The sequence below is a fragment of the Neoarius graeffei genome, chromosome 5 (genome assembly GCF_027579695.1).
Source record: "Neoarius graeffei isolate fNeoGra1 chromosome 5, fNeoGra1.pri, whole genome shotgun sequence".
In the NCBI taxonomy this organism is placed as follows: domain Eukaryota; kingdom Metazoa; phylum Chordata; class Actinopteri; order Siluriformes; family Ariidae; genus Neoarius; species Neoarius graeffei.
In genome coordinates, this window is record NC_083573.1 from 61,954,908 (window position 1) to 62,058,997 (window position 104,090).

At 43.5% G+C, this 104,090-nt stretch overlaps 3 protein-coding genes across 4 annotated transcripts in view; all 3 read left to right on the forward strand.

The window, feature by feature from the left end:
* The window catches only part of csf3r (colony stimulating factor 3 receptor), a 14,053-nt gene extending 2,189 nt beyond the window's left edge, over positions 1-11,864 (forward strand). Inside the window, exons 3-17 of the mRNA XM_060922178.1 lie at positions 224-299; positions 884-1,174; positions 2,570-2,702; positions 2,820-2,995; positions 3,186-3,346; positions 3,635-3,779; positions 5,328-5,407; positions 7,113-7,323; positions 7,446-7,631; positions 7,730-7,828; positions 8,038-8,184; positions 8,271-8,411; positions 8,492-8,585; positions 8,672-8,753; positions 9,509-11,864. Coding sequence (XP_060778161.1) covers positions 224-299; positions 884-1,174; positions 2,570-2,702; positions 2,820-2,995; positions 3,186-3,346; positions 3,635-3,779; positions 5,328-5,407; positions 7,113-7,323; positions 7,446-7,631; positions 7,730-7,828; positions 8,038-8,184; positions 8,271-8,411; positions 8,492-8,585; positions 8,672-8,753; positions 9,509-9,991 — 2,505 coding nt within the window. The 3' untranslated portion in view covers positions 9,992-11,864. The remainder of the gene's footprint in view (positions 1-223; positions 300-883; positions 1,175-2,569; positions 2,703-2,819; positions 2,996-3,185; positions 3,347-3,634; positions 3,780-5,327; positions 5,408-7,112; positions 7,324-7,445; positions 7,632-7,729; positions 7,829-8,037; positions 8,185-8,270; positions 8,412-8,491; positions 8,586-8,671; positions 8,754-9,508) is intronic.
* Positions 11,865-29,946: 18,082 nt separating this feature from the next.
* mrps15 (mitochondrial ribosomal protein S15) lies at positions 29,947-83,542 on the forward strand. The gene is made up of 8 exons (XM_060922179.1): positions 29,947-30,198; positions 73,690-73,752; positions 77,921-77,996; positions 79,908-79,956; positions 80,130-80,214; positions 80,340-80,398; positions 82,882-83,073; positions 83,234-83,542. The coding sequence occupies exons 1-8, from the start codon at positions 30,063-30,065 to the stop codon at positions 83,339-83,341; spliced, it is 768 nt and encodes a 255-aa protein (XP_060778162.1). The 5' UTR covers positions 29,947-30,062; the 3' UTR covers positions 83,342-83,542.
* Positions 83,543-83,959: 417 nt separating this feature from the next.
* On the forward strand, positions 83,960-86,508 carry LOC132886944 (cornifelin-like). Of its 2 annotated transcripts, XM_060922181.1 has the most exons (4): positions 83,960-84,058; positions 84,841-84,971; positions 85,841-85,977; positions 86,081-86,508. In XM_060922181.1, exons 2-4 carry the CDS (start codon positions 84,860-84,862, stop codon positions 86,177-86,179), a joined length of 348 nt encoding a protein of 115 aa, XP_060778164.1. In that variant the 5' UTR covers positions 83,960-84,058; positions 84,841-84,859; the 3' UTR covers positions 86,180-86,508. The 2 variants fall into 2 exon arrangements, with proteins under 2 accessions (XP_060778164.1, XP_060778163.1); XM_060922180.1 differs by lacking the exon at positions 83,960-84,058 and having other exon boundaries at positions 84,517-84,971.
* The last annotated feature ends 17,582 nt before the right edge of the window (positions 86,509-104,090 follow it).

A 104,090-nucleotide genomic window follows, 5' to 3' on the forward strand; every position in this document is an offset into this window, starting at 1 on the left:
CAGTGTTCCAGCTATGGAACAAAGAAAAATAACAATTTTGCTGAGGTTTAAGTAGCAACTTTTCTTTTTCTTTTTTTTTTATGTGATAATGTGTTTTCAGACAGGTTGCTATTCAGACAGGTGCATCAGTTTTATGGAGAATTTACATATTAGAAGTGAAGTAATGACAGTAATGTGGAGAATATAGTAAATGACAGAGCAATTAATTTTGGTTGTCTTACAGATTCTTTACATCATGGCTCTACATTGGCCCACAGTACATACTGTGCTTTGGACTATTCTGTATTTGTTCACAAAAAGTAAGAGAACAGATGTTTTTTTTCTTTTTCATACATTTGAGGCTAGTCATCCATGGGCTTTGTTGAAAAATATTATCTGCCTCTGTAAGATGAAGAACATTTATTCTCAAATGATTAAAGCCACTCATTAAATCATTAAAAACATTCAGAGATTTGGGATATAAAAAAAAAAAAATCATTCTTGTAATACGTATTTCTATTTGTGTGTGTGTGTGTGTGTGTGTGTGTGTGTGTGTGTGTGTGTCAGGGGGGAATGTCTATATTGGTCACTGTGTTTTAATCATAATGATTAGTATATTTATCGGTAATCCAGCTGGTAAAATGAAAGATACTTTTACAAGCAGTCTTGTGGCATTTCATCATGTATTTTGAAATAGGCCAGTTGTCGAGAAGATTGATTGCAATGCTGTGTTTCACAAGACTTAGGGTGGGAACAGTAGCTAACTCTATTGTTAAAGCATGATATCTACTTTCATATCTGTGTATACATTTAGTATGGATGTTTTAAATCATCAATATTAATACTTTCTATTGATTTGTGGAAAAGTTTCATATGTGTCTTTCTTATATGGTATTCCCTAAAGACATCAGAGCGTCACCATGTGCTGAGGTAAACAGTTCGTCAACAGTGGTTCCTTTTGGCTCAGCAGTCACCGCTTCCTGTTACATCAAAGAAGAGTGTTCACTCACAAAAACCCAGGATTTTCTCATTAAGTGGAAGAAAAATGCTAACTTTATACCCAGTCGTAAACGCAGTCAGAATGTATATGAAATCCTCATCTCTAACTTCACTGACATGCAAGCTGTGCTGGAATGTTGTATCTGCTTATCTGATCACTGCCAGGTGGTAGATGCCGTGGAGATCAGAACAGCATGTAAGGACTTTTACTCTGTGCCTAATTATATATTATATGTATATATAATTACTATATCGGGGAGAGATGGTACAATGGTAACCTTTTTTAGTTTGAGCTAAATAACTCAGTGATGATTTAAATTACATATTTCACACTTCCCACATAACATCATGCATATATTTTCTTCTTTTATCATGTGCCAGTTTACTAATATCATCAGCGAGGACTGTCCAATTTCACTGAAACCAAAAGGAGGTGTTACAACTGTAACATTGCGTGAGTCAATTACCACCACTCAGAAAGAACTGTAAATTTACATGCACATCAGAAAAAAAATCAACAAACCAACATATATTTACCATATGATATAGATTTGAGGGTGGCTTGAAAAATATTACTGAATTACAAGAGATAAGTGAATGTCCATTACACACAAGTGGACAAGCCCAAACAGAACAATCACACATTTTAAAGATGCATGAAATGGAGTGACAATGCAGGGCTCATAAAGACATTCTTTGTTTTCCTTCTTTTCTCATTATACAATCGTAAACCTGATTACTATGGTATGGTAGCCTATATGGTTATAGTGGTATTGATATAAATCTATGATTTTTAAGGAATAACATGTGCTTTATGTGCTCTGCATAGATTGCAATTCATTATTACTGTGAGCATCTTAAAAGATTGAGACGTAAAATTACATCTCAGTGCTGACACCTTTTACTGCAATCTGAGACATCCCTGAAGCAAGATGCTATACAATTATGATGTGTCACAACTGTACTTTAGGTCACACACATGCTTTCTTACCTTTTTTGCATGCATAAACCGTGAAAACAATCCTAATATTTAGTGTAAAGATAAATTTACGTAACTGCACAGATTTCAGTTTTTGAACATTCAAGGAAAATAATATTAGAAAAATATTTCTAATATTTTCGGGGGGGGGGGGGGGGGGGGATCTATATGGCACAAATATTTCCAGCAAGATTTTTTTTCAGATAGACACAGAGAAGTGATGCATCTGCCCATTAAGAAGCTGCAGTTAAATGTGTGCATTTAGAGAAAGCAAGATGTTACAGTTACATTGTGTTACAATTGTGCCAGCTCTCCCCTATTTACTCATGTGACCTGCACTGAGTTAAACATTTTAAATTGAGAACAGAATGTTGATACAGTGTTCATTTAAAATATTACTTTATTTATGTTGCCCATTTCATGAATATCAACATTTTTGGAAATGCTTATTACTGTTCTGCTATCCATGTAACTTAATAAGAAGCTGCTAAGGGAAATTGTGGCAAAGAAGTTTCAGATTCGTTTTATTATGCACTTTTTTATTATATAGTGCAATTTCATGAAGATGTCCCTCATTATAATCCCTGTTAATAATCCTGTTTATTTTTAAAGATCCTCCACCTGTCCCACAGAACCTGACTTGCCTATTAAAGCTTAATGAACCTGCTACTCTGCTGTGTACATGGGAACCTGGTCAAAAAACTTCAGTCATTCCAACAAACTACACTCTGTACACAGAAATCAGGTATCTGTATGAAGTACCCAATTTTTATTACTAACACTGCCACTGATCATAATATAACTCATATTGAGATTTTTTTAACAGTAGCAATGATTGATGACCTATGTTTGTTTTATTTAGAGATACATCGAGTCCATTACAAAGGTTCACCTATGTTCCACCACCTGAGGAGCATTTCTACAATGTTCCACGTGGCGGCTTCATTTTGTTTCATGAAATGCAAGTTTATGTGGTAGCAATGAATGCCCTTGGCCAGGCTACATCTAACCTCCTAGTGGTGGATCCTATGAAAACAGGTTAGAAATGGACTTCTGTACACTATACAAAGGAACAGAAAAGGGGCACAGGACAACAGGTTAAAGAGGTCACAAAGGGACTTCTTTGTGCAATAAATCAGAATGTTTAGCCTAGCATTAACTGTTTCATGTGGTTTCATCAGTTGTAAACATAGTCAAGAACTTTCTATGTCATGTGTACCCTTTATAGCTAAGCTGGATGCTCCAGTAATTCAAGGAATTGGAACACAAACATTTGGATGCCTTGAATACAAATGGAGTCTCTCACATACTCAGAATTGGATAAAAAAGGCCTTGTATATAGAGATCAGATTTAAACCTGTGAATAGCAAGATTTTCCAAAAAGAGCAGGTAATGTATCTTTGCACTAATTCTTTGTAACTGTTTCCATATTGTTTTGACTATTTTTAAATACCTCTACACTGATTCCACACAAGAATCCCCTCCAGCACCATGAAAATATCACAAAATGGGTGCTCAGCAGTATTCTAGAAACCCATATGAAAAAAAGAAAAAAAAACACTGGGAAATATAATTAAGTGGAAAACTTGAAATCACCTCTTTTCTTAAGATTTTAATTAGAATAAAATGTTTTTTCTGCATTTTTGCCTGATGTGTTCATTTAATTCTTTTCAACAGTTGATTCATAAACCTGATCGCAAATGTAAGGTGTGTGGTCTGCTTCATGGCATGAGCTACGAATTACAGATGAGGGTAAGGTATCAGAGCAGCAACCCATGGAGCGAGTGGAGTAATGCTACAGTGGCTACTACACCCATGAAAGGTATATGCAATTCAATTTTACCTGTGTTGCTTAATTTGTTTTTAACATCCTGTAAATGACAAATTATACAGCTACCTGTCCATAGCATGTGCTAATGTAATTAGCTTGACACTTATTTCAGATGTGTGGACTTTGTGAAATTTTAGTCTGAATTCAGACCAGAAAGTGCAAAGTTATTGTGATAGCTGGGTATAATTTAAATTGTCTAGCCTGGGTCTAATCCTTACAGTTTATTCATCATATCTTCATTCTATTTAGAAATATAGTTATGTTCTTGATGCAGTGGCTTTTCCTAGCATCGACTTGCATTAAGAACATGAACAGAACATTACAGATTAATGAATATACAGTTCAGTCAGCTTTACCAGAACCTGGACCTAAATTCATGGTGCTTGAAAGGCCAAAAAAAATAATAATCTGCCATTGAAAATATTCACTGCTAATCTTGGGTCCACATTTACTATCAGATCTTGAAAACTCAAATAGAATAAATAACATGTAGAATAGTTTTAAGCAGAAAATTCAGCAATTACATTCACATTGTTGAAAAGTGTTTACATTCATGGAAAACATCTTGGGAGCCTTAATTTAACACATTTCTTTAAGTCAAAGGAAAGTGCAAAGGGTGCACTGAAGTACGTAGTAGTGGCTTCTGAAAAATGTTTTTCTTTCTGTAAATGCAACAAGCAAGAAAACTTTTTTTTTAGGTTTGTATTTTTATGACAAATGAACTAATGGAAATGAATTACTGGAAATAAAATCCTGTAAATCCACTGACAGTGAAATTTGTCCCATTCACCTATTGCTAAGCAAACAACTTAAACATGCCAAGGAGCAATAAAAGTAAGATCACTGTTTCCCTTGGTTCATATGCAAGTAAATGAGAAAAGCAAGAAATTTAAGTTTAAATTAATCTCAGGATTATTTTACATTTATTCTTGGCTGATTTAAAGTTATACAAAAATGTGTTGTTTAATTTTACCTAGCTGGCACCTACTTGGTGTAATCCTTATGAATATATTTTTCAAACAAATGTTAATGAATGTAATTAGCTATTTATAGATTTTGAATGTGATCAAGGTGGAAACTTTTTTTTCCAGCCTAGTGCTATAAACACAACATGTAATTTTGGATGCAATGCTATTATTCTGCAGCCTGAAATTCCTGTCTTGTGATTTTTTTAATTGGAATTTTTAATACCTGAATTTCAAACAGGTGATTTTGACCTCATATATTCAAGCATTTATGATTTTCAGTGAAAATATTCAATAGAAAAAATTGACATGTTTTTTGAGCACAAGTGTAGATCCAGGTTCTGTTTAAACTCTACAAATGAAAGGTAGTCATATTGTCTCTTCAGAAATTGCTTATGACTTATATATTCATAAATGTCCCTCTTTGGGCTTATCAAATTCGCACATATCTTTCTTACTGTAAATTATGTAGAGTGCAGTCTATGAAGTGATGAGAACAACCTATGTAATAGTGTCTCTAAAAGCTTTATTTAATCACCAGTGCAACTAAAAGACCTAATGTGGTCTCTTTCAGCTCCCACTGGTCGGCTACACACATGGCTGAAGCCACAGAAGACAGAAAGCAGGAGTCAGACAGTAGACCTCTTCTGGAAGGTGAGAACTCAACAAATACAACACCTCACAAGCTGTGAGAGATTGGTTAATAGAGATGAGATCTTTCTGTACTCATCGATTTTTAGCAACTATCAGTTGCTTATAGAGAGTGTGCACGTGACATCACGAGGTCACGTGATATTTGTTTATCTGCCATCTTGGACGGCATGGCCGCGCATAGAACTTAGACAAACCCGTTCTAATTATCAAGTGTGTGGGAGTAGATCTTTCGAGAATGGTTATATCTTGTTCAGCATTTGGTTGTACCAATAGACAGGGCCAAAAGGAGGGCCTGTCATTTTATAGATTCCCCGCAGACGAGGAGAGACGCGCAAAATGGGTGTCCGCTGTGCGAAGAGAAAACTGGTACCCCAGTTCTACCAGCCGAATTTGTAGTGAACACTTCATATCAGGTAGGTGTAATCTTCTAATTCAATACTCCTAGTACATCTGCTAAGTTGATTTTCGGATTGAATGATAACTGCATACTTAGAAACTAGACAGAACAGTGTTTGTGGCCGTCAGTCCGCTTGATCTCTAACGTTTAAAATGGCTATGCCTAGCCCTACTACCCTGGCCTAGTCTATGACAATGTTTTATCTTTTTGGCTCATATATGCCTTTGAAAGGCCAATCCATAGTAGGGATGGCGAAAACTTAAAAAAATCTTGACCGACCACCGAGCCTCATTAGCCGGTTAAAGTCGGGTAACCTATGAGTTTAAATAGGGATGCAAACGGTGCGCCTTTTGGCGGATGCGCCTTTTTCACGGCTGAATCGTGCAGATCCGATTTTTTTTTTTTTAGGGGGGGCGTTGGAGTGTCTGAATAATTTCATCAGAGTAAATTCTGTATTAAAATTACTAAATAAGCAAATGCTGTTACAGTCCATGAAACATAGGAAGTATGAGAAGAAAACAGTAAATCAGAAAGCTGCGCACGTTTTTGCGGAAGCTGCGCAAAGGTGCGCAGCTTTCTGATTTACTGTTTTCTTCTCATATCTGGAACTGAGTTTAGATTTCGAACATTCTTACGATAAAACGTCCTGCATAGTCTCTTTATGATAAACGTCTTAATGCCACTTACCCGTGAGGTTATCAAGTAGACATTCTTCTTCGGAACCTTCCAGAGGTATAGTTGGGATACCCATCCCACAACAAAATATTTATAAGCTTCTAGGCTCTTGTAAGCTTTGAGGGCTTTGCCAGTGTAACACGAGTCACGATTAACAAGAAAATTGTAAATGTCGTGGTAGGCCAGATCGGGCAAATCGCCGGCACCGCAGCTCCGAATTTCCCTGAACAAAGATTGCGGCAAGTTGTACGGATCTGCAATCCCCAACCTGGAACACTTTTCCATGTAATGCTGTCTCACGTCACCTTCAAGATGCTGAACAAACTTAGACAAGTTATCGCATGATGTAGATGGGGTATTTTCCGAATTTTCTTGGGGATTACTCCCTGGATCCATTACGCTCACGCAAGGTAAACAATACTGATGCCGTCCAATATGGCGGAGTACACACGTGCGGGTCACGTGACTGCACATCCTCTATAGGCTTTTAGTAGCTGCAGTGATATTGACTCCTATATCAGTGGTGTGATTATGGTATTGCTAAACTGTAGAAACAACCTTGTATGGTTGAACTATTTAATGTCATTACTCTTTGGCTATTCTCTGCGTTCACGTCACACTTTGCTCTCTCAGCCATCTTTCCAGTTCCGTGCCAACAGCATGAATGTGCTTTACACCGTATCACTAATGGGAGAATTCACAAAGAAGGAAGAAACTGTATGTGTCACAGATCAGCAACACTGTTCTTTCCAGATGAATGCAAAGGTCAGGAAGGTCGTCCTAACTGCCATGAATGAAGTAGGGAAATCCCCCCCTAGTGAAATGCGAGTGTGCATACGAACAGGTAGTGACACCATTCAGACACAGAGCTCTTTGTGAAGCTAGCATTCATATTATAATGATGAAAGCCATTTTGTATAGCCAAGCATTTCAAGTGTATCAGTGTTGATTTTGTATGATTTTCAGGAATGGCTCCTGTCCGTTTTCTGATAATATATCCACAATCTGAAGATTCATTGCTGGCCAAATGGAAAAGCCCAGATACATCAGTGATTAGAGCTTATGTGGTGGAGTGGAAACCATGGGGAATGACTCTAGATCATGTCTCTTTTGATATTGTGGACAGAAATCAGACCAGCTTTTTAATATCAAGTACAGTGAAAATTCAAATCATCATCTTGGTGTTTTCTCTAAATATCAGTGAATGTTTATAAATGTTAAAATGAACTGTATCTTTGTTTCCAAATTAGGTCTTGAACCTTACATGCCTTATGAAATTTCAGTGTATCCAAAGTATGAATGTGGTGTTGGTCAGCCCTCCAGCACTGTGGCATACACAAAACAAAAAGGTTAATTTTCACCTGAAAACGTCATCTTGACAATGATACTAGACTTCCCTCTAGTGGTCTTTCCATGAGTTCATGCCAAACATTAGTCTATTTGCTGCTGCTGCTACTACTACTACTACTACTACTAATAATAATAATAATAATAATAATAATAATAATAATAATAAACAATGATCTGCTCTAATAATGGCTGTTCTTCCTGATCACAGCCCCCTCCATATCTCCAGAATTGGAGATTGGAAAGATCATGCCTTCTTTTGTTGAACTTTTCTGGAATGAAATCCCATTGCCCCAGAGGAATGGAATCATTACTGGCTATAGGATTTTCTACAGTGATGAGAAAAACAATACAGGAGGTAGGCTATATAAAATCGCTATGCAATTGCATTTTGCTTAATAAAAATGCTTATTCCGTTAATTCTCATTTGTCCTTCTCATGCAGTTATAGACACTGAAAGGACAAACAGACAAGTAGTGCTTAAAGATCTCTATCCTTTAACCAACTACAAACTCTTCCTCATGACTAGCACACATGGTGGCAGTGTGAATGGGTCCATTGTCACAGTGAAAACTGCATCTATTGGTAATGATTACAGATTACAGATTATAGAATAATAACAAGGCTGTCCATAAATTCATGTTTTGCTTTTGTATTCTTTTCAGATGCCTTTGAGATAGTTCTGATTGTCATTCCAGCATGTGTTGGATTAGCACTTTTCTTCTTTGGTGTGTTTACCTGTTTTATCAAACAAAAATGGTGAGTCTCCATAAAAAGCATATTGCTTAATTTGTTGTTTAATTGGAAGAACTACTTCAGAGTACTCCACTGTTTGTTCTTTAAAGGATGAAGAAGTATGTGTGGCCAGTGATTCCAGACCCCGCCAACAGCAATATTAAAAAGTGGACAATAGCTGATTCTCTGGAAGTATGTCCAGTTTGTTTTTGCAATGCAACATAGCATGAAGAAGCAACTTTATTCTATTACAAATTCATTTTCTTGGTGTAAATGGTGTAGGTCTAATGCAAAAAAATACAAAACTACTTAAATCATATATCTCAAGTAATTTCATTGCATGTTCTTATGATGAACTATGCCAAGATTATCTGTATTTTTTTGCCTGTTCTCATATTCTTAGATACTAATGTAGTATTTTCAAAAATTGCTCTACATTTGTATATTTATAACTGTTATGTAAGGAATAAAACATTACAGAGTGTAATCTTATAGGTAAAGTATTTTCTTATGACAATATGTCCCAAGGGTTTAATCCTCTTATACTACAGCAGTTTGTTTCAAATTTATAGAAGGAGTCTCTGGTATTAGTGTTTTGTAACAATCGAGAAGGTTTCTACCACAGTGAAGTCTTCAGAACAGAGTACAGGAACTAATTTGTCTTGCGCACATTCCATAGCATGAAATGTAACTATAAATGGTTAAAAAGAATTGTGTGTCATTCATTAATAATTTTAAAATTGTAATAATTGGCAAATGTTATGGTCTAAGAGGAATAATCCACCTTTGGGGTTCAGTAAACGGATTACATGTCCCTCGTGTTGATTATTTTCCTATAACACTACATTTGTATTTTATTCCTTATTCATCGTACAGTTAAATACATTAATGTTATTCAATATATCTGTAATGTAGACAATGATTTGTGACTTTTTTTTCCTCCAAAGTGCATGCCACGCTTCAAAGAGGACAAGGACCCTGTGCTGGTGTATCTCTCTCATGTTAGTCTTCTGAGTCTGCCTGAGAAAGAGTTGTCAAAAGGAGACGAGAACGTCAAGAACAGCAATTGGCCATATAATGGCAAAAGTGTTGATGCAGGCCATGATGATGCATCCCATGATTCTGAATCCTTTGACTCAGAGCAACAGAATGAGTCTGTGCCTTATGCTACAGTTGTCTTTGCTGGGCCATATCGACACCAGCCTGTGCCTCCACCAGTTTACTTGCGCTCAGAGTCCACACAACCCCTACTGGGGGAGGAAGAACCTTCTAGTCCTCGTCCATATGAAAAAATGACCACCCAGGTCAATCTTCCTGATGTGGACCACTTTTCAACATTTCATAAGATATTAGGTGCTGAAGAAGAAAAAGCTTCACTTTGGGTGGATTTTCCTATGCTCAGGTCTTTGGAAGCGAACAGTAAGACTTAAATGCAATCTGTACATTCATACACAGCCAGAAAATGGTGTGGTTATGAAACTGGTTACATTTTTCCTCAGTTTGGAGCTAAGGTGGAATACAATGACTATGTTGTAATCTTTTTGTAACAGAGACATACATAGTCATATATTGCAGCAGTCTGTGACATTGTGGTCCTATTCCTTAGCACTTAATAATATGAGGGAACCAGTAGGGTGTAAAAGAAAAACTATTAACATTCACCACCATATTATTCACATGGTAATGTCTGTTAGTAATAGATACATGAGTAAAGTGCTAAGTAAGATTTGGTTAGGTAGCCAAATTGCAGCAAAAGACTATCTCTATCACCATTAAAATATTGTCACTTTTGTACATGACTAACATGATTGGCTAAGTCATTCAATCTGTCCATGTACTGACCTATAAAATGTGATTTAATGATTTAATAATCCAAATTAATTTTGACTGAAGAATAAATTAGTCTTCCCACTGTGGCATGCTGAGAAATGGAAGCATAATTTAAACTAGGCATTTCATGATTTAGGCATTATACTTGATTGAGTTTGTGGGTACTCTGTGCCTCCTTTTTTTTGTGCAGCATTGTTTTGTCACACTTTATATTCTAAGACTCCACTAAAATATCAAATTCAGCCAATCTTGACAGTCAGTGGTGCCAAATGGATAGTGAGGTAGAATGGCAACATGTAGGAGACAATGTGATAGGATGTAAAATAATACTGCACATTTTTCTTAATATTTTTAATACTTGACATTGAAAAAATTATAATTTGTGAAAGAAATAACTATTCACAGAATGCATTATAGTGTCTTATAAATGTGGTTTTATATGTTCTATCTCAAAGAACTACAAGTAACAACACTTTTTTCCAGCTGCGACAGCTGTGAACAGTTGGCTCTGAAAATATTTACCTGCTTGTCCTTCTAGGTCTTATTGTAGTCTTTGACTCAGTACAGTACACTTGCTTTTACTCCTTTGGCTGATGCGCTTTCTTCAAAGCAACTTACAATTGAGACAGGATACAAATTATGCACTTAGGGGTTAAGGGCTTTGCTGAAGGACCCAACAGTGGCAGCGTGGATGAACCAGAATTTGAAATCATAAATCAAACAGTTTCCCAAAGTCTTAACCACTGAGACACCACCACAGCCAGACAACAATGGACCATGATATTATGTGACATAGGTTTGAAAAATGTAGTGTATGTGATTGATTATCAGTTACTCAATGTAAATAATTTTTTTAACTATTTTCTACAACTTTATATTTTGTATAAAGTTAACATATGGTGCTAATCAAGGCTCTGTACTAGGGCCTTTTCTGATTTCAGTCTATTTCTGATTTCATCTGCTATTATGGAATAAATATCCATTGTTGTGCTAATGATATACAATTACTGTATGTTGTTGTTTTTTTTTCTGTTAAGCCAGATGAATGTGTAAAAGATATTGGAGTCATTGTTTTGTTTGTTTTTGTTTTTGTTTTACTCATGATATTCATTTTCTTAGAATTAATGCTAAGACTAATACTTCCTGTTAGCATAAATGGTTTATCACTCTAATATGTAAGTGTGACATAATACTTCCTGTTTATTAAATTCTTAGGATGCATATCTGTTTTTTGTCAATTAGAGTAAAAATGGTCATGGGGGAGTGGGGAATCAATATTTGAGATTCAGATACTGTAAGTCAGTGGATGTCCAAAGGCCAAATGGGGCCTGCAGGCAGATGTTAACTGGTCCACGGCTTCTACTGATTCATATTATGTAAAACTACCTTGTGAGACTTATCTAGTACAAAGGCTAGATAAATAAAGTTGAGTTGAGTTCAGACTGGTTAAACTTATCTTGCTCTAGACTTGGAAAACAGTTTGAAATAGCCTATTGATTCTTTTGAGTAATCAATATTTCTCATACTCAGTAAACTGAAAAATAAACCACAAGTTGTCTATTTTTCAAGTATATCAGTCCCTTGACCAGCCTACCATCTCACTCATATGACCCCTATAGGTGTACCAGTCCTTGTCCATTTCTGGACATGAAGATTTCAGTGGTGAAGAATAAAATACTTAATTTTGGGTGGATTTCCTTATTCCCAGATGTTTGGAAATTAAGGACATTCACAGTCAAATTAATGTCTGCATTTCACATAACTGTTATAAAAAGGTGCAGTTGTGAAATACAAATAGTGCTGTATTTTTGCTCATTTCAAATCAATGTAGGAAACTTTTATAGAGCAAGTATTTATGCAGCATACATAATTGTGTAGCTTTTGATAAGTTTTTGAGATGTTTTCATTTGAGAAATTATCAATATTTCTCATACCCAGTGAGTTGAAAAATAAGTTGCTTGTTTTTGTAGTCAATCAGTATAATGGTGTACAGAACAGTAACACATATGCTATGAACAACCAATTCAAGTTAAGTCCAAGTCCCTCTCATGCCAAAAGCTGGTCTTCCCAGGCAGTCTCCTGTCCCAGTACTAACCAGCTCTTTGAGGCATATGGGTGCGACACCAATCTCCTTTTTGATAGCCCTCGGCCTCTCGCCTATACAGCTAGGGTTACAGTGGGGGGCTAGTCCTCTGGTAACCGCAAGAGTTTGACTTCCCCACTCGCATCTGTATCGTAGCGTGCCTTGCCAGATGGTAGTAGGTACCATTTTTATGATGGTCTTTGGTATGACCCGACCGCGAGTAGAACTTGTGATCAACCAATTCGGGTAAGAAAGATAAATTGCCATAAAGGCTTTTATGTTTGTTTGTTTGTTTATCTGGGTGGTTCTATTCAAACTGAATAAATTCTCTACCTTTTGCTCTTGATGACATATAGTGGATGAGATTTTGATTTAAATGGTCCAAATAGCTTTAAAAAAAAAAAAGAAGCACTAAGAGCAAACATTGAATGGTGTATTGTTGCACTGAATGGTAAACTGAACGGTTTACTGTTAGTGGCGCATTAGACAAGGTTTTTTTTTTACTTTGCTTTGAAGGTACAATATTGTAAGTTCATAAAAAGGTAAACAAACAAACAAATAAATAAGTTTAGCAGGCCAGTAACACATCCACAACTCCTCTTAATGTTTGTATTTACCTGCATTTAGCCTATCTGAAAAAGGTATATTCTGAATATATCACCATGCCACCCGAGTTTCATATATATTTTAAAAATCATAATAGATCCCATAGATGAACAGTTATGTATGAATTATTGTATAGAACTTTAACAACACCTAGTAGAAATATACCTTGTGATTGTAATGCACAGTGTGCATAATATATGTGTGTGTGTGTGTGTGTGTGTGTGTGTGTGTGTGTGTGTGTGTGTGTGAGATATGAGAGCAATGGATTTGGTTATAAATCTAGGATGAATACCCCAGTCTTCCATTATGCAGAAGATGATTTGAAATTCTTGTACATCTTTGGACTGAAGCATTCCAAGCACTGTAGTCTGGCCCATTACTTATTGTGTAGCTGCATGTGTATGTGTGTGTGTGTGTGTGTGTGTGTGTGTGTGTGTGTGCATGCACACATTTTAATGAATATATCAAAATAGTATAACACATATCTATTTTTACAATCCATATTACTTGTACCCTATCAGCATAGATGCCATTTACATCACAGATGGAAGGGTGATGGAAATGACTTTGGCGGAAATGACATTTTTACAGTATTTTTGTGAACAACTGCAAGGTACCTTGACATGTTAAGGTATGATTTGATAGCTAGTATATGCTGCATGCAAAATACACTTATTTAACTTAAATCTACTCTCTTACAAATTTCCATGAAGGCACAACACATTTGGGAATGACATACAATAAAAAAATTACCTGTTTAAGCAACATTTACCTTGTTTTTCTTCAAGAGTTGGACATAAAAATGTACATCTTCCCCATATCAAACATGTGCTCTGTTGTCACTGACCATTTGCATAGCAACCACCTGAACAATCTCCCACACAGACTTTTTGGCAGGAAATTACATTGCTGTGGTGGAAATGATGGTGATACTGTGTGACATATTTTGTGTGGGGAAAAAAATTGACAACTCTCTCATAAATGAGTGTAGCGCTTACGAAGTGTGGGTGGAGCACAGAGGACGGCAGGACAACGCTTTAGATGCAGAAAAGGCTTTTTTATTTCCCAACTTTTCAGTTTTAAATCGCCGATTCCTAGCATGCGGCGTAACACACACACACACTCTCTGGGTTCTTGTCCCGGGATGCGCTCCCCTCTGCTCTCCCTCTGCCTCCTTAAATAGGGAGCGGTTACTGGGAAAACACACAAAACACAGGTTAATTACCGTCAGGTGAAGCGATTCTGCCACTCACCTTCCCTGGCTCCGCCCTCCTGTCACAGACCGGCGCTTGACCACGCCCCCGCTGCCACATACCCCCACCGCCCGACTCAGGCCGGGCGCCCATCCGGCCCGCAGCCGACTCCCCCCCCCACCCCTTGACGGGAGAGGAAGTCCGCCACGACCATCTGCGCCCCCGGCCTGTGGACCACCTTGAAGTTGAAGGGTTGGAGTGCCAGATACCAACGGGTGATCCGCGCATTGGCATCCTTCATGCGGTGGAGCCACTGGAGGGGCGTGTGGTCCGAACAGAGGGTGAAAGGGCACCCCAGCAGGTAGTAACGGAGGGCAAGGATCGCCCACTTGATCGCTAGGCATTCCTTCTCAATCGTGCTGTAGCGCCCCTCACGCACCGACAGCTTTCGACTGATGTACAGGACGGGGCGATCCTCCCCCTCCACCTGCTGGGACAAAACGGCCCCCAGCCCTCTGTCCGACGCATCCGTCTGTAACAAAAAAGGGAGAGAGAAGTCAGGGGAGTGTAAAAGCGGCCCCCCACACAGTGCAGCCTTTACCTCAGAGAAAGCCCGCTGGCATTGCTCCGTCCACTGGACCGGATCTGGCGCCCCCTTTTTAGTGAGGTCAGTCAGCGGGCTGGTGACGTCCGAATAATTAGGTATAAACCTACGATAGTAGCCAGCCAGCCCCAGGAACTGTCTCACCCCCTTTTTGGTCTTGGGCCTCGGGCAGGCCACAATCGCTGCTGTCTTATTAATTTGGGGACGCACCTGCCCGTTGCCCAAGTGGAAGCCCAGATACCGTACTTCCACCCGCCCAATTGCACACTTCTTCGGGTTGGCTGTGAGACCCGCCCGCCTCAGCGACCTAAGGACGGCCCTCAGGTGTTGCAGGTGCCGCTGCCAGTCATTACTATAAATGATAATATCGTCCAGGTAAGCGGCCGCATAGGTGGCGTGGGGCCGGAGGACCCTGTCCATCAGCCGCTGAAACGTAGCGGGTGCCCCAAACAGCCCAAACGGAAGTGTGATGAATTGGTGCAAGCCGAACGGTGTGGAAAAGGCCGTTTTCTCCCGGGATAATAGAGTCAAGGGGATCTGCCAATATCCCTTCGTCAAATCCAGTGTCGAGTAAAAGCGAGCCGTGCCTAGTCGATCGAGCAGCTCATCAATACGAGGCATTGGGTAGGCGTCGAATTTAGACACCGCGTTGACTTTTCTATAGTCCACACAGAACCAGACCGACCCGTCGGCCTTAGGTACCAAGACCACTGGGCTGCTCCAGTCACTGTGGGACTCCTCGACGATGCCCATTTCGAGCATGGCCTGAAGTTCTTCCCGAACCACCTTTTTTTTGTGTTCGGGTAGCCTGTAAGGGCGGCTACGCACTACCACCCCCGGGGGCGTCTCTATGTGGTGTTCTATGAGGTTAGTGCGACCGGGCAGGGGCGAGAACACATCTGAAAACTCGGCCTGCAACTGGGCGACCTCCGTGAGTTGGGTCGGGGAGAGGTGGTCTCCACAGGGGACCGGAGAGGTACGTGATGCCAATGTCTCTTTTTGAACCTCCGGCCCCAGCTCCGCCTTCTCCAGAACTACCGACACCAACGCCACGGGGACCTCCTCATTCCAGAGTTTAAGAAGATTGAGGTGGCAGATCTGTAGTGCCCCCTCTCTGTCCGTTCGCCTTACCTCATAGTCGACGTCCCCGACTCGCCGTGTGACCTCAAAGGGTCCTTGCCACTTGGCGATTAATTTGGAGCTCGACGTGGGCAACAGGATGAGTACCTTATCTCCCGGAGTGAACTCTCTAAGGCGCGTGCCCTTGTTGTACAGGCGGGCTTGCCGTTCCTGGGCCTGCCACAAATTCTCCTGAGTTAGGTGGGTGAGCATGTGGAGTTTTGCGCGCAGGTCCATAACGTACTGAATTTCGTTTTTACTCTGTGAAGGTCCCTCCTCCCAATTTTCCCACAGTACATCTAAGATGCTGCGTGGCTTACGCCCATATAATAATTCAAATGGGGAGAACCCCGTGGAGGCTTGGGGGACCTCTCGCACTGCATATAACAGGGGTTCGAGCCATTTATCCCAGTTACGTGCGTCCTCACTTACGAATTTTTTGATTATACTCTTGAGGGTGCGATTGAACCGTTCAACTAAACCGTCTGTTTGTGGGTGATAAACGCTGGTGCGGATCGGCTTAATACCCAGTAGCCTATACAGTTCGCTCAGTGTTTGTGACATAAACGAGGTGCCTTGGTCAGTCAGAATCTCTTTCGGGATTCCAACCCGGGAGATGACATGGAAGAGGGCCTCTGCAATACTACGTGCTGAGATATTGCGAAGAGGCACCGCTTCCAGGTATCGCGTTGCATAGTCCACCAGAACCAATATAAAGTGGTACCCTCGTGTTGACCAATCTAATGGCCCGACGAGATCCATCCCAATTCTTTCGAACGGGGTCTCGATTAATGGTAGGGGGCGCAAGGGCACTTTTGGAATGGCCGCTGGATTTACTAACTGGCATTCGCGGCACGCCGTACACCACTTACGGACGTCGCCGCGAATCCCCGGCCAATAGAATCAGGCCATTATCCGGGCTAGTGTCTTATCCTGCCCGAGGTGTCCAGCCATGGGATTAAAGTGAGCCGCCTGAAATACCAATTCCCGGCAGCTCTTTGGAATTAATAACTGTGTGACTCGCTCTTTCGTCTGAGTGTCCTGCGTCACTCGGTATAATCTATCCTTCAAAATGGAAAAATAGGGGAAGGATGGGGTGGCGTTCGGCTGGAGCGTTTGACCATCGATTACTCTCACTTGGTCAAACGCGTGTCGCAGAGTCTCGTCTCGCGATTGTTCCAATGGGAAATCCGCGAGGGATTCCCCAACAGAAAGAGGAGGAGCCGGCGGCTCCTCGCTCTGTCGCGGAGATGACGTAGACGGCTCTGCAACCGCAGCTCCAGCCAAAGCGACACCGGGACCTCCCCCTGTCAAATGGCAGGACCCACTCTTTACTAGGCGCGTCATTAAACCCTGAAATCCCGGCCAATCAGTCCCCAAAATTAAAGAGTGGGTAAGGCGAGGATTAACCGCCGCCTTCACTATAGATTTTTCCCCTCTGAAATATATGTGGACCGACACCAAAGAGTATCTGTGAACATCCCCATGCACACACAACACCTTCATCCCCTGTGCTCCCCCCAATGCCTCGTCTTGCACCAGGCTTTGGCGGATCGAGGTCTGATTGCAACCAGAATCCACCAACGCCTGATATGTAGCCCCTTGTACACTCACCGGTATGCGATACGCTCCGGCCCGATTGAGGGCAGCTTCTGGCACGTCGGGGATCCGCACCACCGCGCCCACCTCCATTGCTGCGCACTGTTGTTGCAGGTGGCCCGGTTCCCCGCAGCGCCAGCAAACCGGCCCGGGCCTTCCCTCTGCAGCAGTGCTCTGGGGCTCACTCACCTGAGGGGGGGGAGAGACAGACACAGAAGGGAGAAACGGGAGGGCACCACAGGTGCGGTGGTGCCTCCGTGGTGGGGGAATGGGGCGAGGACGGGACACAGAAGGGGGGGGAGAAAGAGAGAGAGAAGAGACGACGACGTCGGCCGTCCTGCCGCCGGAACAGCCGCCAAATGATCCTCCACCAGTCCTACGGCCTGATCCAGCGACGCCGGGCGGTGGCACTGGACCCACTCCGTGGTTCCAGCTGGTAAGCGGGCGATGAATTGCTCCAGCACCACCTGATCGATGATTCCCTCGGCGTCGTGATCGTCGGCCCTCAGCCATCGCCAGCAGGCGTCCCGGAGCTGCTGGCCGAACACGAACGGCCGGCCGACTTCCTCCAACCGCAGCACGCGGAAGCGCTGGCGCTGTTGTTCGGGCGTGTGCCCCACGCACTGGAGGACGGCCCGGCGAAGGTCCGCGTAGGCCAGCCGGCGGTCGGCGGGGAGCTGTAGTGCGGCCAGCTGCGCCTCTCCCATCAGGAGGGGGAGGAGGTGCACCGCGCGCTGCTCCATCAGCCACCCCGAGGCTTCGGCGACCTGCTCGAACAAGGTGAGAAACGCCTCGGGGTCGTCCTGCGGGCCCATCTTGGTCATGGTGAGGGGAGACGGGCCCGCGGCCAGGGCACTGGTGGACCCCGCCGACGCGAGGAGATGCTGGAACGCCTCACGATCTTCCTGCTGGGCCAGCACCAGGGCTTCGAAGCATCGCTCCTGCTCCTTTCGGAGCGTGACGAGTGCCTGGTGCTGGCTTTGCTGAGCCGTGGCGAGGGCATGGACCAAGTCCGCGAACGGGAAGGATTCCATGGGGCTGCAAGGTTGGTGCTCCACCTTAATCCCGGGTTTCAGCACCACTGTAGCGCTTACGAAGTGTGGGTGGAGCACAGAGGACGGCAGGACAATGCTTTAGATGCAGAAAAGGCTTTTTTATTTCCCAACTTTTCAGTTTTAAATCGCCGATTCCTAGCATGCGGCGTAACACACACACACACACACACACACACACACACACACACACTCTCTGGGTTCTTGCCCCGGGATACGCTCCCCTCTGCTCTCCCTCTGCCTCCTTAAATAGGGAGCGGTTACTGGGAAAACACACAAAACACAGGTTAATTACCGTTAGGTGAAGCGATTCTGCCACTCACCCTCCCTGGCTCTGCCCTCCTGTCACAGACTGGCGCTTGACCACGCCCCCGCTGCCACAATGAGAAATATGAGAAGTGTCTTTTTTGTGTGTATTACTTTATTCAGGTATATTAAACATTTTCAGATAAATCATCCACTTAAACTTATTTTTATAATTAAAACAATTTAATTTTCATTGTTGAATTGAGAAGTCTGGGTGTGGAAAAAGGGCAAAACAGTGAGACTGAAGCCTATGTTGATGTTGAAAAGTAAGAAAAAAATCATAATGTTTCTCAGATGGTTTTATTGTTAATTTAACAAAGAGAAAGGGAATTTGTCCAAAATCAGTGCGGAAAATAAGGAATTTTAAGCAGACTGTTACCAGACAGATAAGTCTCAAATGTTGTCTGTCTGCCCAAGTTTCAATCTGTCCGAATGACGGGCCAAAGGCCCGGAACAATGTGGCCAGGGGTCCAGGGCACGCCTCAGGGCCCTGGAAGCTGAAGAGCTTTAGATGCCTGGAGGTGGCTTCTCAGCTATTTCCAGGCACAGTTTTGTGATCTTCAAAGGCCAAATTACACTTGACATTAGTTGCAATTACAGTACAAACTGAATATAATTTACAAGAAGATGTCAGAAGTTTAAAAAAAAAACACGCTGAAAGTTATACCCAAGAAAAACAGGAGTACACACAGGTCAGTTCCATGTCTAAAAAAAAAAGTATGGGGAGCAAGGATGTTCCAGTTGGTTACAACTTACTGGTACTCATATATAGGTACTATAATAACACTCATGAAACATTATGTCAACAATGACTATTTTTATACTATGTTTATAATAAGTCTGTAAGAAATTTAGTAATTAACAACACAACTATTCTTACATAACTGAGTTAAAATTTTGAGTAGAAGATTCCAAGTAACTTTGTACCAAAAGGACTTTTAAAATGACTCAAAACTAGACACGGTAATATCATTTAGCATTCAGACTAAAATCTGATGGACTAGAACTTAGAAAATAGGAGAAAATAAAAACTCTATTAAAATATCAATCTACATCCTCCAAAGCATATGACTATGACTGTCATTCTTATTATGAATGAAAAAAAACCCACAGTTTGGCACTTAATATAATATTGTACTGCAAAGTTTCATGTAAACTGAACTCTTAATCAGTCATGTCCTATTATGGTGCATGTGTTGTTATAACCCATTACCTGATCTGCAGTTTTAAAAGTTAGACTTGCCCAAATTCAAAGCTTCTGGAGGAAATAAAGTTAAATCTTTATTAATCCAGTAAAACTTGAAGCATACATTAATTTAATGAAATGAAACTGAAAGAAGGCGGCACGGTGGTGTAGTGGTTAGCGCTGTCGCCTCACAGCAAGAAGGTCCTGGGTTCGAGCCCCGTGGCCGGCGAGGGCCTTTCTGTGTAGAGTTTGCATGTTCTCCCCGTGCCCGCGTGGGTTTCCTCCGGGTGCTCCGGTTTCCCCCACAGTCCAAAGACATGCAGGTTAGGTTAACTGGTGACTCTAAATTGACCGTAGGTGTGAATGTGAGTGTGAATGGTTGTCTGTGTCTATGTGTCAGCCCTGTGATGACCTGGCGACTTGTCCAGGGTGTACCCCGCCTTTCGCCCATAGTCAGCTGGGATAGGCTCCAGCTTGCCTGCGACCCTGTAGAAGGATAAAGCGGCTAGAGATAATGAGATGAGATGAGATGAAACTGAAAGAAAACAAGCTGGACATGATAAGGGTGACAGAATCATGTTGTGAATGAAAACAAACCGTAAGTGGGTTCGACACCATCATAAAATTCCCCTGAAATATTTTATGAAAATGTGTTAATGTGAACCATACAAGTGGAAAATACAGTAAAAAGTCTGAATGAAATGAAGATTCACCACATATATTTATTTTATTGAGGTATTTGATCACCATTTCTCTGATTTTGACAAAGGGTCTAATGATCTATAATTAGATATTACAACGTGGTTATTTTTACAAACACACCTGCTGTACTTGGCTTCCCCGGAATTTCACAATAACATGGCCAGATCACTGAGGGGATTGAACTAGTTTTGTTGGAACTTTATTGATGTGACTCTTGAATAATTACTCTAAAAATGGTGAATTTTAACAATTCCTAAAAGATGTGGCCCATAAAAGATATAAAAGCAGAAGGTGACTGTGGCAGCGGGGGCGTGGTCAAGCGCTGGTCTGTGACAGGAGGGCGGAGTCAGGGAAGGTAAGTGGCAGAATCACTACACCTTTTCCAGCCTGATGAGCATCAACCACACTTTCTGAGCATCAATTAACCTGTGTTTGTGTGTGTCTTCCCAGTGACCACGCCCTATTTAAAGAGGGAGAGCAGAGAGGAGCTCATCCCCGAACAAGATGCCAGTCGTGTGTGCATTTGTGTGAAAAGATTGTGAAACTGAAAAGCGTAGCAATAAAGGCGATTGTTGAACCTGATCTCTGTCCTGCCGTCCTCTGTGCTCCACCCACCAACACTGAATCGCTACAGTGGTGCTGAAACCAGGGAGTGGAGCACCAACGCCGAACCGCCCCATGGAGTCTTCCCCGTTCGCCGACCTGGTCCACGCCCTCGCCACAGCCCAGCAAAGCCAGCACCAGGTGCTAGTCACGCTCCGTAAGGAGCAGGAGCAACGCTTTGAGGCCCTGGTGTTGGCCCAACAAGAGGACTAACAGGCGTTCCGTCACCTCCTCGTGTCGGTGGGGACAACCAACGCTTCCACCGCGGGCCTGTCCTCCCTCACCCTGACAAAGATGGGCCCGCAGGACGACCCCGAGGCTTTCATCATGCTCTTTGAGCAAGTCACGGAGACCTCGGGGTGGCCAATGGATCAGCGCGCGGCGCGCCTCCTCCCCCTGCTAACAGGAGAGGCACAGCTGGCCGCGCTACAGCTCCCCGCCGACTGCCGGCTGGCCTATGTGGACCTTCACCGGGCCATCCTCCAGCGTGTAGGGCGCACCCCCGAACAGCAGCGCCAGTGCTTCCGTGCTCTGCGCTTGGAGGAAGTCAGCCGGCCGTTCGCGTTTGGCCAGCAATTCCGGGATGCCTGCTGGTGCTGGCTGAGGGCCAACAACCGCGATGCCGAGGAGATCGTCAATCAGGTGGTGCTGGAGCAGTTCATCGCGCGCTTGCCGACAGGAACTGCGGAGTGGGTCCAGTGCCACCGCCCGGCGTCGCTGGATCAGGCAATCGAGCTGGCGGAGGACCATTTGGCGGCTGTTCCAGCGGCAGGACAGCAGACCGCCTCTTCTCTTCTCTCCTCTTCTCTCTCTCTCTCTCTCCCCCTCCTCCTGTGTCCCGTCCTCGCCCCATTCCCCCACCGCGGAGGTGGGAGCCGGCGCCACCCCAGCCGGCCCGCCGCACCTGTGGTGCCCTCCCATTTCTCCCTTCTGTGTCTGTCTCTCCCCCCCCCCCCCCCCCCTCAGGTGAGTGAGCCCCAGAACACCGGTGCAGAGAGGAAGCCCGGGCCGGTTTGCTGGCGCTGTGGGGAACCAGGCCACCTCCAACAGCAGTGCACGGCAGTGGAGGTGGGCACGGTGGTTCGGATCCCCGACGCACCAGAAGCCGCCCTCGATCGGGCCGGAGCATATCGCATACCGGTGAGTATTCAAGGGGATACATATCAGGCGTTGGTGGATTCTGGCTGTAACCAGACCTCAATTCACCAAAGCCTGGTGCAAAACGAGGCATTGGGGGGAGCAGAGGAGGTGAAGGTGTTGTGTGTGCACGGGGATGTTCACAGCTACCCTTTGGTGTCGGTTCACATCTTTTTCCAAGGGGAAAAATTTATAGTGAAGGCGGCGGTTAAGCCTCGCCTTACCCACTCTTTAATTTTGGGGACTGATTGGCCGGGATTTCGGGAGTTAATGACACGCTTAGTAAAGAGTGGGTCCTGCCATTCAACAGGGGGAGGTCCCGGTGTCACTTTGGCAGGAGCAGCTGTCACAGAGCCGTCTACGTCATCTCCACGTCAGAGTGAGGAGCCGCCGGCCCCTCCTCTCTCTATTGGGGAATCCCTCACAGATTTCCCATTAGAGCAGTCACGAGATGAGACTCTGCAGCATGTGTTTGACCAAGTGAGAGTAATCGATGGTCAAACGCTCCAGCCGAACGCCACCCCGTCCTTCCCCTACTTCGCGATTATGAAGGATAGGTTATACCGAGTGATGCAGGACACTCAAACTAAAGAGCGAGTCATGCAACTCTTAATTCCAAAGAGCCGCCGGGAATTGGTATTCCAGGCGGCTCACTTTAATCCCATGGCTGGACACTTAGGGCAGGATAAGACACTAGCCCGAATAATGGCCTGATTCTATTGGCCGGGGATTTGCGGCAATGTTCGTAGGTGGTGTACGGCGTGCCGCGAATGCCAGTTAGTAAATCCAGCGGCCATTCCAAAAGCGCCTTTGCGCCCTCTACCTTTAATCGAGACCCCATTCGAAAGGATTGGGATGGATCTCGTTGGGCCATTAGATCGGTCAGCACGAGGGTACCGCTTCATATTAGTTCTGGTGGACTATGCAACGCGATACCCGGAAGCAGTGCCTCTGCGCAATATCTCAGCACGCAGTATTGCAGAGGTGCTCTTCCACGTTATCTCCCGAGTTGGAATCCCAAAAGAGATTCTGACTGATCAAGGCACCACATTTATGTCATGGACACTGCGCGAACTGTATGGGTTATTGGGGATTAAGCCGATCCGCACCAGCGTGTATCACCTACAAACGGACGGTTTAGTGGAACTGTTCAATCGCACCCTCAAAAATATCATTAAAATCTCCGGTCCCCTGTGGAGACCACCTCTCCCCGACCCAACTCACGGAGGTCGCCCAGTTGCAGACCGAGTTTTCGGATGTGTTCTTGCCCCTGCCCGGTCGCACTAACCTCATAGAGCACCACATAGAGACGCCCCGGGGGTGGTAGTGCGTAGCTGCCCTTACAGGCTACCCGAACACAAAAAGACCATGCTCGAAATGGGCATCGTCGAGGAGTCCCACAGTGACTGGAGCAGCCCGGTGGTCTTGGTACCCAAGGCCGACGGGTCGGTCCGGTTCTGTGTGGACTATAGAAAAGTCAACGTGGTGTCTAAATTCGATGCGTACCCAATGCCTCGTATTGATGAGCTGCTCGATCGACTCGGCACTGCTCGCTTTTATTCGACACTGGATTTGACGAAGGGATATTGGCAGGTCCCCTTGACTCCACTATCCCGAGAAAAAATGGCCTTTTCCACACCGTTTGATTTACACCAATTTGTCACACTTCCGTTTGGGCTGTTTGGGGCGCCCGCTACATTTCAGCGACTGATGGACAGGGTCCTCCGCCCCCATGCCACCTATGCGGCCGCTTATCTCGACGACATTATCGTCTATAGCAATGACTGGCCGAGGCACCTCGAACATCTAAGGGCCGTCCTTAGGTCGCTGAGGCGAGCGGGTCTCACAGCCAACCCGAAGAAGTGTGCGATTGGGCAGGTGGAAGTACGGTATCTGGGCTTCCACTTGGGCAACGGGCAGGTGCGTCCCCAAATTAACAAGACCGCAGCAATTGCGGCCTGCCCGAGGCCCAAGACCAAAAAGGAGGTGAGACAGTTCCTGGGGCTGGCTGGCTATTATCGTAGGTTTATACCTAATTATTCGGATGTCACCAGCCCGCTGACTGATCTCACTAAAAAGGGGGCACCAGATCCGGTCCAGTGGACGGAGCAATGCCAGCGGGCTTTTTCTGAGGTAAAGGCTGCACTGTGTGGGGGGCCACTTTTACACTCCCCTGATTTTTCTCTCCCCTTTATGTTGCAGACCGATGCGTCGGACAGAGGGCTGGGGGCGGTTTTGTCCCAGGAGGTGGAGGAGGAGGACCGCCCCGTCCTGTACATCAGCAGGAAGCTGTCGGTGCGTGAGGGGCGCTACAGCACCATAGAGAAGGAGTGTCTGGCCATCAAGTGGGCGGTCCTCGCCCTCCGGTACTACCTGCTGGGGCGCCCTTTCACCCTCTGTTCGGACCACACGCCTCTCCAGTGGCTCCACCGCATGAAGGATGCCAACGCGCGGATCACCCGTTGGTATCTGTCACTCCAATCCTTTAATTTCAAGGTGGTCCACAGGCCGGGGGTGCAGATGGTCATGGTGGACTTCCTCTCCTGTCAAGGGGGGGGGAGAGTCAGCTGCAGGCCGGACGGCCGCCCGGCCTGAGTCGGGCGGTGGGGGTTAGTGGCAGCGGGGGCGTGGTCAAGCGCTAGTCTGTGACAGGAGGGTGGAGTCAGGGAAGGTAAGTGGCAGGCTCACTACACCTGACATCAATTAACCTGTGTTTGTGTGTGTCTTCCCAGTGACCGCGCCCTATTTAAAGAGGGAGAGCAAAGAGCAGAGGAGAGCTCATCCCCGAACAAGACGCCAGCCATGTGTGCATTTGTGTGAAAAGATTGTGAAACTGAAAAGTGTAGCAATAAAGGTGATTGTTGAACCTGATCTCTGTCCTGCCGTCCTCTGTGCTCCACCCACCAACACTGAACCGCTACAGTGACATTACTATATTGTCTGGGGTGGTTATATGTTGAGTATATATTGAGGGATGGTATACTCTGTTGAGTAATTTTCTCTTGGCTGTAAACCAAATTAGATCAGCCTATATGTAGAAAATGTGACAATAAAATATGTAGACTACTTATACTATTTATGTAAACTGCATATTACTATTATTTAACTCAGATTTTATATTCTATTGCAACTTTAATCAAGTTTTCAAGGAGTTGGCCTTATCATATAGCCTTAGCAGCTAGCTAGCGAGTATAAATAAAATGCACATGAACACAACACTGTTAAACTCATCTCAACATGTCTTTTACAATCGTTTACCCCACCATAGGCAATGCTAAAGTCACTGTGACAAACAGTATAGCGTGCAACACTGTCATTATTTTACCCCTATTAGCCAAGGGGACACTTTCGTGTAGTCTTAGGTGAAGTGTGTGATTGATTGATTGATTGATTGATTGATTGAGCAATCGATTGATTGATTGCACTCTGTCACAACACTCCTGGATACACTGAACTAGGGCTGCACAATAAATCATTAAAAAATCGCGATCTCGATTCACACATACACGTGATCTCATTTCGAAACACAACGATTCTTAAGCATTTTATTTCACGAGCGGCATCACAAACAAATGCTCCCATTTCTTCCTGGATTTTTTCAAGCGCCCCTAAAGGCAGCACTGCCGCTGACTCCTCCCTCGACCTATGGTAAAGCGTCTTTACAACACGTGATTCAGTCAGTGGAGGAAGCCCGCCTGCAGTTGAGTGTGTGGAAACAGTGAGGGAGAGAAGCAGAAGAAATGGATTGTGAAGAAACCCCAGGTGGTACTGGCAAGAGTCACCCAAAGACCCGAATCGAGCTCGTGCCCAAAAAGGGTTCGCATTCGGCGGTGTGGCAGTGTTTTGGGTTTAAGCCAGACGATGACAAACAGTCTGAGGTGCATTGCAAAGTGTGTTCTGCCCTCATTGCAGCACCGCAAGGCAACACCACTAATCTCTACAATCACCTGAAACGTCACCACAAAGTAGAGTATGATGAAGCCGTACAAGGCAAGAAACAAACACAAACACAGATGACAATAACCAGGACCTTGTACAATGCAACGCCATACCCACCAAACTCCAGTAGACACAAGATCACAGCAGCTATCACATATCACCTGGCAAAAGATATGGCACCGATAAACACTGTACAACATGAGGGATTTCGGAAGATGATAAACACTCTCGACAAACGGTACTCTACCCCCTCCCGCAACTTCTTTTCAAATGTTGCGCTCCCCAATATGTACAATAAACAGTGGGCAGTGGTCGAGGCAGAATTGTGGGAAATCGATCATTTTTCCGCTACGTCTGATTTATGGTCCAGTCAGACCATGGAACCGTATTTGAGCCTGACGGTTCATTTTATAGCACCTGATTTCACTATCAAAAGCCGGTGCTTACAGACAGCTTTTTTCCCTGAAGACCATACAGGCGAGGCCCTAGCACAGGGATTAAAAGGTGCCCTCGCATCTTGGAGTCTGAACGAGGATAAATTAACCTACATCACAACAGACAATGGTCAAAACATAGTAAAAGCCATCTCCCTCAATGATTGGACCAGGCTCCAATGTTTTGGACATCGACTCCATCTGGGCCCTGTACTACGAAGCGGGTTTTCTGGCTTACCAGGGTAACTTCGAGAGTAACTTGATCACGTGCAGCGTAACTTCCTGATTAACCCATACTACGAAAGTTGGCTATGTTCAAACCGAGGTATGCTGCCATGGCAACTTACGCTGCATCTCAAATCTCTTTGATGGGATCCGCAGATTAGAGATGGGATTTATGGCTCTTTGATGGGATCCGCATCTTTGTGATCCGTTCTCGTCTCAGGTTATGTCCTTGGTTAACCCGAGGTTTTCGATTAACCACACCCTTTTTAAACACCACCTCTCCACCGACATTTCCTCTAGAGACAATGCCAGCGTGGGGCGGCACGGTGGTGTAGTGGTTAGTGCTGTCGCCTCACAGCAAGAAGGTCCTGGGTTCGAGCCCCATGGCCGGCGAGGGCCTTTCTGTGCGGAGTTTGCATGTTCTCCCCGTGTCCGCGTGGGTTTCCTCCGGGTGCTCCGGTTTCCCCCACAGTCCAAAGACATGCAGGTTAGGTTAACTGGTGACTCTAAATTGACCGTAGGTGTGAGTGTGAATGGTTGTCTGTGTCTATGTGTCAGCCCTGTGATGACCTGGCGACTTGTCCAGGGTGTACCCCGCCTTTCGCCCGTAGTCAGCTGGGATCGGCTCCAGCTTGCCTGCGACCCTGTAGAAGGATAAAGCGGCTAGAGATAATGAGATGAGATGAGACAATGCCAGTGTACCTGGATGACCCGTGCGATATCGGAACGCAGATTAGAGATGGGATTTATGGCTCTTTGATGGGATCCGCATCTTTGTGATCCGTTCTTTGAAAAGAGCCGTTCAAAAGACTGGCTCATTTGGCTCTTTTTAAATATTTATTCAGTTTTAAGAAGACAGCATCTAAAGAAGCCAGATCCCTCTGCTTAGACAGTGACATCAATATTTCTGGACATACCTTTTATATAAAGCAACCTCGACTTACATTATTGTAACCCCTAAACGCTCATAAATAACCATTAAAAAACAATGAGGGCTTCAGTGAATGTCCATGCAGAACGGCTTTTCTGTAAAAAAAAAAAAAAAAGAACCCACTCAAGAACATAGTTATCAAGAACGCAAGAATATTTTATAGAAAAACACTTGTTTTGCAAAAATATTTAAGTCTGAGATACAAAATAGATAAAACTACAATAAATAACACAAGAACTAGTTATCACACAAGAACATTTTAATAGAAAAAAACAAACTTTCTATATTAAAAATATTGAAATTGTAACAAAAATATATACAACTATAAACAGTCAGATAAATAGATAAAGTTATAACAAGAACACAAGATTATTTTAATAGGAAAAAAACTATTAATGCAAAAAATATATTATTAGAAAAATAGATACAACTAGACAAACAGATAAATAAATGAAATACACAAAAATAGAACAAACAAAATGACGATAGAATAAATTAAATGAACGTCCGTGCAAAGTAGTTTTCCCACAATATTATCATTAATATCACACAACAACATTATAAACTATATACAAAACAATTTGAACTATTAGGCAAACAGATAAAACTTGAATAAATAAAAGGCAAATGAATGCTTGCCTGCACGCGCGCGCGCACACACACACACACACACACCATTATGAATGATGTTTTTATATTTCATTTTCACCTGTTGCCAGGTGCGTTTGGCACTGCTGTTGCCTCTGAAATGTTCACAGGACATACACCAACTTAGTCAAAGGGACTGAACAGTCATCTTAATTCATGTGACTCTGTGCACATATCAGCTTAAGTCGGCTACTCCATGAATTTACCATACCAAATTTTATTCAAGATTTTTCGGACATTAAACAAGCTATATATGACTGGGGCCACGTCGAAGGACCATTTTCTGTGACTTGTGATTGATCATGAAGCTTCCTCTCATCTATACTTCTGTTCTGGAACATGTAGAAAGGAGAATGTACTTATGCATTTACCCGATCGGCAATTCGTTGCCAACATGCTTGCCGCTCCTTATTGGCAGCCGCTGTGTTAGATTTTGCTCTTAATGTTGTCTTGAACTCCTCGTAGCTTTGCATTATGACAGCGCATTCTTCCTCCGTGAAGTACGGCGACCATGCCATTGTGAACAGTGGTGATTTGCGCTGATAACCTCTCCTTTAACGTGAACGCGCATTAACCCTGATTAGGTTAACACAGGTTCAACAAATCAACTTCATAACTGGCGTCGTAGTACCGTTTAACCCCAAACAAGATAACCAGGTTTTGTCAACCCCGGTTTAGCGGGGGAACCCTGGGTTACTTCTGGGTAGGTTGACCTCCGTTCGTAGTACAGGGCCCTGGCAATAGGTGAGTTCCTTTATAAAGTCACAATAATAATAATAATAATAATAATAAATCAGCCACATATCTAAATTTTTTTTGCTACTATTACTGTGCCTCTGCCAAAGCAAAATTCCTGCAGCTCCTGCTAACAAGCCTATTGCTCAAACGTTTGATACTCTACTTGAATGACCATTTGAATTTTTTTGTTTGTTTGTTTTGTGCAATAAACAGTGCAATAAGCATTTTGTATAAAAAATCATGCCAAAGAATCGTGATCTCAATTCTAAGCAAAAATAATCGTGATTCACATTTTTTCCAGAATCGTGCAGCCCTACACTGAACTGACTGCGGATCGTATGAACCCCTTGTTTTTGTTTCTGGAGGCTAAAATACAGAAATATCGAAATATTTAGTCTCCAGTACAGAGGATGGCGGTAAAGGGCTCGGTGTTGTCACGTGACTGAAGGCTAAAGACGCAGAAGAAGAAAAGGGGCCGGCAAAGATGGCTGCTTCCGTTCACTGAGGGGGACAAATACACGTTTAGACTATTGTTGTTGACTATATAGTAGACATCTGTAAAGATAATGTTTTTAAAACACTGCCTGAGAGCCACGGTGGCAGCTGTACGAGCCCGGGATGTCCTGTCAGGTCTGAAACACGGCAGTGTTCCGTTAGCGGCGCGGCAGCGCGGTTACTGCAGCTCCAGGGGACATCGCCATGGTAACCTCACCTGCATGGTCACTAGTTCACTTTTATGTATGCCCCTGTTCACCACTGTGATATCAGAAATTATATAATTGATATCAGAGCTATCACAATCGTGCATCATGTTTTAGTTTTAGCTTAGTGATGTAATTTAGTGGAGTACAGTTAACAAAACTGCCATCTGGTTAGCTTACATGCTGCTGAATGATCGTTAAACAAAAACTTGTGTATTTGTTCAGTTACCCTGTGTGTGTGTATATATATATATATATATATATATATATATATATATATATATATCATTCGTATGTTTTGTATACACACATTCATTCATCTTTCGATTACGTTCATTATGTCTTATATTGAATATTGTTAGTTTTTTCTTTTTTTCAGACAGCTAATTTTTTTAGGTTTGTTTACCTGACATGTTTCGACGTACGACTGTCGTCTTCCTCGGAGTGTCACCGGATGTTATTGGTGACGCATCTTTTATCAGCTGATGTTTCCAAAGGCGTGGCCTTCCTGTCTGGATTGACAGGTCGGTCACGCCTTCTACTGTCAGTTTGTCCCCTGCAAGATGGCACACAACAACCACACACAACACTCCATCAGATCCTGGTTCATCCCAAAGACAGAATACATCCGGACAACAGATGCAACACCATATATGAGATTCCATGCCAATTATGCAATAAAACTTACATTGGGGGGACAGGAAGGAGTTTCAACACAAGAAAAAATGAACATAAGAAAGAGTGCAAAAAGGAGACAGCTACAAGACAAACCCGAACAATAAAAGAAAAGGCACAACAGGAAAATTATAAGTCAGCCATAACAGATCATTGCAAAAGGGAAAATCATATTATGGACTGGGGGAATGCCAGAGTCATCCGCACAGAAGATAATAAACATCAGCGCTGGATCAGGGAGGCCATAGAGATCCGTAAGCGAAGCCCGAGGACCATCAACCGAGATGAGGGAGCATACATGCTCTCCCATACCTGGAGTGCCATCTTGCAGGGGACAAACTGACAGTAGAAGGCGTGACCGACCTGTCAATCCAGACAGGAAGGCCACGCCTTTGGAAACATCAGCTGATAAAAGATGTGTCACCAATAACATCCCGTGACACTCTGAGGAAGACGACAGTCGTACGTCGAAACATGTCAGGTAAACAAACCTAAAAAAATTAGATGTCTGATAAAAAAGAAAAAACTAACAGCATTCATTCATATATATGAATATATGAATATTGCATGGTTGCACGAAGATATGAAGTTTATCTTCATATTACACATTCATTCGTGTGTTTTGTATACACATATTCATTCTGAATATTGCATGGTTGCATGAAGATATGAAGTTTACCTTCGAGTGGGGAACATATTCATGAGTGAGCGAAATGAATGAGTGAAAATATTTTCAGCATGAGAAGATAAACTTCATATTTTCATGCCACTGTGTAATGTCCTTTATATTCCATAGATGGGTCCATAAAAATATGCAAGTTAATCAAAATCATTTTAATTTTGAAATGGTTCACCATTTTGACAACGTGCATCCAGTCTGTGGGAAAACACTGGGAGTGATGTCATCGGAATGAAATAGCAGGAATTATGTCCCTCGTCAAAAAATTCCAGTGCAGGGATTCACCAAGGACAGGGATTGACCACGTGACATAAAATAGTTCCACCATTGATTAAGCAATGTATCTCATTACTTGAGGAATAATTTTTTTTTTTAATGGATATGATGTGAGTCAGTCATGGTATATCCTGGATATACCATGAACTGACGTCACAATTTCAAGCTATATGGCCAACTTGAGTCACAGCTGTGGCTCCACGAGCATTTCTTTGTGTGTAGATCTATGCATCATGATCATGGCTAGCGAGGCAGGCGATAGCATGGTACATTGCACATGCGCAGGTCGAAGGTCGCGCCGATGTCAACGACAAACATGGCTGCCTCCAGTGAGTTTATGCCAGGATTCAGTCGTAACACTTTTAGTTTGGAATTTTTTGATGAGGGATATAAATCAAATATATCATGCACTGAGAGGCACTGGTAATTATGGATTCTCTTCAGTGACTGGTATAGTACTATTTTCTTCAGGGCTATGCCCCTCACAAAGTAGTACTATATCAGTCACCTCAGAGAATTCATAATTTCAATAGGAGCCTCTCAGTTAATGGTATATTACATTATGTTACTCAATGTCCTGGATGTAGTTTGTATGAAAAATATGAGTGGCATACTTTTTATTATGTAGACATGAGTGTTTCATTGGGAAATACGCCACTCATATGAAAAATACGAACTGCATCCAGGATATTGAGTAATACATTTTCCAATATCTTCACTTGTGTGGAAATTGATGAATGGTTTTGATAAATTTGGGTACTTTTTTTGGGCGGCACGGTGGTGTAGTGGTTAGCACTGTCGCCTCACAGCAAGAAGGTCCTGGGTTCGAGCCCCGGGGCCGGCGAGGGCCTTTCTGTGTGGAGTTTGCATGTTCTCCCCGTGTCCGCGTGGGTTTCCTCCGGGTGCTCCGGTTTCCCCCACAGTCCAAAGACATGCAGGTTAGGTTAACTGGTGACTCTAAATTGACCGTAGGTGTGAATGTGAGTGTGAATGGTTGTCTGTGTCTATGTGTCAGCCCTGTGATGACCTGGCGACTTGTCCAGGGTGTACCCCGCCTTTCGCCCGTAGTCAGCTGGGATAGGCTCCAGCTTGCCTGCGACCCTGTAGAAGGATAAAGCGGCTAGAGATAATGAGATGAGAATGGGTACTTTTTGTTTGTGAATGTGTCTATATAATAAAAAGATTCAAGATTTTTATTTATCATATACACAATAAGACACAGCAGTTTATTATTGGGTAATGAAATTCTTATTTTGCAACTGCCCGACCAAACTACGCTTACCAAAATAAAAAGAAATATATAATATAAAGTGCATATGGAATGCAAAATATAAAGGTAGAGTGAAAAATGATAACATTTAAAAAAAAAAAAGGGGGCAAACAATGTGCAAACATAGAGGTAGATATACTGTGCAATGTCTTGTGCAAAATTGCTAATATAATCCATGGCTCAAAGCCTGATGGAAATATAGAGGTAGATGGTGATTATAATCTGTGGTACAAAAGCCTGATGGAAATATAGAGGTAGACGGTGATTATAATCCTTGGTTCAAAAGCCTGATGGCCTGGGGGTAAAAACTGTTTGTCAGTCTAGTAGTCCTTGCTTTCACACTCCTGTAGCGTCTGCCAGATGGTAGGAGCGTGAATAGTCTGTGTTGTGGGTGTGTTTGGTCCCTGATGATGCTCTGTGCCCTTTTTGTGACCTGGGTGTTGTAAATGTCCTGTAGTGGGGGGGAGGACAGCTCCACAGATGAACTGTGCCATTTTAATGACACACTGGAGAGCCTTTCTGTCCTGAGTTGTGCAGTTCCCGTACCACACAGTGATGGAATTTGTCAGGACGCTCTCCACTGTGCACCTGTAGAAGTTGCTGAGGAGTTTGGTGGACAGTCCAAATTTCCTCAGCTTCCTCAGGAAGAAGAGTCTCTGTTGAGCCTTCTTGATGGTCTGCTGTGTGTTGTGTGTCCAGATGAGATCCTCACTGATGTGAGTTCCGAGGAATTTAAGTGTTTTCACCCTCTCCACCTGTGTCCTGTTGATGTGCAGCAAGGCGTGCTGGTCTCTCCTCCTCTTCCTCGGGTCAATAATCATCTGCTTGGTCTTCTCAGCATTCAAGGAGAGATTATTTTCCTGGCACCAGGAGACCAGCTGAGCCACCTCCTCCCTGTAGGCACTCTCATCTCCACCGGTGATCAGCCCAATGACAGTGGTGTCGTTGGCGAACTTGATGGAAGTGTTGCTCTGGGTGGGGGTGCAGTCGTAGGTGAAGAGGGTGTACAGGAGTGGACTGAGCACACAGCCTTGGGGGGTCCCTGTGCTCACTGTCTTGGTGCTGGATGTTCTGGTACCGATTCTGACAGCCTGGGGTCTGTTTGTGAGAAAGTCCAGAACCCAGCAGCAGAGGGAGGATGTCAGTCCAAGGGTGGAGAGCTTCTCTGTCAGTCTGCTGGGGATGACGGTGTTGAAGGCTGAACTGTAGTCCACAAACAGCATTCGAACATAGGTGTCCCTGTGTTCCAGGTGTGACAAGGCTGTGTGGACGGCTGCATTGACGGCATCATCAGTTGAACGGTTCTGACGATATGCGAATTGAAGGGGGTCTATTGTGTCTGGGATGCCCTTTTTGATGTATGACATGACTATCCTCTCAAAACACTTCATTACAACTGAAGTGAGTGCAATTGGTCGATAGTCATTCAGGCATGTTATATTGTTTTTCTTTGGGAGGGGCACTATGGTGGTGGTCTTGAAGCATGTGGGCACAGAAGACATGGAGAGGGACAGGTTGAAAATGTCTGTGAAGACCTCTGTTAACTGTGTGGAGCAGGCCCTCAAAGCACGGCCGGGGATGTTGTCAGGGCCGGCTGCCTTTCGGGAGTTAGTCCTCCTGAAGACCTTGCTCACCTTGGTTATGGTCACAATAGGTGAAGAGCTCTGTGCTGCCTCTGCTGGTAGAATCCCTCTGTGTTGGTTGGTGTTGAGGGTGTCGAAGCGAGCATAGAACTCGCTCAGCTCATCTGGTGATGTGTTGTGGTTGGCTGTGACCCTGCTGTTCTTCTGCTGGAAACTGATGTGTTGCAGGCCCTGCCACATGCATCTGGAGTCTGAGGTGTTGTAATAACCTTCCAGCTTCAGTCTGTACTGCCTCTTGGCTTCCCTGATGGATCTGCTTAGGTCATATCTGGCCTTTTTATATCCATCTGCGTCGCCAGAGGCAAAAGCGGTGGAGCGTGCATGTAGCATGGAGCGTACTTCACTGTTAATCCAAGGTTTTTGGTTAGGATATATTTTGCAGCGCTTGGTGGGGACAATGTCATTAATACATGTACTGATGTAGCTGGTGACCACAGATGCATATTCCTCTAAATCCACAGAACAGTCTTCTCTCAAAGCAGCAGTCTTAAACACATCCCAGTTTGTAGAACTGAAGCAGTCCTGGAGCACTAGATCAGTCTCTTCATTCCAGACTTTAAGAGTTTTACTCACTGGGGGGGCTTGTTTGAGAAGGGCCTTGTAAGCTGGGTAGAGGAACACAGAGATGTGGTCAGACTGTCCAAAGTGGGGGCGGGGCACAGCCTTGTAGCCATTCCTCACGTTGGTGTAGACATGGTCCAGGATGATGTTGTCCCTTGTCGGAAAGCTCATGTGTTGATGGTACTTTGGTAGCACAGTCCTGAGGTTGCAATGATTAAAATCCCCAGCCACGATGAACACAGCATCTGGGTGTGTGGTCTCGTGTTTGCCGATGATGTCGTGTAGTGATCCTATCGCTGTAGTGCGGTCGGCCCGCGGCGGGATGTAAACAGCCAGCATAAACACAGCACTGAACTCCCTCGGTAGATAAAAGGGTCTGCACTTCACCATCAGCACTTCAGTGTCCGCACAACAGTGTTTTTCAACCACCTGTACGTCTGTACACCATCTGTTGTTAACATAAACACACACACCGCCACCTTTGTTTTTACCGGAAGCAGATGTGCGGTCTCCGCGGTGCATGGAGTGGGTCTGTAGTTCAATGGTCGGGTCTGGCAGGCTTGCAGTAGTCCAGGTTTCCGTAAAAATCAGGGCACAACACTCTCTGATCTCACGTTGAGATGTTATCCTGGTTCTCAGCTCATCCATCTTATTCTCGAGTGAGTGAACGTTAGCTAGCAGAAGGCTAGGTAGCGGTGGTCTTGTAGCTCTAGCCTTTAGCCTAGCATGTAGCCCGCCTCTCTTACCGCGTCTCCGTTTTGGATGTGTGGATCGTCGGCCGTTTCGCCTACTCGAGTCTGGTGATGATGCGGCCTGCCGGATGGTGTCTGTGTAGCTTCGGTCGGTGTCAGCGATGAGAAGAAAGCTACAGTCCAGAAGGACTGGACTGGGCCCGTGGTGAATTTTACCAATGTCCAGAAGTGTCTCTTTGCTGTAGGTGATCCTAGTGTACAAGCACTGAGCATTTGTCACAATCAAAATTACTAAAATAAACAATAAAGACAATCGGTGTCGGGAGCGCGTCGCAAACACATTCGCCACGGGGAGCGCCATGATGGAAAGAAAATCACATGTTGGCTTGAAGATATGAAATTTATCTTCTCATGTTGAAAAACTCGCATTTTTCACACAAAATACATCGTGGAGTTGAGTGACATGTTTAAATAATATTGGCTGGCTTTGAGTCCGATATCAGATATTTTCCGTTTAGCTAGCATGATACTGAACGAGCTGTGAGTTGATGCTGTCAGCGCAGCAGTGAAGTTACCTTCCAGCCAGTGTAGTGTTCATCAGTAGTGTTAGCGAATAATAATAAAGCAGTCAAGCCAGTGCTATCGAGAGCGTGTAGCACAGGCTAATGACCAAGAAACTAAGATTTCTGTCCCAAGACTCTTCTTCCACGCATACTCGCCATAGTATTTTTCACTCAGACCTAAGTATTCATTTCCCTATGCAATTTACTTAGTTACTTTTAAAATCAACATCGACAACTACACACAACGGAGCGAGCTGGCAGCCAAAATTCTCTCAAAATCTTCCATATTTAACAAAGAAAACCTGGCAGTCATGTTTGTTTACAAATTGTCACAGTTGCTTGCTAGCGTGGAAGTTTTATATATCCGACGAGTCTCTTTTCCAGTATTTTTTATTTCTGTTGGCATGTTTTTCTCTTGTGAATATGCATGAAGAATATCTAATTAAGTTTTGGTAGCTTTTTGGGTGTTCAATGCGTCTTTCTCTTTTGCGGCAAACACAGAAATGGTTGTGTGCATGTGCAGCAGAAAAGTTTCTCATTGGATATTCGCATGAACTCTGATGTGTGACATCATGTTGTCTTGATAACGTACAATATCGTAACAATATTGCACGCTCCTTCTCCGTTAGGTAGAGTGGCGTAATATACGTAGGATAAGCGATATATTAACAATATTGCATGCAAGCGAACCAAATGAATGAAACCCGCTAGAAGGGAATAGAATACATGTTTTTATTTCATGGAAAAAGTGTCCTGTATGTATAATAATTCCTGATATTTCACTCCAATGATGTTACTCCCAATGTTTTCCTGCTGACTTGATGTGTGTTGTTGGCATGGCGAACCAGTTCAAAATTAAAATTCTTTTGATTAATTTGTGGAATTTTTAATTTTTTTGTGGATGGCTGTATAATAAAAGAACATTACACGGTGGCACAAAGATATGAAGTTTATCTTCTCGTGTTGAAAAATATTTCACTTGATCACTTGACTCACTCATGAAATATGTTCACCACTTGAAGATAAACAAAATATCTTCATGCCACCATATAATATCTTTTATATGTATATACCTTCAAGATGTATAAAATTTTATATATATACACTGTATATAATATAAAAAATATTGTGTGTGCATAACTAAAACAATGCTAATTTTGCGGTCACAAATGATGGGGTTTAGTTTGCCACATTGGGCTGATGTGTCAATGCTGCCTTTATGTATTCAGTACCATTATTTACCACTATGGGGAGCCAATCCAGTCGGTATGTTATTACTTTGTAGAACTCTGAAACGAAATTCTTCAGTTCTTAATGTAACACACAGTAGAGTAGTATGATGCACAAAACCGGCATCAAAATTTTTATTGAAGCCTAGCTTTTGATGAAGTCTTTCACCCCTTGTGAAAGTGATGGTTTCAAATAATCAGTCACTCTTTTACAGTTTGATAATATTGAACATTTTCCTTTATTTGGAGTTGTAGTGTGGTTAATTTTTTGAAGGCTGTGGTGTGACCTGGGACATGTGGCAGTATTGCATCCTATGGCTGGTATAGATTATTTCGTGTAACCAGGGAATGAACTTACTTTTTAGTCAACTAGCTGTGAGACGTTATCTTGATCTCGCTCAAACTAGATATTTTTGTCTTTCACGATGGCCACCATGTCAGATTAGGAAATCATGGTGTGATAACTTCTTGCTGTGCCTTGGTTGGGAGACTTCGTGTCATTGGGAGGAGGGTGAAGAAATTGTCCATCGTGGCTATCAAGGAACTCGTTGGAGGAGTTGTCAAACTAGGCAAGAAAATATCGAAAATTCTGATATGCTAGACTTTTTGGTCGTGGGCCGTCCCAAATACCATGTTGCTTATGTTCAATTATGTCACACTACAAAGCCCATTCGTCATTCCTGATATTCCTGTTCAAGCCCAATGCTGGAAATTTTCCAGCCACTACAAAATCATGTGAAAATCAGGCTGAATTCATGTTGTCTGATCCTGGCATAACGAGAAGGACAGAAGGCTTCAGATGCCACTTAATACAGCCAAATGTACATTACCTGTTGATTTCTGAATTATGGTTTGCCATTGATATCCTAGTTAACAATAAACTTTCCCCTGCTCATAGCATGATGTACAGTACCTGTCCATCAGTTTAATTTTATAGTGGTTGTAACAACAGACGTTGTTGCAAACTGGCTTTACAGAAAAAGACTTTAAACATATGAACATATGAAAAATGTTGTTTTATCCCCAATAAATTTATTTATACCCGATAGTAAGCACAGCTCATTCATAGTAATGAGTGTGTCCAAACTTTTGACTAGTACTATGTATATTAATATGTTAATCTGAGTAGTCTGAAAAAAAAATTTACAAGTATAATCCTCTATTTGTCCTTACACTCGTATATTTATAAACTCGCACCAGGAGCCTGTCCTGTTGTTTGCAGTCAAAATATTCAGGTGAGTGTCTTTTTACAATTATGCTCACCAATGAAATATAACATTGTATCATAATAACCGCAGGCTCCATGCCTTTTGTTTAATTATATTTAACTTTTTATTTGGACACAGCCATCTATAAGGACAATTGGGTAGTGTTCCTGTAGTACAGCACTATCCTGTACACATATAAATGTAATTAATACATTTACATATTAGATTTACAACCCCAAATCAGAAAAAAATGGGACAGATATTTTGAAATTGAAATTAAAGCTGAAAACGATTTGTAAATAATCTTTGACCTTTATTGCACTCAAAACAATACAACAGCACATTATATGATGATTTACCACATTAATTTTTTTTCCTCAAAATATACACATTTTGATCCTTGCAACACATTTCAAAAAAAGTTGGGACAGTAAAGCATTTACCACTTTATAATGTTACCATTCCTTCTCACAACACTTACAATATGTTCAGGGACTGAAGACACCAATTGATGAAGCATTTCAGGTGTTGTTTTGTCCCATTCTTCCTGCAAATAGGTCTTAAGGTATGCAACAGCATGGTGTCATCAGTGTCATATTTTTCCTTTTAAAATTCACTGCCCATTCTCACAAACTGTCACACATTGGGGGACAGGCACCCTGTCCTTACATAGCTATACCTTTTGTAATGTGTGCAGAATGTGGTTTTTCATTGTCTTGTTGAAATCTCCCTGGAAAAGATGTTGTCCTTAAGGCAGCATATGTTGCTCCAAAATCTCAGTGTACTTTTCTGCATTAATCTGCCATCACAGACATGTAAGTTAAGTTTTATCAAGGGCACTGACACAACCTCATATCATGACAGACCCTGGCTTTTGGACTTGTTGCTGGTAACAGTCTGGATGGTTCTTTTTGTTTTTTGGTCCAGAGCACATGGTGTTCATTTTGTCCAGAAAAGACCTGGAATACTGATTCGTCTGACCACAATACACATTTCCACTGTGTGATGGTCCATCCCAGATTCCTCTAAGCCCATGGAAGTCAATAGTGCTACAGGACACCATGAAAATAAGACTTTTTGCGCAGTAAAGTTAACTGGCATTTGTGGATGTAACTCTGTATTGTGGTGCTTGACAAAGGTTTGCCAGAGTAATCCCAAGCCCACGTGGTGATATCAGCTATAGATGAATGACGGTTCTTGATGCAGTGCCATCTGAGGGAGCAGGTATCATGGGTGTTCAGATTGGGCTTGTGCCCTTGCCCTTTATGCACCAAAATTTCTCCAGATTCCTTGAATTGTTTAATGATATTATGCACTGTAGAGGGCGAAATGTCCAAATCCCTTCCCATCTTTCTTTGAGGAACATCGTGTTTTAAACTTTTCAAGAATTTTCTCACCCATTTAATGACAAACTGGAGACCTTAAACCCATATTTGCTCCTCAAAGACTAGGCCTTTCCTGGATACTGACTTTGTACCAGATCATGATTACATTCACCTGTTGACATCACCTGTTTCAAATCACATCATTATTTAATTGTTTTACCGCATTACTAGCCATAATTTTCTCCCATCCCAACTTTATTTTGGAATGTGTTGCAGGGCTGAAACACAGGACTGGATGTATATTAACCAATGAAATGCAGTTGACCAGAGAAAACATGAAATATCTTGGGTTCATACTGTCTGCAATGAAATACAAGTCAAAATAAATTTAGAAGTCACTGCTTTCTTCTTTTGTTTGCATTTTCCATATGGTTCAAATAACTTCTGATTTGGGTTTGTATTTATTGATCAGCCATATACAGCTAAACAAGGGGTGTCAGACTCCTTCTGCCTGTGCCATGTCCACATTTTTGTGAAAACCTGAAGGGCTGTAATCTTTTATTTATTAATTAACTTAGTCAACAATTCTGTCAATTAATGCCAAAGATGTAGGCTCTGAAAATAAATGACATTTTCTAGGGAAAGGAAGAGCTCAAAGAAACTGTTTAAACATATGCAGTGTGAGATGATTAATGGTTATAATATATATTTATAAAGGCATTACATTGTTTACTCCCATTTTATTGTCTACCAGCTACAGTGGTGATAAGCAGGATTAACCAGTTGGAATTGTGAATTTTCCCATTATTTTTGGAAAGCTACTAGACAGATAGCTGTACTGGACGTATAGCAATATAGATGAGAGCTAATGAAGTATCCTGCTAGAGTTGTATTGCATTAAAGGAAAAGAAATGTTGATTAGGATTTACAAGACGTAAGGTGTTGTTTTCCCCTATTGTTGATATGCAAGAACAAAAATATGGAGAAAAGTGCAACAGCAAGAACAGTTGTTAAAACGGTCTAATAACAGTAAAAGTGTCTCAGAGCAGCATTATAAAGTTCAGGTGTTCAGTAGAGATGAGAGTATAATGGTGGGTGTTTGAAAGGATTTGATTAGTCCAGGTGGGTGTTTGGGATGGCAGTGTATCGAGTAGTCATGTTGCTTTGAGTAGTGACACACACAGATTAGCAGCAGCCCCATCTCTGCAGAGGAATTCAGAAGCTTTGTTAGACTGACCCTTGGATTCTTGGTCACCTCCTTAAACAAGACCCTTCTTGCCCATTTACTGAGTTTTGCCAGCTCTATGAAGAGTTCTGGTGGTTCCAAACATTTTCTATTTCACAATTATTGAGCCCACTGAGCTCCAAGGAATACTTAAAGCTTTCGAAATGGTTTTATACCTTGCCCAGATTGGTCTCAACATAATTTGATCGCAGAGGTCTTTGGAGAGTTTCTTGTACTTCATGGCTTGGTTTTTGGTCTGACATTTACTTATACAAACAGCAGTTTGCTTTTCTATATCATGTCAAATCAAAGTGAATTTGCCACAGTTGGACTCCAGTCAAGTTCTATAGGCATCTGAAGATAATTAAAGCAAACAGGATGCACCCGAGGTCAATTTGGAGTGCCTTAGTGAAGGTTCTGAGGGTTTTTTGTTAGTTTATTTGTTTGTTTGTTTTTATTCTTGGTGAATTTGCAGAAATTTTTAAAGGCATGTTTTTTCTTTGTCAGTGTGGGTTATTATGCTTAGATTAGTGGCCCATTTTAAATTAAATCTATAATACAATAAAGTATCAACAAATGAAGGGGTTTGATTACTTTCTGAACCCAGTGAATTTACTTAAGTACTTAACAATGAGATGCACAATGTTATTAATGCAAAGCACCACTCTTGCATGACCTTTCCACTACTAGACAGTGTAGCATGGCACAGTAACAAATGATCCCATATTTTGTTGCTGTTACCACATGCAGTTTTTATTTTGGTTATCTTACTTGCCCAGATACTTATCCCGAGATACTTAAACTCCTCCACTTGAGGCAGGACTTCTCCACGAACCTGGAGAGGGCAAGCCACCCTTTTCCGGTCGAGAACCATGGCCTCGGACTTGGAGGTGCTGATTCTCATCCCAGCCGTGTCATACTCGGCTGCAAACCGCCCCAGTGCATGCTGAAGGTGCTTGTTTGAAGAAGCCAACAGGACAACATCATCCGCAAAAAGCAGAGATGAAATCTTGTGGTTCCCAAACAGGATTCCTTCCGGCCCCTGGCTGCGCCTAGAAATTCTGTCCATAAAAATTATGAACAGAACTGGTGACAAGGGACAGCCCTGCTGGAGTCCAACATGCACTGGGAACATGTCTGACCTACTGCCGGCAATGCAAACCAGACTCCTGCTCCGTTCGTACAGGGACCGGACAGCCCTTAGCAAAGAGCCCCGAACCCCATACTCCCAAAGCACCCCCCACAGAATACCATGAGGGACACAGTCAAATGCCTTCTCCAGATCCACAAAGCACATGTGGACTGGTTGGGCAAACTCCCATGAACCCTCGAGCACCCTATGAAGGGTATAGAGCTGGTCAAGTGTTCCGCGACCAGGACGAAAACCACATTGTTCCTCCTGGATCCGAGGTTTGACTATCAGCCTAATTCTCCTCTCCAGTACCCTGGAGTAAACCTTCCCTGGGAGGCTGAGAAGTGTGATTCCCCTATAATTGGAGCACACTCTCTGGTCCCCTTTCTTAAAAAGAGGGACCACCACCCCAGTCTGCCACTCCAGAGGCACTGTCCCCGACTGCCACATGATGACGCCTCCCTGGGGAGGTGTTCCAGGCATGTCCCCCCGGGAGGAGGCCCCGGGGAAGACCCAGGACACGCTGGAGGGACTATGTCTCTCGGCTGGCCTGGGAACGCCTCGGTGTTCTTCCCGAGGAGCTGGCTGAGGTGTCTGGGGAAAGGGAAGTTTGGGCTTCCGTGCTCAGACTGCTGCCTTCGTGACTCGGCCCCGGATAAGCGGAAGAAGAAGACGAGACTTGCCCAGGTTGAACTCTTGTTGAACAAATGAAGCTACAAGGGGTGTAGACTATTCATATTGATCACAACTGTGGCAGAGTTGTGACTGTATGATACAGCAGTAGTTAATAGTATAGTGATTGAGAAAATTGGGTTGTTGTTTTTTTGTACTTCTAGTGGCAGTTTTTAGAAGGTAAAATCATGAATGCAATATCTTGTATTTGTTTTTAATTTAACTACAGTAATGGATATTGTTGATATTTAGCCTAATTTTGCATTTCTTACTCATGCTTCATGTAGATTTTGCCACCTTCAAGTTGGGCTAAATGACAGTAGGCTTCCTACTCAGTGTTTGCTCAATACTGAGTATTGCAATATGGCATGATGTAGTTCTCTGTTTGCCTGATAGAATGCAGTTTCTGATTCACTGACAAGAAAAGGGTGAATCTTTAATACCATTTCACACCAGAATGTGATACGTCTCAACTGCTCCATTCATTTCTGCGTGTTCATCCATTGGTTATGCAAATACAGTGAGCAAATGTTGGTACTAATCAGATCAGTATAATTATGCATTGCCACTGTGATCACACACAATTAGTTTTCAAAGGCTATGGACCCTTTTCACATGACGTCACGACAAACGCGGCCGCCATTTTGGACGTGTACTACCAGTAGTTTACCACAGCCAACATTGAGGAACGGCAGCAAAGAAAGTGTTTATTTTCAGCAAGACTTCCATCATGCCACTATATTGTTGTGCACCTGGATGTAGTAACCATCAACAAACAAGGCAAGGGTTATCATTTTATCGGATCCCAGTAGATGCTGACCGACGGAGAAGATGGATAGCGGCACACCAACGCTTGTGTAGTGACCACTTTGTTGGAGGTAAGACAAATAAAATTAGCCAGAAAAGGCATTACATTGCTGTTAACATTCTGTGGCGGCGAGTGTGTAACCAAAGAGGCTAAAATAACCCATTGTAACCTCTTTGTTCTTCTGTAGTAGCTATTAGTTAGCGTTGTGTTCCTTTGCTGTTGGTAGACTGTAGGACAGATCAGAGGCAGTGTCCTACAAACAGCGCTTAATTTGAGGGGGAGCAAGCCGGAGCGCGCTCCGGAACCTCGGGCGTTGGCTCCGGCAGCTATTTACACTGGATCCGGTGATCCGACACCTCTTTTAACTATGTAACAAAAATAATAATAATAATAATAATTAAATAAAAAAATGCAAGTTTATTTAGTGTTAATGTCTGATTTTGATATCTGTCTTGTTGGTGATTTCTCTCATGAAACGACATCCACAAAATATCTGCAGATGAACTTAATTTGCAGTGGTATTACAAAACATGCCCAGAAGCGCAGCGCCGCGCCCCCTCTCCTCTCCTCTTTTTTTCCGCTCCGGAGCCGCTCATCCTCTGCGCTCCGGGACCTCCCACTTTACAAATTAAGCACTGCCTACAAATAAGTGTTCAAAATAAGAGGAACATGTATTTGTCTCTTAAATCCAGGCCGTTCCCTGTAATCTGTCACAACGGTTGGAGAAAGTAATGGCAAATAGTGAGTGCACAAACCATAGAAGGTAAACTGTACACAGCGCCAGGGCAGTGTGATGGTATGTCTACTTTTAGATTGTGTTAGCTTATCAATGAACACACTCGTCAGTCGAGGAGTTTCACGTCTTTACGATGGATACTTAAATGTGTGTTAGGTATTATTGTTGCAGTCTAAGCAGTCATTGTAGCAGCTAGATGAGCGAGAACCGAAAGGGTCTGTGCCATAAACCGTTATTTCTGTACGGCGTTGCTAATGTGTCGTTACTGTTGTTATTTCTCCCTCTGCTCGCCCTGTAAATGCCCTACGTCGCTGGATAGCGAAGGTATTTTCTGCATCTCGCTCCTTTTTCTTGTATGTTCTCCGTTTGTCGCCTTCCTCGCATTCAAACCAATTCGAGCCGAAGTCCGCTACATGTCCAAAATGGTGGTCGCGTTTACGAAGGTCACGTGACTGAAAAGGGTCTACAACCAGAATTCAAAGAAGATAAAAGGTTGTCTCGCCCTTCCCACAATCTAGTTTGTGGTTTTTGTTTTTAAATTGAGTGAACGCTACTTTTCCAGATTCATTGTTGGTGACAGGCTTGCAGTACTCAAGTCCAGGACTCATGACTTGACTTGGACTTGAGCATTGATGACTCGGACTTGTACGTTAATTGCGTTCGGACTCGTAAATTGGAGACAGGGACTCTGATTTTTTCTTTATTTTTTGTAACATGCCATAATAATTTGGCATAAGATATTTATATCTAGATTAATTTTTATACTAATTTCGTGCAAGAGAATGCACATTCACCTGTTCATACGTCATGTTCAGGAACAAACTAACGTTAATGGCACTAAAATGCCTGGAGAGAATACCCTAGGATTGTCCGCTTTGCTTATACAGACTTCTCGTGCAGTGGGAAAAAATGCACTGCTATGTTCCATATGTAGAAGAACTATTGAGGAGACGATGGGGACAACCTCGAACTTCAGTCACCATTTGGCAAGACTACACCCAGACAAGTGACATGTGATGTTCATTGTTCTGTTTATAGCGGAGCTTGCTGAGTGATGAACAAGCTTTTTATATGGAGCCTATTAACTAAAATGGGGCAGTCAAGCAGTAACATTAGTTCAGCACAGTAGCAGAGGCAGTTTCACATAAAGGCAGCAACAGCCACCATCAAATGGTGCAGTTGGAGTCTTGTTCTCAGACTTGACTCAGATCAATAGTGGACTCGGACTCGACTCGAAATTTTCTTTAATGGTTTGGACTTAGACTTGAACACTGGGGACTCAAGACTGGACTTGGACTTGAGGTTTAGTGACTTGACTACAACACTGGTTGGTGATCCCTTCTAAATCCATCTTGAACTTTTTGCTCATCTAAATGTCATACACGGAGACAGCAGAAGCAGGCTCTTGTTCATTACATCAGAATAACCTTATGAAGACAATAATTTAAAATATAACTACTTTGACAAAATATATTCAATTTCACATTACAGTTTATGATCTATGGAATAGGATGCTGCTGGACTGTTGCTGGTTGATTTTCAAACGGGGGAATATCCAAAGATGCAAAAATGGTGACTTGCGACTTGGCACAGAGATTTCTGGGAAGGGTGAGCCGACCCCTTAAAATTCTGGAGCAGTTAGAAATTTCACAAAGTTTGAATTTTAACTAATGCCCAAGAGTATGCAAGGCTTCAGTCAGAGATATTGAGCTAATAGACAGTAAAACTTCTTACTGTGCATTTATTTCACTGGCAGAAGGAATTTTTAATGAAACTTGGTGACACAATATAAATGTTTTATCCTTCTTTGAGCTGTTAATTCAATATCTGTTCATTTAACTTTTTACAGTATCCAAATTTAGACACAAAGTACATCCCTTGAATTTTACTTGCACCATGTAGCTGAAAGGATGTGGACACATGACCATCACAGCCATGTGTACTTTTTGAAGATCGCATTCCAGATTTAGTTCCTCTTTGCTGTTGTTATAACCTCTTCTGGGAAGGATTTACACAATTTTGGTCTGTGGCTGTGGGGATTTTTACTCATTCAAATACAAGAGCATTAGTGAGGTCAGGCACTGATATTGGGTGAGGAGGACTGGGGTGCATTCAGTATTTCACTTCATCCCAAAAGTGTTCAGTGGAGTTGAGGTCAGGGCTCCTCGCAGGCCGCTCTAAATTTTCCACATCAACCTTGGAAAACCGCGTCACTTTATGTACTGTACAGGGGCATTGTCCGACCTTTGTAATGTCCGACCTTAGATAGCAAACATTTTCCTTAAAGCTGACAACCTGGCATTTTTAGCCACCAAGAGTTATTTCAGGTTGCCAGTGCCCTCGGTCTATTTTATTAAAATTTGTCATGAAAAATATATATTCAAAAAAATGTAAATAGAGCTAATAAGGGGTTAATAAAGAGATTGTTGTTGTATTGTCATGCTGGAACAGGTTTGGCCCCCTTAGTTCCAGTGGAGGCAAACTGTAATGCTACAATTCATGTACACCTGAACTGTAGCATCACAAAAGATATTATAGAACAGGGCCATCCTTAAAAAAAATCCGTTTCCTGTCCACCGGGTGAGCAAAAAAATTTTTAGTAGGGAGGGAGGGATTTTTTTTTTAATGGATGGGTAAGAAATCGCAATGCTGTGTTTGCTTTTTCTTTCAGTACTTTTTTTTTATTACAAAAGCAGACATTTAATAAAATGAGTTTAATCAACTGAAACTTGCACAAAAACTTTAAGTTAGCATTTTAAATGCTGACTGCAACATTTGCAAAACTTTTACAAAGGTACTTAAAATGTCCGACACACGGACTTTTTGTAGTTCTAAATCGACCGTTAGGCCTAGTTCGGATGAAATTACACTATTAAAATGATCACTGAATGATTTGTTTTCCTGAATCTTTACTATTTTGTTGTTCGCTAGAATACCATTTTGCGATTTCACACTTAAGCAAATGTTTGAAAACTCCGGATCTCCTTCCTTCATGGTGGCTGCCATTTTTTTGTGCCGCATGGCGCATGCGCAGAGCTGATTCGACAGGGCTTTCCACTAGCGCCGGCTGCCGGCCATACAGCCAACTACACAATTAAGTCCAGACGGCTACTTTAATGACTATTATTTTTGTAGCCCACAAACTCTAAATATTAATTTTCGATTTTAATAAAATTAAATGTTTATCTAACGGACTGACAATAATGTCGAACTGAACCGCACTCATTTAAGTTGTGATTCGTGCTGTTTGTACCGATAATAACCACAAATTCCCCGCCGACTTTGTTGATCAAGGGAGAGTAACTCATCCACGGCCCCGACATGCGGTGTGCGCGCGCGCACTCGGCGGAGGCAGTAGTGTGTCGGGGCCGTCGAAGGTGACATCGGAGAGAACAGAAGCAGAGATAACGCTTATTTTGTCTCCAGTAAACCAGTCTTCTCTCGTTCAATTACATGCTGGCATCAAAAGACACCGTTGGTTGTAAATGAAACCAAACTGAGTCGTTGGAGTGTATTTGCATACACAAATGGAGAAATGTTCGCTGAGTGTTTGTGTAGCCACCACTGCAGACCGTTGTCGTTGTTAATTCATAGCATGCTCAGTTGCGTGAATGTGTCATGCACCGAAAATAAGAGATTTACAAGCCAGGAACGCCTCATGATGCAATATGCAAGAAAAGAAAGATGACTTACTGCCATTTTACTTTTTGTATTTGAGTAAAGTGAATAAATAAATGGTCTGTGGAAAATACATTTAATCCTGGGAACTGCGTGCACAGGAGTTTATTATTAGTGATGCAGTGCTATGCATTGCAAACTACTGACTCCTATATAGGGAGTCAGTGGTTTGCAGTGCAAAGCACAGCAAACTCTTGTTCTTCCGTTTTTCATCTTCTGTACAAATTTCGATTTCGAATAACCCAATAACCGTACATCGCACACAGACAAACAATACATCAAAACGTGCGGCTTGATCGGACTCGCTATGCTATTACTTTGTTCAGCGTTCTACGATTTTTTTCGCGATGTAGTCACGAAAAAATCACACACAATTTCCCATTCATTTTCTATGGAATTAATTGAAAAAATCGCACATTTTCAATGTTTTTCAAACATCCACTGCTCTGGCATGCTTTCACCTAGAGACGATTCAAACTTTAAAATGTAGACAAACTTTTCCTGTGTGGATCTGGCATTCAACTTTTTTGCTAGGTTCTATACTTTTTGATCAGTCACAGATCAAACACCATGATCACACCTGGAGAAATACACACTTTATAATAGGTGTCTATTGCGTTACACACCAGTGGGGCTCAGGAATTTAGAGTGTAGGCCGCTTGAAAAAAAAAAAGCTCTAACTTTCTCATTTAAAGGCATCACGCAGTGGCGATAAAAGTCGCATTATTCTGCACCAGAATGCTTTCAAGATTCGAAATAAATTGACCGTCGATTTTTCAAAAGCTTCCCGCGGTTGTAATCGGTCCTTATTTGATCATGCCCATCACCTGAAATTTTCCGCGTTCTCAGCGCCCCCTCTCGGTCAATGGAACAGCTGCGTGACGTCATACCAGTAACCACTCGGTGCAGTTGCAATGACGGACACACCAGAAAATAGGAGTGATGCTGAGGAAATTAGCTTTGATTTTACTGATACAGAAGAAGAAAATGGCCCACAAGTAGAGATTTTGACAGCTGAATGTCCTGGTGGTATCCAGCCTTACAGATTTGAACCTGAGCGCTCATCTTCAGAAGAAAATGAGGACAGTTCTGACGACGAGAATGAAGACCGGCGACTTGAAGACTTAGTTTTGGTTGGTTTCTCTGACTAAATCACTACTTATGTGTATTTTTAAAGACCATTTTCACTTGAATTAGAATGCTGTGTGATTAATCTATGATTATGTGTAATACTGATAGCTGTAGGGGGTGAAAGTATAGCTAGAAAGATTGAATTCTAGCAATTTGACAGCTTGCGATCTCGTGAAATGCAGTGGGCCTTCTGATACAGTAGACCCCTTGATATTCCAGTTTTCATCATTTTCCTTTTATTGCGGTTGATTTTAACTTGATATTCAGTATGTTATAGGCTGGGAGTATTGAGCTTTGTATTGTATTGTTTAGTAAACGTACAATCGTCAGTAATTAGTGATAATTATTAGTTAAAGGCAGCTCTGTGGCATAAATCTTTCAATTAATCTTCTGTCATCCATTTGCTAAAATTATGTGCCACATGTGTTATCAAGACAACACTTCATGTGACAGAAAGATGACAAATACATAAATGTATGAAAATCATTTTGTACAATTAATGATTGATACATAGAAACACTTAAAACGTGTGTGGCAGCGGGGGCGTGGTCAAGTGCCGGTCTGTGACAGGAGGGTGGAGCCAGGGAAGGTGAGTGGCAGAATCATTACACCTGACGGTAATTAACCTGTGTTTTGTGTGTTTTCCCAGTCACCGCGCCCTATTTAAGGAGGCAGAGGGAGAGCAGAGAAGAGCTCATCCCGGGACAAGAACACAGTGTGTGTTTCGCTATCAGATTAAAACTGGCGGTTATACTGAAAAGTCTGGCAATAAAAAGCCTATTTGCATCTGAAGCGTTGTCCTGCCGTCCTCTGTGCTCCACCCACACTTCAGAGAGCTCTACAGTGGTGCCAAAACCCGGGACAAGGTGGAGCACCAACCTCGCAGCCCCATGGAATCCTCCCCGTTCGCGGACCTGGTCCACGCCCTCGCCACGGCTCAGCAAAGCCAGCACCAGGCGCTCGTCACGCTCCGAAAGGAGCAAGAGCGGCGCTTCGAAGCCCTGGTGCTGGCCCAGCAGGAAGATCGCGAGGCGTTCCGGCATCTCCTCGCGTCGGCGGGGTCCACCAGCGCCCCGGCCGCGGGCCCGTCTCCCCTCACCGTGACCAAGATGGGCCCGCAGGACGACCCCGAGGCGTTTCTCACATTGTTCGAGCAGGTCGCTGAAGCCTCAGGGTGGCCGATGGAGCAGCGTGCGGCGCGCCTCCTCCCCCTCCTGACGGGAGAGGCGCAGCTGACCGCGCTATAACTCCCCGCCGACCGCCGGCTGGCCTACGCGGACCTTCGCCAGGCCGTCCTCCAGCGCGCGGAAGCGCTGGCGCTGTTGTTCTGGCGTGCGCCCCATGCGCTGGAGGACGGCCCGGCGAAGGTCCGTGTAGGCCAGCCGGCGGGGAGTTATAGCGCGGCCAGCTGCGCCTCTCCCGTCAGGAGGGGGAGGAGGCGCGCCGCGCGCTGCTCCATCGGCCACCCTGAGGCTTCGGCGACCTGCTCGAACAATGTGAGAAACGCCTCGGGGTCGTCCTGCGGGCCCATCTTGGTCACGGTGAGGGGAGACGGGCCCACGGCCGGGGCGCTGGTGGACCCCGCCGACGCGAGGAGATGCCGGAACGCCTCGCGATCTTCCTGCTGGGCCAGCACCAGGGCTTCGAAGCGCCGCTCTTGCTCCTTTCGGAGCGTGACGAGCGCCTGGTGCTGGCTTTGCTGAGCCGTGGCGAGGGCGTGGACCAGGTCCGCGAACGGGGAGGATTCCATGGGGCTGCGAGGTTGGTGCTCCACCTTGTCCCAGGTTTTGGCACCACTGTAGAGCTCTCTGAAGTGTGGGTGGAGCACAGAGGACGGCAGGACAACGCTTCAGATGCAAATAGGCTTTTTATTGCCAGACTTTTCAGTATAACCGCCAGTTTTAATCTGATAGCGAAACACACAGTGTTCTTGTCCCGGGATGAGCTCTTCTCTGATCTCCCTCTGCCTCCTTAAATAGGGCGCGGTTACTGGGAAAACACACAAAATACAGGTTAATTACCGTCAGGTATAATGATTCTGCCACTCACCTTCCCTGGCTCCGCCCTCCTGTCACAGACCGGCGCTTGACCATGCCCCCGCTGCCACAATATGTTAGAAAAAAAAATTTTTTTTTTAAATCAATACCTAGCCATGACCTTGAAATCAGATCCATTGATAACAGTCACAAATAGTGTTCAGTGTTCGTTGTAACAGCCAAACACAATACACCGATTAGGCATTTTGTATCACAGAATATTAATACATCATTTCATAGTGTTTTGAGTGTTCAAAACTATCCACAAACTGAAAAAATCTGCAATGTAAACAACTCTGGTAAACGCACGCTATAGAGAAAACATGGGGACAGGCCAGCATCACCCAAGGGAGGTTACTGGTATGACGTCACACACAAGTGGACCTAGTTAACGGCTGGCTGCCTAAATTTGGCTGTGCGCATCAACTTTAAATGCTTGTAGCGGGCGCATCGTGACACTGAGATCGCGGGAAACCGAGGGGCTTGAATAACCCACCAAACCCAACATTTTGACACATGATATAGCCTGATTGCTGAAATTACTGCACGACGCCTTTAAACTGTGTTTTCAGCCACAATTTTCACTCTACACACAATTTTCTCAAAAGTTGTAGTCACACTTGTCTTGATTCACACAATGTGTCTACCTGAGCGATAGGATTTACAGTTTTTGAATGAGAAGCCTGAAAGTAATGAGAGGACAGGCGCGCTTCCCCGTAGACTCCCATTATAAACGTGGGAGCGCTTTGACTGCAAAATCAGAAAAGTCACTTGTTTTTAACTCGCTCTATTGTCCACATTTTTTACACTAGGGACAAAAAAATTACATCAGTGTGTTCATGGGAGCCTTGTAGCACTCAATGTGAAGGAATTTTGTGAGTACCTCCTTTCATTTCCGTGTAAATCACCGTTGTTCGAGGAGAGGGAACTCTGAGAAAAAGCGCTCTTTGTTTGTCATACTGTGTCTCTTCCCTGCATCTGAGCACCGTTACCAAGGCGACGAGCTCCACTCAGGGAGCAGAGAGGGGAGGGGCTGCTCTCTCTCTCTCTCTCTCTCTCAAACACACACTCCCCCCCCCCCCTCCCTTCCCCCCGGTGGCTATTTATTTGTCATGGCTGGCTAGTATGAGCCTTAGTGGAAAGCCCTGGGAATGCGTAAATGTCAAGTTCGATTTTAGATTTACGAACCGAAAAAAATGTCGGAAAACCGGCGTTAAAAAAAATTTCACCCGCACAAACGGCACTCACCCGGCCGGTGGACCGGAAACAGAACATTTTTTAATAATGGCCCAGGGTTTCTCAATCACTGGGCTGTAGCCCATTAGTGGGCCATGAAGCACCATCTAGTGGGCCGCAATTTAAAAAAAAAAAATTTAACATAAAATTACCTAAAATTACCTACCTAATAGCAGAGCTTCCATTCAAATGAAAACAAACATGCAACACATGATGTACTTTGATGTGTTTTCAATTTAAATTTTATCATGAGAAGGTAAATTTCTCCAAACTCACATGTATATTATTCTTTTTATTACTATAAACTACAGTGTGTTTTAGGGATTTATAGCAAAATGTTTTGAAAACAAAAGATACACAATTCATGAAAACACTGACTAGATTCAGGTCAACTTGTCAGATCCCGAAGGATTTTGCAGTGATTTCAAAATCAACATCACTATTTAGAGTTAAAAGGATAGTTCGGGATTTTTGACATGAATCTGTATGGCATCCCCATCAATAGTGTCGTGCAAACACACTGACTTACCCCTGACAGCATCCTGTGAGTCCAGTTCTTGTCCAGTTTTGGTCCAGACGAAAGTAGTCCGGCAAGTTTGTTGGGGTCACAAAAGTAAAACGTTTTTTGTCTCAAAACAGTATGTGTTCAAAAGAGTGATATATTTGCATCACAAAACCGTTGTCAAATAAAAAGTCAAACCTCAAAATCGCTTGGCACTATTTTCTCTCCCTCGGCATCACTGCGCGCTGCCGCCAGGTGACAGCCACGGCTGTTTCATTCATTGTTTACTAGTGATGGGAATTTCGGCTCTTTTGGCTCTTCTTACTATAAGGAGCCGGCTCTTTCGGCTCCTGAGATTTTATTTTTGATTTAAAGGAATACGCCACCCCCAGATGAAATTGAGTCAGTCCCTGCAGTCCCTAGAGTTGGATGAGTGAGCCAAAGCGTTTTGTAGCCGACCCAGTCATTGTCCTGATCTATAAACGCCCCGGTTAGCTTAGCTTAGTCACTGTAATCGGGCGTGTCCAGCTAGCATTGTCGTTACAAAAGTGAATTAAATAACTCAAGATTGTTTATAATTACTTCTCATGACTTGTACAGTCACATCGAGTACACATATCAATGCAAATTAACACGAAGGGATTTACTAGACCAATTTATATCTGGAACTATTTTCAGCCACAGCACAGGCAAAGCACTGCTGCAGGCGCAAAGACACCGCGCAGCGCCTGAAAACGGGTGCGCAGCGCCTGAAAACCCGTTTTCAGGCGCTGCGCGGTGTCTTTGCGCCTTCCTTTTCCTACCTATTCCTTTAATTGCTGCAATTAACTAGTTAATTCTGATTCTATTTCTCCTCTCAGTTATAATCTGTACTGCTTTTGAAAAGATCCTCTCTGGGGGGACAGATGCTGCCACTATACACATCCTCCGTGCCATCACGTGTGTAAGCCATGGATAGAGTGCAGCCTTGGTCTCCCACCAGCTTAGTGGGTCTGCGTTTCGCTGTCACCTGGCGGCAGCGCGCAGTGATAAGAAGGGAGAGAAAATAGTGCCAAGCGATTTCGAGGTCTGACTTTTTATTTGACAACGGTTTTGTGATGCAAATATATCACTCTTTTGAACACATACTGTTTTGAGACGAAAAACGTTTTACTTTCGTGACCCCAACAAACTTGCCGGACTACTTTCGTCTGGACCAAAACTGGACAAGAACTGGACTCACAGGATGCTGTCAGGGGTAAGTCAGTGTGTTTGCACGACACTATTGATGGGGATGCCATACAGATTCATGTCAAAAATCCCGAACTATCCCTTTAAATTCCTACAACTCATCATTTCTATTAATTCATTTTTACACATTTTCTTTCTCTTTCAGCTTGTCACTTTTCTTGTGAAAGATTTCTTCACCTTTCTCTAGCTATTTCACATCTTTCCTTTTCTTCTTCTGTCAAAACTCTCTCTTCCCGGTTTTGACTTCATCTTTCTCTCCTTGGTTAACTTGTTCTGACATCTTTTTCAAGTTTGTATTAAAGTTTGTAAAAATGATTATTATTTTGTTGTGCTGTTTGAGTTGTTCTTGGTGGGAAAGCCCGATAAATATGAAATTATCTGTAGACAAAAATAAGTTATGTAGGTGTGCTCGTGCTTCAAGTTCCCGCCAAAATCAAACAGCCAATCAGAATCGCAAGGGGCACGGATGGACGGACGTACACGACTGGGATCCCTGTGTGTCCATGAAAAATCAACTCGATGGGTTACGGTATTTTCTTAAGTATGGAGCTCCGCTATTTTTTTTTTTTTTTTTTTTTTAAATGGCGGTACGGTGGTGTAGTGGTTAGCGCTGTCGCCTCACAGCAAGAAGGTCCAGGTTCGAGCCCCGTGGCCGGTGAGGGCCTTTCTGTGTGGAGTTTGCATGTTCTCCCTGTGTATGCGTGGGTTTCCTCCGGGTGCGCCGGTTTCCCCCACAGTCCAAAGACATGCAGGTTAGGTTAACTGGTGACTCTAAATTGACCGTAGGTGTGAATGTGAGTGTGAATGGTTGTCTGTGTCTATGTGTCAGTCCTGTGATGACCTGGCGACTTGTCCAGGGTGTACCCCGCCTTTCGCCCATAGTCAGCTGGGATAGGCTCCAGCTTGCCTGCGACCCTGTAGAAGGATAAAGCGGCTAGAGATAATGAGATGATATGATCTATATATCAGGCCTAGAAATTCATATATTTTTTCACCAACCAGCCGGACTAGTTACCTTCCAAAGTAACTAGCCAAACAGAAAATCAACTAGCCAAAATTTGTTCATGTATGAATTTTTCTTCTGTCAAAAATAATGCAAAAGAGAGTAGTTACCATTGTTCATGACTAATGTGCATTTATTTCATGACCCGAGTATTTTGATACTGTTGTTAAATACATAAATGAGAACAACACAGAGCATCATAATACATCGACAAATAATAATATATTGGAAAACTTGGCAACTTGGTGTATGAGTATTGAAAACAAATATACTTACTATCATGACTATAGCACCCAAAATATGTCCAACATGCTTTCTGTATTTTACCATTTATGAGAGAGAAAGCATTAGGAGCTCATATTGACTAGGAATCAACTTGAAAAAAATTAATTATTCCATAAAAATCGTGTCGCAGCCAAGGCCTACCCTGCTCCCATGTTTGCTTATAAGTCCTTTGTCATTTCTCCTTCTTGTACGCTTTATCTGTGGCCTTTTTCTCCTCTTCAGACCGAGGTCGCTTTGTCCCTATCTCTGGCGGTTTCTGTACACCTTTCAGAAAATTCCACATCGCAACGTAGGTTTGGCAGACGTAGATGTAAACAACAACAAAAACACGTGTTTAAATGGGCGATAATGTGGCCACATCTATTGAATTTGATAATGTGATGTGGCAGCGGGGATGTGGCCAAGCGTCGGTCTGTGAATGGAGGGCGGAGTCAGGGAAGGCAAGTGGTGGAATCATTGCACCTGATGGGGATTAACCTGTGTTTGTGTATCTTCCCCAGTGACCGCGCCCTTTAAAAGCAGAGGAGAGCAGAGAAAGGGAGCTCTCCCCAACCAGAACACGTGTGTGTGTGTGTGCGCGCACGTGCACACGCGGGAAGTGATAAAAGGCTGAAAAGCTAGCAATAAATAGTTCATTGAGAACTCAGTTCTGGCCTGCTATGCTTCTGCTCCACCCACCTGGTCCAATACGACACGTGATTACCGTGATATTCAACGAGATGCGTTATATGCATGCGCAGTAGTGAAAAAAACGACAGCCTGACTCGTACATGATATGATTCGGAATTCTTCGGTATTTTCCGTCCTGCCAATAAACACATCGATTAACACAGACACGGCACACGCTTAATATGTGGTGGCTTTAGTTGACGGTGTGTCTGAATCTTCACTTCATATCTCATCTCGTTATCTCTAGCCACTTTATCCTGTTCTACAGGGTCGCAGGCAAGCTGGAGCCTATCCCAGCTGACTACGGGCGAAAGGTGGGGTGCACCCTGGACAAGTCGCCAGGTCATCACAGGGCTGACACATAGACACAGACAACCATTCACACTCACATTCACACCTACGGTCAATTTAGAGTCACCAGTTAACCTAACCTGCATGTCTTTGGACTGTGGGGGGAAACTGGAGCACCCGGAGGAAACCCACATGGACACGGGGAGAACATGCAAACTCCACACAGAAAGGCCCTCGCCGGCCACGGGGCTCGAACCCGGACCTTCTTGCTGTGAGGCGACAGCACTAACCACTACACCACCGTGCCGCCCCTTCGCTTCATATAGATTTTATATTTTCAACTAGCCAGCCGGGCTGGCTAGTGACAGGAATTACCCACCAAATGACAAATTAAGTCGCCTCGGGCGACCGGACCACTACGAATTTCGAGCCGTGTGTGTGTGTGTGTGTGTGTGTGTGTGTGTGTGTGTGTAATATATATTATATTTATTAGCAGGGTAAATTGCTGGGTTGCATCCAGTGTCACATTCGCCTCATTAGATGTGCAAGACATGAAGTGCTAAGCTCAGCTCATTGTTCACAAAGCATTACTATCACTGGGGTGCCTTACTCATCTCATTTCTCCTCATTTTCTTCCACTTATCCGGGGCCGGGTCGCGGAGGCAGCAGTCTGAGCATGGAAGCCCAAACTTCCTTTTCCCCAGACACCTCGGACAACTCCTCAGGAAGAACACCGAGGCGTTCCCGGGCCAGCCGAGAGATATAGTCCCTCCAGCGTGTCCTGGGTCTTCCCCGGGGCCTCCTCCCCCGGGGGACATGCCTGGAACACCTCCCCAGGGAGGCATCCAGGAGGCATCCGAAAGACATGCCCGAGCCACCTCAGCTGATTCCTCTTGATGTGGAGGAGCAGCGGCTCTACTCCGAGCTCCTCCTGAATGACTGTGCTTCTCACCCTATCTCTAAGGGAGCGCCCAGCCACCCTGCAAAGGAAACTCATTGCGGCTGCTTGTATCCGAGATCTTGTTCTTTCGGTCATTGCCCAAAGTTCATGACCATAGGTGAGAGTCGGAACGTAGATTGACCGGTAAATCGAGAGCTTCGCCTTTTGGCTCAGCTCCTTCTTCACCATGACGGACTGGTAAAGCGACCGCATCAGTGCGGAGGCTGCACTGATCCGCCTGTCGATCTCACGCTCCATCCTTCCCTCACTCGTGAACAAGATCCCGAGATACTTAAACTCCTCCACTTAAGGCAGGACTTCTCCACCAACCTGAAGAGGGCAAGCCACCCTTTTCCGGTCGAGAACCATGGCCTCGGACTTGGAAGTGCTGATTCTCATCCCAGCCGCTTCACACTCGACTGCAAACCACCCCAGTGCATGCTGAAGGTCCTTGTTTGAAGAAGCCAACAGGACATCATCTGCAAAAAGCAGAGATGAAATCCTGTGGTTCCCAAACAGGATTCCCTCCGGCCCCTGGCTGCACCTAGAAATTCTTTCCATAAAAATTATGAACAGAACCGGTGACAAAGGGCAGCCCTGCCAGAGTCCAGCATGTACTGGGAACAGGTCTGACTTACTGCCGGCAATACGAACCAGACTCCTGCTCCGTTCGTACAGGGACCGGACAGCCCTTAGCAAAGAGCCCCAAACCCCATACTCCCGAAGCACCCCCCTCAGGATACCACGAGGGACATGGTCGAATGCCTTCTCCAGATCCACAAAGCACATGTGGACTGGTTGGGCAAACTCCCATGAACCCTCGAGCACCCTATGAAGGGTATAAAGCTGGTCCAGTGTTCCGCGACCAGGACGAAAACCGCATTGTTCCTCCTGGATCCGAGGTTCGACTATTGGCCGAATTCTCCTCTCCAGTACCCTGGAGTAAACCTTCCCTGGGAGGCTGAGAAGTGTGATTCCCCTATAATTGGAGCACACTCTCCGGTCCCCTTTCTTAAAAAGAGGGACCACCACCCTGGTCTGCCACTCCAGAGGCACTGTCCCCAACCGCCACGTGATGTTGCAGAGGTGTGTCAGCCAAGACAGCCCCACAACATCCAGAGACTTGAAATACTCAGGGCAGATCTCATCCACCCCTGGTGCCTTGCCACCGATGAGCTTGCAAACCACCTCAGTGACTTCGGCTTGTGTAATGGACAAGTCCACCTTTGAGTCATCAGCCTCCGCTTCCTCAATGGAAGACGTGACGGTGGGATTTAGGAGATCCTTGAAGTATTCCTTCCACTGCCTGACAATATCCCCAGTCGAGATCAACAGCTCCCCACCCGCACTGTAAACAGTGTTGGCAGAGTACTGCTTCCCCCTCCTGAGGCACCGGATAGTTTGCCAGAATTTCCTCGAGGCCGACCGATAGTCCTCCTCCATGGCCTAACCGAACTCCTCCCAGTTCCAAGTTTTTGCCTCCGCAACTGCCCGAGCTGCGGTACGCCTGGCCTGCCGATACCCGTCAGCTGCCTCAGGAGTCCCGGAGGCTAACATGGCCCAATAGGACTCCTTCTTCAGCTTGACGGCATCCCTTACTTCCATTGTCCACCACCGGATTCGGGGATTGCCGCCACGACAGGCACCGGAGACCTTGCGGCCACAGCTCCGAACAGCCGCGTCGACAATGGAGGCAGAGAACACGGTCCACTCAGACTCAATGTCTCCTGCCTCCCTCAGAAGCTGGGAGAAGCTCTCCCGGAGGTGGGAGTTAAAGACCTCCCCAACAGAGTGCTCTGCCAGACGTTCCCAGCAGACCCTCACCGTACGTTTGGGCCTGCCAGGTCTGTTTGGCTTCCTCCTCTGGCAGCGGATCCAACACACCACCAGGTGGTGATCAGTTGACAGCTCAGCCCCTCTCTTCACCCGAGTGTCCAAGACATAGGGCCGGAGATCAGATGAAAAGACAACAAAGTCGATCATCGACCTCCGACCTAAGGTGTCCTGGTGCCACGTGTACTTATGGACACCCCTTTGCTTGAACATGGTGTTTGTTTTGGACAAACGGTGACTAGCACAGAAGTCCAATAACAAAGCACCACTCGGGTTCAGATCAGGGAGGCCGTTCCTCCCAATCACGCCCCTCCAGGTGTCACTGTCGTTGCCCACATGAGCGTTAAAGTCCCTCAATAGAACAATGAAGTTCCCAGTCTGAGCACCTCTCAGTACCTCTCCCAGGGACTCCAAGAAGGCTGGATACTCTATACTGCTATTCAGCCCATAGGCACAAACAACAGCAAGAGCCCTCTCCCCAACCCGAAGGCGCAGAGAGGCGACCCTCTCGTTCACTGGGGTAAACTCCAACACATGGCGGCTGACCTGGGGAGCTATAAGCAAGCCCACACCAGCCCGCCGCCGCTCACCGTGGGCGACTTCAGAGAAGTGGAGAGTCCTGCCCCTCTTGAGGAGCTGGGTTCTGGAGCCCAAGCTGCACGTGGAGGTGAGCCCGACTATCTCTAGCGCTCTACCTCTCAACCTCCTGCATAAGCTCAGGCTCTTTCCCCCCCAGCGAAGTGACATTCCATGTCCCAACAGCTAGCCGCTGTGTTCGGGGATCAGGTCATCGAGGCCCCTGCCTTCGACTGCCACCCAATCCACACTGCACCAGCCCCTTACGGCTACCTCTGTAGGTGGTGAACCCACAGGAGGTTGGGCCCACGTCACCGCTTCGGGCTGAGCCTGGCCGGGCCCCGGTGGCAAAGGCCCGGCCACCAGACGCTCGCATATGAGCCCCAACCCCGGGCCTGGCTCCAGGGTGGGGCCCCAGCTGTGCCATACCGGGCGACGTCACGGTCCTTGATTTTTATTTATTTATTTATTTATTTATTTTATTTCCATAAGGGGTTTTGGTGAACTGCTCTTGGTCTGGCCTGTCACTTAGAACCTGTCTGCCTTGGGAAACCCTAACAGGGACGTAATGCCCTCAACAACATAGCTCCTAGGATCATTCAAGCACACAAACCCCTCCACCACAATAAGGTGGCAGTTCTGGGAGGGTGCCTTACTAGTTGTTAAAATGCCCTATGCTTGCTTTGTTTGGGCTGCTCAAATCGACCAAACTGTGAAACTGGTAAAGGGTTCTTCTGGGTTCCCCATGAAGTGCTAAAAAAGGGTGAAAGAGCAAAGGATTTTACCAAAAGACGATGAGAAAGGTGGCTATTCAACCTTTTACTGCGATTGAAGGGAGCGGAGTCAAAGAACACTCAAGTTTGCAGTGATCACTTCATGAAAGGTTTGTAAATTTCTCTGATTTATTTCGTTTGGATTTGCAAATGACTTTCACCATTTTCCATTATTTTGTGATGTTTTGAAGTTCAGGAAACACTTAAGTCCTCAGATGTGTTTTTGTTTGCTGTTTGATCAGGGTTGCCATATTGTCAACTAATGCGTACGTAATTGTCATGGACTTCCACTCCGGAGATTTACTATCTCCCAGTTCAGCGCAATCCGGGACGGGACTTCAATCTTGCTGACATTCACTTCCTGGTCTGCTCTGCTGTGTATAAATAGGCCGTTCTCAGAAGGGGACTTTGCCAGAACATCTTGTCCGTTTCTCACATCATCTCTGTGCCATTTTTGCTTCCTTGATTTTTGCTCTCTGTTTTGCCTAGTTTTAGCCAGTTTTTTGCACTCACATTTTATCAGTTTTTCATGTTTTTTGCACAACATTTTTTGTCTCCAGTTTTTGTCAGAACTATTTTTCATATTTTTTCATATTAGCTCTTTGTCTGCCTCATTGTTGTCTGGATTATTTTTGCTATTTTTGTTCGTTGACTCTTTTTGGACTTTAAATCTTTTTTTATTCATTGGATTTTCTGATTTGTGTTCTGCTATTGAATCCTAACTCACCACATCTCGCCACCCCTAACAGTACGTTCTGGCCAACATGGATCCAGTGGAACTTAACCATCTGAGAACGGCTATGCAGCAGCAAGGAGCCCTCCTCGGGACCCACCAACAGGAACTCGGGCAGATCACTCAGAACCTGGCCACCCTGTCCAACTCACTCAACCTCCTAGCCACACAACTCCAGCACTCCCAAGCCGTGCCTACCCCAGCTCAGCCGTCTCTTTCTTCACCTACCGCCACCGCTGCTCTCCACGAACCAAGACTCCCTTCGCCTCAGCCCTACAGTGGAGAACCAGGTACCTGCAGATCTTTTTTTGTCACAGTGTTCTCTGATTTTGGAGCTTCAACCTCTGGCTTTCCTCACAGAACGCTCCCGGGTAGCCTATACCATCACGCTCCTCACCGGCAAGTCCAAGGAATGGGGGACGGCGGTCCGGGACGCCGACATGCCCTGTTCCAGTTTCAAGGAATTCTCTGAGGAAATTAGGTGAACATTTGACTGCTCTATGTCCGGCCGGGAGGCGGCAAGAGAGCACATGGAGCTGCGGCAGGGGTCCCGATCTAACTCGGATTATGCTATCGAGTTCCGGACGTTGGCAGCGTCATGCGGTTGGACCGAGAATGCCCTGGTCAATGCGTTCCTACATGGCTTATCCGATGCCATCAAGGATGAACTCGTCTCTCAGGAACTGCCATCAGACCTCTCCAGCCTCATGGACCTTGCCAATCGCATCGACGCTCAGATTCAACAACGGAGGAGAGAAGAACCGCCCCAGCTTCACCTCCTCGCCATCTTCCGCCTTGTCCGTCGAACCCATGCAGGTAGATCGGGTACAGGTGTCAGCGGAGGAACGACTGCGCCAACGGAGCATGGGGGCTTGTTTCTACTGTGGTCAGCAGGGACACATCTGCTGAGCCTGCCCGCTAAAAGGACGAGCCCACCAGTGAATCGAGGGGCCCTGGCGGGCAATGCTCAGAACCACTCCCGTGCTGACTGACCGTTGCTTCCAGTCATCATCACTCTCGACAATCGGCATCACCATCTTCAGGCGCTCGTCGACTCTGGGGCGGACAGGAACCTGATCTGCTCCGCCACTGCCAAGGATCTCGGAATCCCGTTACTCACCCTCGAGGTCCCTCTCACCGTCCTGACACTCAATGGCACTGGCTTGACCACCATCACTCACTTCACCACCCCACTCACCCAAATGATTTCAGGCAATCACTCAAACTATACAACTTCATGTCATGAACAACCCTCATGTTCCTGTTATTCTTGGATTACCCTGGTTGATGCAGCACAATCCCCACTTAAACTGGACTGACCATACCATCTTAGGCTGGAGTCCTTCCTGCCTGGCCTCCTGCCTGAACTCCGCTCTGCCTCCCACCAAACCACCAAAGCCCTCACCCAGCGAGTTTCCCGACCTTTCTCATGTGCCTCCGGAATATCTGGACTTCAAGCCTGTCTTCATTAAGACCTGAGCAGTGTCCCTTCCCCCTCATAGGCCCTATGACTGCGGTATCGACCTCCTGCCAGGGACGGTGCCAACCAAGGGACATCTCTACTCTCTTTCCCCTGCCGAGAGACAAGACATGGAGAAATACATCACTGAGTCTCTGGCAGCTGGGATCATCCGCCCTTCCTCCTCCCCAGCAGGGGTGGGATTCTTCTTCGTGGAGAAGAAAGACAAGTCGCTCCACCCCTGCATTGACTATCGAGGTCTCAATGCCATCACAGTCAAGAATCGCTACCCACTACCGCTCATGACTACAGCCTTTGAACTACTCCAGGGAGCTAAGGTGTTCACTAAAGTGGACTTGCGCAACGCCCATCACCTAGTTAGGATCAGGGAAGGGGACGAGTGGAAGACGGCCTTCAACACCACCACAGGCCACTATGAGTACCTCCTAGTCCCTTTCAGCCTGACTAACATGCCCACGGTATTCCAGGCATTGGTTAATGATGTCTTGAGGGACTTTCTTAAAGGTCCCATGGCATGAAATTTTCACTTTCTGAGGTTTTTTAACGTTAAAATGAGTTCCTCTGACCTTCTTAAGTCACCCCAGTGGCTAGAAATTTCATAATGTGTAAACCAAACTATGCCCAACATTTTGAGAATGGCGCGTCAAAACGGCGCGTTGATAAACTCTTCCCTTTACTACGTCAGCAAGGGAGATGATCCCCACGCCCCCCCCTCTGGATTCCCACCCACTGTATGAATTGCCCGCCCAGTTGTAGTGAGGAGACCATAGAGGACACAACATGGCATCACCTAAGCGAGTGAAACATGGAAATTGCGCTGTACATGGATGTGACAACACAGAAAAGAGTCTGTTTTTACTGCCGACGGGAGAGCCCCTGAAGACGCAGTGGCTTAATTTTATTTACTTCAATAATACGCCGTCGAGTCTACCTAAGACTGTGTATGTTTGTCGGAAGCATTTTCCTGAGGAATGTTTCCACAACTTGGGACAGTACAGGGCAGGTTTTGCACATCAACTGTCACTGAAGCCTGGGTCCGTACCAAGCATCCCTGCCGCATCAGCCACAAACAGCGAACAAGTAAGTGTATAACTGTTAAGTCATTTTGCTGTGTTTTAAAATCGGTGCCACGTTAGCCTAGCAATGGCTACATTAGCTGTGCAGCTAACCGCTTCCTGCAGTTAGCCAGGTACTCTGCGCTACAAAACCAAAAAGCATGCAGCATGCTCTGTTAAACTGAGTTTAGTCTGGAAATTGACTGTAACTTATGAGCTTATGTTTTGCCGTGTTTTAAAATTGGTGCCACGTTAGCCTTGCAATGGCTACATTAGCTGTGCAGCTAACCGCTTCCTGCAGTTAGCCAGGTAGTCTGCGCTACAAAACCAAAAAGCATGCAGCATGCTCTGTTATAATAGCTAATCAAAACAGTTTTTACAAAGACACCCACATTCTTTTTTTTAAGTCACTCATTCATTTTATTTGTTTGTTTGTTCAGTAAAAACCCAAACATTTGTTGAATTTATTTTATTTCCTCGCGTCGCACCTTAATGACGTCAGTGCGCAGTATTTTTCCCTTCGCGGTTTGTTCCTTCTCTCTCGCCATAGTAAGACACCCACATCCGCTTGTTCTGACCCACTAGAGGTAGCGTCACAGTGCTGTTAGCCAATCAGAGGTAACACGTTTACATGTCATGAATATTAATGATAAGACCCGCCCCCACCCTCTACCCTTCCCCGCCTCCATGCTTCTCATTAGCAAAACGCCGCACTGGGAAAAGGGCTGAAATGGGGCTTTCTCCCAGGAGGCTATATCTACGTGCCGAGGATTCATTTCGAGAAAGGCTGCGGATATAACATCCGGAAACCTCCACAAGCCCGTTTAAAGCATCAACAAACCACCATGCCATGGGTCCTTTAACACCTTTGTCTTTGTTTACCTGGACGATATCTTGATTTTCTCTCGCTCCCTGGAGGAACATCGGGGTCACGTCCGGCAGGTTCTTCAACACCTGCTGGAGAATAAGCTGTTCATTAAGGCAGAGAAAAGCGAGTTCCACCAAGGCGCTGTCTCGTTCCTGGGGTTCATAATTTCACCAGCCAAGATCCAGATGGACCCCCTCAAGCTGGAGGCAGTCACTGACTGGACCACCCCATCTTCGAGACGAGAGCTCCACCGCTTCCTGGGGTTCGCCAACTTTTACAGGCATTTCATCCGCAACTTCAGCGCGGTGGCCGGACCTCTTTCAGCCCTGACCTCGACCAAGACCAAGTTCAAGTGGGGGGAGGAAACAGAGAAAGCCTTTTCCAGTCTTAAGCACAGGTTTACCACAGCACCCATTCTCACTATACCCGATTCTACCAAGCAGTTTATTGTTGAGGTCGATGCCTCCGAGTCAGGGGTTGGAGCCATCCTATCCCAGAGGGCCAATGACAACAAGGTCCACCCATGCTTCTTCTCCTGCCGGCTATCCCCAGCCAAACGAATCTACGACATCAGCGACCGAGAATTACTGGCCGTGAAACTAGCCTTGGAAAAGTGGAGGCACTGGCTTGAGGGGTCTGACCTCCCGTTCCTAGTCTGGACCGACCATAAAAACCTGGAGTACCTCAAGTCTGCCAAACATCTCAACTCTCGTCAAGCCTGTTGGTCTCTCTTCTTCTCCCGATTCAACTTCATGCTCTCCTACCGCTCAGGCTCCAAGAACGGCAAACCCGACACCCTGTCCAGGATGTTCTCTTCCCACTAAGAGGAGTCCAAGCCACCCGAGACTATCCTTCCTCCACGCTGCCTGGTGGGAGCCGCTATTCTAGAAGTTGAGACGCTCATGCAGAAGGCCCTGGAGCAGGACCCCGGTGAAGGTAACTCCAGCAATATTCCTCGTAACTATCTGTTTGTTCCTTGTCATGTGCAAACTCGGGTGCTGCAGTGGGGTCACAGTTCCAAGCTGGCCTGTCATCCGGGAGCCGCCCGAACCCTGGCTCTCCTCCAGCAGTGCTTTTGATGGCCATCCATCAAGGAGGACGTCCAGGAGTTCGTGGCAGCCTGCGACACATGCTCCCAGAACAAGACAGCCACTAAGACCCTTTCCTACTCCGCATCGACCTTGGTCTCACATCGCCCTGGACTTCATCACAGGACTCCCCAACTCAGGTGGCAATACCTGCATCCTCATTGTCATTGACCGTTTTTCTAAGACCGTCCATTTCATTCCTCTGCCCAAGCTCCCCTCAGCCAAAGAGACCAGAGAACTACTCATCCACCACATTTTCCGCCTACATGGTCTGCCTACCAACATAGTTTCTGACCGGGGTCCTCAGTTCACTGCACAGTTCTGGAGAGCCTTCTGCAAACTCATTGGGGCCACCTGTAGTCTCTCCTCAGGCTTCCACCCACAGACCAACAGCCAGGCAGAATGGGCTAACCAGGCTTTGGAGGTTGCATTCAGGTGCATGGCATCCAGGGATGCCAGTTCTTGGAGCAAGTACCTAACTTGGATCGAATACACACAACACTCTCCCTTCCTCTGCTACAGGTCTCTCTCCGTTCCAGTGCTCACTAGGGTACCAACCACCACTGTTCCCCAGCCAGGAGGAGGAGGTCGCCATACCGTCAGCCCAGGTCTTTATACACCGCTGCAGGAGAACGTGGGCATTGGCCTGGAGAAGACTCGTTTGCTCCGCACTCGCATCCAAGAGGCAGGCCGACAAACGTCGCTCCAAGGCACCCACCTACTGAGTGGGTCAACGAGTTATGCTCTCCACACGCCACCTACCACTTGAGGCCGTCTCTCGCAAGCTGGCACCCAGGTTCCTTGGACCCTTCCTCATCAAGAAGGTAATCAACCCATGTTCCATTAGACTGGCATTACCACTCACCATGCGACGTGTTCACCCCACCTTTCATGTATCACAGCTTAAACCTCTGGTTTCCAGTCCTTTGCTCCCACCATCCAAATCCCCTCCTCCTCCCAGGCTCATTGATGGTGGCGAGGCCTACACAGTCAAGAAACTGCTGAAGGTGAGGCAGAGGTCTCCAGTACCTGGTGGACTGGGAGGGTTACGGTCCCAAGGAGAGAAATTGGGTCCCCGCCAGGTTCATACTGGACCCAACACTTATCACGGAGTTCCACCGGCAACACCCTGACGCTCTTCCTAAAGCACCTGTAGGCGCTCGTTGAAAAGGGGGGTACTGTCATGATCCGCCCCGGACTTCCACTCCGGAGATTTACCATCTCCCAGTTCAGCGCAATCCGGATCTGGGACCGGACTTCCATCTTGCCGGCATTCACTTCCTGGTATGCTCTGCTGTGTATAAATAGGTCATTCTCAGAAGGGGACTTTGCCAGAATGTCTTGTCTGTTTCTCACGTCGTCTCTGTGCCATTTTTGTTTCGGGCAATTCCATGTAAATGTCAACCTCACCATGCAAAAATAAAGCAACATGTAATACATCAAAACCACTCCCAGAGATATCACCTAGGCCTGTATTTTACAGATGTGAATAAGTTGAACCAATTTGTAACCAACCTAATATGTCCCTGTCAGTCTTTCTTTCTTATAATGTAAACCCCAAGCTAAAATCAACTTTGATCATGTACAATTCTATATTATTGCCACAAGCCACAGAAATGTATGCTAAAATCCACAAAACAGCAAAACAATAGCCATCCTAAATATTATTTAAGAACTTTGATAGTTTTAGCTGATATTTAGAGAGTTTTTCAAAGGGTTATGGTGGTTAAATTGCTGATTTTCTAAACATATGCCATGTCTATTTCAGACGTGTCACATCCATAACGGAATTTCGTCACATCCATAACGCTGACTTTTCCTTCCGAAACTCTGCATGAAATACAAAATATTTTAAACAAAGATTTTTTAATATTCACCTTGGACCCCTCTATCAAATGGATATCTCCATTTCGACATTAGGTTTACAATTTCACAGAGTTTGATAAAAATGTACAGTCACCCAAGAAAAGTGATACTTTTTCTGTCACATCCATAACGCATCTTTTATTGGCATTTTCTGGCATGCCCTAGATGTACTATGGGAATTGTTCTTGTTCTATCACTTCTCCAGTATGGTACAGCCTTAAAATATGCAACACCTGTTTAAATACTGGGAGACAATAAAACATGCACTGGGTCATTTGTTGCCATTTTGAGTTCAAGTGTCACGTCCATAACGCTGGAATTGCTCTTTCCTAGATTTTTGCTGTCTGTTTTGCCTAGTCTTGGCCACAGTTTTTTGCACTCACATTTTGTCAGTTTTTCATGTTTTTTGCACTACATTTTTTTTGTCTCCAGTTTTTGTCAGAACTATTTTTCATATTTTTTCATATTAGCAGTTTGTCTTTGTCTACCTCGTTGTTGTCTGGATTATTTTTGCTCGTTGACTCTTTTTGGACTTTAATTAAATCATTTTTTATTCTTTGGATTTTCTGATTTGTGTTCTGCTATTGGATCCTAACTCACCACATCTCGCCACCCCTAACAGTAATGCGCAGAATAGCCAAGTCTTCAACTGTGTTTCTGTGGACCTCTGTGAATGATTTACCTGGAAGAGAAGAGCAGGGAAGATTGAGAATCGAGCAGCTGTGGTTTGTTTACACCTGATACTAAAACTTGTAGCATCCTAGCAATCATCACAAAGATGTGTACAAAACTCCCAAAAATGCCTACTTACCTGGGCAAAAACAGTACAGGAATTATCTTGTGTCCTGATCCCAGATATTTAACCCAGCCACATGTAAAATTTTTTACACCGCCATGCTCTTCCAGGTTTTCATCTGTGTCTCCGTGTAGAACGATGTCTGCAGCACCAGGTAGTTTGAGATGTCAGGGAACTCAACGGATGGATAATTTTCCAACTTGTAGGAAAAAAATCCTTCTTTGTTAATACAGTATGTAAAGATCTATCACACAGAGTGATTTCTATATACACTTCTTTTGAGTGTACTTTTTGGTTTTAATAACTTGCTTGTTTGTTGTACACAAACATGGCAATAAGTTTTTGTGTTAATCGATCAGACTCCGCTTATGGATCATTAATCCCTTTTGACAGAGAATTTCCTGCATGCATGGTTTTATGTTGGCTTCTGGCACATCCATGCATTTTTAAATACAATACCTACAATTAAAAACAGTTTGTTTTTATTTCATTTATTTAATTCCTGGGCTCCAGTCTGCAACAGGGAGTGATGTTGCGTTCCATTAATACACTTGACAATAGATTATTACAGGGGTTTTCAAAGTGTGGGAGAGTCCGCCCCCCCTCGGAGAGCAAATAAACAACAGCGCCGCCCCCCCCCCCCCCACACACACACACACACACACAATTTTTGTTGTTGCTATACTTAATGTTCCATTCGTATTTTTAAAAAAATGGTTGTTATACACACATTTTTTTTTCTTTTTCACATTTTAAACATCTGTGCTTTTTAAAACGTCTTGTTTTACACATTTTAAACATCTCATATCATCGTTAGCTAGCACCTCTTGGCAGACAACACACTGTGGCAGTGGAGCATCTTCAGATCCAGTCCATGAAAATCCAAACTTTAAATAATCGTGGTCATACTTCCTTCTTTTTCCAGTCCCCCAGGATTCCATGGGCCTTTTTTGTGATTGTAGCTGGCTAAAATGTCTGATGTTGCGAGGGTTTTCCAAAAAAATTGCGATGAAAGTTGTGGTGTTTTTTTAGGTTTTTGTTGCGATTACATTGCGGGAGGAAGTGAAAGTTGCGAGAAATTGTTGCGATTTTCTCTTTTTGTGATTAAAATTGAGTGATATGTTAAATATTAAGTTATTACTGAAAAACTGTTGATTAAAAAACAAAGACACTGAGAAATGGTCCTATAAACAACTTTACCAATATAAAAGATTACCAGGACTACAAAAATGCAGAAAAATAGGCTTTACTGATCCAAATGCACCTGTTGGTTCAAAAGTTAAAGTGCATAGAACCTCTCAGCACAACATGAAGTTACCTTAAAATATAATATAAATGCCTCAGCTTTCATGTAAGAAAAAAAACTATTAATGCTAGTACTGTGTGCAGGCAGTCTCTCCTGAAGACTAAATTAAACAATAATTATAAACTAATAAAATAAATGGCTCAGGCTTCATAGAAGAAAGAAAAAACAATTTGAACAGAATCTCACAGTATGATGCTGAAGCTGCCTAAACAATGGAAAATAAAATACCATTTTGGCAAAAATGTTGGCATCCATTAATTTCTTGTATTAAGTAAAAAAAATAAAGTGCACACAGTGCTTCACTGTAAACACAACACACTTTCAGTAACAGAATTTAAGCCGACATAAACACTGACTCGCACATCATGCAATGTTGCCAGATACTGTTGACGTTTTCCAGTCCAAAATATGTTCAAAACCCGCCAAAATGCACTTAAAACCAATCTGGCAACACTGCGCGCATGCTGCTTCTCTTGAACGTAAGCACGGAAGTAAGGCGGAAGGTAGTTTGTCGACGTCACCTCAAGACAACGCCAACGATTGGTCAAATTTGCGGGAAAGTTGCGGTGATTGGATATAATTGCAACACTGCCCTGAATTCGCGGGGATTGGTTGAATTTGCGCTGAAGTTGCAAATCGCAACATCCTGGAGGCTCTGGTTTTTTTTGCTTGGCCCAGACTCTGTCTCCTCACTCACTGTAGCTTTAGGTACTAAAAATCGATCCATTTTGTCTCTGGTAAAGGCTCCTCACGTTGCGCCCCCCCTGAAGAACTCTGGCGCCCCCCAGGGGGGGCGCGCCCCACACTTTGAAAAGCCCTGGATTATTAGATTCTAATAGAATAGATGAGCAAAATTAATTGAGAGATGATATTATTATTTTATTTATTTATTTATTTTTAAATGGGCCCCGACTCATTACAAGTATTAACAGGTGGGCCTTGAAGTAGAAAAGGTTGCGAACCCCTGTTCTAGAAAATTATGTGCTTCTGAACGTTGTGGCAACAGTTTGGGGAAGAACCACATCACATGCATGTGTGATTTTAAGAATGTACAAACTTTTGGCTGTATGTGGGTATTATTATTATTATTGGGATTTCGAACTGTATGTGGGCACTCAACCAGGGTGTGGATATTACATTGTTCTTTTTCTATGTCCAAAATCCAGCTTAAGTACAACCCCAATTCCAAAAGTAGAAAAGGTTGTGAACCCCTGTTCTAGAAAATTATGTGCTTCTGAACGTTGTGGCACCAGTTTGGGGAAGAACCACATCACATGCATGTGTGATTTTAAGAATGTACAAACTTTTGGCTGTATGTGGGTATTATTATTATTGGGATTTCGAACTGTATGTGGGCACTCAACCAGGGTGTGGATATTACATTGTTCTTTTTCTATGTCCAAAATCCAGCTTAAGTACAACCCCAATTCCAAAAAAGTTGGGACAAAGTATGAATTGTAAATAAAAATGGAATGCAATGATGTGGAAGTTTCAAAATTCCATATTTTATTCAGAATAGAACATAGATGACATATCAAATGTTTAAACTGAGAAAATGTATCATTTAAAGAGAAAAATAGGTGATTTTAAATTTCATGACAACACCACATCTCAAAAAAGTTGGGACAAGGCCATGTTTACCACTGTGAGACATCCCCTTTTCTCTTTACAACAGTCTGTAAACGTCTGGGGACTGAGGAGACAAGTTGCTCAAGTTTAGGGATAGGAATGTTAACCCATTCTTGTCTAATGTAGGATTCTAGTTGCTCAACTGTCTTAGGTCTTTTTTGTCGTATCTTCCATTTTATGATGTGCCAAATGTTTTCTATGGGTGAAAGATCGGGACTGCAGGCTGGCCAATTCAGTACCCGGACCCTTCTTCTATGCAGCCATGATGCTGTAATTGATGCAGTATGTGGTTTGGCATTGTCATGTTGGAAAATGCAAGGTCTTCCCTGAAAGAGACGTCGTCTGGATGGGAGCATAGGCTGCTCTAGAACCTGGATATACCTTTCAGCATTGATGGTGTCTTTCCAGATGTGTAAGCTGCCCATGCCACACACACTAATGCAACCCCATACCATCAGAGATGCAGGCTTCTGAACTGAGCGCTGATAACAACTTGGGTCGTCCTTCTCCTCTTTAGTCCGAATGGCACCCAGTATGGTTTGCCGGCCTTGACCCTTACACACAGAGATTCTTCCAGATTCTCTGAATCTTTTGATGATATTATGCACTGTAGATGATATGTTCAAACTCTTTGCAATTTTTCACTGTCGAACTCCTTTCTGATATTGCTCCACTATTCGTCGGCGCAGAATTAGGGGGATTGGTGATCCTCTTCCCATCTTTACTTCTGAGAGCCGCTGCCACTCCAAGATGCTCTTTTTATACTCAGTCATGTTAATGACCTATTGCCAATTGACCTAATGAGTTGCAATTTGGTCCTCCAGCTGTTCCTTTTTATACCTTTTAACTTTTCCAGCCTCTTATTGCCCCTGTCCCAACTTTTTTGAGATGTGTTGCTGTCATGAAATTTCAAAATGTCTCACTTTCGACATTTGATATGTTGTCTATGTTCTATTGTGAATACAATATCAGTTTCTGAGATTTGTAAATTATTACGTTCAGTTTTTATTTACTATTTGTACTTTGTCCCAACTTTTTGGGAATCGGGGTTGTAGGTCTAGGCTGAAAATTATGGTGGCTGACCTAAAGATTTCTAGTTGAGAGAAGTTTAGAAGTTGCCCTAATTTAAACTGCAGTGGTGTAATGAAAGTGAAACGGTAAGAGTAAAGAAGGACTTGTTAAATATTTTTTGCTACAGAGATACTTTGTATCTGTGAAAGAAAAACAGATAATGAAAGGTAATGAAAATTAAAATAATAAGTTCAAGTGATATGTACAAGATGGTATTACTGCAATTACCTAGAAGTTATTTCAAAGATCTAGGACACTATGAACAATAATGATATACAGTTCCACAAAATATAAAATGGAGTGTATAGTCCCAGAAGAAAAATGCTATTTGTATACTCAGCTATTTGTATGTGACTTTTAAACAAGCTAGACTGTGGTAACATGCAAACACTCATAAGTGGGTGTGTGGAAAGGATGTGGGTAAAGTCACTTCCACCAAACAACACCCCCCTCCCCCTCCCCTTCCGAGTTGTTTTCCTTTAGTGTCATATCTGACGCTTTGGTGTCAGCTCTGGTTTTAATCAAGTATTTTCTCATATCTTTTGCGCTTAGTTGGCTCAATGTTGGCCTAGTTTGCTTGGCATTTCAAAAAAATTGCTCATCATTAAATCACTCTTTACTAGAACACAGTTATCATTTGACAAACATAGGCATCATTACAGTTTATCCTCCCACTTCTGAAGTCTGATGCATTTATATTTAAGCTATTTGCATTTATTTCAGGTCATGAAACCCTCACAAGCCAGCCAGTGAGACAGTATGCCCGAGCAGTACAAAAAAAGCCAGGTAAGGCTGTGTAAAGAAGGTGGAAAATTGATCAGGACTGGTATGTTATAAACCGTTTCAGAGTAAAATTTTCATTTTAAATGGGGGGGAAAAATTGTTGGCAACCATGACATTTACGCAAATATTGAGGGTTCTTTAGCCTTCCTTAAGAGGCCTCTTGGGTGAGTATTTAGGAGTGCTTCAGGGATTTCTCAAATGGTTAAGAGTAGTGAAAGGTAAGAACACTGAAACAGAAAACGTGCACTCTTAACCTTCCTTGTTCTTTAAAAAATGCAATTGTTTGAAGTTTTCATCAAGAAGCACTGTATGTATCACATCAGGTTATCCCTTTTTTTTTTGCTCACTGATTTAATTAGCATTTAAAAATAACAGAATTCAGGTAAATTGAGACAATGATTTTGGGCACGTTGTATCTGGCTATTCTTTTTCATTTGTTGCTGAGAGGAAAATGGCTCATTGCAGTAGGCTGTGGATTGTGAACTTTCTGCTTATAAAGTGTTTCTACTCATGTAATGGCTTTGAATAAACAGTTTCAGCCAATTATTTGGCCTCTGCCCATGAAAGATCAATATTGATGTGAACTTTATGTATGGATTTTTATAGTCTCCAGTTATACCTTGAAATAATAGATAATTTCACATTGTATCTGGCTTTTTTTTAATGCTGCAATCGACATCTGTCATTTTGATAGCACATACCATGTTTTCATCACCACCTGGCAAGCTGTTCTCTTATCTGAAATCAACCCTTATTTCACCATCTCAGCAACAGAGATTGTTTTCTTGTCCAGTGGACATTACATTTGAACACAGAATGATGATTGTCCTCACACACTAAAGTTATTATTCAGAAGCTATAGCCTACAGTGGTGCTTGAAAGTTTGTAAACCCTTTAGAATTTTCTATATTTCTGCATAAATAGGACCTAAAACATCATCAGATTTTCACACAAGTCCTAAAAGTAGATACAGAGAACCCAGTTAAACAAATGAGACAAAAATATTATACTTGGTCATTTATTTATTTATTGAGGAAAATGATCCAATATTACATATCTGTGAGTGACAAAAGTATGTGAACCTCTAGGATTAGCAGTTAATTTGAAGATGAAATTAGAGTCAGGTGTTTTAAATCAATGGGATGACAATCAGGTATGAGTGGGCACCCTGTTTTATTTAGGCCCTGTCCACACGGCAACGGATTCAGGTGACTCCGATACAATTGCTTATCGTTTAGGCCTGGCGTCCACACGGCACCGGCGTTTTGGGTGCCCAAAACGCAATCTTTTTGAGAACGGGTTCCAGAGTGGAAAGATCTGGCAACGTTGCCGTTGTGAAGTCGTCTGGATGAGTAGAACGGATTTGTTTACGATGACGTCACAACCACATGACTGTGAGTGCTTCACGCCGGGTAGAAGTGTAACGAATATCACCAGGAAAAAGCCTTACAGAGCACTAGTGAGAGTGAAACACGAGCTTGGATATTATTATTATTATTATTATTATTATTATTATTATTATTATTATTATGTTCAGTGTTAGTTCACAGTAGTAATGCAAGAAGCAGAATAGTGACAGTAATAGTGAAGCAAAAACATGCAATTGTACAAACACTGCAGCTCTACAGCAAAATATTCATTTATGAAATGGTCTGATTCTTAACACCAGTAGTGCCAATGATCTTCTCATTGCGATGCGAGTTGTCAACAAATCCTATAACTTGGTTCATGAAACGCGCTTACAAAATATTTTCACTGTGAATATTTATTGTGTAATGGTGCAATCCCGCCAGCAAAAATAGGGAAAAAAAGGAGCGATCTCACCTCTTCAGATGTTGATTTAAGTCCGACAATACATTCCTCAAAAAGGGCGTAGAGGAGCAAATTAATCCAATTTATTCTGGACCATTAAAGACGCTGCCTTCCGCGTAGAATCATACGTCATCCTCGCCGCCATATTGGATAGGTCAAAGCGGAGAATAAAGATTCATGTGCTGCCTTTAACTGTACCAACAGGTTTACCGTCCAAACGAGATCACATGGGATTACCTTTCACAGGTGAGAAACAAATTAATCCATCAACGTGTAGTATTCAATTTATTCCGGACCATTAAAGACGCCGCCTTCCGCGTAGAATCATACGTCATCCTCGCCGCCATATTGGAGAGGTCAAAGTGGAGAATAAAGATTAGCTGCGTTTAACTGTTTGCTGTCCAAACGAGATCACATGGGATTACCTTTCACAGGTGAGACTGGAAAAATACTTTTCATTGTATTTGGTCATTATAATGTAACTTTACAAACAGATTTTCCTGACTTTGTGGCTAATATGAAGTCTCGCGCATTATGCGCATGCGTCCTTACTTCTATTGTTCTGGTGTCTCCAAAGGGACCGTCTTACAGCGCCCCTAGAGGTGTGGCATGTGTATTGCATCGTTTTCAGCAAGCGTTACGTTGCCATATGGACCTGATATTTTACTGATTGTTGCCCATTTGGACGCGATATATTTTTAAATAACATCTCGTTGCCGTTGTCGTGTGGATGTAGCCTTAAAGAACAGGGATCTATCAAAGTCTGATCTTCACAACACGTTTGTGGAAGTGTATCATGTCACGAACAAAGGAGATTTCTGAGGACCTCAGATAAAGCGTTGTTGATGCTCATCAGGCTGGAAAAGGTTACAAAACCATCTCTAAAGAGTATGGACTCCACCAATCCACAGTCAGGCAGATTGTGTACAAATGGAGGAAATTCAAGACCATTATTACCCTCCCCACGAGTGGTCGACCAACAAAGATCACTCCAAGAGCAAGGCGTGTAATAGTCGGCGAGGTCACAAAGGACCCCAGGGTAACTTCTAAGCAACTGAAGGCCTCTCTCACATTGGCTAATGTTCATGAGTCCACCATGAGGAGAACACTGAACAACAATGGTGTGCATGGCAGGGTTGCAAGGAGAAAGCCACTGCTCTCCAAAAAGAACATTGCTGCTCATCTGCAGTTTGCTAAAGATCATGTGGACAAGCCAGAAGACTATTGGAAAAATGTTTTGTGGACGGATGAGACCAAAATACAACTTTTTGGTTTAAATGAGAAGCGTTATGTTTGGAGAAAGGAAAACACTGCATTCCAGCATAAGAACCTTATCCCAGCTGTGAAACATGGTGGTGGCAGTATCATGGTTTGGGCCTGTTTTGCTGCATCTGGGCCAGGACGGCTTGCCATCATTGATGGAACAATGAATTCTGAATTATAGCAGAGAATTCTAAAGGAAAATGTCAGGACATCTGTCCATGAACTGAATCTCAAGAGAAGGTTGGTCATGCAGCAAGACAACGACCCTAAGCACACAAGTCGTTCTACCAATGAATGGTTAAAGAAGAATAAAGTTAATGCTTTGGAATGGCCAAGTCAAAGTCCTGACCTTAATCCAATTGAAATGTTGTGGAAGGACCTGAAGCGAGCAGTTCATGTGAGGAAACCCACCAACATCCCAGAGTTGAAGCTGTTCTGTACGTAGGAATGGGCTAAAATGCCTCCAAGCCGGTGTGCAGGACTGATCAACAGTTACCGGAAACATTTAGTTGCAGTTATTGCTGCACAAGGGGGTCACACCAGATACTGAAAGCAAAGGTTCACATACTTTTGCCACTCACAGATATGTAATATTGAATCATTTTCCTCAATAAATAAATGACAAAGTATAATAATTTTGCCTCATTTGTTTAACTGGGTTCTCTTTATCTACTTTTAGGACTTGTGTGAAAATCTGATGTTTTAGGTCATATTCATGCAGAAATATAGAAAATTCTAAAGGCTTCACAAACTTTCAAGCACCACTGTACTACTCATACCCTTCTTTTGGTTCATACTATAGAAATGAGGTGTGGTTGATCGATTTATGGTCGTCCAATTGCCATACTTCCTGCTTACGTTTGATTTATTTCTCGGATTAATTCCTGCTGTTCAGTAAGAATTGCTTTTAGAACCAACCTTTAACTCCAAAGTCTACTTGGATGGAAAAAATCTGAGAATGTTTTTTCAGTACTATTCAAAATCTTTAACTACCAGCCCTGATCTTTATTATATTACTATGTTGCATATGATATTTGTAAATATTTTTGATTGTGAAGATTAGTGCTGGTGTTTAATTATTTCCATCTCAAAACAGAATTTCAGAGTCAACTACAAGACCTGCCATCGTCAATGCTGAAACTTGAATATGCTTCTGTTCCACTGGCTCACACGTATGTTGCCTATTTACAGTTGTCTGACTTAGCATTTGTGGTATTATGCGCATCCTATTATAGGCCATAACTTTCATTTGTACCATGGAGCAAGTGCTGAAAACAATGTAAATATATGTTTCGGAGACCCTGCAGAAGTCAGTAAGTGTTTTGTTTAATGTATAAATCTTGGTCTGAAGCATAAACTGTATGCATGGAATAAATCGGATGCTACACAAATGCTAGATTATATCATTCCATTTATGAAGACTGTCACTGGTTGTTTCACGCACTTGCTTTTGAACAGAAAAAGTGTCCATCATGAAAGAACAGATAGGAATACTGAAACATTTTTTAAAAATATACATATAAATCTTAATTTTATATAGATAGATTTAGGCGCTGCCTAAAAGTGGAGCTCCTGATGAGTCTATGAGCAAAATATTTGCAAGGGCACAAAATCAACCTGAGTAGAATAATAATAATATGGCATATGAACCATCAAATTGTGTAATTTAGTGTATTTTGTGTCAGTCAACCAACCAACCAACCAACCAACCAACCAACCAACACCACTGCATTTATTATGGTATGGCTCTGCTGGGTGCCTGGTGGACAGCAGTGAACCAGCGCTTTTGCTTTACATCATTACTATATAGTTACGATCAAATATTAAACTTGATATGTCAAACAGTTTTCTGGTTACATCTTTCATGTCCATGGCTGTTGGCGCGCACGCAGTGTCATTTAGGACTAATTGTCATGCATCTGTTCCTGATTAGAGCTCAATCACAGCATTTACATATAAGGACTCTCAGTAACACACAGACTTTGCAAAGTATACACTCTCTACCCTGCATCTGATGTTATCAAGCCTTGTATTTTGTATCGCTTTTCGGTTTTGACCTTGTTTGTGATTTTGGACTTTGAATATTATATCGCCTCTGATATCCTGTCTATGCCTCACTCGACCACTGCCTGTTTTTTGACTCTGCCTTTATCTCCGTTTTGGATCTGTTTGCTAGCATGTTTTCAATAAAACTCTTCCTGCACTTACATCCATCTACCATCCTTACATGACAGAAACTGTCAACTCTCCAACAAGCTAGTGAACTAATAACGCTGTTTTAACTAGTTTTATATGAAACTCTCAAATATTTTCCATAAATTGTGTTTGTAAATAATCCCATGTTATTTTAATAAAAATAAGTGCTGAATAAAAACCTATCTATCTTATGCAAATAAAGATACAAATTTTGTTGTCCGGCGGTTAACTGTTTGAAATGCATTGCCTTGCATTTATGATTGGGTTCTCCATGGTGGTACACGTTCATACATACAGACGTCGTATGGTCAAGCCATTAAAAATTAGGTCAGTGCGTTCTCTGAACTATGTATGGGGCTCCACTTCATGCGCATTGCGCACGGGGAGCTCTGCTATGATCACAGAAAAAATAAAATAGATTTAAAAAGACAGTTATTGATCAATTAGGCTGTGGATAAAAAAAAAATACACAAGTAATTAATTTTTACTGAATTTATTTTAATGTTGGTGGTGATAGTGGTGGTGGTGGTGGTAGTAGTATAAGAAGAAAAACAAATAATCTGAGTTGGGCTGTGGTTTTTTTTTTTTTTTTGTGATGGGATACCAGGAGAGCTTAAGCAATTTAGGATTGGGTAAACGTTGCTTCACAAGTGACTCCAGTTGCTTCACAAAACGGCTGCTTTGTGTTGTAACAACCAGATATGAACATCGGATATCAGAATAAATGTTTTGCATGTGATACATTTTTGTCTTTTATCAGACTTTAGGGGACAAAATCTGGGGAAAAAAAATGTGGCGAGACTGAAAAAATTGTACCTCCTTTGTGTCCAAGTTCCAAACGTTTTCCTTTTGTTTTACACAAATTTTATTATATCATATGATTTCAGGGTTGATGATGTGGTGAAGAAGCTTCTCTCACTGGAACTTGCAAGTCATGTATGATATACTGATTTCAACATCCTGTTGTTTTTATTTTTATCTTAATGTTCACTTTATATGGAATACTGTTAGCATTTCAGTTGTTCCACATTTTCATTTCTTTAAATTGTTAAAAAGGGTTTAAAAATTTGCACCATTTTAAATGTAAAACTAACAATATCTACATCCAGAGTGAAAAACTGCGCCTGAAAGAGGAACAGCTGATTGCAAAGGTCCAGAGGCATGAAAATGATCGAAACTCAACAGAGGTTAAAGGTAGGTTCCTTTTTTTTCTGTCCCAATAAGACGAGCAGAGTGTTTGTCTCAGACTGATGTTTTAATGGAATTTCCTGGCTTGATGTCTTTGTCTTGAAATGGACTTTCCTTGCTTGCATTAATAGTGGCCATGTTGACTGCGCGAATACGCAATTTTCAGGAGCATTTACAGAAGCACCCTAAGGTAAGTGACCGAGAACAAGTGCAGTCTTTCTTCTCACCTTCATTAAAGTTGTGAGGGCACTTCACACTCAACCTTGATCACACTTTTAGTGAGAAACAGGATATCCTGTGCACACACTGAACAAAAAATACATTTCAAATCAATATGGATTTGAAATAGTAACCTCCCAAAGTTCTTTCAAAAGAATGAGTAAAAACATTATATAAAATAAACTTTATAGTAGTATTTGGCAAAAAATAACACTATACATACATTTTGTTTGTTTGTTTGTTTGTTTGTTTGTTTGTTTGTTTGTTTGTTTGTTTGTTTGTTTAAAATACAGTTGCAGTCAGAAGTTTACAAACCTGGAGATGAATGGCATGGCAATGTTGGGCTTTCAATAATTTTTTTTTTTTTTAACTGTTCTTTTTCTGTGGCAGAATGATTGTACAAAAATACATTTTTAATAGCAAAAACAAAAAAAGAATTTGGTGCACAAGTTTTAATTTATTTTGGGTTTTCTGAAATCAACACAGGGTCACAATTATATATACAGTTTCAAATGTATACATACACCCACTTAGATTATTAATTCAGTGGTGCTGAGAGTTCCAAAAGGTATTTTAACTTGCCAAGGCCTCTTAACTTTGTTAGTAATCATGATTAACTACAGCTGGTAGCTTATTTGTGTCAGCATTTGTTTCACTGTACTTATTGGATTGACCAACATGCAGCACAAGCCAAATGTCCAAGGAGCTCAGTGCAGATCTGAGAAAGAGACCCAATAGATTTACACAACTCAGGAATGTTTCTTGGAGACATTTCTAAACAACTTCAGATTCATCAGTGTAAACAATTGTACATAAGTACAAGTTATTGGGGGTTGTAGACATTTTGCCAAGCCACTTTGCTGGAAGAAGGCCCAAACTGTCTCACTCAGCTGAGAGGAAGTTGGTTCAGATGGCCAGGAATAACCCACCAAGACACAGGCCTGCCATGAACTGGAAGCTGCTGGAACACTGTCTACAGTCAAGCAAGTTTTATATCACCATGGACTGAAAAGCTCAGTCCAAGAAAGAAGCCCCTGCTCCAAAATCAACACCTTCAATCTCAACTAAAGTTTGCAGCTAACCACATGGACAAACAAAAAAAAAGCCTTCTGGAGGAAATTTTTATGGTCAGATGAGATGAAGATTGAGTTGTTTGGCCACAATGATCAGATGTACAGAGCAACACTGTATTAACTGGTAAGCATGTTGTGGGCAGCATCATGCTCTGGGGCTCTTTTGCTGCCAGTGAAACTGCTGAATTGCACAAAGTGGAAGGAATAATGAAGGACTACCACAGAATTCTTCAGCATAATCTCAAACAATCAGAAACTTGGACACAATTGGGTGTTCCAAGAGGACAGTGGCCCCAAACACGTATCAAAACTGGCTGTGGAATGGATAAAGCAGGCTAACATTCAGATTAAAGCATATTCTGACCTCAACCCGATTTGAAAATATGTGAATTGTGCTTAAAAGTTGGCTCTCTGTCAGGAAAAACACAAATTTAACTGAACACTACAAATTCTGCCGAGAAGAGTGGTCAAATATCCAACCAGAATTCTGTCAAAAGTTTGGTGATATCAAAAAGCCTCTTTTTGTAGCCATCTTACTACAAAAGGACGCTTGCTAAGGGGCATTCAATCAATGTGCACTCTCAGAAAACAAAGTACACCATTGTGCCTTCAGGAGTACAACAGCTTGTCACTGGGGCGGGCAGTACCCTCTAAAGTACTTATTTGTACCATTGATATACTGATTAAGAACATGTACCATTTTGGTCCACATAGTTACCTTGAAGTCAAATAATGAGCCCTAGGGGGTACATTAGTGTAGATTGTACCTTGGGGGACAGAAATGGACTCCTACTGTACCCCTATTTCTGACAGTGTGCTGTATGTATATTTTGATCTTGTATGTGGCATTTTGGCCCTGTGTTGATTTCAGAAAACCCAAAATAAATTTACACTGATGCACCAAATTCTTTTTTTTTTTCTATTAACGATGTATGTTGTACAATCATTCTGCCCTAGAAAAAGAATAATTCAGAGAAATCATTGAAAGCCCAATATTGCCATGACATCCATGTCCATGTATGTAAACCTCTGATCACAGCTGTCCATGCAAACTAACTATTATCCTTGAGCAATTTATTAGTTTAAAATAATACATTTTAGTTACACACAATCTCATTGCTGTCCGTGATTTTAGGGAAAAAAAAATTCACATATGCTGACCTTAGGGTCATGGGCGGGGGGGGGGGGGGGGGGGGGGAATACAAGAGGACGAAACTTTCAGGAATTGGACAAATGAGCATACTGTTATATCAGGAGGAGTGCCAGTATTTCTGGAGTTGATTGTATACATGAATTGAGATTATTATAATCTTATTTATTTTAAAATGAATGGTAAATAATGTAGCTGCATCATACCCATATCTGTTCTGTTTTGTATCAGGACAAAGCTAACAAGAGGTGGATGCTGATGAGCATTGACCGCAGGAAGAAATTGCTCAAATACTTGAGAAGGTCACGATATGATGCTTTTGAGAAGGTCTGTGCAGAGCTGGGGATCATATACACCTTTCCTCCTGAATACTACAGACGGGCAACCCGACGCTGGCTGGCTAAGAAAGCCCTCTGCATCAAGGTAATATGCTAATCTGTGAGAATAATCTCTAGTTTCCCTAATTTGTAGAAGTGGCAAAACTGCACCAGTGATCATTTTTGCACCAGCCTCTGCACTCATTTTTCATTTTACCCTTATCTTTTTTCCTCTATATCTATGCCATTTTCTCTGTCCATCTTAGGTTTTCAAAGAGGTCCAGAAACAAAAGGCAGAAAAGAGAAATAAAGCTCTTGCTCAGAAGGCGGCTAAGAGCACAAACCCTACAGAAACCCAGGGGACTCCAGTATAACAAAGTCTACCATTACAAATATTATTAAGCAGTAATATCATGCAACATAACCACAACTATTAAAACTGGCAGAGAAATGGATACTGAAGATTCTGATGTCTGGTGTTTTCTGTTGAAATTGTTCATTTTCTATGCTTTACAAAATCTGATGTGTTCTTTATTTGCTTTATGATAAATATTAATAAAAATGGGAAGAGTAAATATTGCCCATTTGTCACTATTATTAAATAAATAGGTTTGTGCTGTTTTAGCTTTCTTCCATGCACTGGATTACATCAGAGCTTTTCTTTTTTTTTTTTTAATCTGATGTACATTAGACTATCAGACTGACTCATGTAAGGTTGAGGCAAAGATAAAACACAGCTGCAGCTTGATGCATTTGTGGTTAGCTTCTACTGCTTTGCCGGGCTCAGTGAGTGTTTTTTGTTTGTTTGTTTTAAAATTAATGCTTTCTTTCTTTCCTTCTTTCTTTTTTGTCTGTTTTGCTTATTGTAAGAAGTGAATGGCAATCCAATATATAAACCCAATGTAGTTTATTAACTTGGGTCAGAGTACATTATTTAATCATGAGTTTGGTCACATTGCCTGCTGCGTGTTTCCTTATAATCAGCCACTAAGATTTGCAGAGAACTTCGGAAACATTGCAAGCGTGGTGGTGTCACAACTTCCTTTTGTGCTCATAGATTTAGATCTAGAGGCTCGAGTGTAGCAGACGAGGTAAGTGCCTTCACCTTGTGTTTGATGTTACTTTTTCAAAATGTTAAATATTTTCTTATTTCTGCTAGTCTAGTTTTAGTTTGTATCTGCCATAGTCATTACATTTTTTTTAATGTACAGTTAAAAGATTCTATGAGAAGGGCAGCTTTCAGATTCATTATAATTTATCAAATTCACTGACTTTTATCTAACTAAAGAAATCAGTCCTGTATATTTTTCAGAATGTTTTCTTCATACTTTTTAAAACAACTTAATAATAAACACACTGATAATAAGGAAGATGCTGGTTATATGGTTTGGTCTTTGTCTGTTAATCAGGTAGTGGGCAAGTGACAGCTTAACAGACTTGCACTTGTATTTAATCCTCTAAAATTTTGTTCCTTTGAGTTCATAAGCTAAACATTTAAGGCTTGAATGAATTTTGCTGAATTGCAAAGGATTAATCATTTATATTTTATAAGTTGAAAGTGTAATTTAGAATTCTTAAAGGGAAAATCATATAGATATTTAGTCATGTGTTACATGTAATTTCCCACCAAACGTTAGGAATTGTATAGCATTTACTTTTCATTCTTGAGGTAAGTCTGGTGTAAATTTCTGGAATTTGGAGTTTCACTTTAAACAGCCTTATACGATATCTCCTTAGTCCTGCTTTTTGTTTAGGCTAACCCTTGCATTTCATCCACCACTGGTACTCCCATGCAGCTGATGCTTCCTCTGATCTCATTCATATATACAAACTTTAAAACTCGACAAATGGAAACATTTTTTCACCCTTGTAGAATACGCCAGTTCATCAACATGTCAAACCCAGTCATTACTCATCAGCCAGGTGCAGCCTCCTACGGCACCAACGTGCAGACAGGAGAGTGGAGCACTGGTCTCTGCTCCTGCTGTAATGACCTGCTCGTCTGTGAGTACTCAGACTACTGATAACACAAACTTGAGCTGATGTTCTTCCAAAATGTTTGGTAACGAATGAAGGATGTAAATTCTGGACCTCAAAATTGATCACCACCTGTCAACCTGTCATTATAAGTCAAAGTATTTACATAAATATAGTGTGGTCAAATAGTCCCACAGTCTTTTTTTTTTTTTCTTCCTAAAAATCCTATGTTGAAAAGTAACTGAAGCTGGCCAGCAAAAGTAAATGTAAAATGGGGTGAAAATTACTGTTGAAAAATACCTGTAATGTGTAAAGTTATTCACCAATATTTAGGGTCTACAGTATTACAGAACATTTTTTTTAACTTTTTATATTCAAAATGAGATTAAACAAATATGTTAATTATGGCATTTTGTTCTGAAGTTACAGTTTGTCATTAAAAAAATTACTACTGATTTTTTTTTTTTTTTTTTTAACTCGAGTAAGAATCTTTGTGTAGGAAGTTTACACAGACATTTACTGTATTCATTACCATCAGCCATTTTGGATTGGGATGAACAACACGTAATGAAATAATTGTGCAAGTATATAATAATATAGTGGTATGAATGTGATTTTACATGTTATTTCTGAAACCAGATGTAAATTAATGGTCTGTGAATATGAACACCGCACATGAAAGGGTTAAACATACAACCTTTCATTCACTTTTACAGAACTGGGCTACCACTTCCCATTAAATTCATAATGTTCTATTCACAGCAATTTTATTGACTGTTGCAAGTAATTGTGATTTAAGATCTCTCTCTCACACACACACACACACACACACACACACACACACACACACACACACACACACACACACACTCTCTTAATAATGCTTTACTTTTCAGGTGCTCTTGGCTGCATCTGTCCAATTGCACTGAGCTGCTACACCGCAAACAAGTATGGTGAGAACGCATGCCTAGCATGTGTTCCTGGAGGCATGGCTGCAATGAGGACACACATGAGACTGACCTATGGCATCCAAGTGAGTGTTCCTAGAACATGAATTATCCTGCCCAGAGACTATTAGTTCCTTCATAAATTAACAATAAATTAAATTTGCTAAATCATAAATCTCTTTTTTATAGGGTACAATATGCAATGACGCCCTGATGACCTGCTGCTGTGGAATATTTGAGACATGCCGAATGGCCAGAGAAATTCGTATTAGAAATGGCGAGGCCTAATTTAGGTATTACTAGCATGTGAAAAAAGAATATTGGTCAAAAACCAAAATTTCATCATTTTGGCTGTTTTCTGGGGTTTGCTCCTAGTTAAATGTGTAGCAATCTGGGGAAAAAACCCAAAAGCAGCCAGAATGATGCAATTTTGGTTTTTGACCCATTTTGGTTTTTTTGTTTGTTTGTTTCTTTTGATATCTCAACTTAATACTTGATATCTAAGAAAACAACGTTTTATCAAAACAATGACGAAATTTTCACTCTGTACAGATGGCATTGGACAAAGATATATAAAATGTTTAAATGACCTAATAAAAAGATATTAATAAACAGAACTCACTGAGCCATTATTTCCCCAGCGATGTTGGCATGAACAGAGATCATGCTATTGCATTAATTTCACATGTTTAAATTCAGTAAATGACTTGCCTTGGTTGATGAGACAAAGACTGATGTGGATAGGACTGATCATCTCATCTCATCTCATTATCTCTAGCCGCTTTATCCTGTTCTACAGGGTCGCAGGAGCCTATCCCAGCTGACTACGGGCGAAAGGCGGGGTACACCCTGGACAAGTCGCCAGGTCATCACAAGGCTGACACATAGACACAGATTCACACTCACATTCACACCTACGGTCAATTTAGAGTCACCAGTTAACCTAACCTGCATGTCTTTGGACTGTGGGGGAAACCGGAGCACCCAGGGGAAACCCACGCGTACACGGGGAGAACATGCAAACTCCGCACAGAAAGGCCCTCGCTGGCCACGGGGCTCGAACCCGGACCTTCTTGCTGTGGGGCGACAGCGCTAACCACTACACCACTGTGCCACCAGGACTGATAAAGTGATTTTTTTTTTTTTTTTAGTATTTGAATGTAGTGTTGTTTTTCCAATAGTAGGTTAAGTTAGAAATGCAGAGGTAGGTGGGGTGTCTTTCAGTGGAATTGGAATAAAATCTTTTAAATGCAATTTTCTCTTTTTTGACTTTTGGGGGTAAGCAGAATTTAAAATGTTCTAGCTTTACCTCTGGTTGAGATGCATGCAAAAGAGAAGTATATTTCTGTTCAGTAGTTTTCTGTGTTACAGTTCTGCAATTTTCAGAACTATATGTAGTAGAAAATGTCAAAAATTTGACCACATGAAGGGTTTGTTCAGGTCACACAAATAATGTGTTTTTAAAAAATTACAAAATCATATATACACAAGTGTTTTACTGGGAAACATCCCACTCGTATTTTTCATACGAGCTACATCAGGGACATGGAGAACCAAAACCGTGACCTAAATCTCTGTATGTCACTCGTGAGGAAAGCGCTTAGTTTTGATAAATTTGGGTACTTTTTGTTTTTGAATGTTGTGAAATGTGTTCCCGCTGATTAGGCATGTGTTGTCAAAATGGCGAACCGGTTCAAAATTAAAATTCTTTTGATTAACTTGTGTATTTTTTTTTTTTTGTGGATGTGTCTATATAATATAAAGAACATTACACATACCTTTACGCAATCATGTAAAATCATATATATTGTGTGTTTTATTTATATATATATATATATATATATATATATATATATATATATATATATATATATATATATATATATTGTGCGCATGTGTGTGTGATTTTCATTTATTTATATTCTATCTACATTCACTGGATATGAGCAGTCGTGCACTCTGACTACTCAATTCCCAGTGGGTGTTAGACTCTGCCAAGGCTTTCCCTTGTCGCCGATCCTGTTTGTGATATTCATGGATGGGATCTCAAGGCATAGCCGCAGTGAGGAGGGTGTCCGGTTTGGGAACCTCAAAATTGCATCTCTGCTCTTTGCAGATGATGTGGTTCTGTTGGCTTCTTCAGAGGGTGACCTTCAGCAAGCACTGGGACAGTTTGCAGCCATGAGTGAAGTAGCTGGGATGAGAGTCAGCACCTCCAAGTCTGAGGCCATGGTTCTCTGCTGGAAAATGGTGGCGTGCTCCCTCCAAGTTGGAAGTGAGCTGCTACCCCAAGTGAAGTTCAAGTATCTTGGGGTCTTGTTCATGAATGATGGTAAAATGGCACGTGAGATGGACAGGCGGATTGGGGAGGCATCAACAGTAACGCGGGCATTGTACCAGTCCGTCATGGTGAAGAGGGAGCTGAGCCAGAAAGCAAAGCTTTCGATTTACCAATCAATCTATGTTCCAATCCTCACCTATGGTCATGAGCTGAGCTTTAAGTAGTGATCGAAAGGATGAGATTGCGGATACAAGCGGCTGAAATGAGCTTTTTCCATAAGGTGGCTGAGCTCACCCTTAGAAACAGGGTGAGAAGCTCAGACATCCAGAGGGATCTCGGAGTAGAGCCGCTGCTCCTTCATGCTGAAAGGTTTCAGCTGAGGGGTTTGGGCATCTGATTAGGATTCCTCCTGGGTGCCTTCCTTTGGAGGTTTTCCAGGCATGTCCAACTAGGAGGAGACCTCGGGGTAGACCCAGAACATGTTTGAGAGATTATATATCTCATCTGGCCTGGGAGGGCCTTGGGATCCCCCAGGAGGAACTAGAAAGCATTGCTGGGGCTGCCTGGAATACCCTGCTTAGCATGCTGCAACCGCAACCCAACTTTGGATAAGCAGAAGAAAATGGATGGATGGATTGATGAGGGATTTGTTTTTCTCTGAATAAATTTATTTCAATTAAAGGTTGGCTTTTTCTCATTTTTTTTCAGTGTGAGATGAAGCAACTTCACCAAAAGGTGGCTTTTTTTTTCCCAACCTTTTTTACTAATCTCTGAAAGGGGTGGCAATAATCATGGAGAAGAAAAACACACACTAACCACGGTGGAGCAGTGGTTAGTAATGTCACCTCACAGCAACCAGGTTCCGGGTTCAAACTTGTCGGTTAACCAGGGCGATTCTGGGTGGAGTTTGCATGTTCTTCCTGTGCTGGCATGGGTTTCCTCTGGGTGCTCCAGTTTCCTCTCACATGTTGATTAGTTAAAGTGGCTACTATATATAGGTGTGAGTGTGAATGGCTGTCTGTCTCTCTGTGTTTGCCCCGTGATAGACTGGCAGTAATGACTTCTCGCATAGCCGTCACCTGGATAAAGGTCTGTTCATTTTAAGCTGTAATTAAGTTCTGTATGAAGTGTTCAAAGGCATCAAGGCTGCAAGTAAACGCTTCCTTGAGATATTTAGATGGTTATGGGTTCTATAAAAAGGCTCTACACTGAACTCTCTCCTAAGAGGAAAACCATTTGTTTTTCATAAAATCTTTAAGGATTTCTTCAGAGGAACAAACTGAAGAATGCTGGAACTTTTTTGTTTCTTTGTTTTAACCTTGGTGTACTTTAATAAATGTCCATACCAAAATTACCTGATAAATTACCATATAATGCATATTTGACTCAATAAATATGATAAAATCAAAACAAAATGCAAATATTGTTATTTTAAAAAAAGTTGGAGCAGGATATGATGCTTAGTCATTGCTTAGCTTAGTTTTATCATGGTGTGACCATAAGCCACAGTATGACTGACCTCATTCAAGATCTCAGGTTGTTATTGAACCAGATACCTGATTCAATATACCTTGATTGATACCTCTCAAAAAATGTACTTTATTCCCTGATGTACCAAATGCAGTAAAATCGGTTACACTTTGGAAATGTTCTCACCATTCCTCCAAAATCCTATACACAATTTTTTCTTTTGACGCCACACAATAATGTTGGTGGTCATGGCCATAACTACCATTGAGGACACCGAGGTCATGTCCTCGGTACTTTTTTCAGAAATTTCAAATTGGACTACGCTGAATTCGAGCAGTGATCAATATAAAACACAGCGTCCACATCCACATGTCATCTGTATTTCCCCCCAATAAAATTCACATTCGTCTAATGTCATCTGAAATCTCTCAGCCTCTATCTCTATCGTTGCCGTGTCTAACGCAGCGTCATGTGACGTAGCCCATACTAGTGTCGGCTGGGGAAGTTGGGTTTTGGATAAAACAGGCAGGGTGTAGTCTACGCTCTATCACATATGCCTACCTAACCTAACGTAGGCTAATAGTCACATAGCATTATAGAGCACACATAACTTTCTCTCTTACTCACTCACTCACACACAGACACACAAATAATACACTCTCACACACTCTCTCTAATACATAGTCTTCACACAGAACTAATAGCCCTACATTCTAATGTAATTTAAGATAATGAAATGTAAATAATGCCAATACTTCAGGTAGCTGAGCAATACACTCAGTTCAGTTCAGTTTTGACTTATGTCAGACAAAACTCCACAGTTATGATGGCACAGTTTTAGAATTGTTAAAATAAATGTGTACACCACCAAATCTATCCTTGGTTTATTTATTCATCTCATCTCATCTCATCTCATTATCTCTCGCCGCTTTATGCTGTTCTACAGGGTCGCAGGCAAGCTGGAGCCTATCCCAGCTGACTACGGGCAAAAGGCGGGGTACACCCTGGACAAGTCGCCAGGTCATCACAGGGCTGTTATTTATTCATTCATTTATTTATTTAAGTTGTGCCGGTGGTGATGGGGGTTTCGGTGCTGTCAGCCATGCTTGACCTCGGTATTTGAAAAATCCTGGCTACAGCCCTGTTGGTGGTAATTGAGTTTGGTACAGTTCAGCAATAAACTAAACAGTAATGTGCAGGACAATACAACATGTGCAAGATACTAGAGAAACTACAAGTATTCTTAACTAGTGATACAGCAATGACATCCAGGATAATTCTGATACGGGGTTGTAATTTAGCAGAGGAGTATGTAAATGTTGCAATAGTAGAGACAGAAACAAGTAGCTCTAATAGTGATCAGAGTAGATGTATTGTAATGACTATATACAGTAGTAATACTACCAGAATTAAGAATGGAGATTTAATAGAGTCATAAAGTATAGCCTGTGCAAACATTATGGCATTTCAGACTGAAAGAAGCAGAGGATCTGTAGCAGCCCCAAGAGCAGTTAGGAGTTGAGTTGTGTTGGTAGAAGGAAAGAAACAACATTTTCATTAATCATCAAGAATCTATATATTTTGCCAGAGGGACGGGGATGTAAGATGAAATGTGTTGAGTGGAAGGGGTCAAAGGATATTCTGAAGGCTCTTTTCAGGATGCATTTGTGGTAGTGTAGTGGTTAGCACTGTCGCCTCACAGCAAGAAGCTTCTGGGTTTGAGCCCAGCGGCTGATGGGGGCCTTTCTGTGTGGAGTTTGCATGTTCTCCCCGTGTCTGCATAGGTTTCCTCTGGGTGCTCCGGTTTCACCCACAGTCCAAAGACATGCAGATTAGGTTAACATGGGGCAGCCATGCCCTGAGATTAGGCTGAAGTGCTCTTGAGCAAGGCTTCTAACCCACAACTGCTCCCTGGGTGCTGTAGCATAGCTGCCCGCTGCTCTGGGTATGTGTGTGTGCTCATTGCTCAGTTGTGTGTGCATGTGTGTGTGTTCACTGCTTCAGATGGGTTAAATGCAGAGGTTAAATTTCACTGTGTGCTTAAGTCTGTGCTTGAGTGTACGTGTGACAAAGGCTCTTGGCTTGGTTTGATGTATAGGGATTGCACTGATGGGGAATCACATTCAATTTAAAAAAAAAAAAGCTTTGCACAAAAACTTTTTCTATAGATTGTGATCCCTCTTTTTTCCCCCCAATATTATATCACATCTGTAAAGTGTGAACATACATTTTCAGCTTCTACAGCAGGAATGTGAAAGGTCTACTGCTGTAAATGCTTTGATTTTCTCACTTCTAACACTCGAAATGCAGCCCATACAGAAATCTTGTTACTTTAACAGCTACTGTGTGTTAAAATGAATTAAATAAATTCTGAATTTTGTAGGAGGGCAATTCCATGTAAATGTCAACCTCACCATGCAAAAATAAAGCAACATGTAATACATCAAAACCACTCCCAGAGATATCACCTAGGCAATAAACAAATAAATACATACATAAATAAATATTTTGATCACCTAATCTGTCACTGTCAGTCTTTCTTTCTTATAATGTAAAACCCAAGCTAAAATCAACTTTGATCATGTACAATTCTATATTATTGCCACAAGCCACAGAAATGTATGCTAAAATCCACAAAACAGCAAAACAATAGCCATCCTAAATATTATTTAAGAACTTTGATAGTTTTAGCTGATATTTAGAGAATTTTTCAAAGGGTTATGGTGGTTAAATTGCTGATTTTCTAAACATATGCCATGTCTATTTCAGACGCGTCACATCCATAACGCTGACTTTTCCTTCCGAAACTCTGCATGAAATACAAAATATTTTAAACAAAGATTTTTTAATATTCACCTTGGACCCCTCTATCAAATGGATATCTCCATTTTGACATTAGGTTTACAATTTCACAGAGTTTGATAAAAATGTACAGTCACCCAAGAAAAGTGATACTTTTTCTGTCACATCCATAACGCATCTTTTATTGGCATTTTCTGGCATGCCCTAGATGTACTATGGGAATTGTTCTTGTTCTATCACTTCTCCAGTATGGTACAGCCTTAAAATATGCAACACCTGTTTAAATACTGGGAGACAATAAAACATGCACTGGGTCATTTGTTGCCATTTTGAGTTCAAGTGTCACGTCCATAACGCTGGAATTGCTCAGGACTGTGGTCTTTGGGATTGGAATCTGACATCTTTGTTCTAGTGCATCATTGCAAATGCTGCTCACCGCTGTTTGGCAAACTGTTCTGTCACCTGCAGAATTAATAGCACCTTTCATGAAAATGAGCCAGGGCTGGATTGTGTGGAAAGCTTTCAGTAAGGGGTTCTTTTGTGCAACACTTCCAAGTTAACAGTCATTTCTGAACCACAAAGAGTCATCAAAACTGGACTGATTTGAAACTGTACTCTTTTTAGATCCTTCTTTATGACTAATGGTCTTTTTAACTGCTTCCCAAGGTGAAAGAAGGATGGTGGATGAAACAGGAAATTTAGATGCATTTAATCTTTTAATAGATTTCTGAAAAGAGTGATTGATTCTTGCTATATATAGCATTCACATTTCAGTCACAATAGCCCTGGGAGAATATGAAGCCATTTTTCATGATTACCATTCACAGCCTATGTGTTCAGGTTTACCACAGGATAGCTTATGTCTATTTATTTGACCAATCTGTACATTACATGCAGGGATATTACAGTTAATTCAGTGGTGTTCAAGAATGTGTAGCCACGTAATTGTGTCCTGAGAAATGAGAAGATACCCAAAGCTTCCTTTGGATGATGTATACCCCATAACCCCAGACCAACCAGCTGCTAGAGCCCAGTATTTTATTTTATTTTATTATTTATTTGGGAAAATGTTATGTTAAAATAATTTGGAAAGCTAAAACAAAATCATGTCAGTGCACTACAAGACTTTCCTTAGAGGATAACTGTCCATAAACTGAAAAGTAAATTTGCAGGGAACAAACCCTTCTCAGGTTCAGACATGAGTTGAACACTTGCTTCCTCTGTGAATATGTTTACATTCAATTTTCATCTATGTCAAATGCAAAAATGTTTTACTCTCCTCCTGAATGCACTGATACATTGATTGATTGAATGTGTTGACATGATTATATTAATCCACAAAAACGTATACTAGTGTATTAATTACTTGACTTATGCTACCTTCCTCCGCGTGGGCCTCCATAACTGTTTCTGCTGACATTTGTGCTCATTACGAGAAGATGACAGAATTAACTGCAACTGTGAATCAGCCACAAGTATGTCAGTTGACACCATACAGCATTAGTGTGGTTTTCTTTCTGACTTATACTGAACATTGGAGTTGCTTACTTAAATATTTCTAAATGAAATAAAAGTAATAGTATTGGTAATACACATGGATCATTCAACTAAAATATGTCTTTTCTTGGTAGTGTTCACTGTACACAAAATAGCACTGAGTCATGATTAGTATCCAAGAGGTATTCTGAATTTTATTAAGGGAGGGGTTATGGTATAATTGATCATTTTCCCCAGGACATTGTCTGTCTATTATATACAGTACCAGTCAAAAGTGTGGATACACCTACTCATTCATAGGTTTTTCTGTATTTTGACTATTTTTTTTACATTGTAGAACAATACTGAGGACATCAAAACCATGAAATAATGTGGAATTATGGGCTAATCAAAAAAAGTGTGAAAAAGAAATGTTTCATATTTAAGATTCTTCAAAGTAGCCACCATTTATCTTGAGGACGCTTTGCACACTATTGGCATTATCTTAACCAGCTTCATGAGGTAGTCAACAGGAATGCTTTTCAGTTAACAGGTGTGCCTTGTCAAAAGTTAAGTAGTGCAATTTCTTGCCTTTTTTTAATGCATTTGAGATCAAAAAGTAAATAATAAAAATACAGTAAGTAGCCCTATTCTACAACTGCAATATTATGTCAAGAACTGTTCAACTAAATAAAGAGAAAAGGCATCCATCATTAAGACATGACGTGTCTTTTATTTAATAAAACTAAAGAAAAAACATTGACTTAGAAGATGTTTCCAAACTTTTGACTGGTACTATATATCCTTTTGGGTTTTTTTTGGATCCTTTTTAAAAGATACCCAAATAAAGGTATAACTCATAGCCTAGTATTAGGCCCACTTTACACGGGGACGGTCTGAAACAAAAAAACAAAAGTCCGTTTTCGTTCTCACTTTTTTCCGCGTCTACACGACCGTTTTCAAGGAGGAAATCTGCGTCTATATGGTGACGCATAAATGTGTGGAATTCAATTGGATGTGCATGCCAGGCGGCTTAGTGGTGCTGTGAAAGACCTCCGCTATGTCTGCACGCATGCGCAACGTCTTCCGTCTTGTCTGATCTGCACATCTGCGCCGTGAAAACTTTGACTACTCTGCCTATGGCTACTCATGAGGTTGCCAGAGCAGCTGGAAGGTCCGTTGGATCAATGTAATCAGACATGCTGTAGCCGTTCTATATGAGTGGGTGGAGCACAGATGACGGCAGGACAGAGATCAGGTTTACAAATAGGCTTTATTGCTACACTTTTCAGTCTAACAATATTTTTAAACCAACAGACACACACGCAACTGGCGTCTAGCTTGGGGATGAGCTTCTTTGCTCTCCCTCTTTAAATAGGGCGCGGTCACTGGGAAGACACACAAACAGGTTAATTGACATCAGGTGTCGTGATTCTGCCACTTACCTTCCCTGACTCCACCCTCCTGTCACAGACCGGCGCTTGACCACGCCCCCGCTGCCACACATGCTCTTACTATGACGTAAACGCGTACCCGACGTGAGCAGATCCAAGCAGAGTTTCGCGTATTGGGTAGTTTAGACGGATATGCAACGGGGGCTGTTTTTAACTTATCTGCTCTGGAAGGCGTTTTCAATTTTTTCCGTTTTTCAGCCTTGAAAACGCCGTCCCCGTGTAGACGAAAGGCACTTCCGATAAAATATTTAGTCGTTTTTACCCGACAGCGTCCTCGTGTAAACGGGCCCTTAGAAAACTCAAAAAATTAGCTTACCCTCCAGGCACACTCGAGTAGGCTACAAGGGTTTGCCTTTGGAAAGACTGTTCCATCTTTATTTAATTCCCAAATTGTTCAAGTTTATTATCATTTGTACAGGTAATGTAATGAATTTTTACTTGCACATTCATCCCCCAAAAACATTACAACAATAGATACAAAGATAATTATTTTTCTAACTTCACATCTGCCTGTGAAGATAAATTTCATAGATGCATGTTATTCTGGCGGCATGGTGGTGTAGTGGTTAGCACTGTCGCCTCACAGCAAGAAGGTTCTGGGTTTGAGACCAGTGGCCGACAGGGGCCTTTCTGTGTGAAGTTTGCATGTTCTCCTCATGTCTGTGTGGGTTTCCTCTGGGTGCTCCGGTTTCCCCCACAGTCCAAAGACATGCAGGTTAGGCTAGTTGGTGGCTCTAAATTGACCATAAGCGTGAATGGTTGTTTGTCTCTATGTGTCAGCCTTGCAATGACCTGGCAACTTGTCCAGGGTGTACCCTGCCTCTCACCCATAGTCAGCTGGGATAGGCTCCAGTTTGCCTGTGATCCTGCATAGGATAAGCAGTTACAGATGATGGATGGATGTTCTGGGTTCCTGGATGGAAACAGCAATTTAAGTGGATTAAACTGATGTGTCCATAGTTTTACAGGAGAGTTTAAAGCTACAAAATTTCTCACTCACAGAAAGCTACATAATGACACAAACGATACAATGATAGAATGTGATTATAAAGGTTGCAGACACCTGACTTGCAGACGCTTACATGCTTTTGGAACATCCTATTCCAGATTCCGGTCTCCCTTTAATATTATAATAACCTACAAACTTCTGGGAAAGCTTTCCACTAGATCTTGGAGCATTGCTGTATGGGGATTTGCCACAAGAGCATTTGGGAAGGGCGGCACAGTGGTGTAGTGGTTAGCGCTGTCGCCTCACAGCAAGAAGGTCCGGGTTCGAGCCCCGTGGCCGGCGAGGACATTTCTGTGTGGAGTTTGCATGTTCTCCCCGTGTCCGCGTGGGTTTCCTCCGGGTGCTCCGGTTTCTCCCACAGTCCAAAGACATGCAGGTTAGGTTAACTGGTGACTCTAAATTGACCATAGGTGTGAATGTGAATGGTTGTCTGTGTCTATGTGTCAGCCCTGTGATGACCTGGCAACTTGTCCAGGGTGTACCCCGCCTTTCGCCCGTAGTCAGCTGGGATAGGCTCCAGCTTGCCTGCGACCCTGTAGAACAGGATAAAGCAGCTACAGATAATGAGATGAGATGAGCATTTGGGAAGTTAGGCACTAATATCAGGCAAGGAGGCCTGGGGTGTAGTCGGTGTTACATTTCATCCTGAAAGTGTTCAGTGGAGTTAAGGTCAAGACTCTGTGCAGGCCACTCCATGACAAACCATGTCTTCATGGACCTTGCTTTTGGGGCACAGTCACACTGCAACAGGTCTGGACCTCTTATAGCCCTTTTCTACTGCATGGTACCAGCTCAACTTGACACAACTCTACTCACCTTTTTTTGGTTTTCCATCAGGCCAAATGGACCTTTTCCACTGCATGGTACTGGCTCAACTCGCTTTTAATATCAGTAGTTCGTTTTCTACTACAGCTGGACATCATAGCAATGTCACATGAAACTGCTGTGATGTCATCTTCAACACGACACACACACACACACACACACACACACACACACACACAGGAATATCTTTTTATTACTATTAACACTACTGTTCACATGTATGTTGTGTGTGTGTGTGTGTGTGTGTGTGTGTGTGTGTGCGTGCAAAATGGTGTTATGTCAAGCCAAAGTTGCCAGAATTTGTCATGTTCACCCCTCACAAAATCGTACTATGCCAGTCACCTCAGAGAATTCATAATTTCAACCGGAGCCTCTCAATGCATGGTATATTTGATTATTATACAGGGTGTTTCAAAAAATTTGATATAATTTTACAATCTAATAATTTGCCAATTCTAATTCATCTCATCTCATTATCCCTAGCTGCTTTATCCTGTTCTACAGGGTCGCAGGCAAGCTGGAGCCTATCCCAGCTGACTACGGGCGAAAGGCGGGGTACACCCTAGACAAGTCACCAGGTCATCACAGGGCTAACACAGACAACCATTCACACTCTCACATTCACACCTACGGTCAATTTAGAGTCACCAGTTAACCTAACCTGCATGTCTTTGGACTGTGGGGGAAACCGGAGCACCCGGAGGAAACCCACGCGGACACGGGGAGAACATGCAAACTCCGCACAGAAAGGCCCTCGTCGGCCACGGGGCTCAAACCCAGACCTTCTTGCTGTGAGGCGACAGCACTAACCACTACACCACCGTGCCGCCCCAACAAGGACATTGAGGACAAATTTTCTTGTGTTTTGTTTTTGTGTGTGGGGGGAGCAGATCCATGAGAAAACTAAGGGAATGTAGTTTTTCCAATTTACAGATACAGCCCCATATGTCATTCATACATGCTTCAATACACTAATATCACAGTTTTGATTTGAAAAATATGCAACAAACAGAAAAAAAAATTCATTCGCACCCAATCTGTGGTCACGACCGGTCATTACCAGTCAGTTGGATTTCCCGGGAGCTAACAGCGGTCCTTGAAGGATCAGGAACGTCACTTTCACGGGCTTATTCCTTGGTTAAAACAGGATTGCCAAGAGATGTGATCGGTTTTTAGGTATTATTACGTGTTTATTCAAATTTTTCAAGGCTATTTGACCTAATCATTGAAATATTTGACTAGCACTGTGTGAAGTTTCGTCATGATACATGTTGACAGCCACTTGGTGTGAGTACGACTTGTCCAGTCAGTTCATTGTATCCACATGTAGTACAGGTCGTTTCATGTGTCCCGGGCTGCCTTAAATTGACAGAGTAGCCGGATTGAGAAAACTGCATTCGACGGTGGGGTTTAGCTCTATTCTTGAATAAGTAACCTATTTTTATTGAGTACAGTAAGTTGTCTGCATAAACAGACATTAAACTTAATTTTACTCCACCAAAATTTGCCTCTCAAAAGGTGTGAAATTGCGTTTTAGAGGGCTAAAAATTCCAAAATTTCCTGGAGGGGCATACCCCCCATCCAAAACTTCCTGCCGCCACCTCTGCAATATATATCCATCCATCCATTATCTGTAGCCACTTATCCTGTCCTACAGGGTCGCAGGCAAGCTGGAGCCTATCCTGGCTGACTATGGGTGAGAGGTGGGGTACACCCTGGACAAATCACCAGGTCATCACAGGGCTGACACATAGACACAGACAACCATTCACACTCACATTCACACCTATGGTCAATTAAGAGCCACCAATTAACCTAACCTGCATGCCTTTGGACTGTGGGGGAAACCGGACCACCAGGAGGAAACCCATGTGGACACGGGGAGAACATGCAAACTCCGCACAGAAAGGCCCTCATCAGCGGCTGGGCTCGAGCCCGGACCTTCTGGCTGTGAGCTGACAGCGCTAACCATTACACCACCGTGCAATATATACAATGTACATATTTTAGTATATGCAGTGTGTATGTGACACATTTAAAGTGTCTGCAACATAACCAGTGTGTGGAAGTTGCAGTGCATGAGGCAGTGGTTGTTTTAGTGCAGTTCCCCAACCCTGGTCCTACCAAATTTAGCTTTTCCTGCTCAACTTCCCCCACTTCAACTCAACTTTTGGGAGCTGGTGATTTAACAGATAACACAAAAAAATCCCCCACAACAGTTGCAAGAAGCAACATGCACTTAGCCAGGCGGTATTTGTTTATATTTGGAGGCTACTTTGCAAAATTTGCCAAGTTCAGATATAAATTCAGGGTGGCACGGTGGTGTAGTGGTTAGCGCTGTCGCCTCACAGCAAGAAGGTCCGGGTTCGAGCCCCGTGGCCAGCGAGGGCCTTTCTGTGTGGAGTTTGCATGTTCTCCCCGTGTCTGCATGGGTTTCCTCCGGGTGCTCCGGTTTCCCCCACAGTCCAAAGACATGCAGGTTAGGTTAACTGGTGACTCTAAATTGACCGTAGGTGTGAATGTGAGTGTGAATGGTTGTCTGTGTCTATGTGTCAGCCCTATGATGACCTGGCGACTTGTCCAGGGTGTACCCCGCCTTTCGCCCGTAGTCAGCTGGGACAGGCTCCAGCTAGCCTGCGACCCTGTAGAACAAGATAAAGCGGCTAGAGATAATGAGAGGAGAGGAGAGGACTACATAGGTGGCAACATGTAGGTTTTTTGTTTGTTTGTTTTTTCCTGCCATGGAAGTGCACTTGTATACTGAGGAGGAAGTAATTTGCATTACAGCCGTGAATGAGGATTCAAAATGGCGTCTCGGCTCGGTTTTCCCTTTTGGGCGCTCTTGTTTTCTGTTAGAATTTGGTAAAGAAAAAAAAAATATATATATATATATATATATATATATATATATATATATATTATTGTAGCGCTAATAAGGTGTGGGTGGAGCACAGAGGACGGCAGGACAACGCTTTGAGGCAGAGAAGGCTATTTATTTCCACAACTTTTCAGTCTAAGTAAGCCCATACACACACACACACACACACACACACACACACACACTCTGCATCTGGTCCCGGGTTGTGCTCTCTCTGCTCTCCCTCTGCCTCCTTAAATAGGGAGCGGTTACTGGGAAAACACACACACAAAACACAGGTTAACTACCGTCAGGTGTAGTGATTCTGCCACTCACCTTCCCTGGCTCCGCCCCCGCTGCCACATACCCCCACCGCCCGACTCAGGCCGGGCGCCCGTCCGGCCTGCAGCTGACTCCCCCCCCCCTTGACGGGAGAGGAAGTCCGCCACGACCATCTGCGCCCCCGGCCTGTGGACCACCTTGAAGTTGAAGGGTTGGAGTGCCAGATACCAACGGGTGATCCGCGCGTTGGCATCCTTCATGCGGTGGAGCCACTGGAGGGGCGTGTGGTCCGAACAGAGGGTGAAAGGGCACCCCAGCAGGTAGTAACGGAGGGCGAGGACCGCCCACTTGATCGCCAGGCACTCTTTCTCAATTGTGCTGTAGCGCCCCTCACGCACTGACAGCTTCCGGCTGATGTAAAGGACCGGGCGATCCTCCCCCTCCACCTGCTGGGACAAAACGGCCCCCAGCCCTCTGTCCGACGCATCCGTCTGTAACATAAAAGGGAGAGAGAAGTCAGGGGAGTGTAAAAGTGGCCCCCCACACAGTGCAGCCTTTACCTCAGAGAAAGCCCGCTGGCACTGCTCCGTCCACTGGACCGGATCTGGCGCCCCCTTTTTAGTGAGGTCAGTCAGCGGGCTGGTGACGTCCGAATAATTAGGTATAAACCTACGATAGTAGCCAGCCAGCCCCAGGAACTGTCTCACCCCCTTTTTGGTCTTGGGCCTCGGGCAGGCTGCAATCGCTGCTGTCTTATTAATTTGGGGACGCACCTGCCCGTTGCCCAAGTGGAAGCCCAGATACCGTACTTCCACCCGCCCAATCGCACACTTCTTTGGGTTGGCAGTGAGTCCCGCCCGCCTCAGTGACCTAAGGATGGCCCTCAGGTGTTGCAGGTGCCGCTGCCAGTCATTACTATAAATGATAATATCATCTAAATAAGCGGCCGCATAGGTGGCGTGGGGCCGGAGGACCCTGTCCATCAGCCGCTGAAACGTAGCGGGCGCCCCAAACAGCCCAGATGGAAGTGTGACGAACTGGTGTAAGCCGAACGGTGTGGAAAAGGCCGTTTTCTCCCGGGATAATGGAGTCAAGGGGATCTGCCAATATCCCTTCGTCAAATCCAGTGTCGAGTAAAAGCGAGCTGTGTCTAGTCGATCGAGCAGCTCATCAATACGAGGCATTGGGTACACGTCGAATTTAGACACCGCGTTGACTTTTCTATAGTCCACACAGAACCGGACCGAGCCGTCGGCCTTGGGAACCAAGACCACCGGGCTGCTCCAGTCACTGTGGGACTCCTCGATGATGCCCATTCCGAGCATGGCCTGAAGTTCTTCCCGAACCACCTTTTTTTTGTGTTCGGGTAGCCGGTAAGGGCAGCTACGCACTACCACCCCCGGGGGCGTCTCTATGTGGTGTTCTATGAGGTTAGTGCGACCGGGCAGGGGCGAGAACACATCCAAAAACTCGGCCTGCAACTGGGCGACCTCCGTGAGTTGGGTCGGGGAGAGGTGGTCTCCGCAGGGGACCGGAGAGGTACGTGCTGCCAATGTCCCTTTTTGAACCTCTGGCCCCAGCTCCGCCTTCTCCAGAACTACCGACACCAATGCCATGGGGACCTCCTCGTTCCAGAGTTTTAGCAGATTGAGGTGGTAGATCTGTAGTGCCCCCTCTCTGTCCGTTCGCCTTACCTCATAGTCGACGTCCCTGACTCGCCGTGTGACCTCAAAGGGTCCTTGCCACTTGGCGATTAATTTGGAGCTCGACGTGGGCAACAGGACGAGTACCTTATCTCCCGGAGTGAACTCTCTAAGGCGCGTGCCCTTGTTGTACAGGCGGACTTGCCGTTCCTGGGCCTGCCGCAAATTCTCCTGAGTTAGGTGGGTGAGCGTGTGGAGTTTTGCGCGCAGGTCCATAACGTACTGAATTTCATTTTTGCTCTGTGAAGGTCCCTCCTCCCAATTTTTCCGCAGTACATCTAAGATGCCGCGCGGCTTACGCCCGTATAATAATTCAAACGGGGAGAACCCCGTGGAGGCTTGGGGGACCTCTCGCACTGCAAATAACAAGGGTTTGAGCCACTTATCCCAGTGACTTGCGTCCTCACTTACGAATTTTTTGATAATATTTTTGAGAGTGTGATTGAACCGTTCAACTAAACCGTCCGTCTGTGGGTGATAAACGCTGGTGCAGATCGGCTTAATACCCAGTAGCCCATACAGTTCGCTCAGTGTTCGTGACATAAACGAGGTGCCTTGGTCAGTCAGAATCTCTTTCGGGATTCCAACCCGGGAAATGACGTGGAAGAGGGCCTCTGCAATACTGCGTGCTGAGATATTGTGAAGAGGCACCACTTCCGGGTATCGCGTTGCATAGTCCACCAGAACCAATATAAAGCGGTACCCTCGTGTTGACCGATCTAATGGCCCGACGAGATCCATCCCAATTCTTTCGAACAGGGTCTCGATTAATGGTAGGGGGCGCAAGGGCGCTTTTGGAATGGCCGCTGGGTTTACTAACTGGCATTCGCGGCACGCCGTACACCACTTATGGACGTCGCCGCGAATCCCCAGCCAATAGAATCGGGCCATTATCCGGGCTAGTGTCTTATCCTGCCCGAGGTGTCCAGCCATGGGATTAAAGTGAGCCGCCTGGAATACCAATTCCCGGCGGCTCTTTGGAATTAATAACTGGGTGACTCACTCTTTTGTCTGAGTGTCCTGCGTCACTCGGTATAATCTATACTTCAAAACGGAAAAATAGGGGAAGGACGGGGTGACGTTCGGCTGGAGCGTTTGACCATCGATTACTCTCACTTGGTCAAACGCGTGTCGCAGAGTCTCGTCTCGCGATTGTTCTAGTGGGAAATCCGCGAGGGATTCCTCAATAGAAAGAGGAGGAGCCGGCGGCTCCTCACTCTGTCGCGGAGATGACGTAGACGGCTCTGCGACCGCAGCTCCAGCCAAAACGACACCGGGACCCTTCCCTGTCAACCGGCAGGACCCACTCTTTACTAGGCGTGCCATTAAACCCTGAAATCCTGGCCAATCTGTCCCCAAAATTAAAGAGTGGGTAAGGCGAGGATTAACCGCCGCCTTCACTATAGATTTTTCCCCTCTGAAATATATGTGGACCGACACCAACGGGTATCTGTGAACATCCCCGTGCACACACAACACCTTCACCCCCTGTGCTTCCCCCAATGCCTCGTCTTGCACCAGGCTTTGGCAGATCGAGGTCTGATTACAACCCGAATCCACCAATGCCTGATATGTAGCTCCCTGTACACTTACCGGTATGCGATACGCTCCGGCCCGATCGAGTGCAGCTTCTGGCGCGTCAGGGATCGGCACCACCGCCCCCACCTCCATAGCTGCACACTGTTGCTGCAGGTGGCCCGGTTCCCCGCAGCGCCAGCAAACCGGCCCGGGCCTTCCCTCTGCAGCTGTGTTCTGGGGCTCACTCACCTGAGGGGGGGGAGAGACAGACACAGAAGGGAGAAACGGGAGGGCACCACGGGTGCGGCGGGCCGGCTGGGGTGGAGCCGGCCCCCGCCTCCGTGGTGGGGGAATGGGGTGAGGACGGGACATGGGGGGGGGAGAGAGAGAGAAGAGGGGAGAAGAGACGGCGTCGTTGGCCGTCCTGCCGCCGGAACAGCCGCCAAATGATCCTCCGCCAGTCCTACGGCCTGATCCAGCGACGCCGGGCGGTGGCACTGGACCCACTCCGTGGTTCCGGCT

What these genes read in the sequence shown, in the direction of transcription:
- mrps15 (XM_060922179.1), top strand. Translation starts at nt 30,063, where the DNA reads ATGTTTTTAAAACACTGCCTGAGAGCCACGGTGGCAGCTGTACGAGCC. An exon ending in CTCCAGGGGACATCGCCATG is followed by an intron (nt 30,199 to 73,689) that starts GTAACCTCACCT and finishes CATTTATTTCAG; the next exon opens with GTCATGAAACCCTCACAAGC. An exon ending in AAACTCAACAGAGGTTAAAG is followed by an intron (nt 80,215 to 80,339) that starts GTAGGTTCCTTT and finishes TTGCATTAATAG; the next exon opens with TGGCCATGTTGACTGCGCGA.
- LOC132886944 (XM_060922180.1), top strand. Translation starts at nt 84,758, where the DNA reads ATGCAGCTGATGCTTCCTCTGATCTCATTCATATATACAAACTTTAAA. An exon ending in CTGTAATGACCTGCTCGTCT is followed by an intron (nt 84,972 to 85,840) that starts GTGAGTACTCAG and finishes TTTACTTTTCAG; the next exon opens with GTGCTCTTGGCTGCATCTGT. An exon ending in GACTGACCTATGGCATCCAA is followed by an intron (nt 85,978 to 86,080) that starts GTGAGTGTTCCT and finishes TCTTTTTTATAG; the next exon opens with GGTACAATATGCAATGACGC.